The sequence below is a fragment of the Carassius carassius genome, chromosome 35, assembly GCF_963082965.1.
Source record: "Carassius carassius chromosome 35, fCarCar2.1, whole genome shotgun sequence".
Taxonomy (NCBI): Eukaryota; Metazoa; Chordata; class Actinopteri; order Cypriniformes; family Cyprinidae; genus Carassius; species Carassius carassius.
Window position 1 is genome coordinate 22,572,941 of NC_081789.1, and position 144,179 is coordinate 22,717,119.

At 36.6% G+C, this 144,179-nt stretch overlaps 6 protein-coding genes across 17 annotated transcripts; 4 read left to right on the plus strand and 2 right to left on the minus strand.

Moving 5' to 3' along the window:
- Positions 1-1,310: 1,310 nt before the first annotated feature.
- Positions 1,311-9,094, plus strand: fam168b (family with sequence similarity 168 member B). Of its 7 annotated transcripts, none has more exons than XM_059524978.1 (8): positions 1,311-1,465; positions 4,875-4,920; positions 5,224-5,312; positions 5,464-5,547; positions 6,257-6,399; positions 6,485-6,665; positions 6,745-6,864; positions 8,286-9,094. In XM_059524978.1, the coding sequence occupies exons 3-7, from the start codon at positions 5,243-5,245 to the stop codon at positions 6,852-6,854; spliced, it is 588 nt and encodes a 195-aa protein (XP_059380961.1). In that variant the 5' UTR covers positions 1,311-1,465; positions 4,875-4,920; positions 5,224-5,242; the 3' UTR covers positions 6,855-6,864; positions 8,286-9,094. The 7 variants fall into 7 exon arrangements, with proteins under 7 accessions (XP_059380961.1, XP_059380960.1, XP_059380959.1 ...); XM_059524977.1 differs by having other exon boundaries at positions 1,311-1,461; XM_059524976.1 differs by lacking the exon at positions 4,875-4,920.
- Positions 9,095-9,909: 815 nt separating this feature from the next.
- cremb (cAMP responsive element modulator b) lies at positions 9,910-17,071 on the plus strand. 4 transcript variants are annotated; one of them, XM_059524987.1, is made up of 6 exons: positions 9,910-10,051; positions 10,462-10,516; positions 11,396-11,561; positions 12,006-12,152; positions 15,331-15,481; positions 15,996-16,511. In XM_059524987.1, exons 2-6 carry the CDS (start codon positions 10,463-10,465, stop codon positions 16,138-16,140), a joined length of 663 nt encoding a protein of 220 aa, XP_059380970.1. In that variant the 5' UTR covers positions 9,910-10,051; position 10,462; the 3' UTR covers positions 16,141-16,511. The 4 variants fall into 4 exon arrangements, with proteins under 4 accessions (XP_059380970.1, XP_059380969.1, XP_059380971.1 ...); XM_059524986.1 differs by having other exon boundaries at positions 9,911-10,051; positions 16,370-17,071; XM_059524988.1 differs by lacking the exons at positions 9,910-10,051; positions 10,462-10,516; positions 11,396-11,561; positions 12,006-12,152 and adding an exon at positions 13,040-13,196 and having other exon boundaries at positions 16,370-17,071.
- A 445-nt stretch (positions 17,072-17,516) lies between these two features.
- cpne3 (copine III) lies at positions 17,517-26,665 on the plus strand. Of its 3 annotated transcripts, none has more exons than XM_059524983.1 (16): positions 17,517-17,764; positions 19,313-19,453; positions 19,538-19,717; positions 19,841-19,915; positions 20,524-20,595; positions 20,682-20,762; positions 20,865-20,954; positions 22,176-22,274; positions 22,363-22,449; positions 22,550-22,609; positions 23,545-23,678; positions 23,764-23,818; positions 23,902-23,953; positions 24,039-24,172; positions 24,251-24,487; positions 26,371-26,665. In XM_059524983.1, the coding sequence occupies exons 2-16, from the start codon at positions 19,322-19,324 to the stop codon at positions 26,506-26,508; spliced, it is 1,626 nt and encodes a 541-aa protein (XP_059380966.1). In that variant the 5' UTR covers positions 17,517-17,764; positions 19,313-19,321; the 3' UTR covers positions 26,509-26,665. The 3 variants fall into 3 exon arrangements, with proteins under 3 accessions (XP_059380966.1, XP_059380965.1, XP_059380967.1); XM_059524984.1 differs by lacking the exon at positions 17,517-17,764 and adding an exon at positions 24,912-25,032 and having other exon boundaries at positions 18,607-19,453; positions 26,371-26,509; XM_059524982.1 differs by lacking the exon at positions 17,517-17,764 and having other exon boundaries at positions 18,605-19,453.
- An 885-nt stretch (positions 26,666-27,550) lies between these two features.
- On the minus strand, positions 27,551-36,617 carry cngb3.1 (cyclic nucleotide gated channel subunit beta 3, tandem duplicate 1). The gene is given in 18 exon segments (XM_059524056.1): positions 27,551-27,729; positions 27,844-27,997; positions 28,103-28,255; positions 28,555-28,673; positions 28,779-28,862; positions 29,359-29,456; positions 29,569-29,728; positions 29,804-29,945; positions 30,194-30,316; positions 30,411-30,475; positions 31,363-31,449; positions 31,565-31,615; positions 31,697-31,905; positions 31,981-32,268; positions 32,767-32,927; positions 34,855-34,936; positions 35,313-35,352; positions 36,513-36,617. Coding segments are annotated over 18 exon segments (2,148 nt in total). The 3' UTR covers positions 27,551-27,702.
- Positions 36,618-37,150: 533 nt separating this feature from the next.
- LOC132115646 (cyclic nucleotide-gated cation channel beta-3) lies at positions 37,151-46,893 on the minus strand. The gene is given in 20 exon segments (XM_059524058.1): positions 37,151-37,516; positions 38,114-38,273; positions 38,719-38,871; positions 38,948-39,066; positions 39,136-39,219; positions 39,294-39,391; positions 39,472-39,631; positions 40,878-41,019; positions 42,007-42,129; positions 42,593-42,657; positions 42,788-42,874; positions 42,956-43,006; positions 43,446-43,654; positions 43,750-44,004; positions 44,007-44,096; positions 44,249-44,409; positions 45,756-45,953; positions 46,018-46,027; positions 46,140-46,194; positions 46,816-46,893. Coding segments are annotated over 20 exon segments (2,319 nt in total). The 3' UTR covers positions 37,151-37,495.
- Positions 46,894-48,216: 1,323 nt separating this feature from the next.
- cnbd1 (cyclic nucleotide binding domain containing 1) lies at positions 48,217-106,481 on the plus strand. Its single transcript, XM_059524990.1, has 13 exons — positions 48,217-48,515; positions 48,762-48,825; positions 48,990-49,085; positions 52,353-52,472; positions 72,920-73,065; positions 76,552-76,643; positions 77,312-77,449; positions 78,526-78,658; positions 88,293-88,399; positions 88,513-88,663; positions 88,870-88,937; positions 89,599-89,658; positions 105,027-106,481. Exons 1-13 carry the CDS (start codon positions 48,467-48,469, stop codon positions 105,138-105,140), a joined length of 1,338 nt encoding a protein of 445 aa, XP_059380973.1. The 5' UTR covers positions 48,217-48,466; the 3' UTR covers positions 105,141-106,481.
- Positions 106,482-144,179: the final 37,698 nt, after the last annotated feature.

Genomic DNA, 144,179 nt, shown 5'->3' on the forward strand with positions numbered 1-144,179 from the left:
GTGAATTCACAATAGTTTAAGAAGAGAGGAAAAAAAACGTGCAGCACCCGCTGCAGCGACAGCTTTGCGTCTTTGAGCAACATTAAAGTGTTTCGTTCCTGAATGAACCGTTTAAATGATTCGGTTCAATCGCAATGACTCACTTATTAACAGTGACTCGCTGCCACCTATTGGCTGTTTTAATTTCACATTTTAGGTACCTTTTCATTTTTTTAATAATTTCAAACATAAGTTTTCAATGTTTTATCTTTAAAATATCAAAACATTATTCATCCATTTGTAACTGCAGGTTAAAGTATTCCATGTTCCACAGAGCTGCATTGAACAGTGTGTGAAAACATCTAAATGTCACTTCAGATGCAGCTCTCTGCATTGCAAAGATCAATTTTGTTGATACTGATTGCATTTGCTTGGTAACAGCCCAAATGCAAGTATTTGACCTAAAAGATGGTGCACACTTTTAGAAGAAATGGTGTAAAAATAATAAAATTAGGAGTCAGCTGTCAGCACAATTAGAAATAAGACATCAGCACAATAACACTCAGCAAAAGTCTAATTATCATTATCGATAAAATCCCACAAATCACAGAGATATAACTTTTTGTCTATATTGCAATCCCTTAATTTTTGTTCTTTATTTTAATGTGCCACCCCAAAATTTACTGTGGCATCATCTGGCCACCCCTGTTATTTTTTTCTTGGGGTGCCACTGTACCCAGCTAAAGTGTTTTTGAAAAGGTTTAAATCAGACATAGATACAAGCTGTTCTTTTTGTGGTGACCCTAAGGAAACTGATATACATATCTTTTGGGATTGTCCTCACACACAGCTATTTTGGAATGAATTCTCTAATGTTATCAGTCGCAGTGTGCTCCAGGGTTTCTCTATGCTTTTCAAGGACGTACTGGTTGGCTTCTTTAATATACAAAAGGACAAAATTAATTAATATTTTATTATTAACCTATTATTACTTCTTGCTCAATTTAATATTCACCGCAGTAATTTCACTCATCAAAATCCTTTAGATATTGTTTTTTAAAAAGAGGTTCAACAGTACATCCAAACTATTTCATCTTCCAAAAATCTTAAGGCTTTTAAAACAGATAATTTATTGATTTTTATTTTATTTACTTTGTTAAAGCTTTCGTTTTGTATTATTTATTTATTGTTACATACGTCTATAAATGGTGCTTTGCATGTACTGTCACCTGTTTGTAAACAATGTTGATATTCTCTGTACTTTTATTTTTGGTACCTTGGCATTAATAATAAAATAAAAAAATAAAAAATAAAAAACCTTCTTTCCGGTTCCTGCAGAGGCGGACGTGACGCACGGTGCTAGGGCTCGTTGTGCGTGCGTAGCGTTTGCAGCCGAGCCGACGCAATATCGCTAGACAGACAACATCATCAGATACGAGCGAAAAACTGGATTATTCGCCCGCTACAAAAACCCAAGCGACCGTAGGTACCCACAGTCACTGTCCAGTTGAGATGAATCGCTTTAGCTGCCCATCCGAGGGGGATTTTTTCTGGGAAAAAACAGAGGGATGGATGGATGGAGGAGTGGGACATGTAACCTTAATGGGATAAAGTGGGAATGGGATAAAGTGGGATGCGAGATGCTGCTGTTGGCCTGTAACACCGAGCCGCTGCGCTGCATCCTGCGTGCACAATGTCACGTCTATTATTATAATGTGTTTGAGCGACAAAGCACGATAGTCGTATGCAGTGATGCAAAAAGCTCTTGTTTTATCCATGCATGTAAAATATTAATTGGCTGACCGGTAGAGTCAGTTTACAATCGGGACCTCAGGCTAATTGAAAGCCATAACGTTGATTGTGTTTCAGAGGAGCCCGATCCATTGAATGCAATGTGTTTATGCGCGTTTGTATGGAAGCATATGGGTAGCAATATTCAATGTGGGATGTGATATGCAAAATGACAATGCAATATGTAAAATGGCAATGCATTTCTGTATTTACATTTACATTTTCCAATACATTTGTGCAACGTTTGGTGCAAAATGAAAATTAAATTACATAATTTTCATATGCCATTTCATACACCAGTTTTAATATGTAAAATGAATACTAATTTTAACGCTTTATGAGTTGCAAAATTAAAATGAAAATGTATTACAGAAATGATTAGATATGTATAACATGTTCAAGCAAAAACTGTGGCAAAATTATCATTTAAATGCTATTTTTCTTAAATGCATTAACACTCACATTCAAGACACTTACGATTGCATTTTCATTCAATGTCCCGCAATGAATGTAGCAAAATTCAATGTGCACATTGAAAATGCTTTCCGAGCCGATCACATGTCCGCCCCCTCGTGCCATGTCAATCACTGCGTGAACAAGGCAGGGCTTGCAGAAGGTCAGAGACTCAAATCTCAAGAAGAGGATTCTAGTGAGAGAACATGGACAAGACAGTTGGCCCGTGTACGTTTTGATAATTTCGGTTTATGGCTTCAATATTTCATTCGCACTAGGGACGATAACCGGTTTTATTGATAACCGTGATAAAATGTGCTGAAGGTTAGTAATATCGTTTAAAAATGAATTATCATTAAAACCGTGTTTGATTATCGCGGTTTTAATAACTCACTATTAAATCATGTCCAGCCAGCAACAGTCTGACGCAAGCGCAGCGCACAATGTTTTTTTTGTTTTTTTTCGAGAAGGAATGGCGAAAGTCAGTGACTTTTCTATGCTCTATGCTTCTACACTTTTCATTGTAAGGAAGGAAATGCCACAGAATTTAATCTTTCTTTAAATTAAGTGCATAGAGTTGCTGTTTTATTAGTTGTTTGTTGATTATTAAATATAAAACTTGCTGAAATGTTTTCAGTGTGAGCATCAACTATTTTTGAACACTTTCATCTCGTTTCAACAAAACCGTGATAATATTGATAATCGTGATAATTTTAGTCACTATAATCGTGATATTAAATTTTCATACCGTCCCATCCCTAATTCGCACTTGTGGGCGGAGCGGAAACGCTTTTTTCATCTGATTGGTCGAATCGCCCCACCTTCAGCTTGGTCTTTTCATTCTTTCAGGCAGAATAAGAGTCAGTGCGAGTGAAGCACTGTAATGTCTGAAACTACGTACACTCATTGTTAATTAGCATAATATTCGAATCAGATGTAGCTGGGCACATAATTCGTGCTGCTGAGGCCTGCAAATTATTTCTAGGTTTTAGTATTGTATGAATATTGTCCCACTGATAAATACAGTGCAAATAGTTGTCTCTCTTTGGATAAAAGTGAAAATCCTATTTAACATGTTAGACATATCTAATCATTTCTGTAATACATTTTAATTTTAATTTTGCAACTTATAAAGCATTAAAATTAGCATTCATTTTACATATTAAAGAGTAACTAAACCCTAAACCAACTTTTTTTAATTAATGATCTATAAGAATGGGGCTTTATTAGTGCTGTTCATTGATTCGAGTAACTTTTTTGACATTTGAGTATAAAGTGTTTTAATTCTACAATATATGGTGTAAAAACGTGTGAGTGCTGCCCTCTTCAGGTTGAACGGTGGCTACTGCAGTTGATTTTTCCTATTGGATGTTGCGGTGGCAAGTGACGTAAGCGGTGGCAGGTGACGTAAGCAGTTTCCAGCTCACCACGCCCCTTGGTACGAGCTACCACGCCCTTGGCAGTATAAAACCATCAAAATCACTGTAGTGAGTCAGGAGCTGGAATTGCGAGTATTGGTAACGACCAGGATAGACTAATATAGCATCTATTTAGCATAGCAATTATATAGTTATTTAGATCTTCAAGTTAGCGTAGATTTATCTGTATTTAGTACAGTGGTCAGGATGGTACGGAGGTGTGTTGCTGGTTGCTACAGCACTGCTGGACTGCATAGTTTACCAGCAGACTTTAAAATTAAGCGCCAGTGGTTGCATGCATTTGGCCTGGAAGACCGCAAGTTCCCGCCTAGAGCTCGAGTGTGCAAACTGCGTTTTACACGGGATTGCTTCTCCAACGCAATGGAGGTGGAAATGGGCTTCTCCACACAGCTCGCGCTGAAAAGCGACGCGGTGCGGGAGTTAAGACCGCAGTTTGAGCCAGCGGCTCGAATTGATATGAACAGACACCTCGACACCCTCCACTTCAGGTAAAAGTGGGGGAGAAAAGTCCTCTACTTCAAATTATCGCTTTGTTGCAAAGCTACTTGCGTCACTACAGTCACTCTCCATTTTAGCGACTCTGACAGCAGCTGTCAATCAATCCGTCACTGCGGGTCTCAGGATCACGCCGCACTCGCTCAGCCCCGCCCTAGGTTCATCCCCTCTATCTCCGCTGTGATCTGCCCACTTTTCAGCATTTTTCAAATATTGTCAGTGGGTGGAGTCATGCTCTGACCAGGGGTTTAGTTACACTTTAAAACTGGTGTATGAAATGGCATATGAAAATTATGTAATTTAATTTTCATTTTGCACCAAACGTTGCACAAATGTATTGGAAAATGTAAATGTAAATACAGAAATGCATTGTCATTTTACATATTGCATTGTCATTTTGCATATTACATCCCAAATTGAATATTGCTACCCATATGCTTCCATACGTTTGCTTTGCATCTGATTGTTTTTCTCAATTGCATTGAATTATATTTTGATGCATAAACTGCACTTTAAATCTCATAAGTCGGATGCACTCAACCATTACGAGCAGAAATACGTTGCATCTAGCATGCACCTTGAAGGATTCTTATTGGTAAACTTGACAATTTTCTTGATAAATCATTGAGTAACACAAGATTTGCAATTTTGGATGTTGCTGATCTCCTGCAGTGCAGTTTCAGCTTTGTGTTCTTGCGCATCAATTTTGATTGACAGGTGTTGGAAGAGGGTGACTTGAGGTCATAGTTGGACTCATAACAAAGTACCTGCTACACATGACGAATAAAACTGCAGAGCATTTGACAAATCAGACAAAATTGTTTTCTGCTTATTTAAAAAAAAAAAATCTATTATTGGTATATAAACAAATATGCATTTCCATATTTTATAGTTAGTTTGTTTTTGCACCAAGTACAAACTTGCCATGTTTAAGGATCTATTAAAAATGAATATACATAATATATAGTTGTATTTTTCCAAAGAAAAGCAATGCACAATACAACTGGCCAGTAATAGGTCATTGTTTAGTTAAATGTAATGTTGTCTTCTGCTCGATTCTTCAAAGGTGCTGAAAGATAAACATCATGAACCCTGTTTATAGCCCTGCATCTTCAGGGGTTCCTTATGCCAACCCTAAAGGAATAGGATACCCAGGTAACCAGAGATGAGCTCTGACTCACTTGCATGCAATCAATAGGAAGTATTTGGAGTTTTCACACCATACGCAATTAAGTTCCAGTACAACGTCTTTGCTGTTATTGTTAATTGCTGTGAATTTTTTTTTCTTTTTTTTTCTCTTGCACAGCGGGATTTCCTATGGGTTATGCAGCGGCAGCTCCAGCATACTCCCCCGGCATGTACCCTGGTGCTAATCCAGCCTTTCCCACTGGTAAGGGAAGCCCAGTCTCTCTTTTTCCTCTGTTTTTCATTTTCCAAGAAGCCAAAACAGAGATTTTGTTACATGGATCTTCTTAACGAAATGTATCCTGAGGTTTTTCTTAATTTTCAGTATTTTCCTTCAACATTTTTGTGCCTGAACTCATCAGTATATTTTATAGGCACAGTCCACCCAAAAATGGCAATTCTGACATAATTACTCGCCCTCAAGTTGTACCAAAACTGTATGACATTTTATTTTCTTCTGCAGAACATAATAGAAGATATTTTGAAGAATGTTGGTAACCAAACATATTCGATTCCTATTTACTTCAATTGTATTTTTAGTCCATACTCTGGAGGTCAGTCTGATTACCAAAATTCTTAAAAATATCCACAGAAGAAAGCATGTCATACAGATTTTAAACTACATGAAGGTGAGTAAATAATGACCGGATTTTCATTTTTGTGTTTATATTTCTTTAAAGCCAACTTGACATGTCGTTAACTACCTATTTTGCCTTTGGAATTTTGCAAATTTCTAGATAAAACTAGATGTTCATGAAAAATATAGGGTTGTACCTGATTTTATCTAGCCTTTTTTTTTCCACAAGGTCAATTCTGATGTGATGCTCACTTTTTTATAAGTATTGCTTTTACTAGCAAATTAGATTATTGCTTAGTTTTCTTTTTTTTCTTTAAATATAATGTCATCTCTACAGGTTATGCTCCTGGGACCCCTTTCAAAATGTCCTGCTCCCCAACAACAGGTGCTGTACCTCCCTATTCCTCATCACCCAACCCCTACCCGGCTGCAGTCTACCCCGTGAGAAGTCCCTACCCCCAGCAGAACCCCTATGCACAGGTAAAGCAACATAAAACAGGAGGTTATGAAGTGTAAATAATGTCACACCTGCATTTTGTTAAAATATTGGATGTTTTTCCCCAAGCAGCAAGGCACTTACTACACACAGCCCCTTTACGCAGCGCCGCCGCATGTCATTCATCATACAACGGTGGTCCAGCCCAATGGTATGCCAGCAGCCATGTATGCCCCTCCCATTCCCCCGCCCCGCCCTAACGGTGTCACCATGGGCATGGTAGGAGGCACCACCATGGCGATGTCAGCTGGTGAGTCTCATCCAAATAATCCACAGAAATTTAAACAGTAAAGAGGAAATAGTAAAAATTCTTTTTTTTTTCTCCTCAGGGACATTATTAACTACTCACTCTCCGACCCCAGTCGCGCCCCACCCTTCAATGCCCACGTACCGCCCGCCTGGCACTCCCACCTACAGTTACGTGCCCCCGCAATGGTGAACACGACACTGTAAGTGCAAATCCCACGTTTGACAGCTATTAAGGTGCAGTCACATTTACTGTTGTGAATTTGTGTATTTTCCCAGGCGAAATCTAGTCAGTAGGAGTGTACGAAATATTCCCATTGGAGAATTTCATGTGAGGACGAAAGGTTTCCTCACGCAGATTTCGCATTCGGTTTAATTGGTCATGAAAATTTGCTGACAGAAAGATGCGTGGTTTGCAAGTGACTTCATACATCGCTACATTATTTTGTTTATATACGTTACTACCCGTGCAGATTTAGTTTCAGATTTATGCCGCGTTCCAGGCAACTCATAACCTGTGTTTTTCCAACAGATAATATTGTGTACGAATGCGGTGTTTATGCAAGTGGTACACAGTGAGAAATAGACTTTACGACAATATAACGTTGCAATAAAATTAATAATCTAACTACAATTCCTTGCGCTTAAGCAGTTTGGCGTGACTGTAACGCTACAAAGTCGTGACTTGTAGTCTGAATTCGTGACTTGCGAGCTCAAAAACCTGCCTGGCACGCAGCATTAGGCCCTATCCACACAAACACGGGTATTTTCAAAACCGCAGATTTATTTTATGCGGTTTGGCCATCCGTCCACATGCAAACGCAGCACCAGGTTACTGAAACCGAACATTTTTGCCAGGGTGAAAATTTTCAAAAACTCCGGTTGAAGTGTTATCGTGGAGACTGTGAAACCTGGAGATTTTGGCTTGTGAAGTCAGAGCATGTGCTGTTATCTCCGCCTACTGGAGACTTTTTCAGGCTTATGATTGACCAACATGGCTTTACGATTGAGATTATATCGCCACCTGTTGGCTTGGCATGCTCCTGACAGTGCTTCATAGCATGCTTTTGTGTTTTTATGTGGACGGATATTTTTTTGAAAAAGAAGGAAAAACTCTTGATTATAAAAATACCCATGTACGTGTGGACATGGCCTTAGTAGGTCACGCAAATTTACTGCATTGACTGGCAGAAAGATGTTTGGTTCAAAAGTTACTTTATATGTCATAACAATTTTGACAATAGAACATTTGCGCCCACAAAAGATTTCCTCTTGTAGATTACGATTAGGGATGATTTTATAAATTTGCTGAAAATGCTTGGTTTAAATGTGACTTCATGCATTATTAAATGTATGCCGTGGACATAGAAATGATTATATTGATAGCAGAAGCTATTCTATTAATATAGAAAATTTTGGTGGTACATTTACCCATGCAGATTTTTCGTTGGGTTCAGTTGGTCACATAAATTTGCTACATTGACTGACAAAAAAGATCCTGGGTTTGAAAGCGATTTCATGCATCACTACACTATATGACTGCATCTTTACTGTCTTTATACTCAAAAAATAATCTGATGTTGTTGGTCCCTGTGTGAAATAATTGTCTTTTTGTTGTCTTCAGGTCAAAAGATGGTAGATATGCATTCTCACAGTCCAGTATTTTTACAACTGGAGCTGACACTACAAGTGTTATCAGCCAGTTGCTCTTCCTTCCAAACATAATGTGAATCCGACTCCAGTTGGCAGACGAAAGGAAAGAGTATCTTCCCAGTCCGGCTCCATTACTACTTCCCATCCTTCACTCATTCTACAACATATCTCACGGCCGAAGACCAGACAAGCTCTTCATGCTCAATTGTGTTGTGTGGACTGTCTTGCAGTTTTTAGCTAACTCTTTAATTGGTGAAACCGGAAGGGAGTTGGAATTTTTTTAAATTGGAATACCTATTGAATGCATGTATATATTTAAAATAGGAAAAAAGAAACAATAAGAAAACAACAGCCCTAGCTCATTCTACCAGCTATGACAGATGCAAAACCATCAGCAGTTATCTCAAGCAGAAATCCAAAGGGATGGGGAAAAACAACTGTATATTAAATGCATTGTCTTAATTGTTATTTCATACAAAATATTAATAACGTTAGCATTTAAAAAGCGAAATTTTTGTTGTTTTCCTGGTTTTAATTTGGGTATTTGTAGCTTCAGGCATGGTTCGTCTTCTCTGGGTGATGGTGTGTTTGATGCTGCTGTGGCCTGATGGGAAGACGGGCCCTTAGGGTTTGTGACTGCGCTTCATATGCCTGTTTTTAGTTGATAAGTTTTTATCACTCTACATGCTCTCGCTACAGTTAATTGTTGCACTAATTGCCTGTGAGTGTACATAAATTGATTGATTGAGCTGTATTGGTGCTGAGAGCATGCAAACTCATTTGTGTACCTCTGGTTTGGTTTTCTTAACTTTTAAAAGTCTGTTTGAAAGATTAACATTGAAATTGTGGCGAGCTGTGACATTATAAATTGTTGAAGTGGTAAAAAAAGAAAAGAAAAAGGAAACTCAATTGAGTTGATTTGATAACACTACTGGTTACATTTAATTATTATTGACCCAAACATCGCTTGTTACCTCAAAATTACACCGTAACTGACTGAATTCTATTGTCTTATTACTTTATACATCGCCTATGTCACTTCGTTTAAAGAATGTTTTGTAATGTTTAATGTGGTTTTTTGTATTTTCAAGGAAGACCAAAAAATAAATTCAATAATAAGGGGTTTTCTGGTTTAATTTTTGATATACACTGTTTAAGGACACTGTCTTAACTTTAGGTTCCAACTGTCATGGAGAACCAACTCTTTTACTAACAAATCCATCTGAAATTTTAAGAATTTGAAAAATAATCTAGTAATCATAAATGGAGAGGTCATGAAACTGTAAGTGCAAGAAATGACAAAAGCCCATTCCACAATGTCTTTGTTTTTACTAATTTAAAAGTTATATAGGCTTAAATACATGTAATTACATTCTGGATTACCTTTCTGATTTAATTTTCATAGGTACAGTGGCAGCAATATAAATCCCCCCTTAAATCACTGGATGTCGCTAAATTAATAATTTCTTTGACGTCCTAACCATGGATGTTGTTTAAGAAGATAACATATAATAACAGTTAAAATAACAGTTTAAATTCCCAAAAACGTAGTATGACTACAGGTTATTTTGTTTTCATACAATGCGCGAGTCAGTTTGCATTGAATGCAGCTTAAGCGCTCGCTCGCGCTCATTAGTAAATTGACCGTTACAAATCTAACCGCTTGCCTCATCGTGTACTCGACGACTGTACTCGGTCAAATTACATTTTAAACACCCTTTCTCCTAAAAAAATAAGGTAGGAAACTGATTAAAAAGACAATATTAGTGTCCACATTCAATGAATACGTTAACTTTGCTGTCCCTTGAGTTCTTTTAAAGCATTAGATCACATTTCGTGTTTGTTTTTGTGAGAGAACTAAGTTAAGTTAATTATATTATTGAAAAACGATATTCCAACACACAATTTGTTTGGAAACTTAGCCATTTTAAACATTAAATATATATTAATTATTTAGATGATTTAAATATCTATGTGTAGCTCAATTGATAGACAGCTTAATTTAGGCTAAATCTCGCTGCTTGTTTTATAATATATTATAATAATGCGTTATATGCATAAATACAATTCACATTATTATTATTAAAAAGAGTGTATGACAGGGATTTTATTACTTTTTATTTATTTATTTTTTTAGTGTAGAACAGAATGGATGCAGGTGATGCAAGTCAACCAATGACTCAGTCTGTAGAATATGAACAGGTAAAGTTTACTATTGTCTTACATGCCACTGTCTTTACTGATAATATTTATAAGATAAAATGGGTCAGAAACACACTGCCTCTGGTCACAGGGGTACCCATTAAAACTCAGTTGAACAGCTTCAGTGATTTGTACAATAATGTGGTGCCTCAGGGTGACAGAGTAAGACCGTGTGGGTTCAGACCATAGACTGTATAGTTCAGACGTGTGTGATCTGGTCACGCATGTAGGTGGCATGTGGAAAAAAGCGTAGGAATTACCTTGTGTGCTTTGTAAAATCGTGTGTGTGTGTGATCTAAACCTCACTGTAGGAATTCATCACAAGATCATCAGAAGGTCTTCCTTGTAAATGTAGGCTAAGCCTATCTGGTGGGTTTAGAACTCAGGGATATATTGAAGGAAAAGTGATATATTGAAGTAAATGTTCTCACCCCCTGGCCATCCAAAGTGTAGATAAGTTTAATCAAAAGAACTGGAGAAATTAAGCATCACTTGCTCACCAATGGATCCTCTGCAGAGAATGGGTGCCATCAGAATGAGAGCCCAAACAGCCGATACAAACAAAATAATCTACAAAACAACTCAAGGCAGTGGATTTGTTTCTAACAACCACGCAGCTTTTCACTTCAAAAGATGTTAATGGATGGACTGGAGTTGTGTGGATTTCTTGTGTATTATTGTGATGATTTTATCAGCTGTTTGGATTCTCATTTTGACAGCACCCATTCACTGCAGAGGATCTAGTGGTGAGCAAGTTGTGCTAAATTTCAAACTCATCTAAATCTTGGAATACCTGAGGGTAAATACATTTTCAGCAAACATTTTTTTTGGTGAGCTATTCTTGTAATAATCAAAAACTGTCTTTTGATTTTTTCTCAGTCACCATTAGTAAATTGCAAAGAGGAGAACACAAAAGTGGTTCTACCTGACTCTTCAACCAGTACACATCTTGGTGACTCTCCAAACGATGAAGATGCAAAACAGAAGTTGGATGTTGAGACATCCGCCAGAAATATTTTCAACAATAACAATGCAGGCCCTTTCAGTGAGATGTTTCAAATACATGTTTCACATGTGGCCTCAAAAACTATTTAGATGCTTGTGTATTCTCAAGTCATTCTTAATGATGTATCAATGCCATTGCATTCTAAAACAATATATCAAGCCAAATGGCATCCCCACATAAATGATACTAAACTAACATTACTTTTCAGAGCCTTTTTTGACTTTATCTTTGATTTCTTTAAGCAATTTTGCCTTGAGTTTCACTGGTGTTTTACAAATAAGGCGTTCAAATACATTTTGTGTAATTTTGAATAATATTTCTGTTGTTTTGACATTTAAAGCTTAGCAAACCACTTTTTGTGAAATAATTTTTGCGGCCACTGTAGGTGAAACCAAACTTTATAAACATTTTTGTCTCTGACAAATCAAAAGTATGATGTGCACAGGCTTGTCCTCATATGACTTTTGTTTTGTTGTTCAAAAGTCTCTGTCAACCAGAGTGGCGGTGTCCAGTTTATCCCCTGCCAGCAGAGATATGATACCTTCACCTCCTGGCCTGGGTCTCCCATAATGCAGTATGCTGTCCACTCCAGCAATGGCACTTACATTGTGTCTGAAGATAAGGGCCAAGGTAATGATATCACCATTTGGATTTGAAGTTATTCATTTGGATTATACTTTCGTTTTAAATAATACCATATAATGTACACCGTAGATGTATAAATAAGCACATGGGGAATTATTAGAACATGTCTTGGCCACTTTTTGCCCCAAAATAAGATATTAGAACCAGTATGATTATTTTAGTTTGCATTTGACATTGTCTTCATGATAAGAGATGTTTGTTCATTGAAGTATAGGAATTCTGGTGAAGAAAATGTGCAAAATGCAAAACCTTAGTGTTCCTAAAAAAAAAAAAAAAAATACAGTAACACTGTAATATTGTAATATTAATAATTACATTTAAATAATTAATAAATTAAATAAAAAAAACTTTTTCTGTATGACTATATTCTAAAATGTAAATAATTCCTATGATGCAAAGCTCATTTTTCAGCATAATTACTCTAGTCTTCATTGTCACATGATCCATCAGAAATCATTCAATAAACATGTCTTCTTATTATTAATGTTGGAAACAGTTGCACCACTTAATATTTTTATGGAAAGTGTGATTCCTTTTTATTTCAGGATTCTTTGATGAAAATATTAATTGGTATTAAAAAAACATTTTGAATGGTTAGAAGTGATCTGTATATGTTCCTGACATTTGTTTATCAATCTGGAAGCTCATTTATTTATACATTTTAAGACTATAAAGACTATAAGACTCTTCTTTTTGTTGAAATTGAATTGAAAAGAAAATCTAAGGACAGTCCTTTACATAAACAGCTTTTAAGCATAAAAAACTGCCTTCTCTAGTCTGCTTTGGTCTGGCTCTCTGTCTGATGTGTGAATGACGGCAGAGGGGGGTGGAGAGAGGGAGGGCTGGCTCCGCTAGCCACTGCGTTACTGACATCAGGAGGCTAATGATGTCATAGTGATGTCAATGGCCCTGAAAGTGACTGCACAGTTAGCTTGTGGTTTAGGAAGCATTGCATGCTGACAGCAGAGAGAGAAAGAAAGGCTTTCAGCTCACTATACATGGCTGTGACTGGAGATGAGACAGAATCAGGTATGTCCGCTGTTTTCTGTGGCTCTTATGTGGTTTTCAGCATGTTTAACATTGGGAACTTGTCTTAAACATTACATTTTAAATGTCTCAGTTTAGTTTGGTTGTGTTTGAAATTGACTGGGTCATTGTAATTTCAACTGACTGTGTTCAGGGAACATGAACGGACAAACAAAATTTACAAATGCTCAAACAAAACTTTGAAGTTTTGGTAGAGGAACACAGAGATTGAAATGAGAAAACTATATATGATTTGAATCAAATTTGTTCTCTTGTTATATTGTTATGAGTCATCTCTGAAGCATGCAACAGGCTGAAAGAATGAAATGTTCACATTTTTGCTTCCTGTTGAGTTCCTCTGTAGCTCTCACTCGTTTCTTTCAGCACCTCTGTCGCTCTCTCTCTCTCTCTCTCTCTCTCGCTCTCTCTCTCTCTTTGAAACGCGTGAATGCGCTGCCCACTCACAGAGCAGCTGACGTCATGCTGTTTCCTGGAATTGGACACCAGCAGGGAAATGTAAATGCTGAACGGCAAATAAGATGTACATTGACGTCAGTTCAGAGTCATGCTGTGATTACAGGCAGCTCCTTTTGCGAGAACAAGACTACCAGATTAATCATCTCTTATAATATGCTGCAGTCTCCCCAGAGACAAAGAAAATCAGACACATGTAAAGAAATGTGGCTGTGCTTGTTTTTCTCCATTGTTCATGATCTTTTTTAAATTAATTTACTTGTTTCAATGACAAGATATCAAACGTGTTTTTTTTTGTTTTGTTACTGTGAGCACATAGTTGGTTGCTACTAGAGGAAATTGAATCACTTTGTTTTCATAAGAGCATTACACCCTGCACAAATAATGTAGGTTTGAGCTCTTTTTGGTAAGCAAACCAGTTTACAACCACACTACGAGTAGATCTGTGTATAATCTAGCACTTTGACAATACTCAGAGGTCACACAATGTGTTTGCTGATCTCCAGTGGGTATTAATTCACCGCCTTTGGTCCTTGCAGACATTTGATTCAGTTTATCTTTAGGCCTGTTTAGTAATATGGTTATATTCATGGACTCATGACTTCATCAGACTTCAGAATGAACTCTCTGTCAGTATAATCTTTTTCAGTCTGTTTAATTTAATTCTATTTCTATTATATTTATGCATATGCATTTGGATAAATTCTTATTTGAAATTTGAAATAAACATCAATGTAATTTTAGATTAACCACTCCGATTTTATGTTTTCTGACTCTCAACCACAATGACATCTAAATGTCACCACCACTTTGCTTGTGACGTGTGGATTTGTGTTATGTGGTGGATTTGAACAAACTCCATTTCAGAGTGTAATTTTTCAAAAATTTAGTTTGCCAGAAGTGTTAGTATGTCTCAAATAACAATAAACATAAAATTGCTTTTATACGTTCATATTGGGGCTCAGTCCAAAATACCTGGGCCTGGAAATTAATCTCAAAATTCCAGGCTGGTACTTCAATACAGAAAAAGAAAATATTATAAGACAAATACTATTTTCAGTAGTTAAATGTCAAAGTCATTAAGTCATTCATCTTTGCGTCATGACATGTTTATTGGAAACTGCCAGGGTTTTCACTCATTCTCGACAATCTGGAACTTTGTAGTGCATGTTATGGGAAATAGAAAATGTTCTAAAAATAATTAGTTGTTCTTGTTGTAGTATAATGTTAACTCTACTCTTTTCTTTTCTCTTCTTTCTTTCTTTTAATCCTTACTTACTTACTTAAGATATTGGCACTATTTGACTATAACTCGCTAAACAGCCTAAACATTAACTGCAATATCACACTTCCTCTCACTGATTAGGTTGGGGCTTACAAAAATGATGACCTGGGATCATTGTGAGAGAGTTTTGTGCTAGTTGATTAAATAGTTTTATCCTTTTGTAAAGAAAATTTACTGTACAATTTATTGGAAATTATAAATATTTAAATATTTTTGTGTTAACGAAATCTGAACTGCTGACCTGGTTGGGTGGGCAGAAAAATCCTTGTTATCTGTAACCGAAACACAAAATATGCAGCCAATTTTATGTAAAATTATGTCTTTGAAAATATTGGGAACTGTTCCTCTGTTAACTAATGTGTTGGTGTGTTTTTGCAGCCACCACTGGAGGTATGTCTGGGTATCAGGTTTCCTCTCCTGCATCTGGCCTTTCCCAGGCAATGGATGGCTCACCCGGCTCTCTGCCAAGCCCTCAGCAGCTGACTGAGGAAGCATCACGTAAGAGGGAACTCCGACTGATGAAAAACAGGTACTGTAATGTCCAGCTGCCCTTCCCCATTCCAGAATTACCACTGCATTCTGTACAAAATCAGAGCACAAAATCTTTATAGCAGCTCATTGCAGTCCATCTTGGTGTGTTGCTTGGTCTTTTCTTCAGTTCTTTCAGCACCTGAGGCCTTACATGTTCTTACGCTGCATCGATTCGTCTGCTTTCAACTTCTGATGAGGTCAAAGGCTTGTAATTCTTTGCTTGTAGCGTATCACTGCATCGTGCTTGATGATGTCTCAGTGTGTGGAGCATGTGCTAAAAGCTTTCTTTGTTTCATGGTGATGCTTAGAATGGAAAAACCAAGCCTGTGGAATCATTTGCGTTATACATGCAACTAAAAAACCACTCATTCACAACTCAAGTTTTCCCAGTTTGGACTTGCTTTTACAAGCTTGCTACGAAGATGCACTGCAGTTGTGACTTGCATGAAGTGAAACACAATGTAAGATTTACAGTATTCACGCTCACAGAGCTTCTCTGTTGTTGCTTCCAGGGAAGCCGCCCGGGAATGTCGGCGGAAGAAGAAAGAATATGTCAAATGTCTCGAGAACCGAGTCGCCGTGCTTGAAAAACAAAACAAGACATTGATTGAAGAACTAAAGGCTCTTAAAGACCTATACTGTAACAAAACTGAATAACAACAGTCCTTTGCAAACCAAAACAAGAAAGACTATACGGTTTACAGAGCAAACGCGCTTTTCATGTAATGTCTAGCCTCCGCTCGTTATAATAATCGGATAAGGTGACAGCTGCATGGTTGTGTTGTCCTGTGTGCGAAGATGGTGATGTGTGCATGTGTGTATGCTGGAGGCCCGAGCGCTCCAGAGCCAATGTGGTGTGTTGCCCGTGTTGCTTATGCTTTTGCAGGACGGCGGCCAAAGAGTACAGACGCAGGAAGAAGGACTATGTGCGGAGCTTAGAGATGCGCATCGCCATCATTGAAAACCAGAAGCAGAAAATGACAGAAGAGCTGGACAGTCTAAGGCAAATGTGCACTGGAAAGTCCAATTCAATTTAGTGGCACACTAGACCGCTGCTATCTGTTTTGATTCTGTTTTACTGTAAAATATTGTTGTGATGTGTGTGTTTTATATCTTCTGCGAAAATTGAACTGTAGACCAGCACTGCCTATTCTCATTAGGCTTTTTTGAAGATTTCATATCTTTCAAATATTTACTGTATCTACTTTAAGAGAAATATTTAATTTAATATCAAAGGACAGCTTATATGAGTAATTCACAAACACACCAGCTCCAAAACTGATATGAATATAGCTACTGTATATACTTACTGTAATAAATATAGGATAAACAGATTTGTGTTGTATAGATGAAGTGTTTTTGTGTTTATAGCATATTAGTCCAAAGTTCAGTTCAAAAAATTTAAATAAATACAGCAAATATTATAACAAAAATGAAAAAATAGTTTTTAATAAATATATTCTTGAATCCTTCCTGGTATTTTTTTCAAGTAGTAGGCTACAGTCTTTCAGCGTTTCCATTTAGACTATCAGCACAGTTTTATGTTTGTCTTCAGCTTTTGTTTAAATAAATTTATCTAGATCTCTAATGGGTGACTGTTGTAATTGTTGTTGATTTTTATGTGGAGATATCTGTGTTTGGAAATGTTTTACAGTGCAGTTATCAATCACTCTAACTTCCTCTTCTTCTTTGTAGTACAGAATTACTTTTAAATGTTCTCTGTGTATTCCATGATCACTTTAAAGACATTTGGACTAATATAATAATAACGTCTTAGCATTTTAGCACATGAAATAGTGTATTTGGATTTCTTAAGATTACTCAAGAGGCACAAAGCAAGCCCGGTTATTAAAACATAAAACATGAAAAAAATTATTCAGACTGACCATATGTTCATTGAAGTATTGGAATTTAACAAATAATTTCGAAATGTCCAAGGCAACTTTTACGGATACATTTTCACAGCCAAAAACAAACAACCGTTGTATCTGTGTGTAGAGACACTCCTACTAGCTGCAGAGTAGTTTCCTAATCGACTGCGCATGCGCAGTATACCATCAGAGAGGGGCGACGCAACTGTCTGACACCCTCAAGAACGGATCAAAACAGACGTGTTACATTAGATTTTAGGAACTCTGTTGTTGTTTCTAACAATATTTAAAACAGCAAGCTTCCCAACGTCGAGGAGACTGAGGAGACTGAACGCCAGGAAAATAAACCAAACTAAACCGAAACTAGTAACACAGTTACGCAGTCAGACACCAACTACTAACGACTCAAGGTAAGATCTTCATAACGTTACTTTTAACGGCATAAAATGTAAACCCTTAACTTACAGTGTTGCTGTAGCTGATTTTCATAGTTATATGAGTGTAACGTCATAGCAGATTGACGTCATGGTAAATAAAGATACGTTCCGTGTTTCATAAATGCAAAAGAAAAAAGGTTTTTATAGCATGTAGGCTAGATTTATTAGTGGACACAATGAATGTTGATATATTTGAGAAGCAGAACGTTTTCCTATTTTTGTTTGATTGTACATATTTTCTTTTTTTTCTTTTTTTCGTAATTTAAGTGAATATGTTTCTGCGTAGCTTAATGCTAGTAATAACACTACCAGGGTAATACCATGTTTCTTTTGGATATGAACCAGTTAGTCTGGGAAGTACCTTGGAGCTTATGTAACGTTACATACACAAATATGATGGTCATGTGTTGCAAATTTTACAGGAAAACTTATGATCTATTACCATTTGATACTACCCTACTTTCATTATGGATAAATAATTTAAATAAATGCCTTAACCGCCTATAAAACGTCTTAGAAATCTATAATCAGTGGTGAGATCTGACATGTAATGACAGCACTGATATTAAGTCAAGTTTTCCATTCAAGAGCCTCGATTGTTCCTCCCACAGAGAATGGCACAGTGACTCCTCACACACCTTCTCATGCTCAAGCTTTCTGTCTGAGTTACTGTAGCCTACAGCTCATTCTGCTCAAGCACACACACCCTTCTGTATGAAAACACCACTTACCAGTCACACTACTATATAATTCACTCTTAAAGTAAGATTATACACTAAAATATTATTTCATTGTGATAATATGCATAGTACAAAGTATAACTATTTGCTGACGAGAGACTTTAGTAATCTGTGTGAACAGTTAGGTTGCAACTAGTTGCAAGTTGACTTAAGATTTGCGAAATAGTGTTGTTTCCAATTGTTCATTAAAATTAAATGGGCTTTGAAAAAACAAAACAAACAAACAACATTATGGAGTACCAATGAATATAGTATAGACTGTACAGAGTACAAATGAGATATGAGCTAAATCAGAGTCTGCTATGAATTTATTTGAGCAGAGCGAATGCAAGCCACTATTATTAGTTCATCATAAACAACTATTTAAAATGAAGCAACATCAGCGAAAGTTAATAAATCCATTATTGATTCTAAATTAAACACATTGTCATTCTTTAAATACAGAACCGGTCTGATTCAATCAGAATGTGTTCTGACAAGTTAGGCTAATTAAACAGATAAGTAGCGTGGGAAACTAAAACTAGCTCTTTCGCAGTGTTTTCAACCAGTACATGTCTAGGTGCAATTAACTAACCCCAAGAAATTAAGTCAGTGATATATATCTATATTGCAGTTTGGCCTGCTTAAATAGTGGTTACAGAGGCCACAACATGCAATGTTATCAAGCACAAAGGGAAATACAGAAACCACTGGAATGTTCCTATGATTATCTACCAGTTTGTGGCATAGAAAGTGCTGTTATTTTTTTCCAAAAGTTTTCACCAAGTTTCCATGTAAACAGATCAGTCCAATGGCTGCGTCGTGTGTGACCAAGGTGGAGCTGACAATCTCCTGTGAAAACCTGCTGGACATGGATGTGACCTCCAAATCTGACCCGCTGTGTGTCCTGCTCATGAACACATCGGGAAACCAGTGGTTTGAGGTCAGGTCACTTGTTGTGCACATAGTTCAGATATCTATGCGAATGCCTAGGCATGTTTGGGAATGGGAATGTTTTGTTTCATAGGTCGATCGCACTGAGAGGGTTAAGAACTGCTTGAACCCCAAATTTGCCAAGAAGTTTGTTGTCGATTACTACTTTGAGGTTGTTCAGAAACTCAGATTCAGCGTTTACGATATTGACAATAAAACCGTTGACTTGAGCGATGACGACTTCCTGGGTGAGTTCGAGTGCTCGTTGGGACAGGTAAGACCACCAAAGATCCTAAACATCCATGTTTTGAACTCATTTTTCCTCTGTGACATTGTCTGGTGTGTGTGTGTGTGTGTGTGTGTGTGCGTGCGTGCGTGTGTGTGTGTTTCTACGCAGATTGTTTCCAGTAGCAAGCTGACGAGACCTTTAGTGCTGAAGAACAAGAAACCTGCAGGAAAGGGAATGATTACGGTGAATGTCCATGATATTTCATCATATCTACTCTCTATATGGTTGCTAGACAATAATATTTTTCCATAAAGTTGTTGTGATAAAGAACATCAGCTTATTGTGGATATAATTGATGGTGGACTTTTTAAACATATAATACAGATTTTCCAGAGAAGTCTCTTTTTTTTCACCAAGCCTGCATTTATTTGGTCAAAAATACAGTAAAATCAGTAATATTGTGAACTATTATTACAATTTAAAATAACTGCTTTATTTAAAATACATTTTAAAATGTAATTTATTCCTGTGATGTAAAGCTGCATTTTTGTTTAGCATCATTACTCCATTCCTTAGTGTCACATGGTATTTCAGAAATTATTCTAATATGCTGATTTGCTGCTCAAGACACATTTATTATTATTATTATTATTATCAATGTACAATGTTTTTGTGCTAGTTTATATTTTTGTTGAAACAGCGATGCAATTTTTTTCAGGATTCTTTTGATGATTAGAAAAAAAGAAAAAAAAAAACCTTTTCAAAAAACTGTCCCTTTTAAAGAATTTAATATGTCTTTACTCAATAAAACAGTTATACAATATACAATACTATATTTATATTCACTTTAGATCAGTGCGGAGGAAATCAAGGACAACAGAGTAGTGGATTTTGAGATGGAGGCCAGAAAACTGGACAAAAAGGTAAGATATGAGATGTGAGTTTGTGAATTTGCCTTACTTTTAAACTGTAAAATGCATTCAGTGTCTAAATTTGGGTTTCCTTGCAGGATTTCTTTGGAAAATCAGACCCCTACCTGGAATTTTACAGGCAGACGGAAACAGGCTGGCAGCTTGCTCACAGAACTGAGGTGCATCGTGTGCTGTGTGTTCGTTTAGATGCAGAGCATTAACTCGCTGAATGGTTGTTGTTAATGTTTATTATGAATGTTAATGGTTATCTTTCATACCAGGTTGTGAAGAATAACTTGAATCCTTGCTGGAGGCCTTTTAAAATCCCTCTACGGTCTCTCTGTGCAGGAGACATGGAGAAACCAATCAAGGTAGAGTCTGTGTTTACTGGCTGTTAAAACATTAAAACATTAAAAAGCTCTCTGTTGCTGACACAAGTGTCATATAAAAGGCTGGCCAATCTGTAATAGTTCTGGCTTGACCGTAGAAAGGCTGTAAAACTCTGGCTTTGCTTTGCTTTGTCAGTCAGAGGGTGTTTGGTGGCTTACAATCAGTGTTCTTGACTTTGTGATTTTTCTTGCAAAAGCATCTTAAAGGAAAAGTGACTGTCGGAAAAAGAGCAGGTATTTTTCATCAGAACGGCTGTTTCATTTGCAAATGTATGTGTGTGTCACTGAATAGCTGCTAGTTTGTCCTTCATAGATCGGTATAGAGCTATTCTGTCCAACTGTTGTTTCCTGAATGAGGTCATTTCAACCCCTTCCACGTGTTGAAGTCTTTAGCTTGTAGGGTTGTTCACAGGAAACGGTGGCATTTGAATCTGTGAATTTTAAAACCTGACCATTTCATTTGAAAGGTTAAAGAAACCCTAACCAAATAGTTTCAAAAAGTAATGAATGAAAGGTGAATTAATAAGGCTGAAATTGGGGGGACTTTCTATGAAACCCTGTTATTTTGGATAAAGCATTGTGAAAAAGAAAAAAAAAACATGTACATGTACATAAGCAGTAAAAGCATGATGTAAATGTATAACAAAGATTATATAACATATACATTATGCAGTTAAAATAATTTTTAAATTGAATATAATTTATTGTAATCAAACAGTTTTTTACTTATAAATTTTATTTTGTATTACATATTTAAAGAAAAAGAATGATGATTTATGGTAATTATTTAAATGTTTAACTTTTTGAAAAATAAGATATATTTTTATTTTCTTCTGCATTCCACAAAACAGTTAATGTAAATACTGTTAATAACATTTTATTTTTTTCAAATGACTGCATTTCTCAGTGAAGGATTCAGAGAACACATGGGTGCTAAAATATTTTTTTCACAACAGGTTTCGTCATATATCTTACCTTATGAAATGTGGAAAGTGGCAGGGCATCCAACATCTTTCATCTATTCGTTCATTTAGAGACGTCCTGTGTGGTGTGCTTTTCTGCTGGTGTCTTACTCATTTTTGAATGAAGAGACCAATAGACCTGTGCTATGGTTCTTCATTCTTCACTTTTTGCATGACCTCTTTTGCCCTCTAGTCTCATTCCCTTCAGATCACTTCATGCTGTATTTTCAACCCTCTCTAGGTTGAATGTTACGATTATGACAACGATGGATCTCATGATTTGATAGGGATTTTTGAGACCAATATGAAGCGTCTGCAAGAGGCATCCCGCAGCGCTCCGGTGAGATGATCCTCAACGCAATTTTGATTTCATTACCTGATGAATTTCTGAATGGTTCTGAACTAAGGAAGCTGATTTTATCCTGCAGGCAGAGTTTGAGTGCATAAACAGTAAAAAGAAACAGAAGAAGAAAAATTATAAGAACTCTGGAGTCGTGAGTGTGAAGGTTTGTCAGGTACTGTGTCACATTAACACACTCGTCTGATTTTATTCTCAACGTTCAGTATTAAACCCAATGCAAACATTTCTAGACATGATTGTGTTTGCTGTCTCAGATTACCAGGGAATACACCTTTTTGGACTACATCATGGGAGGCTGCCAGATAAATTTCACTGTAAGTCATTAACTATTTTTTCACAAAAAATTTAGGGAGTCCTTTTACATTATACTACTATAAGGTTACAGTTAACAACAGAGCCCAATTATTTTTAACTATGATAACCAACATTCAGTCTTTGCAAACGTAAATTGCACATAATGCCGTTTTTTTTTATTAACTTCTAAATGATACAATTGCTATTTGTTGTTGAAACATAATAATTTACACAGTGGCTGTCATAACTTGTTTCATAAGACACATTAAATATTTAAGACATCACTAATAAGTAACAAGTCAAATATAATTAAGTATATAGTCTATTATATCTCAAAATGCTGACTTCATTTTTCTATTTTTTTGTTTATCATAATAATATTGCATGTATTATGTATCTATAAAATAAATAAATTCCTTCATGTTGGAGCAATATGTTAAATCTTAAAAAAAGAATTCTAAATTTAATATTATAAATAAAAAGAAATATTTTTATAAAAATAAATCATACTAAATAAAAACAATATAAGTAATTTATAGTATATTATAATTTATAATATAATTTAGTATAGATAAAAAGACACATATTTGTGTAGAATTATATTTGCAGATAAAGCATATTATGTTATATTATGTAAATTCCATGTTGTAGTAATATTTTATCATATATATATATATTTTTTTTTAAAAGCTAGATCAGTTCATTTTTATAAAAAATCAATAATATTAGCCAATAATAAATGCATTTTTATATTTTAATATAAATAATTTTTATATGATTAATTTGAATTATATTTGTATATATTATGTCTCTATAAATTAAATTAATTTACTGTTTGTTGGAACAACATGTTATAATATATATTATAAAATAATATGAACGCATTATTTATAAAAACATCATGCTGAAGGATGGTAACTCGTGTCATCCCATGTGCTTCACATCTTTCTTCCAGGTGGGCATAGACTTCACAGGGTCAAATGGTGACCCCAGGTCACCCGATTCTTTACATTACATCAGTCCTCAAGGAGTGAATGAATATCTCTCAGCCATCTGGTCAGTTGGGCTCGTGGTCCAGGACTATGACAGGTACAAGGACACCAGCAATATATTTATTCATCATACTTTCAAAGAAAAAACCCATAGTTCTAATTCTTTCTTTCTTATCCTGTAGTGACAAAATGTTTCCTGCGTTTGGATTTGGCGCCCAGATTCCTCCTTCATGGCAGGTAAATGAAATTACATCTGCTGCTGTTGCCGTGACAAACTCCCAGAGGCCTCAGTTTACTAAAGGTTTTTTTTTTTTTTTCAGGTGTCTCATGAGTTCCCTCTCAACTTCAATCCCGCAAATCCGTTCTGTGCTGGTATGTTACAATATCAGACTTCAACCTGCTGGACTTGACAGGAAATGATGTGTATAAACAGCAGGTTGTATTTCTCTTCCTGTAGGTGTGGAGGGTGTGGTGGAGGCCTACAGGATATGCCTTCCTCAGGTCAAACTTTACGGGCCTACGAACTTCGCTCCCATTATTAACCACATGGCTAGTTTCGCACAGCAGGCTTTACAGCAGAAGACAGCGTCGGTGAGATTCAACCCAAACACAATTATTTTATGCCCTGACGCTTTATGTCTTTCTGACTCCGCCCTCTATCTGTTTCAGCAATACTTTGTCCTGCTGATCATCACGGACGGAGTGATCACAGACATGGACCAGACGCGTGGAGCTATAGTGGCCGCCTCCCGCTTGCCCATGTCAATCATCATTGTGGGCGTAGGCAAAGCCGACTTCACAGATATGGAGATTCTGGACGGAGATGATGGGCGACTGAGGTCTGTCACGGGAGAACCGGCCGTACGTGACATTGTGCAGTTTGTGCCCTTCAGAAAGTTCTTAAACGTGAGTGAAAAACCAGTCTGAGGAGTTTAGTAGACAGCTAATTTGGGCTTGCTCTTGCTTTGGCTTTTTCCTTTTGGGGGCTCTTGCAGCTCTAGGTGCTTTCTAAGATCTGATCTTGGTTTATGATTGCCGTATAAATTCGGTTTTGGTGTTAACTGTGTTCAGTATGCATCTGTTCGTAAAGGGTGTACGTTTATGTGGACTCTTACGTAGTTATCTCCCTTGGTGTGAATGAGCCTTAATGAACATGCAAAACTTTTTTCTTTTTTGTTCCCAACCCTTTTCATAATTGTTTATGCCAGTAGACACTGAGCAAAGCCGAACACAACACAAATTTATATTTATAATGTTTTAGTCCCATATATCTACCACATGTTATGGCTTGGAGCATCTCACCTGTGCCTTTGTGTTCATTTCATTTCAGGCGCCCAGGGAAATGCTTGCCCAATGTGTACTGGCAGAATTACCACAACAAGTCACGTCCTACTTCAGATATATAAACCTGTCGCCTCCACACGAGCCAAAACAATCATAGGCATGGACATGTAGGGCTCTCTTCTTTATCTGCACCTGACCCCCTGTCATGCGCCTGTCTGAATTATTTATTACATATTAACGCTTGTTACAGCAGTCATATTCATCTGCTTTATTGAAAGCAGCCATTGCTAATGCAGGATTAGTAGTCATTGATGCTGTATTTGCCACAAACTGAGGGAAAGGAATGTTCAATGATGATCAAACTCAAAACAGCAGGTTTTCCTAAAGCTTGATGATTTTATGCTGCATTCATGTCATATCTGAATTACGAAACTGAAGTCCTTGGACTCTGAAAGTAGTCGTTTCTGTGGCAACTTTCATAATTGGAAAAACAAATCCATGTCTATTTATACAATTTTAAACTATGTTTTGGTTTAATGGTTTATATAGGCTTATACTTGGAGTTATTGATTTGAATGAATCCCTAACCAGTGTTGTTATTGCTTACTATAACAAGAAAGTAATTCTATTAAAAACTGTTCATTTAAAAAATGAAGCTAAAGAAAAATAAAAAAAACAACCACTGAATTTTGTAATGGCAACTAATTAAAATAAGTGCTAGTTACTAAAACTGAAATAAAAATAATTTCAATTTAAGCAAAAAGGAAAAATAAATGAGTGCATGAAGAAATACTCAAATTAAAACTAAAACTAAAAGAATAAATGCTAATTCAAAATGTTAATATAATAAATACAGTATGATATAAATATAATACTACCGTATATAAATAATAAAAATGCTACTGTGCCAAACCATAACTTTGTTTAAAAATGTTCATAACATTATATTATATTACATTATATTGCATATATTACATTGTATTGCATTCTATTGTTTTTCATCGTCTTGTCAAAATTTACAGCAGGGCATAAAGATGATAAGTGTGCATAACAGAAATACTAAAACTCAAAATATGAATAAATATGATATAAATATAATACTACTTTAATAATAAAATTGCTACTGTCACAAACCATAACAGCCTAAAAAATATTATACATATTTTTGCTGAATAATTGTATCATTATTAAATGAATTATTTAATGTAAATGATATAAATTATTTAATCTATATTATTATGAAATTATATTATCTAAAAATTATTGGCAATATAAATGCCAAAAGTGTCATTTGATCAAGTACTCAAGTCCAAATAGTCATAATATTGTAATAGTTTAATATTGGCTAATCGATAGCTGATATAATATGACATGATCGCAGAGTATGGTTTATGTTGTCTGCACTTGTAACTAACACTATGATGCTTAACCCCTCTCACCATCTCTGACCTTGTACTGCTCGAAGTCAGAAATACGATGACTAATGTTTCTCTCTCTCTCTGTAGTCTCCTAAAGAAGAGCTCTCCAAGTGTGTTCTGGCCGAGGTTCCTGGTCAGGTCGTCAACTTCTTTAAAATGATGAAGCTCCCGCCTCCGACATCAAACACTCCAGTGGAAGCTCAAACCGGGCCGACACAGAACTGAACTCCACAGCTGGACATCATCAACCTGCTCATCTAACTTTAGGCCTTCTTAAAGAGACATACAGTGCCACTTGATACATTTGTGTTGGTTTAAATTTCAGTTATTTGTTTGTTTACTTTTTAAAAATCATTTAATATGTATTCATGTTTTGTTCTGTTTAATGTCAACCTTGTTAGTGTTGCAGGTGAGATGACCGAATACAGCAATGGTATGAAGGCATTTTTTTTTAATCTCCAGTGTCATTCCCACTTACTTACAAAATTGTTTACAGTCTGCATTATCTCAATAATATTTTTGTGTCATTATCATTCTTATATTTGTATATGATTTTTGTTAACCATTGCCTGTCAAAGCCATTTCTTCATAAAATCTGTCTAGTGCACAATATCATATTGATCACATTAATGTGCCTGATCGTTTGCAGTTTCTATATAGAAAGTCATGCATGTATGTTTGATTTAAATCTATGGATAGCATGTGACAGCTTTTTACCCGCCATGTTTTAATTTTAGCAAAATGCACTTACAGCTAAAGACACTGAGGAATGGTGCTCAGATCTCAATCTATAAAGATGCAAACCATTGATACTGACGTCTGGTTGAGTCAGTCCTGTTATGTGCCTGAATGCACTATGCATTAATATAATAATAGTAATATACTCAGGTAATCAGCTTTTTGAATCAGTATTCAGTTTAAGATGCAAATTATGTTTAGTTTGCTTTACATTTGATCTGTAACAACACGTTGTGCTTAATTAGTGCTGAGAGGAGTATAATTAAATCATCTTAAATGTAATTTAAATAAAACTGTTTTTGTTTCATCAGATACAGTATCATAATGTAATGTGTCAGCTCAGCAGTTGCTGATATGTAGCATGCCTTGTTTCACATACAGTAAATAAAACACCAAAAAAGTGGATTGTGATCATTTTTTTTTGTGCAATATTATTAAGGTACAATAAATAAAGATGACAATGAAACTAGATTATTAAATATTTTATTTCATGAAAAACTATATCTATCTATCTATCTATCTATCTATCTATCTATCTATCTATCTATCTATCTATCTATCTATCTATCTATCTATCTATCATAGATGGATGATGTAATGGATTGATGGATGTACTGTAATTGATAAATGTGTGAATGGATTAATGGATGTTTTAGGTAGTTGGGATGGATGGATGGATTTTCAATTCTTTTTTTCTGCTGCTTGAGCCTGCAGGAAAGAGAAGTGTTACCGTTATTTCAGATCTCTCAACTATTTGTATGCAAACGTTTAATCCGTATTACATACGTGTGTTTGCACCCCTTGTCAGATCATCACACACACCCTGAGTTTCTCCAGTAATCCTCCTTTCCCGAAGCCTCCAAACGCACGTAACATTTTCGGAGTGGGTGGTTTTTGTCCGAACATTGCCAATCCCTTCTTCTTTTCTCCTTCATCTTTGACAGGAGCAGCTTTGCCTTTGGCCTTCATCAGTTTCCTGCGCAGAGAATGAATCGACCTTTATTGTAGCTACTGCATTTATCTATTAAATCTGTTCTTGAAGAAACGGTGCATGTTGTAGAACCGTGACCCTCTGACTCACCGTCCCTTCCTGGCCAGCACTTTCTGAGACTCAGGGTAATGGACCAGGATGTCATTGAGATCTTTCTTATCCAGTACGAAAAGGTTGGCGAATCCGTGAGCAGCAACATTTGCTGTTCTTCTGTTGCCTCCATCTTTTGCAGACTGTAAAAGACTGAAAATAAATACTGTTTTGTTTTAGGAACCCTCTTATTTATTATTGCACTAAATTTCAATCAGTATTTTTTATTTTTTTGTTATTCAGCAATGATGCATTCATTTGATGTGATGTGGCAGTAAATACATCTATAATGTTATTTAATTAAATTATTCAATTTTATAAAATTACTGTTTTGAATGTATTTTTGACCCAATAAATGCAGCCTCAGTTAGATTTTACTTTTAGAAACATAAAAAAAAAATTACAGACCACACATTTTTACAAGTATCCTATATAGATCATCTTTCAGGTACCTGATCTCTCCGAACACACAGCCTGCTTTCAGAGTCACAAACACAATCTTATTGTCCGGTCCACCGATGACCTGCACCTCTCCGGCTTTAATAATATACATTTCTCTCCCAATGTCACCCTGCATGAAGCGACGGAAGACATTTGCTCATGATAATTGTCTGAATAACTTTGTTTAATCAATGTAATATCAGATAAACATGGGCGATTATATTTGATGTCTCACCTTCTTACACACAAAGTCTCCTGGCAAGTACACAATGGATTTCAGACGCAGTAACATGTCCACAAGCATCTGGCTGTCACAGCCCTAGAAAAATATGTTTGAAATAGCAAAATCTTGAAATGAAATCAATCCCTCTTTTTCCCCCCCTTTTTTCCCCACACTTTTTATCATTCTAACACGGATTTACTTCATAGAAGTGCACAAGAATAGATTAAATAGATGCCACCAGTAAGAGGCAGTGGAGTTTTTCCCCACTGTTTTTAGAATGTTGCTAAAATGCATTTTAGCCTTTAGCACTTCTCGTTCCATTGTACTGAAGTGTTTTTTCTTTTCTTTTAATAAAGAATTTTCTGTTTTGTTTTGTTTTAGTGCTGGACATGTTATTTAGGCTTCAAAACATATCAAAGTTGTATTAATTTGTGAATTTTATCATTATAAAAATGTGTAAGAATCATAAACTTTTGATGCGGACACCAAAATTGGATGTTTCATCTTTGACCCATATGCAACACTCCATAAAACGTCAATATTAGCTAATTTTTCACTTTATATATATTTCACTGACATTATTAAGTTTTACCTTGAAGAGGTCAATCTTCTGGAAGGTGGTGAGGTTGATGTCCACAGCGATGGCTGTTCTCATCACCAGAGGCATCTTTTCTAATAACTCTGATTCATCTGTGGAAAAACAGATTTATTTTGCATCCGTTTAGATTTATTGTAACTGTATAAACGATCATCCCAAAACTAGCTGTTTTATTCGAGCACTTTTATTAAGAATAACTCTTACCCAGCATGCCCTGGGAGTCCCAAGTGTAGTTGTACCAGGTGCGTACTCTGTTCTGCACCAGCTTTGGGATGGTGTAGGTGTTCATATACGCCACACAGGCATCCATAGAGGCGCGGAAGTAGGTCTGTCCTGCCGTAGCTGCTCCAATGACATCTCTCATCTGGGTTTAAACAGATTTTGATCAGTTGTGAAGTTATTATTCTGGGTCATGTGTTATAAGTATTAATGAACTTACCTGTCCAATCAAGCTAGAGAAGACGAAGACTCCTGTGAAGAAGTTGACCAGCTGGAAGACGATCTCAAAGAGCGTATGGGGCTCGGGGAGACCTCCGATAGTGATCAGCGTGCGAGTCGCAAAATAATAACAGCGGAGATACCTTGACAAAGAAAAAGGAAAATATTTTCAGTATAATATTTATTTATACATTTTTTTTTTAATGTATTTAAATGTATTGATTTTTAAAGGGTATATAATACAAATACAAAAAAATATTTTTAGTATAATTTAATCATTAAGTATAACACTTTAATTCAATTTTAAATTAAGTATATTTTAATTTATTAATAGCTACTTTTTACGAAATATAGGAAATAATGGCAAAAAAAAAGATAAAAAAATTCATACGCATTTCCTTTTCCATCATATGTCCATTTTGTGCTGCCAAGCCCTTCGTATTCTGATGCTACATAGTAAAGGCAGGAGTTTAAATGGAGACAGAAGAGCAGATATCCAGTAGTGCGGCAAACTCTGAAAAAAAAGAAAAAGAAAAGCCCAGCATGATTATTATTATTATTGGTCATACATACAGAATAGTAGATTATCATATAGAAATCACACATACCTCCAGATATACGCCTTAGCCATGACGCTTTCCAGACGATCGCTGAACTCAAAAAATGATTTATACTAAAAAGAAAGAAGGAATATGTACATTAAATAGAGCTCATTAAACAGTACACTAAATAGTAATGTACAAAACAGTAGTGTAGAACTACTGTTATTGTTAACTAAAACTATTAAATCATTTTCATTAATTGAAATAAAGCTAAAATAAGTTAAAACAAATATTAGATGAAGAAAATTAATTAGAAATGTTGTCTTAATTGTCAACGAACTGAAATAAGTTTAAGTTAAGTTTTAAAATTAATAAAACTAAAACTGAAATTAAATTTTAAATTTAAAGGGATACTCATACCAAAATGAAAATGTTAATTAATTAATCATATATAAAAGGTATGAAGCGACGAGAATGTGCAAAGAAAACAAAAATAACGACTTTATTCAACAATTCGTCTCTCCGCATCACCGTAATGCTATTTTGGAGAATATCAGCTGACGAATTGTTGAATGAAGTCATTATTTTTGTTTTCTTTGCATAAAAAAAGTATTCTCGTTGCTTCATAACTTTATGGTTGAACCACTGATGGCAAATGGACTATTCTGATGATGTCTTTCATATTTTTCTGGACCTTGACACTGTAATTTACTTTGCAGTCTATGGGACAGTCACAAGCCTCCCGGTTTTCATCCAAAATATCTTAAATTGTGTTTCGAAGACATGGGGGTAAACAAAGTTTTGAATGACATCGGGTAAGTTATTAATGACAAAATTTTCATTTTGGGGTTGAATATCCCTTTAAATTAAAGCTATTATTAAAGCTAAAAATTTAATGAAAAACTAAAAAAAATCAATTGAATAAAATGAATTTCAGATATACATAATAATAAAATAACACTTGTTAAAAAAAAAATCTGAATTAAAGAAAACAGATTGGGCTGGGTGAGTTACTGACCCGCATAAACCGGTTTATCCTAAAGATCGATGTAAACCCAAAGTGGAAACACAGCAAATCAAATGGTATGATGCTTATCAGGTCTGTCTGTTGAGAGAAAATGTCATCAAATAAAATAAATATATATATTTTTAAATATACGTTTAATTTTATTATTATAATTATTTTTATTAATCGTAGCCTATATATAATTTGTACTCACCTGAAATCTGGCAGATTCCCTGTACCTCCGTTTTGCCATTATTCTGTCTTTCTGAGGAAACAAATGTGTAGGTTTTTGAGTGGACGTCCTATTTACACAATTCCAAAAGTGTCTATACCAAGATCCACTTACTATGATGTCTCCTGCTTTCACAAACTGCAAGCGCGGCTGAAACATGGTGATATCTATGATATTCACAAGGTCTGCCAGGATGTCAAAAAAGATCCAGAAGGGGATGGTCACAGGCGTGTGGTACGGGAAACACAAACGTGCTGTGGCCAGCCAAACATTGTAGTTATAAGCGATTGTCACGACACTCAGCCATTTAATATACCGCCAATCTAGAAGGAAGAACAAACATGTGAAGGTCAGTGTTTTGTACTTCAAGAGGCATCTTCAGTTTCATAGTGTCATACCTGTGAAAGGGTCAATGGTTGTCCCCAAATATGCGTCCATCATGTCTTCGAAAGGTTTGAGAAGTGTGTCTATGCACGTGCATTTGATTTTTGGGCAGATGGCTTAAGCCGCCTCCTTCTCGGCTTTCAGCTTTTCCTCTTTCTCTTCTTTCTCTTCTTTCTCCTCTTTTTCTTTCTTCGCCACTGCTTTCTAAGCATCCTCCTCTTTTTTCTTCTGCTCGGCATCTTCTCGTTTTATTCTCTCCGCTTCCTGCTTTCTGATCCAGTCTTCCTTTCGGTAAACTGGTGCTGGATATCAACAAGTAGACTAAAGTTTAGAAGAGTACAAACCTCTAACCTGGAAAATCCAAGTGGGAGCTAGTTTTTCATGTTTTTTGCTGGATAAAATTTGTCATTTATAAGCATTACATGGTCCAAGTTGGTGTAGATGGTTGATAAGATTAAAGGGTTAGCTATCGGACTAAATCTAAAATATCTTAAACTGTGTTCTGAAGATGAACAGAGGTCTCACGGGTTTGGAACGACATGAGGGTGAGTCATTAATGACAATATTTTCATTTTTGGGTGAACTAACCCTTTAACTATCAGCTGGATTTGATCTGGCAGACAGCAACAAACCAGCTATATTTTCCATATATAATAACCTTGTTCTTCCAGCAGGGTAAATAAGTCAAACTGTTCAAAAAAAATCCTTGAGGAACACAAAATTTGAAACACCTGCTAGATTACAGTACTGATGTATTGTCTTGTACATCAAACAGCAGGATTCAGAGAGACTTTACTCACTGATTGGTGGGCTACGCTCTGGGGACGAGGAGTAGGGGTCTATGACTTTCTCCTTAAAAAGCTCGGTCCTCTCCCGTAGTTTCTTCACGATGTCTCGCAGCTGGTCGTCACAGTATCTTTTGATGACGATGGGTGGATTTGGTGTTGATGGTGCATCCTCACTACATGAAAAAGACACATAGGAAAGTGGGCAGAATAATTTGTGTGTGTTATAAATTACTTTGTTATGTGGTGTATTGTTAAAGGATAATGTACATCCAAACGGCTGTTATCGCAAAAATAATATCGCAGAACAAAGCGGAGGGGTCTTGTATCATCCGGAAGGGGGTTATTCTGATATAACAACCAGCTGGTTGTACATTATCTCGCTTATTACATGGCTACTTACTTGCCACATAGGTGAATAATTAGACAAGAAATATTGATATGAGTTGAAATATTTGAATGAATTTGAATGATGCGACTGACCAATCATAATCAATATTCCACAGAGCTGTGGAATAATAAGAATTATGAACTATGGACTGGATTAGTTATGTGAACATAGAGAATATTTAGCTTAAACTTTGCAGATCTTTCACCACTACTGCAAACAACAAATCTCACGGCCAAGACTTGATCTGATTTCAGAGGAAGTTCAGCAGCTGAACTGTACCTCATCTATTTATAATCATTGTAATCAATGCAACTCTGCCTTTGTGACAAATCCTGGCTGCACGACTGTTGAGTTAAGATAAGGACTGTCCTGAAACACTCACATGTGTTCCTCTTTTCCAGCTGGTGTTGTCTTGTTTACTGTTCATCAGCTAAAATGAGCCCATGTAGTGAATTTAGAACTCAATTTAGTCTGACAGCAGATGTTAGTATCATTGCATTCAGCACAAATAAGAATTGTGAATGGAAAATGATGACTGCCTAGCGTGGTTTGCTGAAATCAATATAGAGAGACACAAAGAAACTCCTGTTCACACGTGAGGACGTTCTCATGATCTTCTTAAATCACAAATACAGCAGATCCCCTAATCTACTTTCAGCTTCTTTTGGAGTTACACGCTAAACATTGAGTGGAAGATGACAGCAAAGATCTGCTCCAACAATGACATGAATGCTCAAAGTCATTTAAACTTTCTGCTGCCAAGGACCTGCAAATACCCATTCCTAAAATATAAAAAAGCAGATTTGCTTTTATAGTGTGTATTAAAAAAAATATTAAAGGTGATGTCTAAAGACGAAAATATGCAATCTGGTAAAAGCTTATACATGTATATTTATATATATATATATATAATAACATTTACCAGATTGCATATTTTCTAAATCTAAAACTATATATATATGTGTGTGTGTGTGTGTGTGTGTATGTATGTATGTATGTATGTACTGTGTATTAAATACACACACACATACAGTATATATTTTGAAAATATTTACATGTATATACATTTCTATATTTCTTCTATATTATATATAAATATATTTAATACATAAACATAATATATTTTTCTTAAATATATACATGCATGTGTTTGTGTGTGTGTGTGTGTGTGTATATGTATATTTACATAATAAATATACATGGTATATACATATTATGTAAACAAAAATGTTTATTATGGATGTGATTAATCGCGATTAATCATTTGACAACACTAATTATTTATATTATTATTATATCTTTAAAAATAAATCTATTATTTATTATATTCATAGTATTATAAGCATTATTTATGTATTTATTTCCTTAAAAATACTAGTTAAATACTACTTAATATACAGTACTAGTTGTGGTGTTATAAAAGACAACAATATCAAATTATTTATTTATGTATGTATTTGTGTACATATTTTGTATAGGATATTTAATAATAATATATTTAATAAATCATATTATTAATACTCAGAATAATTCACCATTTACATTTTTTTTTTGTAATTATCATTTAATCATTTTTTTTAACCTCTCTTTTTTTCTCTAAACCTTTTCTGCCAGCTCTTTTGGCCCCTATGTGGCTTCAGGTCCCCAGTTTGAAAATCTTTCAGTATAGAACACACTACATATAATGAGAATATTTAAGTCTAAACTCTTACCCCTCTACAGCTGCTGCTCCGGGAACGGCTGGATCCGCTGGTTTGCCTTCTGGTTTAGGGGGCTCTGGAGCAGGAGCTGATTCTTAAGAAGCACAGGTCAGAATTAGAGGTTTTGGGATAATGATTTGCTAATTTCTGGATTAGCACATAATTAAAGTCAAACTGTGCACAGAAAAAAATATCTTAATTACTACAATTATGTTTTATGGTTAGGTTATAGGTTAGGCTTCAGCTTCTCCTGACATGCTGCTAATTAATAAAGTACTTTAACAAGGTGTCCATTATACTTCAAATACCCTACCTAAAATACAATTCAAATGAGAATGTCTCCAGGATTTCAGATGAAAACATCAACCGTACTTTCTAAAACTGTCCCTCTTAAAAAAATGTACACAGAGAATTGTAGTTTCCCTTAAATGGAACATCATCTCATGAAGTGAAGATGGATGAAGACTCACCGGTGGGCTTTCCCCCCCTTTTCTCTTCTTTTTTGTCCTCCTGTTAACACAGAAAATGTTTTTCTTTCTTTCGTTATCACAACACATTTCCAGTTTATAGCAGTGATGTTTGAACGAATGAGAGGTGTGTCATTATCTGTTTTACACTCAGTGAAAGGCTGCATCAGCTGACAATAAGACGTGTACATGCAAATTGTTTTACAGTATTTTTAAGCATCAGGGTAATCATCTTTAACTAAAACCATAAAAGATTTACTTGAAAACATTTACTCGTTACTTGAAATAAGACAAAAACAAAACAAACAAACAAAAAACTTATTTCAGCTAGTTGCAACAGCAGCAGTTTTAATTTGTGTTTGCTTTAAGCAGAAGAGCTGACATAACTAAAACTAAGAAATAAAAAAAGACACAAAATGGCAAAAATAACAAAATGACTAAAAATTAAAGTGAAAATATAAAATATATATAAAAAATACTAGTATATCAATAATACTAAAATAACACTGATGGGCATTACTAGAAATGTCAGTAGCCTGATGCTGACATGCAGTAATGGTTTTATATATTAATAATATTTAGAGCATAAACACATGTAATCATAATTTGATTACTCAAGTACCATTATATAATACAGTTTTATATTATATATTATATTTATTTAATTATCAATAATTATTATTGGGTGTCAGACGATGGGTATTATGTTATAAATTATAACAGACCCATCTTATTTACTTTTTTCTAATTATTATGCATTTAGATGCTAACTGACATTTAATTAAATTGATTATTTGTCTATTTCCTGCATGCACATTTATTATACTTTTAAATGTTTAATATATATTTCAGACTAATTTTAACAGAAGTACTAGAGACGATTTGCCTTTTATAGTGTCACGGTCTCTAAGAAATGATTTGCTCTTTTAACATGTATAAATGTCTATGGATCCTTCCATTCCCACATAAATGTGTAAAACATTATTAGTAAGTATTAGCAATTATAAACTGTTTAAATTCACATAGTTTATTCAGATAGCTTATCCTTTGAGCTGCCTTTCCAGTAAAGCAGGATACTTTTATTTGGTAAAATTGCCATCTATTTTTTTTTTAAAGAAACATATCTCTCGGACACTGAAGTCAGTTGTATGGTATGGCATGAATCTTGTGCTGTCTTGTGCTAAATCAAGGTGCTCGTCGTACCTTTGTTGGAGGAGCAGGTGCTGGGGCAGGTGCAGGTGAAGGCACTGGTGTTGGAGATCCAGGGATCTGAGCTACTGCCACCTCAGTTTTGGGCCGAAAAAGCATTTTCAAAGTGCTGAACATGGCTGCACTGGTTCGAGCAGGCACGCGATCCCATCCAGATTTATCCCTCCACTCTCTTTATCCACCTGTCGCTGATGTGTGAACTCTGACCTGCTTCAATTAATTCTTAGAGCTCTATTAATTCCCTCTTAGGAACAGCCCTTTTCCCAGGGTTCCCCACAGTTTGACTGACCTATCACTGGCCTTCTCACTTGCAGTCAACCAATCACAATCATTCTATTAAAATGGCATTATAGGGTGAGTTTTAAAGGGCCATTTCTATTTGTACAGTCAAATTTGCACTGCTTTTTACAGATATGAGAGATATTCATGCATGACTGGCTCACATTTGATTAAAAAGTGATCAAAGTGTGCAAGACAGCACTTTGATAGTGCATTTGTGGGGTATTCTGTAGCAGCTAGTTATTCCTGCACTGTTTGTGCTGTGGGTCCACATTTAGAAAGACTACTTTGTTGATTAAAACTCTCAGTGTCCCTGCCAGACTAAAGCGATTAACTGTGAGAACTACCAGTCCTTAGCTAACTGAGAGCAGAAGCCTGTGTAAACTCTCAAGTATAAATAAACCTCAGCAGTTTCAGAAATGATGTTCACTGTATTTTGCAATTACAAAACATCTTTTATTTAAGTCTCAGTGCAAAATAGGCCTAAAACATACTGTTTAGGAAAGAACTGAAACAATTTTAAATCAAACAATCCTTGTATTACAAACAGCAATACCATTCACTAATTGGCAAGTACTGCAGTTAGCAGGGAAAGAAGCTCGTTTATTAATAATAAAAAAATACATTTAAAATGCGTAGGTTATTCTAAAAGGAATGAAATCTTCACAGAGAAGTATTTAATGTATTTCATGTGATTATTAATGTTCGGAAGCAGCAGTCTAGAAAAGAAAAACAAAGAAAAATGTACTCTTTGAACTATCTTTTTTGTTATTGTATTGTATTATACATCTAAAGGTCAATGTTTTATTAAATCTACAGTAACATTCAAACATTTGGGGTCGGTAAGTTTAAAAAAAAAATGTTTTTGAAAATAAATCTCTTATACAGTAAAAGTAAAGTGCAATATTGTGAAATATTATTTTTCATATTTTAATTTCACTATGTCTATTTTATTTATTTTAAACTGTAATTCATTCTTGTAATGCAAAGCTGAATTTTCAGCATCATTACTCCAGTACTCCTTTATTATTATTATCGTCAATGTTTAAAATAGTTGTGCTGCATTAATATCATGGAGGAAACCATGCTACAATTTTAATATTCTATGTTAAATCAAATGTGAACAGCATTTGTTTGAAATAGAAATATTTTGCAACAATATAAATGTTTTCACTGCCACTTTTGATATTTTTTTCTAAAAAAAAAAAAAAAAAAACAGCATTCATTCTTTTAAAAAACAATAACAACAAAAAATGTGTAGGCCCCCAAATTTTTTACGGTCCTGCATATTTTAATATATAATAGAATTCCTCTACCTTAAGTCTGTCCATAAAGCCTTTTTTGGTGAACGCTCCTCCTGCAAAGGCACGCAAAAGTTTGGGAGTGGGAGGTTTTTGTCCGAACATAGCCAGTCCTTTCTTTTTTTCCTCGTCGCCTTTAGCAGCAGGAGCTGGACCCTTGGCTTTCAGCAGTTTCCTGTGAAACGGTGTTAACCAGTATTTTCCAGATTTAACTATTGCAGGTTCGTGAGAACTAGGGCTCAAGACCACTTTTACAGTTAGTGATGATTCAAACAAATCAGTGAATTGGTTAGTGAACAATTCAGTTCGTTAAAACGAAACACTTTCTCAATCAATATTTTTGCTGCCTTATCCAATAAAATTGAGAAATTTACTTCAAAAGCTAGTATATAAAGTAAATATTAGGACTTACTGTAGGTTTATTTTCCTACCCCATTAGAAATTAGTTTTTTGTTTCTTTGTGTTTTTTTTTTAAAGCAAAAATCTAACAGAGTTCTTAATGCCTTCCCAAGTCTTGTGATATTGAGATAATTTATTGGCAAACAAAAATTATTTATTTTTTCACTGCGTGGGGCATCTATATGAATGTCTGACTGAAAGAATCATGTGACATAACTCACCGTCCCTTCCTGGCCAGCACTTTCTGAGACTCTGGGTAGTGAATTAGGATGTCATTGAGGTCTTTCTTATCCAGTACGAAGAGGTTGGCGAACCCATGTGCCGCTACATTAGCGGTTCTTCTATTTCCTCCATTGGCTGAAGACTGTAGCAAACTGGGCTCGATTATAAACACATGAGTTCATTCACGACGTGTAGTTCTAAAAGCAGATTCTCATTTCAAAAGCTAACCTGATCTCTCCGAACACACAGCCTGCTTTCAGAGTCACAAACACAATCTTATTGTCCGGTCCACCGATGACCTGCACCTCTCCAGCCTTAATGATGTACATTTCCTTTCCAATGTCACCCTGCAGAGAAACAGGAGAGTGAAGACTTGATATGCTTGGTGTCTATAAATAAAAGGCAGTATAACTCACCTTCTTGCACACAAAGTCTCCAGGCAAATACACAATGGATTTTAGCCTCAATAACATGTCCACAAGCATCTGGTTGTCACAACCCTGTGAGAAAAAACACAGAAACATTAAGAAACTGAACTTGTCCCAATCTGTTTCCTTCCTTAAATCAAGCCCACCTTAAAGAGGTCGATCTTTTGGAAAGTAGCAAGGTTGATGTCCACAGCGATGGCTGTTCTCATCACCAGAGGCATCTGTTCCAGAAGCTCAGACTCATCTGAAGAGAAGCAAAACCTTAATTGACAGGACCCTGCTATTCATTACTAGTCGTTATTTACATGTAAATTAAAATTTTACCCAGCATGCCATGGGAGTCCCAGGTGTAGTTGTACCAGGTGCGCACTCTGGTTTGAACCAGCTTTGGGATGCGGTTTGTCACCATGTACGCCACACAAGCATCCATAGATGCACGGAAGTACGTCTGACCGGCCGTAGCTGCTCCAATGACATCTCTCATCTGTAAAACCAAAGATTTACATCTATATCTGATCTGGATGCACCATTATGATGATTCTGGCTGATACTGGTAATATTTTCAATTTAAAGTCAATAAATGATAAACGGCCAATATTAAAATTCTATACTTTTTAAATTACATAAATAAAAATACTAAAAGTAACACAAAGTTATAATGTAAATCAAGAAAATGTATTTTGAGATTTATTAAAGATTCCATAGTTAGTTTATTGTTACTTTTATTCATTCATACGTTCATTTATTTAACCATTATTAAAATTCTGGACAATATTGATACATTAATAATATTTTCATGTCGTGGCCCATACCTGATAAATGGCCAAAACTAAAATTGAATAATATTTTCCCTAAACAAATTTAAAATAAAACACTAAAAACAGAAAATGACCATTTAAATTAAATACAAGTCAATGTAGGCTTAATTATATTATAATGTACAGCATGAAAAATGGCTATTTATTATGGGACTTATTAAAGATTACATTTAACAGTGTTATAAAATTATTTTTTGTTGTTGTTGCACCAATATTAAAATTATGCAAAATTATTATTAAACCAATAATAATTTTTATGTTATAGCTGATAACTGACAAATGACCGATATTACAGTTTTTTAAAACATTGATTAAAAGATTAACTTTAAACTAGTTTTACATGACAGCAAAGGTAATTGAAATGTAAAAATAGCACAAATGAGCCTACGCAATGAATAAATAATTGAAAAAAATCACATTCTTTGTGTGTCTTTTGATCAGCTTTCTAGTTTGTTTGCTCTCTTTTGTTCCTTGCTGATTTTGTCTCCATTGTTACAAATTGATTACTCGGTTCAGGTGCTGCTTGTTTAGTTCTTGTTTGCTTGCTCTATTTAAGTCTTCAGTTTCCCCCCAATCTTCATCTGCTATTGAAGGTCTTAGTTTGATTGTAGAGTCTTTTAGTCTTTCTCCTGTGTTTATGTTAGTGGCTTTAAATAAAGGACCTGTGATTTAGGCATTTTCTTTGTCGAGCATCTATCTCTACACAAACTCTCTGACACCTACAAATGATCTCGTTATAATCTTTAACATCTAGTAAAGAAGTGACTCATCCTATATTCTTAAACAACAGGAGCACCATCACAATAAATCTACATGGTTCCTGAAAGGAGAACTGGATGAGGACTATGATACGATTGGCTGCCTGGGATTAGGGGGAGGAGCTCATGATGTTTACATCATCACATCATGTACCTGTCCAATCAAACTTGAGAAGACAAAGACACCAACAAAAAAGTTTGCTAACTGAAAGGTGATTTCAAAGACCGTGTGAGGCTCAGGCAGACCACCGATGTTGATCAGAGTCCGCACGGCAAAATAGTAACTGCGCAAGTACCTGGGAAAGACAAAGAGATGGTACAATTCAGTATGTAAGGAATAAAAACATATTTTAGTCAAATCCGAGTCCTTATTAAAGATTTAATCACATGTGACCATTGACCACAAAACCAGTCATAAGGGTCAATTTTTTTAAACTAGGATTAATAAATAAGCTTTCCATTGATGTATGGTTTGTTAGGATATGAATATATTTGGCTGAGATACAACTAAATATTGAGAAAAACCAAATGATTTGTTCAAATGAAGTCCTTAGCAACACTTAGTATTACTGATAAAAAAATTACGTTTTGTAACAATTTCATGGAACACAATCTTTACTTAATATCCTAATGATTTCTGGCATAAAAGAAAATGTGATAATTTTGACCCCTACAATGTGTTGTTGGCTATTGCTACAAACATACCTGTACGACGACTGGTTTTGTGGTCCAGGGTGACATATTACAGTGTCAAAACAGCCGACATCGAACCACATCGCAAAGCCATGGCCAAGCAAGAAAGCCAAGTGAAAAAAATCAAAACTGAACCAAAAAAACCACCAAGCGCTTCAGGAGCATAAGCTTTAGAGACAAAAGTTTTGGAGACAAAACGTCTACCTGGCCGAGAATGATGGACAAAAATAGAGCACCAAAAAAATAGTTGGTCATCTGAAAGATCTGACCGAACATGGTCTCAGGGCAAGGAAGTTCTGCGATCATCAGGAGGGATTTCTCTGCATAGAAGAAACACCTCAGGTAGCTATGAGAATATGAAAGAAATAAAAAAAAAATCCCAAAACTTGAAATTACTGCAAACAAATTTAGCTTTTTCTGTTGTTGTTAAACCTTAACTGTGAATGAAAGAGGGAAAAAAAAATTACATTACAAATGACATGAGCATTTTCGATTACTGTTTTGTGCTGCCAATGGTGCAGAAGTTATATACTTTACCTTTACAAAACTAATCAATAAAGTTAATCTGAAGGGTAGATGGAATTACATACGCGCTGCCTTCTCCGCTGTACACCCATTTGGTTTTGCCGATCCCCTGGTAGTCAGAGGCCACATAGTAAAGACATGCGTTGAGATGGAGAATAAACATCAGGTATCCAATAGTGCGAATTACTCTTTAAAAAGAACAAAGGAGAATTTGGCCACAATGATTTATAACAGTAGTTCTCAATCAAGGCTTCGGGGTCAAGAAACAAAAAAAATTGAAATCTCGAGCCAAATTCAGAATGAAAATGTTTTCAATTTTTAAAACATTTCTTAACTCGATTTCATCGAGGTAGCAAACAGAATTTGTATTTAAACATGAAGAATTACAGTGCAATCAAGTTAAAATAAATTTCTTCATTTATATTTAGCATTTAAAAAAAAAAATCTTTTTGGACCATATAGGAAGAACACTTTGTTTTTTCAGTATATTAAAATTTTCCTCAAATCTTCCAAATGAAGCCAAACAGGATTCTAATTACTGAGAGGTTCCAACTCATTAACTGAACGGTTGTCGATACACAAATTCAGATTTTTCCCCCATCCCTGATAGAACCAGTCAGACAGATCCACTCTTAAGTCTTGATTACGTACCTCCAGATGTACGCTTTGGTCATGATACCTTCAAGACGGTCACTAAACTCAAAAAATGCTTCAGACTTTAGGAGAAAACATAAAGAAAACAAGGTTAAGGCAAATAAAAAAAATATAATCAGCTCATGAATGATTATGCATCTCATAGCCAATCGAATCCTGCCAAAACACAGGTGATTATAGAAACTGCATTACCTTCATCAAACGATTGAGCCTGAAGACAGACTTGAATCCAAACGGGAAATATAACAGGTCTGAAGGCAGGACGGATATGATATCATTCTGAAAGGACAGGGAATATATTTTGTGGCTTTCTATTGGGGGATAAAATGCTATTTGGAAGATGAAAGTCAACTGAAATACCTGAAACCTTGACGATTCGCGATATTTCTTTTTAATCACAACTCTGTCATACTGAAAGAAAATTATGAAAAATATTAGAAGTATTCATTAGTAGTATTAGAATTTAATGGACTGGACTGCATTTTTATACAGCGCTTTCAACAGACCACATGGCCATCCAAAGCGCTTTACAATTTGCCTCACATTCACCCATTCACACACACATTCACACACCGACTGCGGTGTCAGCCATTCAAGGCGCCATCCAGCTCATCGGGAGCAGCTGGGGTTAGGTGTCTTGCTCAAGGACACCTCGACACTTGGTCAGGTGGAGCCGGGGATCGAACCACCAACCTTCCGGTTTGTAGACAACCTACATGAACCCACTGCCGCCCCCAAATAAATAATAGAACTTACAGTAGAAGTCTATGGAGCAAGACACTGAACACTGTGTTATATAAAAAGACATAAAACAAAATTATCAATCAACTTTGTAAAAAAAAATTCTTACAATGATGTCTCCCCCTTTACAGAACTGCAGTCGTGGCTGGAAAACGATCATGTCGATGACATAAATGATGTCAGCAATGATGTCCAAGGTAAATCACAATGGGACGGCCGCTGGGTCATGATATGGGAAGGCCATACGGACCGGTATGAACCACAGGTTATAGTTGAAGGCAATGGTTACCAAGCTTAGCCAAGCAATATACCTGCGGTCTGGTGAAAATCACAAAAACAGAGCAGACGAAAGCATAGAAACGTGGTAATTTTATATCCGTATATTCAGATGTTAGCATATTTTGAAATGTAACCTGTGAACGGATCGATGGAGGTGCCCAGTCTTTTGTCCATTCTGTCCTCGAAGGGCTTCAGCAGGAAATCTACACAGGTGCACTTCATTTTTGGGCAGATGGACTTCTGCTCTTTTTCTGCCTTGTCATCTTTCTTCTCCTCCTTCTTTGCCTCATTCTTTTCCCCAGGCTTGTCTGCTTTTTTCTTCTCCTCCTCCTCTTTCTTCTTTTCTTCCTCCTCTTTCTTTTTTCTTTCTGCCTCCTCTTTTTTTTCTTCTCCTCCTCCTCTTTCCTTTTCTTGTCTTCTTCTTCTTTTCGTTTCCTCTCCTCCACCAACTTCACGTAGACATCCTTTCTCAGGACAGGTGCTGCAACAAACACAAAATACCTGTTAAGCCACTCCTTGTTGTCTTGGTATGTGGTAATGTCCTATCATATTTAAATATTATTATATATTATTTAAAAAGTGCTGTATTGCAGGTATATAATTGATTGCAAGCATGGATTGATTTGTACTCACTGACAGGAGGACTGCGCTCTGGAGAGGATGCATAGGGGTCAATGATCTTTTCTTTAAACTGGTCTGTCCGTTGCCGGTAATGCTGAACAATCTCAATGAGTTGAGCATCAAAATGCTTGCTTATCACAATGGGCCGGGACTCAGGGCAAGGGGCCTCCTTTCTAGAACAATCCAACAGATAATAACACAAGGTGAAATCAATATATTTAACAAATATAGTAATATATCACTTAATATACAGACATTGATATCCTTAACTTCCAGAAACTTTAAATAAATACTTTTCTAATAAACAAAAACCACGGTTTACTTATAGTAACCATGTTTTGGTTTTATTTGTAGTAAAACCGCAGGGTTAATTATCCTAAGGGAGTTTACAGTAACACACTACGGACGTCTATGGGGCAAAAATATTGTTGAAGGTTTAAAAGTAGAAATATACAGCTTTTGTTTTTGTAACAGACTTTATATTTATTCCTTGATACAACATGAATGTTATTTAAACTGTAAAGTTGTCTAAATCGTTCATTGTTATGGGACTACTGTACTAGGCGAATGAACTTCCGGTTGATAAATATCCTTGCGTGCATAATCACACAAGCTAGTTTTTAACTGGATCACAGCTAGTTTCATTTTACTACTTACAATGTTCATGTTTTCTGTAAAATATGTTCGTATTAATATTCGTCATTCATAGTGTGTTATTTAAACTGTAAAGCAGTTTAAATACTTTTTAGTGGGTATTTTTACGTTGCTCCTTGTAGGCAATTAATTGAATCCGTGTAAACACGACTTCTGCTTGTTCATATAAAAATTTGAGTTGAAATCCTACTTGTAATCATTAAAACTTTTTTTGACGCTGAACTACTTGTGCAACAGTGCAAGACCTGAAACTGTTGATCTGAATTGTGCTTTTACATGCTGACCTCTGCTGGTCATGGAGGCTTATTACAAGTGTAAGTGAAGACCCAGTGCATTTTGTTTTGAACATTACTGTTATTAGTGTAAAACTTTATAATATAATATATATTATACTGGAGCAGAATTTTATTTTATTTTATTTCTTTTTTTTATCAATTATAATAAATGAATAAATGCTGCTCCAGTGAATGTGAATATATTTTGTAGATCATATCCATCATAAAACTACTCTGGCATTTTTCCACTGTTGGCGTCGGTTTTTGTTTTCTAAACTTAAGTAGCTCCAGGGATCTTCTTATATCAAATGCACTGTAAATCTTGTAATCTGCTCTCAGATCCTGGTCTCGTAATCTTCCAGGTCTCAGCTGCACAGTCTTGGATCTGATGTACAGTGTTTCCACTGATGACTTACATGCTGTTCTGTCACTTACTGCGAGTCCTTTCAAAGACAATAAGAGTCTAGTTCATTATAACCATGATTAATTAAAGCTTATTAAACACATTCAGGACATCAATACTTTCTCCTGGCACTTGTAGCACAAACTCAACTCTATTTATTCTCTTGGCGTTCTGCAACATGATTTACCCTTCAGCAGGTGGCTGGCCGTTGGCCGGGTCTGCAGGTTTCTCCTCTGGTTTGGGGGCCGGTTCTGGTTTTGAGGCCGGTGCTGCTGGTTCTGGAGCTGGTGCTGGAGTCGGGGCTGGGGCTGAGGAGAAAATAGTTCCTTTTTCTTTAAGATTCCCAACTGAAGGAAGATTTGGGTCACAGATGGAGGACTGACCCCTGAAGCAGCTTAAATACCATCACATGCTACTGAACCCATTACAAACACACTACTGCAAGAAACCTGTGACAGACTGTAAGAATTATTTCAAATGCCTCTCATCTGGAAAATATCTTCTGCAGGTGCTTACACAATGAATGATGAGATCATTTAGTGGATAATTACAATGATAATAGATGACTTACCAAGGCCTTCATCATCTTTCTTGTCTTCATTTTCCTTGTCTGCAGGTTTTTCTTCCTGCCGGGTGCAGAGATTAATCATTATCCCAGAGCGCTTTTGCAGTTATAAAAACATTCTCATAAATGACGCATGATGGCTTCTATTATTTATAGATTGTTGAGCTAAATTGTCTATTTTAAATTAATCGAGCATTTAGCTAACTTTAAGATAAAAACTACCCAAAAATGTTATGGTACCATAAAATGAATTAATGTATGTACAGTATATATATATTTTATTATTTAAAATTAAAACGAAAAAGGAAAAATACTAATTCAAAATATTAAATGAAACTATAGTTTATATGTTTGTAATAGTATGTCAATGATAAACTGATAAAAAAAACATATGCTTTAAAAATAATAATAAATGCTCTGTATAATTTATTATATTATTAAATAATTCATAAAACTATATACACATTACAGATACTACATATACAAAGCATTTATTAAATTTAAATAAATAAATAAATGTATTAATAATATATTGCATTTCTTAATATAATAAATAGTATAAAGTATTTATTATTACTATTATTATACTATTATTATATTATTTTGTTAATTTGTTACATGTGCTTAAGATAAAAATCAGCAGAAATCTTCATAAAGTGCATTATGAGTTGCTTGTACCTACCTTTGCAGGAGCCGGTGCAGGGGCCGTGGTGGGACCAACAGTTGGACCCCCGATGATCTTCTTCAGCTTGCTGAACATGGCTCAGTGGCAGGCAATGCCTGTTGCGTTTATCCTTCTTGTGTGACCACAGCTCCAGTCCTGCCAATGTTGCTGCTTGATGCAATTAGCACTTTTAGACCACTAATACCCATCTGCAGCAGACCTCAGGAGTGAGTTCAGGCCACAATTCATCACAGTGTCTGTCAACTGCAGACTGAGTTCAAAACATGCCTACAGCCACAGAATATATATATATATATATATATATATATATATATATATATATATATATATATATATATATATATATATATATATATATATATTAGTATTTAATTGTTGCACAACTATTATATCATTTTAGTTAGAAAGCCTGATGTGTCACCAACTAATCAAAAGTAGTCAAAGTTTCTGGTCAGTGTAAACCATAAATATATAATGTTTGATTCTCATTATGTTTGTATAGTGTTCACAGCTTTTCTAAATCTCAGTTCAAAAACAGTTCAAAGAATATCAGTAAATAGTCATTGAGCTTTGAGCAGGTTTCTCTGGTGGACCTGAGAGCTGTTCTGCTGGATTAGTTCGGCTCGTATGGAGTGGTGGACCACTTACTTAATTAAACCTTATAAGCTTTTAGTTCAGCTGAGGGGATTTACTGTTGTGGTTTCACAGGGAACAGACTAGGCTAACAAGATGAAGAAAAGATGTCTTTGATCTTACAGGCCTTCCATCTCTTTATTCTACACATATTCCTTTTTAAAAATTCAGAATGGAGCCATTTTAATTTCATATTTTTGTTTCAGTGGTTAAACTGGGTCAAGAATAGAATAGATCTTTATCTTTTATTATTTAAGGATATGCTCATGAGTTGCTGGTCATTTGTTAATGAGCAAATTAATATTCATATACTATTAGGTTAGTTGTTAATTTTTTTAGTTAGCTTTTATTAGTAATATTTTCGATAATTTTAGATTAAATTTGAGTCATTTCGTGTGCTTTAACAATTTGATGTGTTTTGCCATTTTTAGTTTCGTGTTATTTTTGTGCCTTTTTAAATATAACAGAACAGGTTTGTTTTATTTCAAGGCAACATTTCTAATTTTTTCATTCGAATCGTTGAAAAACAATGATTGGTTTAGGAACCAAACAAATGTCCAAAAAGTGATTTAATTAGTTCAAAATAAACGACGCCTGTTGACAGTCAGTTCCGCTTTTGCATAGTTTGGAAGTATTTTGCCGCCGGTGATACAAATATGGACAAACTAACTGAAAATATTATGTCTGAAAATGTAAGTTACTCAATATTAGCTTCATGTTTACGAAGTTGTTAGCCAACTTGTACTTCATTAACTTGCTGCCTGTTAGCTAACTTGTACCTTGTTAATGTGAGTTGTTAACATAACATTGCTGTGAGCTTGGAACGTTTAGAACGCGTAATCCTAAACCCAATAAGATATTAATAATCATGCTTTATTAACGATCTTTTAACACGATAACATTGTACTGTCTGTAATACGAGTAAAGGACTGTTGCCATGAAACGGGCCAAACACACTTCAACAATAATTTGCACTCGAGTCACCTGATATTTCTCACTGTTACAGTGAACCCTAATGAAATCATTTGCTGTTTTTACAACCATGCACCGATACCGACATTCAGGTACAGAGACATTTCAAATAAATATGTTAATGATGTAAGGAGTCAGTTGTATTATACATAGCATTCATTGTTTACATTGTATTGGCTCGCTTTTATAAATGACAAGGCATTTCTACACGGCATAGAACAGACTGAGGAGACCGGGGCTGGTTCTCATATTTTTACTTAACTGAATGTTTCTAGCTTTGTAAAATTTATTTAAAATCGGATGTTACTGATCTGCTAAACTTTCTCCTTTTAACAAAGCTGAGCAAAGACTTGCAGACATTGACTACACACAGCTGGCACAGCTAACCCAGCTAAATCAAAGGTAGAAATGATCATTAGTGTGCTAAATCCATTTTTGTTATTATTCCTGCATGTTTCAGTTGCCTTTGAACTTGTTGAACTAGTGTTTTAATATCCCGTTTTAAAAACAAGATGGTAATACAAATGAAAATGGCTTACTGCTTTGCTTCTCTTCACCTTTATCAGTTTTGAAGAGGCCCATAAAAAATTCATGAAACTTTATCAAGAAATATTCCTGCACCCTCAGACCTCTTTACCAAGAATACAACTCAAGACTAGGATGTGAGTAAGTTTTTTTTTTTTTTTTAAACATTATGCACAGTGCTAATTAGTGATCACAGTGTGTAGGCTATTATGGTATCAGACCACTAGTTAAAACATTCACTAAGTAAGAAAAAAAGTAAGTTTTGCATTGAATTCTGTGGGGCAGACATTATGGAGTCCGTTTTTTCCAATGCAGTACTGCCATATTCCTAGGACTTCTTTCTAAGATAAAGTTAAGATCATGTCTGCTTAGTTTCAGTGAGCTGTCTGTGATCAGTTTCAGGTAATGTAATCCTCTTACCCTGAGAAGTAGTTTATTCAGCTGCAAAACGTAGTACTTAGTAAACACTGTAGCAATGTAAACTCAGTAAGGCTCAGAATAAGATCAGATTAACATATAAAAGAAAACACGTGTATAGTTCAAATTTAATGTAATCAAAATATAACATACTTTTTTATGTGTTTGTAAAGTAAGTTATTTGATTCAGGGTTTGTTTGTAATGTCCCTTATACAATTTCACATTCAAACTGAATGGACTGGCCCCAAAATATATCTCGGACCTCATCCAAATTTATACGCCAGCACGGACACTGAAGTCAGAGGGCCAGCTACAGCTTGCAGTCCTTAAGTCGAGACTTAAAACTCTGGGGGACAGGGCATTTTCTGTGGTTGGACCTAAACTATGGAACGCTCTGCCCCTCCATGTCCGAACTGCCCCTACAGTTGAGTGTTCTCGTCTAAAGACTCATTTTTACTCTTTGGCTTTTAACTGCTTGTGAGTTGTGTGGTCCTTTGTGGTATTTAATATCTTTTTATCTTTTGTATTTTATACATTTTTAATGGTTTTGTATGATCTGAATCTTTTGTGCAGCACTTTGGAAACTATGTGTTTGTAAAATGTGCTATAGAAATAAAGTGGATTGGAATGAATGCATGTAGAGTACTGCTTTTGATTGACTGTATTTGATTAAGAATACAGTAAATACTGTGAAATAGTATTACAGTTTAATAGAAAATCTGCTTAATATTTTTAGGAAACCAGGACAGTGTAATTTTAGTTTTTTTGTATATATATATATATATATATATATATATAGTATATATTCTGCATATATTCTGCATATACTGTATGCATCATATATTCATGTTCATTTTAGTTAAAAGTTTAGTTGTGTTTTTTGAGATTTTGTTGTGTTTGACATTTTTCTTAGTTTTTGTTGTTTTTAAATATGGCTATATACTGTAGTTTTTATACATTTTTATTTACTTTATTATACATGTTGTGGAAAAATCTTCAGTTATTTTAGTACATTGTTAAACTAAATATAAACAAGTGACAATTATATTTTTTTATATAAAAAAATATGTTTTTATTATAGTTTTAGTTTTTATTTTTGTTAATTATAACAAACCTAAACTACGATACTTTTGTCAAGAAAATTTTTTCAAGATTCAAAATTGTTTTGTAACATTATAAATGTTTTGATCAATTTGTACATCCTGACTGAATAAAATTAATTTCTTAAAAAAAAAAATTACAGAGCCCAAACTTTAGAACAATTGTGTATATTAAAATCAAATGTGACAGTGCTTTCAGCAGGCCTCTGCATCAAAATTAATTAGTAAAATTACTGTTATTTTTACCTCTTGGGAAACAAACAAAAAACTGTATTGTATTGTTAATTTGCTCGTATAGAGTGTGCTGGAGCAGATTTAACCTCCACGTCAAACCTGCGTCAATATTCTAAAAATTGCCTTTGTGCCTTTTTTTTGGGAAAGTAGCATCTTGTCGGGTGAAAGTCACAAACAGGACGTGCTTTATAAAAGACACGTGGGCACGCCCCTGCAGAGGCGTGATGCAGAAACTAAGGACCTGTCAGTCATTTCAATCCCACTGTAGTCCCACTCAGAGATCTTCTGAGTAATGTTTACAGTCCTCTCAACAGCCTGCTGGTGCAGCAAAAATGAATGTTCTTGTGGGTAGTGAGTGACATATGAGTCATGGCTCTAATTGGCTGGAATATAGATCTGCTCCCTGTAGGAATCGTGGGGTCTTGAATAGCGCTCGTAAAGAAGGGTTATTTAAGGATTGGTAAAAATGAAAAATGGTGAGTGATTATCTTGTAAATCAACTTTAGGACTGTGGTTAAGGTAATTCTGATTGAATGCACTGCTTAATGTGACTGTGCTTTTCAGTTACACCATCGGTCAAACGTTCGGACACACCTACTCATTCTTTATTGTTAATAATAATAATAAGATCATTAAAACTATAAATTCACACCAGCTGTAGTATGGAAATTATGTCTTATATTTGAATACAGTATATACATTAAGCTATAGTGTATTTGTAGGGGACAGTTTGTATTTGTCTACAAAACTAATTTCAAACATTTAGGCAGAATATTTTATTTAAAGTTTTTTATGATCATAATATGTTTAAAAAGATTTGCTTCTTAAAGGAATTGTTCACCCAAAAACGAAATTAGCTGAAATGTACACACCTTCAGGCCATCCAAGATCTAAATGAGCTTTTCTTCATTGCAACAGATTTAGAGAAATGTATCATTACATAATCTGCTCACCAATGGATCATCTGCATTGAATGGGTGCCGTCAGAATGAGAGCTTTAACGGCTGATAAAAACATCACAATAATCCACCAGTTAACAATTTTGGGGAAATTTGTTTTTAGGAAACAAATCCATCAAGTCGAGAGGACAACAGGGGATCAACTTGTTCCACAGGACAACTTTTTATTATGAATTATAGACTGCTGTTTTGATTTAACCCTATCTTAATGATAAACGTGTTTATTATAAACACAGCTTTTCACTTCACAAAACATGTTAATTGATGGACTGGAGTCGTGTGTATTACATGGCGATTATTGTGATGTTTTTATCAGATGTTCAGACTCCCAGTCTGACGGCACCCATTCACTGCAGAGGATCCTTTGGTCAGCAAGTGATGTAATGCTAAATTTCCTAAATCTCTTTTGATGAAGAAACAAACTCTTGGATGACTGGAGAATAAGTAAATTTCAGCAAATGTTCATTTTTGACTGAACTATTCCTTTAAGATATTTTCTTCTGGTAATGCAATGACTTACGGTATAATGTAACATCTCTTTTTTTATTTCTTGCAGTCCAAAAGTGATAAACTACATTTCATAATCATACAGAATATATTACATTCTGATTCAACAGCACAAACTTTAGAATTGGCAAATGATGGATATAAACTTTACGATAATCATCTGATCTTCTCTATTCCTCTTGGCAGCCAACCTCCAGTGAAGCTGAGAGTATTTGAGTCCATCCAAGAGGTCAGCAGACATCAGCCACATGGAAAACTGGCTCAGGAATCACTCATGAATCATGTGATTAAAGCCCTTAAGAAATTGTGAGTATGAAGTGTTCTTTGTGGGTAGTTTAAAGGCCCTCTGGACATATTGATGATACAAAATGACTGATATAAAAACACATTTATATGGTTTGTCAGGCCTGATTTGAATCTGTTGGGTGAATCTCATTAAATCTGTCAAACAGGTCAGATTTCTCCCAAAAATCTAAAGCTCGTTGATTTGAATGAGCATATTTCCTCCTGAACTTCTCATTACTTTCACAAAAAAAAAACAAGAAAGACTTTTATTATTTGAAACAAAATATGTATGTTAAAAGCTACTGTCAATGATATGTTTTAATGCTTTTTTTGTTTTGTTTATGCTGATTTTTTTATATAGAAAAATGATCAGACAGAACAGTTCTCAATACTGCATAACAGATTAGAAACTAAACCATATCCCTATGCATTACACTAATGCAAATTGTGTTGACTGATTTATTATTAATAGACCGACAAGGTTTTATTTATTTCTAATTTATAATATAATAAAATTGACATCTGACTCTGCATCATCTAGTGTTTCCATCTACCAACAGAGGGCAGTGTAGCACCTTTTCAGCTTATCAAACAAACATGACTTATTTCTGCTCAGGGCTACATGCATCTCAGAATTTCTTTGGTTAATATTTAAAAGTGACACAGTTTTAAATAGTTTTAGCTGTATGAAATCTGTGGCAAATTAAAATCATAGCTTGCATAAAAATGAGGAGGACATTCTGAAAATTCACTGCTGAATGACATCTGCAATCACTGCATTAAGAGCATAATAGAGAATGGGACTAATCTCCTGACGCTATCTCACAGTGGTATCTTAATTCATATCGAAAGGCCCTGTTTTACTTTCCTGCTGTCACAGTTCATTAATGTGAGAATCGTTGAGTGGGAGAGAGAGAGAACAATATAGCTTTCTTTAGCTCCTGTGTTGAACGGCACAGGACTGTAGGATTGAAATCCTACAATATTATTTCCATATAAAATATGAAATTTCAAATATTATTTCCTCCTCTTATATGTTGCTTGTAGGTGTTTGGATATTGTTCCTTGTGATATAATCTCCCTCATTCATCCACTGAACTTCCCAGGGATAATGCATCTGTGTTTTAGTGGTTGTTCTTGAGCTTTGTAGGACAGATAGACTAGAGATGCAGGAAAGAGGATATGGAGATCTTTCAGTGCAGGACTGGAGCACGGTTGGTGTGAAAAATAAATATGAACCAGATTTTTATATGTTCTGTAAGAAAAAGGCTTAACCCCAAGCCTCTATGATATTTTACTCACTATTATGGCACAGATCACTCTTTTATTTTACGCTATAATTCAAAAGTTTGTGATTGGTACGATTTTTTTTTGTGTTTTTAAATGTATGAAGTCTCTCACCAAGGCTGCATAAAAAAAATAAAAATAAAAAACTTTTATATTGTGAAATAGTATTATGAATTAAAATGACTGTTTCCCATTTTAATACAGTTTTAAATTTAATTTATTCATGTGATGCAAAGCTGAATTTTCAGCATCATTACTCCAGTATCACACAACCCTTCAGAAACCATTCTAATATACTGATTTGCAGCACAAGAAAAATGTCTTATTTTATAACACTTGTGCTGCTTAATATTTTAGTGGAAGACGATTTTTTTTTTCAGGATCCTTTGATTTATAGAATGTTTTAAAGACAGCATTTGTTAGAAATACAAATATTTTGCAACAACGTAAAAAAGTATTTTCTGTCACTTTGTCATCAGTTTAATGAGCCGAAGTTTAATACATAGAATTTTTGAAATCTTTAAGCATTAGCAAGCACCACCATCCCATAGGAGAAGCTCGCACAAGTGCACCATGGGAGAACATAATCAGAGTGAATACTGAGCACTCAGTTTGTGATAGATGGACTGTGCCTTAGGCAGAGTTAATGGAGGCAGATGGCAATGCATTTCTCCTGGATTGCTTCACTACTTTGATGTGCTTTGCATGCTTAGTTATAACAAGGGAACTTGTGCTTTAATGTGCCATACTACAGCTGAGTATCAGGGTCCACGTACAGAAAGCTTCATGCATGGGCAGCTCGAAGGAGAACTTTTTGTGATACCCGTTCTGCATTTGTAGTGACATTACCTACGGGGCTTTTCAATGCCCTTGTAGACGGTTCTTAATGCTATTCCATGTCTTCACGTGTTTTTTTTCCCTCCCAGCTCAGTTTCTAGATATCTGGGTCATGTATGCCAATTGCCACCGGGGGAATTTGTTTGAAAGATGTGAGCTGGATAAGAGAAATAGGTCACGATTTTCTTCGATTTGGGAGATGTAATCGTCTCGTCCCTGCGAGGTTCTGCCTTGTGACATTCAGCGAAATGTATTGTGAAAGAATCTCAGCCATGTGGAAATTAGATTAGAAAGGGTAAAAATTCACACGGCGGTTTCACAGGAATCACTATTAAATGATGATTGAGGGCCCAAGGGTTTGTTTTGAAGGTAAACAAAATGCTGATATGGTTTAAAATTTTCCTTTTTACTTTTGTAAGCACATCGCTGGTCATATTGTATGTTATGGCTCTTTAGTGCATAGAATTCTAAAAAGAAAAAACCTAATATTTTAATGAAAAGGCAATAATATGCTTTGATTTTGAATGATATGCCCTTACTTTTAAACACTCATTTCATGGCCACAATCCAATCCATCCCAGATGGATAAAATGAAGGGCCAGGCTGTGGCATTCTCATTGAATTTCCTGTTTCATAGTCAGCCCCTGCTGGTAGATACCATAACTACATCATTTGGACCAAGTAGCCTTTTATTTTTGTTCAAGCAAGCAAACTAGCAAAGTCTTTGTTATAGTAAGTTTTGCATATGGCTGCATTTTTTATTTAAAATGTTTAATTTAAAAATATAAAATTTGTTAATTTTTTTTTTTATTAAAACCTTTCTTGTTTTCTTATGTTAAAAAAGTTTCTCTCTCTCTCCCTCTCTCTCTCTCTCTCTATATATATAGTAAAAATATGTGTGTGTGTGTATATATATATTATGGCTGGGCAAGTTAACACGTTATTATCCGATGGACGCATTAATTGATTAACGCAGACAATTATTTTATCGCACGTTAATGCAGTTTTTTATTATTATGAAAGTCCGTTGCTCACTGGCTCTGAATACACATACAGACAAATCATGGGGCACAGGAGGGGATGCTCCCGATCAAATTATTTAGGCTAAGCATCAACATTCACAAACCATTGTCTACGGTTATTTTTAAAAGAAAAGAATGCAACGAGCTTGTAATCATGACTTTATAAGTTGGAAATAGGAAACTTCCGATAGCACATGAAGACCGCAGAGAAATGCTCTTGCTGAACACAGTGGAGTGAATCATTTTGTTAACTTTGTGGTCGTATGGGATGCAGTAACACACGTCCCTCTCACAATATATTGCTTTACAGATCTATCACTTTTGCCGCTCAGAAATATTCACGCAATCACGCAGCACGTAGGCATATCTGAAGATCTTCACTCCAGCGCGGTTAACGCTCACACTAACTGATCTATATATAACCAAATACTATAGAATACCCAAGACATGTCACTCGTATAGTTCTGAATGGGGAAAAATGCAACACTCAATATGGCTGCTCAATTGCAGGAAGCCCCGCCTCCTGAATGAAAGAGCCAATCGACCTACTCTGCTGCGATGGGTCCCACGATCGTGCAGGTCTCTAATAGGAAGGTGCATATTATAATGTTATGATCGAGACTCTGGAGCATAACTTGTTTTTCTGTAACAAACTATAAAATATTTTCTATAAAAACATTAATGTCCTGGCAGTGACAAATAGCTTGTTTTATATTTAATTTAATATGCATTTAATTTACATTAATGTTATAAATTGAGATTTGAGCTATAATAAATATTTTAACTGCTACTATGTAAAAGGAACACTGCTTTAAAAAGCACCTTATTTGTTTAAATTGTTATTACACTTTTGTTCATATAGCAGTGGGGCTACTTTTGAATGAAAAAAAGTGCACAATACACTACTTTTGAATGCATTATTAGTTTTTTGCATAACAATGTGATTAATTGTGAGTAATCGCAGACAATAATACATAAATAACACAAAATATATAATAAAAATGTTTTAATCGTTGCCCAGCACATTAATATACTTAATAGCTTGACTTCTTTGGAATTTTTTTTTTTATCTCCAACTTTTGACATCACAGCTAGGGATAGTCACTAGTGAAGGGTTTGGAAATGTATTTATTCGGTATAGTGCCATCAACTATTAAAGTGTTGTCATGATGTAATCTTCTGGTGGATCCAGAGTAATTAGTCACTTGACAATTGCACCTCAGTTGATTAGTCTCATAACAACTTAGATGTGGAACTGAGTGCACTGCCCATGAGCAAAGATGGCAGATTTCAAATCGCTTAATTTCAGGGTGTGAATGTGAGTAGTTTTCTTAATTATAAATCTCCTTAAATGTTGAATATCCTCTTTGATATGTCAGATTTCAGACTGCGTTTTCTGTTGACTGCAATACAGGTTTGTAATTATCATTTGCACCTCAGTGTCATTGCTCACCACTTCTAAGTACATTTTAAACCCATCTGAAGGTCATCCGGTGACCTGGTGTGTGTACATACACTAACCTATATGGGTTTGTTGTCTAGTGTGTCTTTACATCTGCTCTTGTCATAAAGCCAGTTTTCCCCATCCAGGTCTCATGGGGAGCTATACCAACTGTACTGGCAACACATACACACACACACGTACACACACACTTCCTGCTCTTGCACACTGTTCCCGTGAGAGCTTGTCTCTCTGCCAGCTTTGGAGGCAGGAAGTGTTTGGCTTCCCCCCGCACTGGCTTCGACCATGTAGCTCCACGTCCAGTAGGCCATTGTAATAGTCAGAGCAGGGCAGTGATGGGGGAGAAGCAGCGGAAGACGTTCAGCTTATTTAATGAGGAAAGCCAGCCAGCACAACCTGCTTTGTGTGCACTTTCTGGCTGTATTTTTGTTATAGTTCATGTATTTATTTTGCTCTGTGTTTCAGGGCTCTGACCCCTCCTCAAGACTTCACCCTTTCCCACAATCCTCCTCCTGTGTTTCCTGGGGATGTGTGCTGGTCAGAGAAACACACTTTGACCCAGAAAAGTTTTCAATGTTATCTGAAACTATAATCCGGGCAAAAATACGTACGTACGTACGTACGTACGTATGTATGTATGTATCTATCTATCTATCTATCTATCTATCTATCTATCTATCTATCTATCTATCTATCTATCTATCTATCTATCTATCTATCTATCTGGGTAATGTTGTGTTGAGACGCACGGTGTCGAAGCTCCGCATTATTTCATGTAATCTGTTCAGAATACACCCTATTTTATCAGCACTTCGTATTCATTTAATCCTTTTTGTATGTTTGAAAAATTCCGCCTTCGGAATATTACACTTAAAATGAGCAAGTCTACGAGGATGGGAGGTAAACAACTGTCTCAAGTTCAATATGCACAGGCCTCTCAGCAAAATGGCGGAAAAAGAGTCCGTATCTGCACAGCTCACAATCGAATCTCTACTCAAAGAGCTCGAAAGTTCGTTGCACTTCTAAATAGTTCTCTGGAACCAATTCGATCTTTAATTGAATCGATCGGCATGACCCTGATAACACAGGCAGTAACCATAAGCGAGATGGAATCGTGTCTCTCAGACCATAGCGACCGAATAGCTCAGCTCGAGCATGATGTAAGCGCTGTTCAATCAAAACTGACGACAATGGAAAAGGAAAACACAGATCTGTTTTCTCTCTCGAAGCGCCATAACATACGAGTGGTAGGCCTTCCTGAGGGCCTTGAGGGAAAAAACGCAAGCGAGTTAATGACCAACTTGTTTTCTGAACTCCTCGGTGACTCCCTTACAGAACCACCTGAGCTGGATCGTGCCCACCGTAGCCTGCGGCCCAGACCTTGCGCAGAGGAATCTCCACGTCTGCTGATTATCAGATTTCACAGATACATCGTGAAGGAAACTGTGATGAGTTGGGCTAAATCCCACAAAGACATGTCTTACAAGCGCCACAAAATCAAGATTTACAAGGACTTCAGCGCCGAGGTGGCGAAGAAACGAGCGGCTTTCAACAAGGTCAAGAGCCTACTTTATCAGAAAGGAGTGCGTTTTGGAATGCTGTACCCTGCTCGCCTTCGGGTGAGTCGTAACGCCGTGGAACGGATCTTTGATTCCCCTGAGGCAGCGGAGACTTTTTACCATCAAAACTTTCCTAATTAGGTCGTGGACTAATACCCGTGTCCGAATTGGGATGGTAAATTCAACAGGTACAAGCTGCTGTAAATAGTTTAAGGACAGCATTGAGCTCTCACTGTACTTACGATTTACCTTGGAGGAAAATTAGTCTGCCACACTACGAGTGCATTTGTCTGTTTTATTTAGATGTTATTCACGCATCCCTAAATTATATATTTTATGGATTATTTGGTTGATGATTTTTAATGTCATACCACCTGATCCATGTTGGTAATGCCATCTTGTGGCATATCGCTTATATAACTTGCCAACTTTGACTTTGGCTTTGACTGTTTTCTGATCATCTACTTTTATTATTATTATTATTTATTTATTTATTTATTTTGTTTTATAGTTTCTCGGCAGATATCTATGCCTTGATAGCTGCTTTGGCAGTTGACAGTTCTACGTGGTTAATCGGTTGTGTGAATCGTTGTTCTGGCTACTCGTCATGTTCAAAAAGACGAGCATCAGAGTTGTAAGTATAAGATTCCTTTTTTTCTCTTTTTTAAATTTTTTTCTCTCCCCCTTTTCACACCTTTAATTTATCAGTCTCAGACTTTTTTTTTCTTTTTCTCTTATATCCTCACAATAACAAATGATTAGTCCTAAAGTGAACACAGAGGGGTTGGCTGGTCATAATGTCAAATTTGTTACTTGGAATGTTAGGGGTCTAGGTGGTCAAATTAAAAGGTCAAGGGTGTTCTCACACTTAAAGAGCTTGTCTACGGATATTGTTTTCTTACAGAAGACTCACCTCAGGGTTAGTGATCATGTAAGACTACGTAAACCATGGATTGGTCAAGTTTTTCATTCAAACTTTAATAGTAAATCTAGAGGCACCGCAATTGTAATACACAAACGTATAAAGTTTGTCCCACACAACGTAATATCTGATCCTGATGGGCGCTACGTGATAGTATCCAGAATTTTATACCAAACACCTGTTATATTAGTTAGCGTTTATGCCCCTAACTTTGATAACCCTGCTTTTATGACCTCGCTCTTTTCCCATCTTCCAAATCTGGAAACCCATCGCCTTATTTTAGGTGGGGATCTTAATTGCACAATTAACCCAGGTTTAGACCGCTCACAGCCCAAGTCATCAGCTCCTACGTCAATGTCTAGTTCCTTCTCATTTCTAGCAGATCAGACAAGATGCGTAGACCCTTGGCGCTTTCTTAATCCAACTGCAAAAGAGTTTTCTTTTTTTTCAAATGTTCATCATGTTTATTCACGTATTGATTATTTTTTTATTGACAAGGCTCTCTTATCTCAAGTTAAATCTACAGAATATTCATCGATAATTATCTCAGACCAAGCCCCACACATTTTAGACCTCTCTTTCTCACAAAACTTGTGTAGACATACTGGAGGCTGGAAGCTCAATACTGGGTTGTTAGCTGATAAAGAATTTTGCGATTATATTTCTAAGAACATTGATTTTTTTTTTGGAAACCAACAAATCAGATTTTGTTTTGCCATCACTTCTATGGGAAACATTTAGAGCTTTTATACGTGGGAGGATAATTTCCTTTAATGCATATTGGACTAAAGCTAGGAAATTAATACAACAGAAACTCGTTGATAAAATTTTAGAGATAGATAGGCTAAATGCCAGGTCCCCAAACCCTGTTTTAGAGACACAACGGCTAAAACTACAAACTGAATTTGACTTATTGACAACCAGCAAGGCAGAGTTTCTGCTAAAACGCACAAGAGCAACCTACTATGAGCATGGAGATAGAGCTGGCCGTCTGTTAGCATCTCAGCTCAGACATCAAACTGCTTCTCAGTTAATCACACAGGTGTATGACTCCTCAAATAACCTTATTAATGATCCGGTTAAAATAAACTCAGAGTTTTCTTCTTTCTATTCTAATCTTTACAAATCAGAAGCTAACGTAGACATTGCTGTTATTCAGTCTTTCCTTTCCCAATTAGAGATACCTAAGATAAGTCCTGATATAGCCAACAGCCTCGATGAGGCCAAAAATTTGGGTTTGGACCTAAAGTAATATCATGGATTCGTCTATTATATTCCACTCCATCAGCTTGTGTGAAAACCAAATACTGAAACGTTCCCCTTATTTCTCTCTTTCTCGTGGCACCCGTCAGGGCTGCCCACTTTCGCCTCTCCTCTTTGCCTTAGCTATAGAGCCTCTCTCTATAGCATTAAAATCGTCTTCAGTGGAAGGGAGCATCGTGTATCACTGTATGCAGACGACCTCCTGTTATATGTCTCAGACCCTTTTAACTGCATAGATAGTATAATGCACCTGTTGAATGAGTTTGGATAAATTTTAGGTTATAAGTTGAATTATGCTAAAAGTGAGTGTTTTCCCGTAGGTGATTTGGCGAAACTTTTCCCTTTCCACATGTCCTCTACAGGTTTCCGTTATCTAGGGGTTCATATTTCAAACTCATTCAAGTCATTGCGCAAAGAAAATTTTACTAAATTAGTGGACCGTATTAAAGTAGATCTTCAGCGTTGGAACAATCTTCCACTTTCTTTAGTAGGCAGGATTGAATCAATTAAAATGAGATTCTACCAAGAATACTTTTTTTTATTTCAGACTATTCCTGTTTTTCTTCCTAAATCTTTTTTTTAAATCATTCGACTCCATTATATCCTCATATATCTGGGCTGGTAAGCCTCGGCATGTACACAAGTCAACTCTTCAAAGAAATAAACAGGATGGCGGTCTCGCTCTTCCAAATTTTCTTTTCTATTATTGGGCAGCTAATATTCAGAAATTATATGCATGGTGTAATTCTCCGAATATCGATTGGTGTATAAATAGAAGCTAACTCCTGCTCATCATCCTCATTATCGGCATTAGTTTTTGATCCCAATTTGAAACGCCCTTCTAAATACACCACCAACCCAATTGTGCTCTCATCACTCAAAATTTGGAAACATTTTTGTCGTAATTTTAAATTAAACGCATTGTCCACCATAATGCCTATTTGCGGTAACCATCTTTTTGTTCCTTCTTCTTTAGATTCAACTTTTGCACAGCTCAGAGAGAACGGGCCTTGTTCTATTTCATGATTTGTTTCTTGATGATCATGTATTTGCGTCATTCAACGATTTCTACTACTTTCTGCTACTTTCAATTGCGTGACTTTGCTAAAGCACACTTTAATACCTTCCCTCACCAGCCAATGAAAACTTTAATTGAAGATATAATGTCTCTCCCGAAATCGCATAGCCATATATCCTCAATTTATGGCTTGTTGATCTTCGCAATTCCCTTCTCTCTTTGCACTCAAGGGAACCTGGGAGAGAGAGCTGGGACTTGAGCTTGCCGAGGAGCTGTGGAATAAGGCTAAAATTAACTCTGTCTGCATTTGTGCTAGCTTGAATCTTATTCAGTTTAAAGTTGTTCACAGAATTCACTTCACCAAAGGTAAATTGAAGAAACTTTCTTTAATAGAAGATGATAGGTGCAATAGATGTTCGCTCTCCCCAGCATATCACACTCATACATTTTATACCTGTCCTAAATTGTATTCATTCTGGTCCTCTTTTTTGATACACTGTCAAAGGCTCTCAATGTCCCTGTGAAACCCTGCCCAATAATTGCAATTTTTGGAATAACACCTGTTGATGGCTTGTACAACAAACGTCATGCTGATATTATTGCTTTTGCCTCATTGGTAGCCAAAAGACGAATACTGTTGCATTGGAAATCCTCATGTCCCCCTTCTAATTTTTCTTGGTTGAAAGACTTAATGTCCTTTCTACACCTGGAAAAAATTAAACACTCCATCAGGGACTCTGTTAACTCATTTTATAAAGTGTGGAATCCTATTATCTCCTTTGTTGAGACAATACCTTCACTGGAGATGTGAAATTTTTTTTTTTTTTTTTGTTTTTTTTTTTTTTGTGTGTGTATGGGATGTTTTGGGTTGGGTAGTGTTAAGAGTGTTCTGTATATTTGTATAATTTTTCTTTATTCATTTCTATTGATGTTAAAAAAGCAGGTTGTGGTGTTTTTCATATATGTCATGCACATTGTCTTTTAAAAATTTGCTTAATAATAATAAAAAAAAAAAAAAAAAAATAAAAAAATATATATATATATATATATATATATATATATATATATATATATATATATATATATAAAAGACAGTTATATATAAAACAATACAATTTAATACAAGGTTTAAATTGTTCTACCAGTGCATTGTGTATCATGAACAAATGAACAATATCTTCACAGCATTTATTAATCTAGATGTAGATGTCTGCATGTTGTTGTTGTTGTTGTTTTTTTTTACAATTATAGTCCTATATAAACAATAAGGTTTTATGAATGAAAATTAAGAAATAAAAAACTATTTAATTAAAAAAGGAGTATTTACCTAGATGAAAGCGCTGTTCATTATTAATTCATGATACCATTAGAAAATTTGCATTAAATAATTAAAATAATTGGAAACGTATATTATTATCTTATATGGTTCCATATAAGATGGTTCCATTTATTTAATAATAACACAGCTTATCTAATATTATTATTGTGTATATGTGGAACTGTATATATATATCTATATATCTATATATACATCTGTCACCATCTGTATATTCAGCCAATGGGTGTGATTATCATCCAGTACAGTTCAGATGTGTCTATCACGTGAAATGTTTAGTTTTATGGGGTTCTCTTAAAGTTTAGATCATTTGGAAACCTCAGGGGCTTATGATTGGCTGGGTTCCCTATCAGCCTACAGCTCTAAACCGCTGATGTATTTGCTGTTTAAGATGTTGTCATGGTAACAGCTGATGAGAGCTGTGTGAGGAGGCCAAATAAAGATGGAAAAAAAATCCTAAACTTTGCACCTCTTTTGTATATTCACTACTTCTCACGCAGTGGTGATATTTGAATACACTTTTCTTCTTGATCATTTCTTTTTTTAATAAGGATTACTTTCTCATTTGTGGTGTATATAATAAATGTTCATTTAAAGGTCAGTGTCTTAGTGCTCAATAGACTTTAACAGATATTTTGTTGTATTAAATCAACACACATAGGCATATTAAAACATGGTTAAATCGCAGTGTGTGAGGCTCATGACCTTTTATTATAAGTTGTGCTCATTCCTGTTACATGTCCTCAATCCAGCGTCAGCATCGTGTCTGAAAAAGGATGCGGGAGAAACAACTCCCTCCAATATTTTGAATTTAGACCGCAGTAACCATTTCACCTGCTAGCTGTCAATATTACATACTGCACCTTTAAACTGATTTTTGTAACATGGTAGATGGTTTGTTAAAAGTCCAGACCCTGTAGTCTGGCAGTGAATTGTTTTTCTACCTGTGCCAGAAAATAATTTCTTCTCACTTTGGGAGTTTGAAGATCATGATCCATTGCTGTGGATCAGGTTTTTCTTTCAGAAGACATTTATGATCAGATATTTAATATTTTGGGACATTAAGAAACTAGAAACACCCAGGATTTCATTACTCTTCACTGTGGGAAAGGAGAGCCAGAGAGAAATTAACCAGCCTGGATTTTTTCTGGAAATATGACCAGGATCAGGTGCTGTTCGCAAATGGTATCGCTGACGGTTCTGAGTGATGGAGTCAGGGGATAAGTGCACTGGTAAATCTCTTTACTGGAGGAGTGAGGTTTCTGAATATAACAACAGCTGCAGTGGAAACTTCATCATCATCATCATTGGAGAGGTTAAATGGGATTGGGAAGAAGGGAAAGTCCACTTCTGGGCAGGTCAATCAAGGCTTGGTGTTTTGGACCAGACTCTCTTGTTGTCAGGCTTGAGAACAGAAAACATAAACACCTAAATGATTTATTTGTCCCAAAGCTGAATAAATGAACTCTTTGACTCTTTTGACTGGATTTAATCTAAACCATGTATTTTGAGTGTTTGTTTCTTAGTTATTACTGACTTGAATGTTGTTTTCATGTCAACAGTGCAGCTAGTAGAAAATAAAAAATACAAATAAACTCTATTTAATCTCTATTGTTTGTTTGAAACATCAATGAGATTAAATGGAGAGCAAATTGAGAATTTTACTCAAGTCTTTTGCCTTACAGATTTTTCTTTCAGCTACTGTTTGTGAGTTTCAGAAAATATTTCAACAACATATCCCAACTGTCTTTAAATCTGAGTCTGCAATTAAAGGTCAGAAGCTTTATTTTTGATCTGAAATATTTTGTAATCAGATTTGCAAGATCCAAAAATTATGAAAACGTAATTAAAAATGAATGCTGTATAGAAATAAAAGAACGGAATACAACGAAAACAACTAAAGCACCTAACAAAATTATTTAAAACTTAATCTAATATGAAAAATAAAATAAAAAAATTAAAAGACTGCTAAATATTAATAAATGCTATAGTACAGTGTATATATATATAAAATGTAGGACTTAAATCAAACAAATTAATATCGATGTTACCACGACTAACTTATTTTGCTTACCTAACAAAGCAATTATTGCTACTATTATTTATGTATTTTTATTTATTTATTTTTTCCAGCAAGTGAAAATTTATGAGCTATGAAAGAGCAACCTTTAAATAATAACATTTTACTTTTTTAGTGAGTGATTGGCCCAAACAAAAGCAAAGCAGAAATCTGCACACGTCTTTGCTTTATAATATGGTTTTATAGCAGAAATTTAGAAGAATGATTAATCCCTCCAGGGTGCCTCTGATAAACCGCCTTACTGTGCCCAAAATGTTTATGAGTTGCTGTATCAAGTCAGAAAATGTGTTTTGTTTTTCTTACACGACGTTTTAACTTTTTCCATTTAGCAGAATCTCCTGCTAGGCGTGTGAAAGGGTTTTGTTTTCACAGAGTGGTGTTTTGGTCCAAAAAAAACGTTCCCAGTTTTGATGACATACACACGTGTTGGCTGAGGAGTCTTATTTAACAGTTCTGACAGTTATAATTTGTGCTTGAGATCTGTTTTGTCAGGACTTGGGACTCTTTGACTGTTAGCAGGAGAAGCTCAGAACCAGCTGCAAAACGGAGACTTCTGACAGCTGTTACATTTGAGGAAACCGATCTCTTTCTTTTCTTTCTCTCTCACACATCCATGGCAGCCAAGCTATGGTTGGTGGATCTCAATTAAGCCAAATCGCTGAGATCCAACTAAATGGTATAAAAACTGTACTTGTTTAATCCTCTCAAACTAATGGTCCCCAACAGGTCATTTAAGTTGATAGTTCACTCAAAAATGAAAATTTTTACATTAATTACTCACCCTCATGTCATTCCAAACCTTTTTGGGTGGAAATCTTGGCCTTTATCAGTGGAGATGGTATTAGACTGTAAAACTGTTGGGCGTGTCTGTTAAAGGAGTTACGGTGGTATCATTGTTGGCTTTTACAGAGCTTGTCTATTCCGACTTTCTTGGTGGGATAAAAGAACAGGGAAATCATTTTGTTTCTAAACGCTAGCTTGACTTTTTCCCCCTCCCATTTTGCCTGAGCTCAAGAAAAGTGCTGCAGATAATTTAAAGAAAGACAGTGGAGGTTATCAGCAATGAGATTTGCGCGTTCAGATTGAATTGATTACCCGGAGAAGGTTTCCCTTTTATCTTCAAAGTAAAGTGCCACTTAGAATTTGAATTAAGTTTGCTGGCCATTCTGACCCCAAAACAGCTTTGTGGCTTTAACTTTGAGATAGCCCTTATCGATGTACCTCTTTCTCTGTGATTTATGTCAGTGGCTGCTCTCAGTTTAGTGGCAATTTTCCTGGTGCATTCTCTGGAGATAGTTCGCGGGAAAGTATTTGGTGGCTGATAAGATAGTGTTGTAAAGGCGGCCCGTCCGGCAGATAAGGACCATTACAGTTATTTGTTGAAAGACAAAGCCTCTCGCTGTCAAACAGACCTGTGAAAGCTGCTCAGAGAAAGCAGCTGGCCGCTGAAACCCTGTGTAATTGTCTCACAAACGGAGCAGCACAAACATGGAGAACGGTCCTTGACCCTCCTCAACGGAGGTGAAATGAGAGTGTTTTTGCTGTGGAATCGTTGTGACACTGGTTTTCTCTTTGTTTTGTTGAGGTTGTTGTTATTCATTGTTCACTTTGATTCAAAATGGTTTATTTTATGGAACGGGTTGAATTCTCAGTTTGATTTAAATCCCTGTATTAGATAAACCGTGAGTGTTAATAATTCGCATTGTGCATCAAGTTATAAGGCTAATATTAATGCAAATCGTTTTTATTTTTTACTGATTTATTACTTCAAAAAGGGAAAATTGCTATTGTAGAAGTCTTGATAATCTTAAACTTGGGGAAACAACTTCATTTAATTTGTCTTTAGAGGAATTAATAATCTAAATTATTATCTAAAATAATCTCAGCTGGTGATCGACTATCTGAACTGATATTGAAAGTGTAAATAATAGTTGTCCTTCACAATGGACATATTTTCTAATGCAGAGGGCAAAAATGCATTATGATCATTAAAGAAAATGACTGTATGTGTGGTGATGTGAATGACTTTATTGGCAAATAAACATATTGGCAAATGGCACTTATTTTGTAGAATGGGACTCGTTTGGAAATTCAATAGTTTCCTTCACTTTTTCACCCCTTTCCTCTTTCCCTCTCTCTCTCTCTCTCTCAGTGTTTTTATTCAGCACCACAGGCTCTGTGTGTACTGCAATCAGCAGATATTCTCACAAAAGTTATAATTCAGTTTTGTCCCCCCATTCAGTTGGCGATAAGTTCCTTCCAGTTAATTAGAATCTTATGGGGGGATTAAAGCTTGCAATTATTATTATCTACAGAGTATTCATAATTAATGGAAGTATATGGAAATGTCAGCGAGAATCCTGGAATTAAGCCAGAGATCATTTCCTAGTCAGCTTCTATTTCGAAGTCACCGGTTAGCAAAATTTTGACTCAATAATGGTTTTCAGGTTCAATTTGGCCTTTAAGTTGAAATGCTGTTGTTTAGTAACAATGCACTTTTGTTGAACTAATATAAAGAACAGGCGAGGTTCATATCTGATTGGTTAGGCTTCAGTGTTCTCCGACTCCCAATCAAAGAGAGATCTTATTTGACTTACAAGGCATATAGCTTTGGTTTGATGCCTAAAGTGAATTATTCTGTATATTTGAACTGGAAAAATAAAAATCTCTGGCTGGTGGTCAAAAGAATTCTCACCCCAGTCACATGGTTTTTAATCATATGACTGTTTCACAGTCATTTTTGTACCAGCCTTATTTTGTGGCTGCCAAAAATGATTTTTATCCACATCAACTCTGGGGACCCACCGGTGGGTCCAATATTGCATATGCCTAATTCTCAAAAAATCAAAATAACAGCTGAAGTGGTTATCTTACAATTTTAACTTTTTATCTCACAATTCTGTTTCTTGTTTCTGCCACATAATGAAAATTAAAGTTAATTGTGACTTTTCTTCTCAGAATTACAAGTTTATAAATCTAATTCTGAGTTCTCTTTTGAGTTAATTTTATTTTCTTTTTTCTTTTTTATCAAACCAGTTTTGTCTGTTTTGAGTCTAATTAGTGCTCTTTAATTGGGCTAAAAATGAATACTTTTCTAAATAAAGTACTATTGAACAGTGAAGCAGTCTTCAAAGAGGGGTTCATGGACATGTCTTTGTAATTATTGTTAAAAAAAACGAATTAGGTAACATCTTTTGAATGTGAATATTCTGTAGAAACCATGAGAATTTGAAGTTCCCATCATGACTCATAATGACCTTAAATGTTCAACGTTGCCTTATTCCCATACATAGATAGATGATGTTACTGCTAATTGTATCTTTTAAAAGGTACTTGCACTCTCACCCCAGAAATGACCCACAGTGTAAAAGATGGTATCCCATTATTTTAACGGCATAATGTGTTTTTTTTTCACGTAGCGCTTTGGCAGGAGGACGGGGAATTACAAATTTGGTGCACAGAGGATGTTTTGTGAACCCTGAAATTAAGACTGCCAAACTGTGAGCGAGACGTTCCTGTAAATTGTAAACTCATGCTTGTACATCTCTGCTAACGCTATTAGGACTAAGCTCTGCCATCTGTGTAGTGTTTTACAGTGAATGCATTTAAGTTTATTGATTTGTAGTCTGGAGTGTATCAAAGATGGAAAATATAGGTGTATAAAGCATCTGAAATGTTTGGAGACTCTTTGGTGAGTAATTTATGTTGTTCAGCACCATTTGAACTCTAGTGAATATGGTTGTATAGTAACTTTAGCAAGTATTCCTATATAAATGTAAACAGACTTTCAGAAATATGACAGTATAACTTTAGTAATTCTAATAGGATGGATATAAGAGATACAGTTAGCCATTGCTTATTGAGTGATTGACAGTTAAATTACTTGAGAGTGTCAAATTGAAGTCAATTTATGAACTTCTCAACTTTTTGAAATTTTGATAATATTAACAAGTGAGACAGATCAGCTAACGGCATAAGATATTACAGAATTCCTTAAATCCATTACTAATATTCACTGATGTTAGTGCTGTCACTGGCCTAGTCTCACATAGCCAGACTGAAGGTCTGGAATTCATGGCAGCTTTCATTGGCCAAGTTCCGCCCATGAGGCTGTTTGACTGACATGTCCAATAACCAATCACAGTTCTTTTCGTTCATCATCATGTTTCGAGTTGTGGAAATTTCGCCATAATCACAGACCGGTGTGTAAAACTCTCGGACGTATTTTAAAGATTCTATGTTGCGAACTTTAAATATTTCACATACTTTTGAAAATCCACTGTTCAGTTGATCCTGATAAGAGCTCATCGTCACAGTTGTAAACACAACAGCTTTCTACTTTCATGAGGGGGTTTGGCGCCACAGTATCTTGGTTTCCAGGCAGAACATTAAAGAATGCGACACACACGTCTCACGGAAATCCTGAAGAATTCAACCAATCCGATAACGACTTCAAAGTTTCTGGAGTATTTCTACTTTTGTGTCCCATATGCATCAGATGTTTAGCCAACGATCCGTGGGCGTGACGTCTGAGGCTGAGACTATCATTGGCCCAACAAAAATTATAAAACAATAAAAGTGTGTGTGTATACAAGTATTACAAAACGGGCTCCTTTTTTCTTGTTGTTGTTGAAGCATTGGAATGGAAAGCCTGAAGGATGTCAATCTTACTTCAGAGATAGAATATTCTGGTACATCACAGAATAGTTTGAGAGCTTTTCTTTTTGCCTGTTTAAAGCCGGCTGTTTTGAGACTGACACTGATTTACCGAACCCACAAGCACAAGCAAACACCCACAAAGGATTGATTGATGGATTTGACCTTCATCCGGTATAAGCAAACTCATGTGCACACAGTCTATTGGCATTGTGATTACAACGTTTGCAGCGTTGTGCTCTTGATGGCTAAACTTCTTCCCAGCTATTGGTTTTGAGTTTTTTTTCTCTCGGATGCCCATTAAACTAGACACCACACTAATACCATCATCATCACACATCTAAAACACTCGTTTTTCCTTAAGCATTAGCTTTAAACATAATAACACACTGCAGAGGGGTTTCTTGATAGCAAGTGTTCAGGTTTCATTATCTGAGATGGTGCCTGTAGGATAGTGAGGGTGTAAAAAGATTAAGAGTTTTTTGTTTGGGTTGCAGGGGTTTGCATAGGACACACATTTACTTTAATGCAGATGAGACTAGATTTTGAGCCAGTTTATCCTAGAGTCTTTTAAAGAATTTCTTTAAAGGACTTTCAAGGTGCGATTTAAATAGCTGCAGTTCGCCAAATCGCTGTATGGTCATATAGTTTTTATTGTAATTAAATTTTCTATTTTTCTGTTTTACTTTAAGACCATTCATCTCAATAGACTGGTTCCAATGCATTTTTGAAAAACTTTTGTGTATAGATGTGTATATATATGGGTTTTATATATATATTTTTTTATTTAACTTTAAATTTGTATTTTAGTGTATTTTAAAGAAGGTGTTATATTTGTATTTATTCATAAATAAAATCATTTTATACAGAAATACTGTATATTTTATATCAAATAAAAATGAGTGCTGTCAAATGATTAACCGCAATTAATCGTATCCAAAATAAGAGTTTTTGTTTACATAATATGTGTGTGTGCGTTGTGTACATTTATTATGTGTATATATAAAGACATACACAAACAGCGTTATATTTTGAAAATATTTACATTTATTTACTAGGGGTGTCCCAGACTAAGGATTTTCATAGTCGAATCTGAATTTTCAAATCTTGCCGATATTCAACTGATAGTTGAATCATATGTTTGGGGCGGGGCAAAATACATTAACAAGAGTCAAGTCAGACATTCGACAACCATAATTATTGATGTTAATGAACACCTTGCAGATATAAATGGGGGAAATAATGTTTTATGTTTTGATGAACTGATAGCTAACACTTAACGTCGGCGAAACCATAACAATTAACAATTTTTTATTTATTTATTTACAATAGTGCTCTCATTATAACGTTAGCCTTAAACGTTAGCAGTTAATGTTGTTCATTTCTGTTTTGAACTGTGTGCGCTAAAGATGACGAGTAGTGTGAGGCATTTGATAGCAAGTTTTTAATCAATGGGATTCAACTCATAATTTCATATAGAATACGCTTCGTTATTTATACAACATAACGTTAATATTAAGACTTAAGCAAAAAGGGCCCGAATGCACATGAACATATCTACAGGGCTTTGAATGCGAACTGCTTTTGTGGACACGTTCTTCATGAAACAATGTGCAGAAACATGGCAGCTAAACTCTAAAAATTCATAGCATTTTAGTATAATGGTCTTCTCATTATAATTGTATGTATATAGCAGTCCCAGTCATAGTTATTAATATTCTGCATTGTAGTTTGAGCTGCTTGCGCTTTGCGCTGAAGAGATATCACCGTAGTACTACAATGAAGTGCTTTACTCAAAACCAAATGCATTATATCAGGTAAATAATATATCCACAATATAGATATACATCGGCTGAAATATTTTGAAATCACTTGTACACTACCTGTTCGAAAAATCCAGTCTCTGTCTGTGTCAGTTTGAGTCTTGGTAAAGTTTTAAATCCCTGCCGCCAAGATGCTCCTCTGTCGGTCACGGATTATAAGTGAAACATAAATCTATAGGGGTGGTTGGATTTATTCACGCACTTTAAAATATTAATTTGAAGCTTCTTTCTTTTCAGATTCTTACAGCTTTATCATAATAGGTTGTATATTAACTTATTGGTAGAAAACCGGTAGTTCTATATAAAATCAGACATTTGAGCTCCCCATATAGTCAAAATGGCATAATCAATAACACCCCCCGAATATTCGACTGAATCAGGCTCCTCGAATCAAAGCATCGATTCGTCGACCATTTGTTGTCACCCCTAATATTTACATGTGTATATATTTAAATACATAGAAATTATATATATATATATATATATATATATATATTTACTATATAAATATAACATATTGTTCTTAAATATATACATGCATGTGTGTGTATTTATATATACATAATAAATATACAGAACACACACACACATATTATGTAAACATTTTTTAATTTATTTTGGATGTGATTAATTGCAATTAATTGTTTGATAACACTAATAAAAATTCATTATTTCTATCCAGATAAGTACTGCGGTAGTTGCCAAAATAAGTTTAAAATGCCTTATATAGGTATAGTTCAATCAAAAATCTCGATTCAAGCGTGTATGAATTATTTTCTTCTGCTGAACATAAAAGAAGATATTGGGTATATCTATATAGAAAATATGTAGAATGTGGCCCAAACAGTTGATGGTAAACATTGGCTTCAATACTATATTTTTTTCAATGCCATTGACATCAATGGCTGCCGTCAACTGTTTGTTTACCATCATTCTTCAAAATATCTTTTCTTTTGTTCTCAGCAGAACAAAGAAACTCATACTTGTTTGGAAATACACAAGGGTTAATAAATGATGACAGACTTTTCATTTTTGGGTGAGCTATTCCTTTAAGTAGCTCCAAAGCAGTTAGATACTTTGTCTGTATTTTAAATGCTATAAATAATGAGTAGCTTCCCCAACATAGGTGTGAGCACCCACTGAATAGAGTTTGCTGTTTAGACTCCTGAAAAATGAATTTGTGATTCTTTGTGTATTTTGCAGCCCTATTGAGAGATCCCATTCAGAGCATCATATCATTTATAAACTACTGAAGGGAGTCCACAGTCTGACCTCGCAGCTGGGCTCGCAGGAGCTGAAACAGATTAGTACCGTCACCACCCTCGAGACCTGGGACCGCGGACAGATCAGTGAGATATATACTGTATACACACACAGTCACACTCTTAAAGGAATAGTGCACCCAAAAATGAACATTTGCTGTAAATTTATGCCATCAAAGATGTAGATGAGTTTGTTTCTTCATCAAAACAGATTGGGAGAAATTTAGAAGTACACCACTTGCTCACCGATGGATATTCTGCAATCAAAGTGTGACTCTATCCATTTTAAATTCTTTTCCATCTTTATGATGGAACAAATTCGCGATACATTAATTGATGGACTGGAATCATGTGGATTACTTGTGGATTATTGTGATGTTTTTATCAGCTGTTGGACTCTCATTCTGACGGCACCCATTCACTGCAAAGGATTCATTGGTGAGCAAGAGAATGCTTTATTTCTTCAAATCTGTAACTTTGAAGCAACTCATCTACATCTTGGGTAATCAAAGGTGAGTACATTTTCTACAAATTTTAATTTTGGGGCGAACTATTTTTACCAACTGATAGTTCACCTTAAAATGAAAATTCACTTAAGATTATGTCATTCAAAACCCATATGACTGTATTTGTTATGTACTGTAGAATTGCATAAAGTATATTTTTAAAGAACATTCTAGCCATTATTTTCAGTTTGATGGAGGTGAAGGACAAAACAGCATCATTAATTTATCATTTCGTTTTCAGAAGTAATACAAAAGCTTTGTGTTAGAAACCAAATGAAATTTAAGTAGTAATTGCTTATGAGGTATTGTAAAGAGTTACCCATAAGTCTTGGTATATAACATAAGAGTAGCTGAACTAATGCTTTAAGAGTATAGAAAATCAAATGGCAGAGTTCTGCAATGTTATGTGTCAGGAATTGTCTTATTCAAAGATAATTTCATCTCTCATTTTTCATCCACCATTTTTGTTTTTGCACTATGGAATATTGAAATCATCGATAAAAACACTCCACAACTAAATCGTGCTTTTGAAAGCTTACTGTTTCTAGTTCAGCAGGTTTAACAGCTTCAGGACAGTTTATCCACAATTGAGAACATAATAGTGTTTATATACAGTATAGACTTCATTATCCGTATAACTTCATTGTCCTGTTCTGATCCAGAGGCTTGCAAAACATTTGGCTCAATCCCCAAAGAAGAAGATTCTGTCATCCAAAACTGTTAGTTCATATATTATATATCAGTGGCCACATGCAACAAAATCTTTCAAGACAAATCGAACAGATCTTTCATTAGCATCATCTTTCAGTCTCGCCTGTGAATATTGTCAAGTGTTTGGATGTGTTTCTAAAAGGTTGAGAGCCCAACCTGGCATGTGTGATTCTCTATTGACATGTTCATTCGTCTGCTAATCTGTGCTCAATAACAGCCACGCATTCTTTAAGGGCCACTAAGCAAAAACATAAAGGAAAGACAATTTGATGAAAGCATGAATCCGTGTCTCCAGACCAATGGTTGATGTTTTGCAAACGTCTGGTGTTTTGGAGATGGAGATGGAGATTTCTTCATTGATTCATCTAGAAGGTCGGTAATGGCTGTGGTATGTTGAATGTCACAGATGGAGGGGGGAAGGGCTTCGTTATGGATGCAAGTTTTAGCTGCAGATGATTACAGAGCATAAACACTGTGATTTGCTGTTGATAGGCGTCTGGACCAGGCTGAAAAGTTTGCATGTGAGGAGTGAGAGATGTTGTGGAGTGTTATTACTAGTGTATGGAGAGTTTGCTTTCAGAGAGCAGTTTTCATCTCATTCAGATCTTTGTGTCAAAGTGATTTATTTGTCTGAAGATAAAGATATGAATGAAGGATATTCAGCTCATTTCATAATGTGTGTGAAAATTCCTTAAAGGGGTCATATGATGCAATTTTTACGTTTTCCTTTCTCTTTGGAGTGTTACAAGCAGTTCATGCATACGTAGATAATATTGCTAAAGTTGCAAAGACTAAAGTCTCAAACCCAAACCCTAGAACGCCTTGTTTAAACACGCCCCCATATATCTATGCTACTATGTGGGAAGATTTGCATAACACCGCCCAAATGTTCACGCGAAGACAGAAGGTGTAACTTTTATTCTCGCTGTAGTATTGTTGCATGTTGTGGAGATGCTGTGTGTTTCGTTGTGAAAGCGAAACTACTTTGTTTTGCGTTCCAAAAGAGGACACAACTAGAAATCAGTGGTTAAGTTGTATTTGCAACACTGTTCCAGAACAGTTCATCCCAAATATTCAGATGAGTGCAGCGTACTTTTACAGAGCACTGTTTCCTGAAACTGGGAGAGTAGCTTATAATGATATCTGTTTACAAAGGCTGTTTCTATATAAGTGGGATATAAATCTGACTCACAGCCTGTAAGTATGTTTTCATATTTAAAGGATTTGCCACTGATAATTCAAATGCAAGTTTTGAGTAGTGTAGAGTAGCATTTGTTGTTTGTCGTTTCTCTGATCACAAATGCAGAAATGGTGTTATATTTATATGGTGCGATGCAATGCAACACGTAAAAAGACAGTATAAGTCAGAATCAATAATTATGTCCCCACTGGATGCAACAAATGCCTGATTTGTAATGGGTTTTATTGGTTTGTCTCGTTGCACCGGGACACACATCACTGTATGGTAAGGGGCGTAAAATTTCCATCACACACATTCGGCCAATCACAACACACTGGATAGCTGGCCAATCAGAGCACACCTCACTTTTTTTAGAATGATGAGCTTTGTAAAAAATTACGCGTTTCAGAAGGGAGGGCATAGAGGAGCAACAATAATGTACAGTATGTGGAAAATAATGTGTTTTTTTTTTAACCTTAAACCGCATAAACTCATTGCATTACACCAAATACACAAAATAATGTTATTTTTAGGAGCATCATATAACCCCTTTAAAAGAATGAATTTATCTATGTGTGTATATGAAAGCATAAGCTTGTTTGGGAGATGTTTTTATCAAAGAAATATGAGTGCTTTTTTTACGGAATAGTTCATCCAAAAATAAATTTGTCATTATTAACTTATTGAAATTTGAGTAATTTGGAGTGACATATTGCAATGTTGAGTAAATGAAGAAATAATTAAAATTTTGGGGTGAACTTTCCCTTCACATGTGAAATTCACTGCTCCACAGAGAACCATTCATTTAAATGCAGTTATTTAGATTTATTTCACAGTCAAATGCAAGAATTATCTTTTTTTAGAACCCATCAGCATGCATCCATTTATGCATATGCTCTTACTTAGGATGAGATGGGATCCGGTGACTTGATCCCTAGTATTGCTTTACTTTTTAAATCTTTGTAATGTGTAGAATCTTATCCTGCATGTGCAAAGTTTTTTCTCTACATAACAGAAACAGCGTTAAGATTTAATAGTCAGTCTCTTGCCCACCTGCATAATGGGGGTCAAGCATTTTGACCTGAAACAGCTGAACCTTAACTGTTGAGTGGAGGGTTTTCTAATCAAGTGTGTCTTCTGCCATATTTATCTCTCTTTCTCTTTCTCTGATTACAGTTTTCGGACATAATGGATTTTACCTCATTCTGAAGGGCTCAGTGAAACCGTTCAACCATGAAACCCTTAAAGAGGATCAGACAGTCTCTACGGTATAAATTATGCTACTTGGTTATCAGTTGTTGAGTTTAAATTGGCCTTTTGCTTTGCCTAACATTAGAAACATTACCATTCCTTTCTTGGAAATTGTTGCTGACAAGCATAATCTCTTTTGATCTTTTCTAATGTACAGTTAAGACCCGTTCTCAGCAAGAATGAAAACTATAACGATAACTATATTAGTATCCATACCGATTTATGATTAAGGGCACTTCTGCAGTCCAGATTTTATAGTGCACACTTTAAAGTTGGATGAATGTTTAGAGTGAATTTTAGAGTCTTTAGAGTGTATCATTTGGATTGACTTGGTAAATGAATTCCACAACGTTTAGATTTTAACAAATTCCACTCAACATAATTTCTTGACATAGTGGTCACAGTTGTTCACAATAGGTCTTTATTACTTAAGAATTTTTTAGAATAGTTATGTCAAGTGCATGATTCAACCGTTTCTTTTTAAAAAGTCAGCAGATAACATTCACTGCGGAATATAAATATCTATTCAAGTATTACATCCAATAGTGAAGTTTGTCAAAAATAGAAATGGTAACCAATGTGGCACAGGGTCATGAATAAGTAATTACAGCATTTTAATGATATTTCTGAATTCTGGCCTCTTGAAAACAGCATGTTTATACAGTGTATGTCTTTGTTGATCTAGATTGCAGCTGGAGGTTCATTTGGATGCTGTGAACCTGTAAGTGAAGTAGATGGAGATGCCATCATCCAGTGTGTCATGACACTCGAGACCTGCGAGATTCTCAAAATATCTCGTTCTGGCTACGAGAAGCTGAAAAAGGTGCAGCAACGTGAAGCTTCATGTAACACAAAAGTAAACATTTTCAGAAAGAAACACTGATATTTTATATTCTGGCCTGTAATTGTTTTCATGTTATAGCCAATAAATGATAAATGACCAGTAATCAAATTCTGTAATATTTTGTCCAAATAAATGAAAAATATAACCTTTTTTAGCTTTTTTTAGTGCTCAAAAGTGGATTTTGAGATTTGCTAAAGATTACATTTTACAGTGTTATTAAAAGATTTGTTTAATATTAATATATCATATTACTATAATCTGATCTTAATATGAATAATTTATGAATAACAAACTATTAATGTTAAGATTAACTTTGAGCATTGGATGACAGTCTAAATTAATAATAATAATATGTAAAATGTATTAACAATATAGTTTATTAGTTTTTATTTTGGTAATAATTAAATCTTAATATTAATAATTTATTATCCGCAAATTATTATTATTTTTAGGACTATTTAATATACTTTTTAATATTAATATTTATTCATTTTATTACCATATTTAATATTATAATTATTTTATCATAATATTAGTTAATTATTATTACTACATTATTTATATTAGGATTAAGTCTGAGAATTACATGACAACATAGTCATATTAATATTTAATATTGATATAAATGAATATTTATTGAGAGTACAATGTATTAATATTTAACATTATAATAATGTAATCTTAATATTAATACTTTATCAATATATTATTATTGGGATTAACTCTGAGCATTAGATGATAACAAAGATCATCTAAAATATTGATATTGAATCTAAATATTTTTATTAACAATAAAATTAATAAATGTAATATTATAACAATCCAAACCTAATAGTAATATTTTATTATTATTATATGTTATTAATATAAGGATTAACTCATTAGATTCATTAGATGCTCCTAAATAATCATCTTAAAAAAGCAGGGGAAACGAGTATGCACAATTAAATTCTGGATTATTGGTTATTATCCAAAACTATGAAACAAAACAAAAAAAGTTTGATGTAAGCCAAAACCAGTATAGTACAGACAATGTCCTCTATTGTTATCTGTAGGACATCCTGGCACAGGACCATGAAGTTAAAGTGTCTTTGATCCAGGGTTGCCAGCTGTACCTTCACTGGCCAAAGCTTTCCATCAACCACCTGGTCGACGGCATGCAGCTAAAAACATTCCCTGCTAATCAAGGTAAGTGGGTGTCTTGATTGAATATGTGTTGTCACAATGAATCATGGCAGCATCTCACGCACTTTAGTTTAGTTTTGTTCCATTGACTGATGCTTAGCACCTGGACGGCAAAATGGTTTTCCTCACTTAGTGCGACACTCAACACGTTTGCCCCTAAATAAATGTGTTTATGGGTGGAGAGCACTCGAATATGATTAGAGTAAAATACAAGATGCTCCATTACCCACACAGCTGACTTTAATTACCAGAACGGCTGCTTTTACACCTCATTTGGGAAATATTGAAGCCTAGATATTCATTTAGGTGCATATGTTTACGTGTGTGTCGTTGCAAGCGTGTCCAGCGACTATTGCTCTAATTGAGTTTGATTTCACTAATGTTGAGCTTTAGTTCACAGGAAGCTGTTTTTTTATGGACATGAATGGAACTGAATTGAACACTAAGTCTAGTGCGACTACCCTTTTAGACTGTTCAATCTCACTTCCTGTCCTGGAGCTGACAGGCGGGCATATGGTGTGCTGTGGTTGCTCTGAGATATTGGGTGGAGATCAGCTATCATGGCTGAACTCTTTATTTAGTGGCTGGAATTTCTACTCTTCCGTGGCTATATCCCATTATCTCCATCCTCCCTTCAATTATAAGTATCCTTTCGTATCTTCCTCTTTAATGAAAGGCTTTGGCTTTTAAGTCAATCTGTTTTCTTTAAAGACACTTTTAAGTGAGATCAATCCATGCTAGACCAGATCTCCGAACACGTGCAAACAATTAAATACAAAAATGGTTCATAGATAAGTTCACTGACATGTATTCAAAGTTTTGATACAGTATGTCAATCTGAAACCACACATTTGAAAATCTGATCCTTTAAATGATTTATTGCCTGACTCTTATATATTTCAAATGAACGTACATCAATAATATATTTATTCACTTAAATCATATAAATATAAATATATATATATATATATATATATATATATATATATATATAATATCAAATGTTTTATATGTTGTGTTAAATAGACACCCATAAAATATATGTAATGTAATATTTTTTATAAAATTGTGGTTTCCATTCATTTTCTGGATTCCATTTTAATGATTTAGTTACATTTTAGTAATCAAAAGCATCTCTAATTAATTGATTAAAATTAATTAGATAACATAAAGAATGAATTTCTGTATTTATTTATATATTTATTTTTAATTCTTTTTTAAAGAAATACTTAAAACTTATTTTGTTAAAAGTGTTTGGTTAATATTTCGTGTAAAATAATGTTTTACTAATAATTTTAATAATAGTAGTATCATTACATTAAGTAATGTATTTCTGTCACAGTTTCTTCAAGTTAAGCCAACATTTTATTTCCACTGGCTGCTGTGAAAATCTTTAGGTTTCTGTTTGTATATGATATGACAGTCATTTTTCTCAAAATAAGTGGTAAATGCTCATGGAGTGACTCTCTGAGCAGTTCTAGAGATTATGTTTGTGTGCTAATAATACTGCAGATGATGAAAACACAGTGAACGTCACACGCGCTTTATGTGCAGTAAACAAAACTGTGTCTGCGCCATTTATTCACACAGAGACACACAGAACATGCAGGATTTATATTTCAGTAGTATTTTTGTGGCTTAATGTTCACAGACACTAGTCTATATGCATTTTGATAACTTGCACATCTATTAGTAAACGAGACCCAATGTGATGGCACTGGGGTTTTGTTCTTTGCAGAATGAAACCCGAGTGTATGTATGAGCGCTGACAGTTTATCCGGCAGCTCAGCTGAGGGTTTGGCTCTCGTATCATAGCTGCTCTTTATCAGTGAGACGGGGAGAGAGAGACCTATGGAACGAGATGTGATTAGAGAGAAAGACAGGTGTGTGGGAGAGGAGATTGATTGGCTCTTATCAGAGTGTGCAGCCGACAGCTGATGGATGGGTGAGAGCCCTGATCATTTCAGATGGCAGAGGGGTGGCTATTCTTGAACCAACTTCATCAGGAAACGCTGTATTTCCTCCAACAGCCGTCATCAACATTGTCAGTTGGCATAAGATTACAGATTAATCTTAAATAAATACACACTGATTCATGAAATGAAATAACTCTGAATAATGGCACGTCAGTATTCGCTGAGAAAAAAAAGTCTAAAATAATAGAATTCAATTGCATTGTTGTGGCAGATGAGTAATTAATTGACAGGCTTTAAAAAGTGGCTCTAGAATTCAATAAATTTACTTTTTTGGCTGTTGCTTTATGCCTCATTCTTCCTTGCTGTCTCATGCCAAGTTTAATTTTTTTTTTTAAGTTACAAATTTTAAAATAGATAACTTGTTGTAATATGTTATATTTTTATATTAATAATTTTGTATTTGTTTTACATTTTGTAGAATAGTATTATTAATATCATTTTTTATATGTATTACATTAGTTTTCTATATATATTTGTAATCAAACATAAAAAATTCTATAAAATTAATAGCCCTAAAATAAACATTTTTGTCATTATACTACAATGCACTGGTGTGGTATGAGCCATTCTTTAGTAATATTTTATATTTTAGTATTTTTTTTGTTTATTTTACTAATCAAGGTATGTTTAAAACTCAATGGAGGCACAGTTTGTAGAGTCTTGTGTGATTTTGTGTGTGTGTAGTCCTGGTATTTCCTACATCATGGGGACCAAATGTCCCCACAAGTATAACAATACCAGTGAATTTTGACCTTGTGAGGACATTTTTGGCCCCCAAGCTTATAAATCGTACAGAATGATTTTTTTTGAAAAAAAAAAAAAAAAATCAAAAATAACAAAGTTTTATGTTATGGATAGGGTTAGTATAAGTTGTGGAAAATAGTGTTTGTGCAGTATAAAAACTTTACGCTCATGGACATTCCCCATAAAACATTGAAAGTCAACGTGTGTGTGTTCAAAGGTAATGGTGTATTGTAAAGTCATGCCTTCTGTGCTTGCGTTGCTCACTGTTTCAGCACCTTGGATAGCAGCACAACATGTGAACACGACTAACAGGTGTGAGAATGATGATAACTCGTGTGAATATGATAAACTAAGTGCTAGCCCCTGTCCCAGTTCAGAGATTAGTAAGAGGAGGAAAACCCTAATGGCTTTTCCCTTTGTATGACTCCTTGCAGACCAAACTTGACCGCCTAACAACCCGTGACCGCCCTGCCTCCCCAAAGCCACTGTCCTCATTTGAACTTCCTCCTGACCGTGATGCATAACCCAACAGCCTTGATCCAGAAACCACTGCACTTCCCTTTGGATGTCCGTAGCTGTAAACTTCAAACCATTAACACTCTCCTTTCCATTACTCACCGAGGCATTTTTAAAAACATATTTAAAAAAAAATATTACAACTTAAAATAACTGTTTCATTTTAATATTTTTTTTTAATTGTAATTGATTCCTGTAGTGCAAAGATAAATTTTTAAGCATCATTACTCCAGTCTTCAGTGTCACATGATCCTTTTTCTGCTTGATATTTTTCTGGAAACCACAATACATTTTTCAAGATTCTTTGATGAATAGAAACAGCATTATTTTGAAATAGAAACCTTTTGTAACATTACAGATGCCTTTACTGTCACTTTTGATTAATTTAATGCATCTTTGCTTAATAAAAGTATTACATTATTTTTTTATGATGAAATTAATACTTAATTTTTTCCTTAATGATACATGCGTTGCTGCATAATACATTTATGTAAAAACAATATATAATATTTATTATATTGTTCAGAATTATTTGTCATCTTACTCCATTTTGTTTTCTGTAGTAAATATGTCTCGTTTTAAAGATATTTCCATATTTTTCGAAAAGCAAGTGAATAAAATATAAAGTACAATGATCCAGAGAGAAGAACATTTACTGGGCATGATGGGTACGGTGTGAACAGATGTTTATTGATTGCTCTCCACACTAATTACAGTTGCATCATCTGATTTTGGCTCACTGTAAGAAAGCTCTCAGTTGTGATTTTCCCTCCTTCTCTAGTCTTTTTCTGTTTCTCCAACATGTCACTGAAGATCAGAAGTGATGTCCCTGCTCCATTAGTTCACCAGTCTGTGGGCTACTCAAGATGTCTCAGTTTGCCCCTCCAGAGACATGAGCTGTAAACTCGAATATCTTCGGTTCTCCAGCAGGATTATGCCAAACAAAAGCCTGTTGTCTCCAGCGCTGGCCTGCGTCACCCCGCGACCACAGCTGTCCTGTTCTCATTCACTCTGGCCTGGACTGCCACCCCTAGGCTATGAATCCAGTCTGGTCCAGGTTTTTGTAGCCATCTTACTTTCTATCATGTTCCATGGCTGGATTGCAGTCCAAATATCCAGTCCAGCATAGCTGTTTTTGATTATCTGAGCAGATGTTTACTGATCTGTTACTGTTTGGCCCACCCAGCCAGACAGAATAAGGCGTCAATGTTTATGGTAACATTTAACCACACAGAACACAAATTAATTTCTTTCTTTGACAGAGATCTTCTGCCATACATTTCTGCTATAATCATAGGATGTAAAAAAATACAATAAAAACAATTTAAAATAACGGTTTACTATTTGAATATATTTTAAAATGTAATTTTTTTGTGTTATGCAAAACTGAATTTTCAGCAGCCATTAGTCAAGTCTTCAGTGTATGTATGAGTTTTCCATATCCTTTTAGGGCTGGTTCACACACAATATTTTTTTTTCTTTCCACTTTTTTGGAATCATAGTTTTTTGTACGTAAACTTTCTAGGTGGACATCTTTGACCATTGTGCTTCTCTCCTCCGTCTTTTGCTGCGTCTCACACATGAATTCCAAGTTTAAAAAGCATAAAAAACATACATATCTCAAGACCTTGCAATTTTGCATTACAATTCTCATACATGAACTTGTAGTCAACCCTGTATTATTTGTTCTTTCTCTTCTTCTTCAGATTCAGTTTCTGGTTCTGACATATATGGCTGAAGTAATCCGATATTGGCACTTGTTGTTGTGAAGTGTTTCTGTTAAGCATGTGAAAGTGGAGCAGGTCCAAGCTGGTGTGATTGATGGGAAGTGGGACTAATTTGCATATTCCGCATACACTGAATGAGATAAAAGTGTAGAGTTATATTCAAGCCATTATAATGCATGCAGAAATTATTTCACAGGAAAAAATAAAAAAAATTCTTATCCTGGGTTTCTGCAAGTCTTGAAAAGATCTTAAAAAGTGTAATTCGCCCTTCCTCGAAATTAAGTCCTAAAAGGTCCTAAATTCTTAAGATCATTGCATTCAGTGATGCCTGCACTGCAAAAATGAATATCTTCCTCTGTATTTTTGTTTTGATTTCCAATGGAAACATATAAACATCCATAAATCAAGGTACTTTTACTTAAGATGCAAACTGAACATATGAAGTCATCTCTTCTGAGAATTTGAACAAAATTAAGTGAGTTTATGGTTGAAATAAGAGCTCATTGGTAGATATTTTTTCTTTATTTTAATCATAAACTCTTTATTTTGATTATGATTACCTTTTCATCTCATCGTATCTTGTCTTAAGAAACAGTTTGTACTGGAAAATGCTATTTCCATTTTCCATGTTTTTGTGTTTGGTAAAAGAGCAATTTAAGCCATATATATATATATATATATATATATATATATATATATATATGCATATTTTTTTTTATGGATATCTTTTGGAAGTTGTATTTTCAAACTATGGAACGTTTTTCATTACTGATGATGCTGTTCGTCAAGGCCACAAACTCATTTAACCTGTGCAAGACCAAATGGTTTCTGCGTAAAAGGAAATCTGTACTGTATGAACTGCCATTAACTTGCTGCGCAGGTGTCAAAATGTCCTCCACAATTTCACAGATAACTTCCATTTTTCAAAACATTGCACAAAATTGTCTATTAATAATTGTTTATTACCGTCGACTGTGAGTGATGTCACTTCCCAATGCAAACACTCCCAATAAAATGGCCCCACCCCTGTCACTTGATAGACAGGTTTCGGTGTAGACGTCGGAAATTTAAATGCAAAAGGAATTGCGATTCCATTTGAGTTTTGGCAGTGTACAGTCGTGGCCAAAAGTTTTGAGAATTACATAAATATTGGAAATTGGAAAAGTTGCTGCTTAAGTTTTTATAATAGCAATTTGCATATACTCCAGAATGTTATGAAGAGTGATCAGATGAATTGCATAGTCTTTCTTTGCCATGAAAATTAACTTAATCCCAAAAAAAAAAACTTTCCACTGCATTTCATTGCTGTCATTAAAGACCTGCTGAGATCATTTCAGTAATCGTCTTGTTAACTCAGGTGAGAATGTTGACGAGCACAAGGCTGGAGATCATTATGTCAGGCTGATTGGGTTAGAATGGCAGACTTGACATTTTAAAAGGAGGGTGATGCTTGAAATCATTGTTCTTCCATTGTTAACCATGGTGACCTGCAAAGAAACGCGTGCAGCCATCATTGCGTTGCATAAAAATGGCTTCACAGGCAAGGATATTGTGGCTACTAAGATTGCACCTAAATCAACAATTTATAGGTCATCAAGAACTTCAAGGAAAGAGGTTCAATTCTTGTAAAGAAGGCTTCAGGGAGTCCAAGAAAGTCCAGCAAGTGCCAGGATGGTCTCCTAAAGAGGATTCAGCTGTGGGATCGGAGTGCCACCAGTGCAGAGCTTGCTCAGGAATGGCAGCAGGCAGGTGTGAGAGCATCTGCACGCACAGTGAGGCCAAGACTTTTGGAAGATGGCCTGGTGTCGAGAAGGGCAGCAAAGAAGCCACTTCTCTCCAAAAAAAACACCAGGGACAGATTGATCTTCTGCAGAAAGCATAGTGAATGGACTGCTGAGGACTGGGGCAAAGTCATATTCTCCGATGAAGCCCCATTCCGATTGTTTGGGGCATCTGGAAAAAGGCTTGTCCGGAGAAGAAAAGGTGAGTGCTACCATCAGTCCTGTGTCATGCCAACAGTAAAGCATCCTGACACCATTCATGTGTGGGGTTGCTTCTCATCCAAGGGAGTGGGCTCACTCACAATTCTGCCCAAAAACACAGCCATGAATAAAGAATGGTACCAAAACACCCTCCAACAGCAACTTCTTCCAACAATCCAACAACAGTTTGGTGAAGAACAATGCATTTTCCAGCACGATGGAGCACCGTGCCATAAGGCAAAAGTGATAACTAAGTGGCTCGGGGACCAGAATGTTGAAATTTTGGGTCCATGGCCTGGAAACTCCCCAGATCTTAATCCCATTGAGAACTTGTGGTCAATCCTCAAGAGGCGGGTGGACAAACAAAAACCCACTAATTCTGACAAACTCCAAGAAGTGATTGTGAAAGAATGGGTTGCTATCAGTCAGGATTTGGCCCAGAAGTTGATTGAGAGCATGCCCAGTCGAATTGCAGAGGTCCTGAAAAAGAAGGGCCAACACTGCAAATACTGACTCTTTGCATAAATGTCATGTAATTGTCGATAAAAGCCTTTGAAACATATGAAGTGCTTGTAATCGTAATTCAGTACATCACAGAAACAACTGAAACAAAGATCTAAAAGCAGTTTAGCAGCAAACTTTTTGAAAACTAATATTTATGTAATTCTCAAAACTTTTGGCCACGACTGTACATATGCAGTGCAGAGAGAGTGAAAAAGCAAATGTGGTAATTAATATTGCTATTTAAATATGACAGGCTCATATCTCGTAAGACATGAGAAATGCATTTGCAAATGGACTTTGCTTTTTCATTTGAAATTTGGCACTCACTGTGCGTTCGCGAAAGCGAAAATGCAAACGGTAATGCAAGATTTGCAATTGCATTTGGATTATGTCACAATTTATGCGTCCACATTTTGAAAACGCAAATGAAAATACAATTTGCAATTCCATTTGAAATGAGTCCGGAAAATCCTTCCATATCAAACTTTGAAGCTTTAGCTTATATAAGACATTTACATTAAGAGAACATATTGACATATTGTGTTCCATTCTATTTATTCAATTTTTTTTTCCCTTAGTTTTAAAAACTTCTTGAAAAGTATTACATTTACAGTCATTAAACCTGCAGAAACCCTATCCAAAATTACCTTTAAGGGATACAATTAGTGACTGAAATGGACTTGCATAAAAAATGCATAGGCCATTGAGCGTGAACTGAGAATATATACCACTATGAATATTTCTCACAGTCCATTAAACTATACTTTCCATTATTTTTAATAAGCTCTGTAGTTTTGTTCTAATCACTATGATATTTTTCAAGTAATATTGCTAAAGCAGATCTACCGTTGAAAGAGTATCGCTACGAAAGAGTAAAATCTTCCTGCTAATTGTGTTGTGCAGCACAGAAATGCAGAACTCTGGATGTTAATGCCCTGCGGGAGGAGGCGTGACTGCGGCGTGTTCATCTTAGAAGACAAACGACGTGTACCAGAGCCTGCTGTGATTTCCCAAGTGATCCAAACATTTGCTTTTTAATGGCTTGCGAAGACATGCGTAACGGGCAAATAATATAGTGACGACAGTTTTGCTCTGAAAAGAGGGAGAGTGTGAGATTAAAACTGGCTTCCTCCTGCCTCTAACGCTTCTGAAGCGGAGGCCTGGCTTCTGTCACTGGCCAGACAAATGGACTCTGCTTGTCCCGCTCTCTGTTTCACAGAGATGGGATTTACCTGTCAAGGCTGATATACAGTGTTTCCCCCTGATGTTAAAGGCTCACTGTAAATCAATTTAATCCTCACCTCCACAAACCAACCTCAGGTTTGTCACAATAAGGAATAATCCACCGCTTTTGGGGCTGCTGCCAAAACATAGATTACTTTTGTCGTAAACAGTCCACTTTTTTTCTCATTCTCTCCTGTTTGGGTCACTTCTGGTCTACATTCAGATTCATTAATTATGACAGGGAATGTCTTGCTTTTGTGTGGCACCAGATGCAATGAGGGACAAACAATTGAAACACTGGTTTATATAAACAGAGTTCAGAATGAAATACTAGTGTACTGATTGCCGAGAAAATGTGGTATGTAAAACATTTCTTTATTATTTTGATTACATTGTATGTTTAATTAAGCAAATAGGATCCAGTTATCACCAATAACAATTTTCTATAAAATGTTCTTTTGGAGGTTCAGTCCAGTAATGAAGAAAAATATATTAATATTTTAGTTTAATATTAGTTTTGGTTAATTCATCTATGGAGTTGGAAGATCACATTTATTATAATACTTTATAATACAAACCTACTTTTTTTTTTTACTTTTTTTCTTTTTTTACATCTACAGTGTTGTTTAAAAGTTTGGGGGTAAGTAAGTTTTATTTAAGAAATTAAATAATATATATATTAAATTATATATTAAATTATATTTGTATTTCGACTTTCTATTTACCGAAGAATCCTGAACAAAAAAAGTTTTAAAATTGAAAATAGATTTTAAAATTGTAATAATATTTCAAATTATTTTCTTCTCTTAGTTCAAAATCATTTTTGCGAATTTTAACAACCCCAAACTTTTTAACTGCAGTGTACTGTATGTAATATATTTGTTGAAATGATTTGCTGGTTGCAGTTTAAATGGGCATTTAATTTGTTTACTGACTAAGCCAGTTCTTAAATCTGTATTTACAGTGCTGGTGAAGGAGGGAAAGATCTGTCCGTTTGTGGCCTTCATTGGACGTGGAGAATGTAACATCCTCCAGGATGTGGGGTCATTGATAAAACCTGTTGACAAGAAGGTATCAGGAGAAGCAATCATACTTTGAAACAAATGACAGAGCATATTCTTATTTTACTGCTTTTTTTGTCAGCAATGGTTGTGTAGATAGTGTTTAGTGTTTGTGAATTGCAGGGCTGCAGGATCAGATTCGTGAAGGTTGGTACGCTGGGTCCAAAACAGTCATTTGGAGAGGTCAGCATCCTACTGAACCAGCCGTCCCCTTGTACTGTTATCACTGCCACTGAAGTTCATGGTGGAATCATTCAACCAGAATGCCTTAAAGGTCAGTCGCTACACTTTACTGCTTACTACCTGCACGGAGCAGGGTAGCCATGACATTACACCTCAAGAGGTAATAGCTTTAAACTAACCTTACATGAACTCACATACTCACACAGTAATGCAAATTAAGTATCCAGCTCATTTAAAACATTTGTTTGTATTCTGCTTTGTATCTGAATGAGTTTTTGTTTTTAAACCCATGCACAGGACTGGACTCAGTGACCACTTCTCTTATACTGCAGACTGCACAACCAGTTTGTGGAAAGCTCAGTGAGGTAACATGAAAGGATCTTTAAGAGCAGGGTTGTGCAAAGAATTTAATAATAAATAATAATAATACTTCTTATTGATAATTATCATTATCAACAAAAAAAAATTAAAAATAATTTAGGGATGCACTATATTAGTACCATGTCAGTTAACAGCTGATGTTACTGTTTTTTTGTTTGTTTTTTCTAGATATTGGAAATAATAATAGTAATAACTATTTTATTAGTATTATTGTTATTTGTTTTATTGTAATAGATAATTAAATAATAATACAATAATGTTGATTAAATAATATAAAAAAGTATGAAAATATTTAATTATGAACAATATTTCATGTATAATATATTTCATTTTTAATAGAATTCAATTCTTGTCAAAAATAACTGTATTTAGATTTAAAAAAAATCTGTCTAGCCAAAATTATAATAGTGGTTCTTTTAATATTCCTAAAAGGAATTGAACATAGTCACGCAATGGAGTAATTTTGTAAGTCCAACACAACAACACAATGGACTCATTAAAAATAGACTGCAGTGTTAGAGCATTCTGGAAAATAAAATGTTCTTCCAGCCGTGGTCCATAAAATGCAAGTTGCAGACATAAGGTTGTTTCACCTTGAGGACTGTTTGCTGCTTTTGTTTCACATGTCTGTTTTTCTTTGTGCAGGAGGAAGTCTTGAAGGAGTTCCTAACACAGGAGAGGATGAAGAAATGGGAACATGAGAAGGTTGTTCTCTCATTCTTCTTTCTTTCTGACCCTTTAACTCATAATATGATGTGTGTCCTCCTTCTGGGTGTGTGTTGTCCGTGGAGAATGACCAGCAGAGTGAATTATAGTGCCAAACCCTTCTGGAACACTCTCAAAAAAAAAAAAAAACTGAAATCAAGCAGTGAGTTCATGAGATGCATAAACTGTTCTTACTCCCAGACACCCGTTCAACATCGACTCCAGACTCTGTGTTCACATGCTAGTTTGCCAAGCATGATAGCACCCACATGCTCTGATATGTTACAGAATGCTCCAGTTTTCTTTGGTAAAAACGCTTTCCAGACCAGCTTTATCTTCTGGACATTTTATGGTAGAGATTTTATGTCATTATACCTTAGTAGGCATTTACACACAGCAAAAATGAGCTGGACTTCTTTATTTACACACGACAGCATCAACAACACATGTATGAGAACAAAAACTCAGTAAGACAAGAGAAGTAAAAAGTCGCATAGCATGATGCTGAGATGTTACAGTAATACATTTCAAATAAAAACTATCCATTTTACATAGTAGTTTGTGTTAGTAGTGTTTTTGCACTAATGCCAGACCTGTCATTCATTGTTATTAATAATTGTATTTTTTGGTTTGCATCTGTACAGTAACAATTAAAAAATAGAAAGTAATTAAATGAGATGAAGTACCTGTCAGCTGTAGAGTATTTCATTGATCAGATTATCCTAAAATAGGCTTTACAAAGTGGTGATTATATAAACAGTAATTTCCGCTGTAAAATAAATGAAAACTGTTCTATATCGTTAATGGTGACACTCAAATATTCCTCTCTGGCAAGCAGATCTTAAGTGTGTGTGGTCCTGTATGGAGCTCCCAGCACTAATAAAAAGAAGAGACTGGTGCTTTGAGTGTGTGTGTGTGTGTGTGTAAACATTTCCCTGTGATTCTCGGAAGTGCTTGCTATAAATGTTTTTCAGATGTGCCTGTATCGCTCACAGTATGTAACTGTGCCATCGGGAGCTCTCGTTCAGGTGTAGCTTTGTAGTTCTGGTTATGTGCTTGACAGGCTGCAGAGTAACAGAATAATGTGTCTTCTTTTCTCTCTAGAATGTCGCTACTTTTATATCCTATATGGAAAATGCTCCTTGACTGGTTCTGCATGAGAGCCAGACTGCATCCTAATTCACACACTGTGTACCTGAAGTACTATTAGAGTTTGGATGGTTGGCATAGGCCAGTTAGTCTGGTTTGTAACTTTTAAATCATTTTCTGTGATTTATTATGTTTTATGTTATTTTTTATAGCAATATTTATTTTGTTTTTCAAGAGTATACATGTGTATATATAATTATATGTAAATGTAATATAAACATTTCCATATACATACATATAAAATACAAATATTTACATGTTAATCAGGTCAGTTTTGATCAAGAACAATACCTCTGTGTAACTAATTAAACTCCATAACTATGGGAAGAAGGAGGCGGGAACCGGCGGACAATCAAATTGAAAGCTTTAATAATCAAAATAAAGACAAAACAGCGCCTGGTCCTCTCTCCTCCGTCACTGTCGTCGCTCCGGTTTTATATCCCTCCATCTCCTCCGTGGGACTCGAGACCGGTGGGTCGAGCAGGTGTCGCTCATTTCCAATCACTCCCCCGGCCTCGCTCCTGTTCCCACGTCTCTCGGCCCCGCCCGATACGAGCTGCTTAAGCTCGGTTTACTCGTGCAGCTAACATCTCCCGGATATTTTCCAATTGTATTAAAATGTCATAGTCAACATTTTGATTGATAACTTCATCTGCAAGAGTCAACAGATCTTTTACTGTACCATCCTCAGCCATAGCTTGTGATGTGAAAAACAAGAAAAAGGTGCCAAAATTAGAAAGACCAAAGAAATCGAGTTTGAAAGGCGACGCCGCCCACTGAGTGACGTACCCACAACCATAACCCTGAAAATGAAATGTGGAGGGAGGAAATAAATTAACAAATAAATACACAAATTAACAAATAAATAAATACATAAAGAAATTAATTAATAAATATATATATATATTCATTTATTTATGTTTAAATATTTTGAGTAATTCGGTCCTTCATAGTATAATAGCGTTAAATAATAAATAAAGTAATAAAAATAAAAAAATAAATATATATATATATATATATATATATATATTATATATATATAGTATTTATTTATGTATAATATATTTTTTAACAATTCTTAATAATGTCAAACAGTCTATTAATTTAAATATGTTTGACTATAACATAATGGACATAATGGGTAATTATAGTCGTTATAGTGTTTTTTTTGCATCAGTATCAGCAGTATTGACCTTGGTAGAAAACAAAGTAACGGAAGGTGTAATGCAAGGGTTTGTGGGCAATAGTAGCCCAAAAAGGATTCACACCACAATGATATGTCATCCAGGTAGCATACCATTTTCATATTTGCATGATTTGGCACACATTAATCCTAATCTCAATTTTTTTTGGACAGATGGGATGCGATTTAGGATGCAGCCATTCTTTGAATCTTCCATATGGTACTGTACATACTCCACTGATTTTGTATGAGATCCAGGCTTTCTAAACTCTCTGGAGTCATGTGACCTCACCCCACTCTTTGCCCCTTGTGCATTCACACCTGTTTCTCATTCTCTCATCATTGCACACAACGAACAGCATATACTAGGCCAACAGAAACACACCCTTTATTACACTGTAATGATATAAACTCCATAACTATGGGAAGAAGGAGGCGTGAACCTGCGGACAATCAAATGAAACTTTAATAATCAAACTAAAGACAAAACAGCGCATCAGCCCCTCACGGACGACTGACGCGCACAAATAAAAATCAAAACACAAACTAAATCCCAGGCCTGGTCCTCTGTCGTCCTTCACTATTGTCGTTCCAGTTTTATATCCTTCCATTTCCTCCGTGGGCCTCGAGACCGGTGGGTCGAGCAGGTGTAGCTCATCTCCAATCACTCCACCGGCCTCGCTCCTGTTCCCACGTCTCTCGGCCCCGCCCCACTCGTAACATACACATTTTTCAAACGCGATGTGATTTGGAGCTTGTATCATCTGTTCCCAGTGTAGTTTGCTTCCGTCAAGGGTACCCGTACCAGGCTGGAAAAATAGGTTAATGTAAATAGTGGCTGGTCTTCGGCAGCCAGTGATTATTCAGTTTAATGGTTAATCTGACAGATAAACTATTAAGAGTGAGATTTACCATTAGTTTTCTTGATTTGTATTTTTTTTAAATACAGTGTATTATATAACGATTTAGATTATATTTGAATTAATTAAAATGTATGTGGCACAAAAGCAGCCGAAACAATCTGATTACAGTGTAAAGGGGTACAAGTCTTCAGTAATGTGAATTTGATTATACTTATTCCAAATATTACTGGACTGATAACCAAAAAAATGTTCAGAATTCAGAATTCTAAACACAAAACTGTCGAAAAGGCGCCATAAAATTAGTTTTTTGTGCACTTTGTGTGAGGAATAATAAAGAAATCGTCTCTAGGTTACGTATGTAACCCTAGTTCCTCGAGGGAACGAGACGCTGCGTCGAAAGCGCTTTGGGGAACGCGTCCAGCGTACGCGACTCTAAATATCGTGTGTAATCAGTCCAATGGAAGGGCGTGACGTCACCGACGGGGTGACGTAAGCGACCAGGAAGCTATAAAAGCACGTGCCACGCAGCTGGCGTCAGCTTCGAGTACCAGCAAGCGCCGGCAGGGGTGCCGGGGGTCCGAGATGCAGCGTCTCGTTCCCTCGAGGAACTAGGGTTACATACGTAACCTAGAGACATTCCTCTTCAGGAACTCGAGCTGCGTCGAAAGCGATTTGGGGAACGAGTCCTAACGCCGCCAGACTACCAAACCCCTGCCTGGTGTGTATCCGAAGAGCACAGTTCAGGACAGGAGGACAGAAGCGCCTGGAGTGACTGGGATATCTAGGCCATAGAACCTAACAAATGTAGAGGGCGTGGACCACCCCGCAGCGTTGCAGATGTCCAGCATGGATGCACCTGCTAAGAAGGCCTTAGAGGCCGCCATACCCCGAGTAGAGTGAGCCTTGGCTCCCGACAGCGGGGGACGACCAGAGGACTCATAGGTAACGTTGATAGCCTCGACTATCCAACGACTAATAGTCTGCTTAGAAGCAGGAGAGCCCCTCTTGGGGGCACGGTAGCACACAAGCAATTGGTCAGTTTTTCTCCACAGGGCAGCTCTGTGGACGTATGCGTCCAGTGCTCGAACTGGACACATACAATTTAGCTTCGCCTGGTCGGGCTCCCGAAAGGGAGGAGGACAGAAGGCCTGCAGCACTACAGGTCGTGGTGTAACAGAGAGAACCTTGGGAACATATCCCGCTCGAGGGTATATGAACGCTTTAGTCATGCCTGGTGCAAACTCAAGATAAGAAGGGGCCACAGAGAGGGCCTGAAGATCTCCTACTCTCCACAGAGAGGTAATAGCCAACAGAAAAGAGGTTTTAAGTGTGAGATGTCTGTCTGAGATATCTTGAATAGGTTCAAACGGGGGTTTGCACATTGCCTCTAACACCACTACCAAGTCCCACGGGGGAATACGGGACCGTACTGGAGGTCTCAGCCTCAGTGCACCGCGGAGGAAACGTGTAACTAGGGGGTGTCTTCCCAAAGACTGACCGTCGAGAAGGGCGTGGTAGGCCGCAATGGCCACCACGTAGACCTTCAGAGTAGAGTGGGTCAACCCTGCAGAGAGCCTAGCCTGTAGAAACTCCAGAACTGTACCAACTGGGCAGTTTGCTGGGTCTAGCTGGCGGTCTCTGCACCATGAAGTGAAGAGCTTCCCCTTCAGGGCATACAGTTTCCTCGTAGAGGGAGCTCTGGATTGGAGAAGGGTCTCAACAACCTCAGTTGAGAGACCGGCTGCTAACAGTTGTGCCCCCTCAGGGGCCACACCCACAGCTTCCACAGCTCCGGGCGAGGGTGAACTATCGTGCCCTGCGCCTGTGAGAGTAAGTCTGTCCTGATCGGTATCTCCCACGGAGAGCCGTCGAGGAGCGAGACTAGATCTGAGAACCATACTCGGCCCGGCCAGAACGGGGCTACTAATAGCAGATGGGCCCCGTCCCGGCGTACTCTCGCCAGAACTCCCAGGAGCAGAGCGATAGGGGGAAAAGTGTACAGACAAAGCCTCGGCCAGGTCTGTACCATAGCGTCCAGTCCCAGAGGAGCTGGATGAACTAGAGAGAACCAGAGGGAACATTGTGACGTCTCCTGAGTCGCAAAAGGTCTACTTGAGCCCTGCCAAACACTCTCCATATCTGATCTACCACCCGTGGGTGAAGTCTCCATTCCCCGGGCCTCGGCCCCTGCCTCGACAGTATGTCTGCTCCCATATTTAACTTCCCGGGAATATATACTGCTCTTAATGAGAGGAGTTTGCTCTGGGACCACACAAGGATCTGGTGCGCCAGCTTGTACAAAGGGCGCGAACGCAGACCTCCCTGGTGGTTGATGTAAGAGACCACTGATGTGTTGTCGGTGCGCACCAACACATGGTGACCTCTCATGTCTGGGAGGAAGTGCTTCAGTGCACGATAAACTGCTAGCATTTCTAGACAATATTTATGCCATGTTAGATGGCGATCGCTCCACAGACCACGGGCAGGGTGGCCACTCATGACCGCACCCCAGCCGGTGAGGGACGCGTCCGTCGCTAGTGTCACACGGCGACAAGGAGCTCCCAGCACCGGGCCCTGATTCAAGAATCAAGGTTTCTTCAACATGTCTAAGGCACGGAGGCAGCGCCGCGTGACCTTGATAGTGCGAAGCGGATTGCCCCTCGGGGAAAATCCCTTGGTCTTGAGCCACCACTGTAGGGGTCTCATGTACAGCAGGCCAAGAGGTATCACGTTGGACGCAGCTGCCATCAGACCCAACAATCTCTGAAATTGTTTGACAGTGTGTGACTGGCCTTCTCTGACTCTCTTGACTGAGATGAGGATTGACTCGATACGAGCAGGGGACAATCGTGCCTGCATCGCGGTCGAATCCCATACTACGCCTAGATAGGTGGTTCTCTGAACCGGAGAAAGTACACTCTTCTTGGCGTTCAGTCTCAAACCCAGCTCCCCCATATGTGCGAGAACGACATCTCGATGTCGAACCGCAATCTGCTCTGACTGAGCTAAGATCAACCAATCGTCGATATAATTGAGAATGCGGATGCCCTGCATGCTCAGGGGGGGCCAGAGCCGCATCTACACACTTTGTGAACGTGCGGGGTGAGAGTGCGAGGCCAAAGGGAAGTACTCGATATTGGTAGGCTGCCCCCGAAAGCGAACCTCAGAAACGTCCTGTGTTGTGGAGGGATGGAGATATGAAAATATGCATCTTTGAGATCTATCGTGACAAACCAGTCCTCGGACCTGATCTGAGCTACAACATGCTTGATTGTGAGCATTCTGAACTTCAGTCTCATAACTGAACGATTTAAGACCCTCAAGTCTATAATCGGACTCGGCCCCCCATCCTTCTTTGGAACTATGAAATACCGGCTGTAAAATCATGACTCCCTGTCCTGAGGAGGGATCACCTCGATGGCCCCCTTCTCTAATGGCGCGTTTCCACCGAGTGGTACGGTACGGTACGGTACGGGTCGGGTCTGTTAACCATGATTTGGCTAGCGTTTCCACCGCCAACAGAACCCTTACTTGATAGGCGTGGTGTATTCCAGAAAGTAGTGATAACGTCACTTGATAGGCGTGGTGTATGACGGAAAGTAGCTTGACGTCATTCGATCGCGCGGGAAGAGGAAAGTTCACCGCAAACAACAATGGAGGACATACAGCAGATCCTATTCTTGCTTCTCGGTGTGTGGCTGTTTATCTCAAGGAAGAGACAATATTTGTTTGAGCAAAGGCTACATGCTGCAAGGAAAAACACAGCGGAAAAATACAGGGGAATTTGGGAAATTTTAATGAGCTGGGACGAGACAGACAACCGCGCGAGTAAAGACAAGGCAAGACAAACACGACGGCGCAGGCGGGTAAGCTTGAGCTAAGCTAACTTTTTTATGTCATGTATTAATGTATTTCGTCTTATGTGCTAACTAAGCAATATTGTTATAGATTAAATAACCCTACACTGAATAAATAAGTACAATAAGCCCTGCCTGTGAAACCAGATTTTAACTGTGCCAACTGTAAACTACAGTCTATTCATTAAGCACTATGAAGGTTACTTTTTAAGATCATTAAACTTTTACATGAATCTGTTGATGCCTATATTATTACAAGTGCAACACTAGTTGTGGTTAATGATAGATTAGAAGTATAATTTTGAGAAAATAGTTATATCTGTAAGGTATTTTTTCTTTGTGCTTTAATGACACCAAAGTTCCCTCTCTGGTGCAGTATATTAGATATTTTAACAAATTTATATATTCTATCGTGTCCAAGGGTAACTCTTACAATGTTTATAATACTTTATATAATACTTTATGTATTTTTTCATCCGGCGTATGATAGTTGCACTTTTAATTAAATGACCCACCATCACTGCGACATTGTATTAATCTTAACTTTTTTGTTTGTTTGTTTTCTAGATACTCAATCTGGTGCAAAATCAGCGCCGCAGACCAACCGTTTGGACTTTCAGCCGCTCAAATGACTGGTGGGATGTGATCGTTCCAGGATTCACACACACACAGTGGTTGAACAACTTCAGGATGTCTGAAGAAACATTTATATTCCTTTGTGCCATGGTGCATCCAGCAATGGAAAAGCAGGACACAAACTATAGAGAGTGTGTTCCCCTTAAGAAAAGAGTTGCCATTGCACTATGGAAGCTTGCAACCAACAGCGACTACAGAAGTATTGGCCATCTTTTTGGTGTCAGCAGAACAACAGTGTGTCGGTGCGTCCAGGAATTCTGCAAGGCATGTTGTTTGGTTGTTAGTTCCAGAACAAATATGTTTCCCTGACCAGCAGAAGTTCAAAGAGATGGCAGCCTACTTTGTTGCATGTTGTTATGTTGCATGTTGTTCGTTCCAGAACAGATATGTTTCCCTGACCAGCAGAAGTTCAAAGAGATGGCAGCCTACTTTGAGAACCGGTGGGGGCTTCCACAGTGTGTTGGTGCCATTGATGGGTCACACATACCCATAATAGCCCCAAAGGAGTACCACTGCGATTACTTTAATAGAAAAGGCTGGCATTCCATCATCCTGCAAGGAGTAGTTGACGGAAAAGGACTATTTTGGAGTGCATATGCAGGAATGGCTGGAAGTTTGCATGATGCTCGGGTTCTGAGACTATCTACATTGTGGGAGTTGGTCGAGCGTGGAAGCCTCTACCCAGCTTGCACCAGGAACATCAGTGGGGTGAATGCTGGCTTTTATGTGCTAGGAGACTCTGCCTACCCTTTGCAGAATTGGCTCCTAAAACCATTCCCTGACAATGGCCGGCTGACAGCAGAACAACTGACCTACAACAAAAAAGTGTGCAGGGCTCGGGTGGTGGTAGAAAATGCTTTTGGGAGACTCAAAGGAAGGTGGCGGTGCCTTATGAAGAGGAATGACAGCGACATCAAACTGGTGAAGTCCATGGTGTTGACTTGTTGTGCTCTGCACAATCTTTGTGAAAGGCATGGAGAGGATTACCAGCACGAATGGGATACACCTGTTGCTGCAGAGCCTGTGGTGCCACTGGCACAGGGTGCAGAGGAGGAGGGCAGGGATGTACGCGAGGGTCTGATGCGTTATTTGAACAGTTAAATCTGTTGTACAGATAGCAAAGGCACACCTGTGTAAACGCTAAGTTTTGATTTTATGGACATGAATAAATCCTTTTTACTTTTACCCTGCCTCTTCATATTTTGTGAAATATTTTTGCCGCTGCCTCTTATGTAGATGGTGTTTAAACATGAGGTATAATTCATTTTGGGTAACTATATCAAATGGCCAATCTGGTAACGCTTAAGATAATACTGCGCAAGTACACATAATTTACAGCATACCTTTTGGTAATTATAGAGTGTGTACATGTAATTATAGGGGAACAATTTATAATATTTGGTGAATAAAGGAGTAACAACCATGAAAAATACAAATAAAATGCAATATTTCATAACTAAGCTACCCAACTAAGGGCTAATTATTTTAATATTACATGGTATGTAGCTTATGACCTATTATGCTAAAAAACATGGAAAATTACAAATAATTTATGCAGTAATTCATGATTACAGCCCGGAAAGTACTGCATAAGTACACTGAATTTACAGCGTATCTTTCTGTAATTATTGTACATACTTTATAAGTACACGTGTAATTATAAGGGAACAATTTATAATATTTATAATATTAATTTATAATATTTGGGGTAAAGGACTTATTACTCTGCAATACCTATGACTGTAAAAATAAATAAATTCAGATTTTGTTTGCAATAAATGTAAAGTAACACATTGCTAACTAATTTGTATTTAAGGCAAGCATAATCTCCCAAATGGCCATTATGGCCAAGGTAGCAAACAATAGATGCCATTGACACCAGATGACAGGAACATTAATAAAACGACCTCAATTTATAGAATGGGTAAGGGAGGAATTGTGTGAGATGGCCATTGAACACAGGACACATGAGGTAATGAAAAAGTACTTTAATTTAAAAAGTCAAACAAATGCTATTGACAAAAAAATGAGCTGTGCGACAGAAAAAAGGTTTTGTAAACAAGTGCAAACAAAAATTAAAAGTGCAAACAAAGTAAACGAGTGCAAACAAAAAACTAAATAAGTCCAAAAAAATTAAACAAGTCCAAAAAAGTAAACAAGTCTAAAGTGCTGTGTGCAAAAGAGCACAAGTGGCTGGATCATGGCACAGGGTTGGGGCGACTACTCAACGCCTGCACCAGCTGACTGAGCGTGCCGAGGATGGCCTGATTGAAGCTTGCAGACTGCTCCATGTGTTGGCGAGTTAGTTCAGCCTCATGCCGCCTTGCCTCACGTGCATCCTCCAACATAAGTTCGAAGCGCCGGTCACGGCGTTCCTCCATCCTCTCCAACCACTCCTGCTGCTTCTCATCAGCTGCCTGCATCTCAACCAGGGCCGCATGAACATCCTGTTGCCCCCTTTTCCTCTTGCCTGGAATGCAAAAGAGACAGGAATGTTGGTTTGTTTAGCGAAGCATTTTGATCCTTGTGATTTGAGCCAACCAATATTATGGGGAGATATCTACAGTACTACAATACAATGTCTAAATTGGACATGTATATATTAACATATGACGATAATGAACTCATGATACAATATTGCGATACTCCACGACATATGATAAAAGGTAAAAAAAAAAAATTATTGTCGATTAAAATGAAAACTTGGATATTACATTGTGGGTTTAAATGGATAGACTTGGACTTGGTGCTTGTAACCCAAGGACAATGGTGACACCAGAATAAAAATATTCATGATTCTGAAGCTGAAAATACTGAATTATTTTAGACGAATATTCTTAACGTTCTGGTAATAAGACATTTGCCATTATGAGGACCCACAAATATTCCCCCATTGCATTAGTATACATCATAAGCAACATTATATAGTAATTTAATGTAGTACTGACACTCTGAAAACATGAATTTTTTCTCACACAGTAATTTTTATTTTGGGAGAACTATCCATGATACATATTGTCAACATCCACAATACGTATTGTTGCGCTTTTGTATTGCGAAATATATTATGGCACGATATATTGTTACACCTCTAGTATATATTATTACAGTATTATACATTTCTTTTCAATCTGGTGTTCATGTCTTACCGATTGTAATACGCCGAGGTTCACTCGAAGTTGATGGAGCAGATTCTGGTGGTGGTGTCGGGGTTGATGTCCTGGCAGGCGAACTTGAGCTTTCAAGGGTGGAAATCTCATCAAGTGCCTCCATTTCCTCCTGACAGCTAGGATGCTCAACTGAAAATTTACAAAAGTCACGTTAATAACACAAACGGCAACAATGCGGTTGAGATAAATACAGAACATACAACGTAGTAGGACTGAGTGGGTAGCCAAACAAAGCATTTTTACTTTGTATAATAGTAAAAATTTTCAGTTTCTTGCATTTAATGCGGCACTGCTCGGACGTCCGCTGGTAACCCTCGACAGCCATCCTCTCAGAAACATGCTGAAAAACCTTTTCGTTTCTCACCATGCCATCGAGTTCCCTTTGCACCCTTTCTTCACCGATGATACCCAAGAAGGTCTGCACCTCCTGGGTCGACCACGGTAAAGTTATGCTGCGCGGCGACATTGTTGCGACGTTTTTGTAATTTAAAAATGGCGCCTTGTGTGTTGTGTCTGTCCCCTTGCGGCACGCGCAAATGACGATTCTCTGTCAACCAATCAACGTTCTGCAGTGAGTCTAGCTCCACCCTTTAGTACCGTTCCACTGTGCTAGGTACCCCAACGGAAGGGTACCCAAAAAGTGGTACGGTACGGTTCGGCTTTTTGGTACCATTCTCAACTTTTGGCAGTGGAAACGCAAATAAAAGGGTATCGACCCGACCCGTACCGTACCACTCGGTGGAAACGCGCCATAATAGGGTTTTCACTTCCTGTTCCATAACCAGACCCTGCCTGGGGCCCACTATCGTGTGAACGACCCCGTTGAATATAGGCAGCACGGAGCCGAACTGAATGCGATAGCCTTTTTCTACTATATGCAGGACCCAACGAGATACATTTGGCAGTAGTTTCCACGCTGCTAAATAATCTACTAAGGGAATCAGTCTCTCGAGACTGACCTCTGGTGTAAGAGACCCCCGCAGGGGCGGCGAGCATCCCAGCCCCGCTACACGCACGGGCGGAGGATACTGAGAGCGATGCTCGCCCGGGCCGCTGTGCCCTGGAGCACTGGCAGGGCCGAGAATGGACGTTTCCACGACCTGGCGATCTCTTCATGCAGGTCGGGAAAGAATGGAAGGCCCCGGCTGGGAGGTGGCTGACTCGCGCGCAGGAAGCGTTAATCCAGCTTGCTTCTCTGCGGTTCAGTTGACTTTTTGGCGGGCCAATCGATGCTTAATTTGGCCACCGCGCGAGTAACCACCTCTAAGAGCTCCTCATACTGTAGCGAGTGGGGTGGCGAATCCCTATCGAGCGACTCCACATCGACCTCCTCGGACGAAGAGAGGCGGAGCGTCGATCCCTCACCCTGAGTGGAAGGAACCGCTGTGCGTGCTTCCGACTCTAGGGATTGGGTGCCGGATCTGGCAGAAGTGGAAGGAGATAGGGACTGGCCCGTCTCCATTCCCTCCACCAGATCAACTTGCGAACCCCACGAGTGCAGCCGCCGTTCTGCCTCGGCAGAAGCGGGACCAGCACCGTGGGGAACGCTGGCGAAGGCCCCCTCCTCGAAGAGGGCCCTCCGGGAACGAAGCAGCCGCACCGACATTCGCCCCCTCGAGAGCCGACTCAGCGTGCTTCGGACCCAGGCAAACCACGCACAGGTTGTGTGTATCCCCACCCGTTATATATCTCGGGCAGGGAGGAAAACACAGCCTATAACCCGATTTGGAATCGCCATCAGAGTGCTTAACTTTCGCCTTGCTTTTTGGCATGTCTAGGAGCTCTTTTAACTGGACAGACAACAGTAAATAAGACTCACAAGACGGACAAATGACATTCACACACAGAGCGCTTGTTGAAAGACGCGAAGCTGACGCCAGCTGCGTGGCACGTGCTTTTATAGCTTCCTGGTCGCTTACGTCACCCCGTCGGTGACGTCACGCCCTTCCATTGGACTGATTACACACGATATTCAGAGTCGCGTACGCTGGACGCGTTCCCCAAAGCGCTTTCGACGCAGCTCGAGTTCCTGAAGAGGAATGATTTTTTTTCAGTTATTATATTATATATATATTATTAGAGTTTTGATGTAGTGCTCAAATTTCATTCTCACTCACACAATACCATTAAAAAGTTTTTTTTTGTGATTTTTAAAGAAGTGTTTTATTCCCAGCAAAGCTTTTATTTGAATAAAAGTAATATTGCGAAATAATCTTACAATATTTCTGTTGTTAATATATTTAATATTTTTATTTTAACATTAATTATATTTTAATAGTATTAATATGAAAAGTTGTGCTACTTAATATTTTTTTCTGGAAACAGTGATAAATGTTTTTAGGATTTTTTGATGAAAAGAGAGTTCAGCAGATTTTTATTTTTTATTTTATTTTTTTACATAATAGAAACCTTTTGTAAACATTGTAAATATTATTTTTGTTCAATTTAATGCATCCTTGGTGTATAAAAGTATTTACTTTTTCTTTTTTAAACTTACTTACCCAAAACATTTGAACAGTTGTGTAAACTAAATTTGTTTGTTGATTTAAGTAATTTTGAATAAAAGCACCTCTTATATACAGTAAATAAATATAATTAAAATGCATTACATTTGATTCTGTGAGAAGCAATGTAGTTTGGCATTACTGGAATCAAACCTACACTAAAACAGCATGTTTAGCAGCAATTTATTTAATTGAAATATATTTAAATATAAATAAGGAACATGAGGGTAAGTAAACAATAGATTTTACATTTTAGATGAGCTATTGCTAGAGCAAGACCTCAGACTGTACTCACAAAGTTTTTTTAATTTTCTCCTTTATTGGATTATGTTCACAAAGTACCTCTGGAGTCGGTTTATAAATATGAATGAACTCAAATATGAGGTGTAGGAAAACAAAGGACATATATTAATGAATAGAGAACATAAATCATGCAGACTCCTAAGGGCGAGGTCAGTGTGTGTTTACCATCTGTGTAATATGTGCATGTTTTTGTTTAACCTTTTTTGGCCATGTAGCATAAAGCAAACAATATTATTATAGTCAGATAATGTAAAAAATATGTATAAACGCTGGCGGCTTGTAAACAGTCTCTCTCTGGACGGACTCATTTGTCTTCAAGCAGACACTGTAAATCTCTGTAATCTGTGTCATGTATTTAGGGGTGTCAGACGGAAGGTTTTTAAAATGACTTATGGGCTTGATACTAAACACATGGCACTGTGCAAATTATACTGATGGAAAATAGAAACACTCCTGTTGTTGGACTTCATTCAGACTTTATTGCTGAAATAATAATAAGGAAAAGAGAATAATGGGAGGAAATGGCACCGTAAAATGATCAGAAAAGCAATAAGAGCCTAAAACACACCTTAGAGTCAGTGTGACAGCATTTACAGATCATCTAATACGTATTGAATCCTAAATCTGCAGTGCTCATTGAAATCGGTTGCATTGTGATTGACTGGCTTTATGTAACTTTCAGTATTATTAAGATAATATAATTTTGCTTTTCTAATTCATCCAAAAACCAAGTGACATTCACAATGCACAAGATTGATATAATGAGTGCTTTTTGAGGATGAAATAGTCACTTGATTATGAATAGGAAATTATTGCATGTGATTGCGAAATAATCATAGGTTAGCAGCGTCAAAATTTTAAAAGATACAATAAATTTTGTTTGAGCATGTCAACTTGATATCCACAAGTAGAAATGTGTATTTCAGACGTTTATCAATTGGGCTTTGAGAAAATTTGCATATATTACTTTTGAATAGGCAGAAATTTTACAAACGTTGTTTAAAGGGGCCATGACATAGATTTTTATTTGTTTAAATTTTTTAGATATATATATCTTCCTTGAGGTTTGCTTTAAATAATTAAATACATGCTTTGTTTATAAAGGAGGATGTTTTAACTTCAAAACTTGCAGGATGTTTTAATGGTACAAAGACCTCTTATATGCCAAAAGATCAATGCAAATTTGATCATTATTACCTCTTTAATAGTGTTTTCTGTACTGTAACCATTCATGGAGGCTGTCATTTTCTATTATGCTGGAGTTCACAATTGATTTCTTTAGCTTGTTGAACTAGTTGACACCAATTTTGTAGGTAAACAACATGGCTGCGTCCGTCCAAGAACGAGACAGGATAAACCAGTTTTCTGACCAGCATAAAAATTCAGTTGGAAATTAGTTTTCCTCAATGATTTGTTATTTACGCTAAAATGTTCTGGTTTTAGATTAACTGTGGCCTTTTTCTTACAGTGACCAAAATTATTTAATTAAATCTCTTTTTAAAGATGATTAGACATTGTTCCACCTGAATATCATTAAAAGTGCTTCTAATCATCGTAGGTATGATTGAGAAAGCCTTGATGCACAAACGTTACTCTTGTCTTATCAAAGGGATTAAAATGGACCACCTTTCGTAACAGTACAATTCATAAGCTATAGAATCATGATGCTGATAAAATAAATAATCTTTTTTTCTCTCCCTCAGAGGAAGATACTTTCCGATGCTCTGTTTTATAATGGCGTTCATCCAGGAAGAGGCAAATGGGCTTTTAACAGAGGACCAAGAGGAGTAACTGGGAAATCCAAGAAGAGCATATGAACTTTTGACAGATAAACACACACACAAATACAAATGCAGTTATATAAGGGGTTGCACAGACTAGTTCTGCCACCTCATGAGAGCAAAACGCTTTAAGTGAATTTTCAGATTTGCATAATTCCAAATATATTTGCAAATGTCTTTGGAATAAACATCACAAGAAATGTGAAAAGAAACTGTATTGTAGGTTCAAACATATTTAAGTGAGAAATTTCATATATTTTCAGATAAGATATTTCAAACAAGGAAACATATGTATTTGCAAATGCATTTAGAATTAATTTCATAAGAAAAATATAAATTTTTCAAGAAATTTCACAATTATATATTAGAAAAAAAAATTATATATATATATATATATTCTACAATAAGTTTCATAAGAAAAATATGCATTTGCAAATAAAATTACTGAATTGTTCAAAGTGTTGCAGTGTTATGGCTTTACTTTTTGTAAAGTTTATAACAGTGAAAGCAGTATGCAAACTCTCATTTCTCTCATGCACTCCATTATTGCAACATGTCAACTAGTAAACTTGAGTAGTCATGCAAACACTAAATGATGTATTTCTGAGCATATCTGCTTCCTTCATGAAGAAAGCCAGGCTGCTGAATCCCAGGGAAGACACGCAGACCTGTCCAAACTGTTATCTTGTGTTTTTGCTGGAAGTGGTGTTCTGGATCCCACTGCTGACACCCACTCCAGAGACACCGATACAGAGAAGCAGACCTCAAGGGGTTTATTTCCTTCACCACAGCATTATAATCCTTCACCTTCCGCCTTTTCAAAAGCCTTTAGGTTTTGACAGTGTGCAGGGTTTTTCGGCGTGCAGCTTTCTAGAGGGATTTAAAATACAGAAACAGAAGGATGCAATTAAACCCATTTGGATCGACAAAACGGGATGATCCCCAGGTGCGTTTGCTTAGCCCAGCCAAGGGTGAATCAAACTTGTGGGTGGCCACCAAATCCACAAAGATCCAGCTACATCACTGACTGACTCCCTGTAGCCTTTCATATGAAGCACTGTGCTTTTCTTGTCATTGCCTCTCATGTCAGAGTCACATCAGTTACAAAGGTGCAAATAAGCTTGTCAGTTCATTTTTTCCAATGCGTAAGCATGTGGATGTGTTTCATGTTGTGATATCAGGCTTGGGTGAGTATTTGCAGACTAGCTCTAAATAAGGAAAACTGTATTTTTAACATCAACATATATAGTAAAGGCAACAAAATGCTCTTATATTATTGTTGTATCAACCAGACAGCCATGTCTTGCATGCATGCTATAAACTTTGGTGATTTAGCTCTTAAGCTAAATACTGTTGCAACTGCCTTGTGTCAACTCATATCTGACAGGCCTTAAATTAATAAATCTGTATGGAAACTCCTAGCCTAGAATATTTTAAGTCTGGTTAGATTCAATGAACTTTAACTGTCCCCATTGGGGATGTCTAATCTCTGTTTCCTGAAGGAAAACAGCTCAAATTCTTTTTATAACCTTAAACAATTATTTAGTCTACGTCTGTCCTTAGATGATTGTGTCCGACCTTAGATCACTGACCTTGCAGGGTTTCTGTGATCTGGTGACTGAGTGTAGACTAATGTTTTGTTTGGATGATCGATTGGTTTTGATCATCCTTGTTTGAGTTTCTGACTGCCTAATTTTATTAAGTACCTCCAGACAAAATAAACAGTTAAACTGGTTGTATTAGATGTCTTAGCAAAATGCTAGATGTTTTTTAATGTTTCATTTCAAAGTCTTTACTCATGGTTTTTCCTTGCTTATGTAATAATACTCTTGCAGGTGAACGTTCATGGAAATATTTTGGCAGGTGGAGCATGCATATTTTTCCATTTAGTGCATTTGTTTGGAAAAGGTTATTTGACTTCCCTAGAGAACAGATGTCGGAGATGCTGAGAAGTTGTTGTAGACATGCTTCAGATGACCTCTGACCTTTCCTTTGAACCTGGAACTCATGGAAATCCAAGGTACTTCCAATAATACAATGGTAGTACCATGGTACCTTTTGTAAGTGCATTGTACATAACCTGTGTTTTGTGGAAATTTGCAGTAGCAGTGCAATGGTAGTTTTGAACTTAACTTGGGATGTAAATACCATGGTACATGATTTTGCAGTACCATAGTATGGTCATCATGGTAGTACTGTCACCATTTTTGTAAGGGATCGTACTGATGGTACTAATGGTAAATATATATGTATTAGTGTGGGACATGTCCAAAAACCATGGCATTTCCATAATATCATGCCCAAAACTGTGGTATGGTCCATAGTCCTTTATTTAAACTTGGAGTAAGGAATACCATGGTAAATCTCCAAATTGTGGTAGTGTTATATATCCAAAATTCTTGGATATATGGATGCATTGCCATAGTATTTATCCAAAACACCATGGAACTATCATGGTAAATAATCAGAAAAATGGTATTGCCATAGTATATATTCAAAAAGCTATGATAATACTAGAGCTGTCAAACAATTAATCACATCCAAAATAAAAAGTTTTTTGTTTAACATGTGAGTTGTACCATTTATATTTATTATGTATATAAATACAAAAACACGCATGTATGAGGTATATTTAAGAAAAATATGTTATGTAAATATATGTATTAGGGCTGTGAATCTTTGGGCAGGCAACGATTCGATTCACTTTTCATAGGGTTTCGAATCGATTCAAGAACGATTTTTGCAAATTTAGAATGATTCGATTCGATTCACAATTAAATTAGATTCGACTCGATTATAACGATTCGATTCTGCACTCTTTAAGTGCATTCACTGGATTATTTGAATGCTTAGTCAGGGGGCAAATTACACCAGCCTTTATGGCCATATAGGTTAGAAAAAAAAAACTTTTGTCCATTGTTAGATGCTAGTTTAATGATGCTATGGCATGACATGAACACTGTACAAGGTCTCCATTAATTTGTGCGTGAAGTAATTTAATGTGTATATATTTTGAAAGCATTGAATCGCTATAGAAATCGCGATTCATTCGATTTTTAGCATTTTAAATTGTTTACTGTCCGAGATCAGCGATTCACGATTCAAAATCATGTTTCAAGATCGATGCATATGAATCGTCAGGGTTTGTAATCAATGCATCCAGAAAATGAGTGAATCGTTACACGCCTAATATTTATATATAGTATTAAACATATGCATGTAAATATTTTTTACTGTATATGTGTGTATTTTTATATACATAACAAATATACACAGTACACACACATATAGTCTGCGAACAAAAACTTTTTGGATGTGATTAATTGTTTGACAGCATTAGTACTGTATTGTACTGTAATCTCCAAAATATGGTATTTTTAAAACACGTTATTGCCATAGTATATGTCCAGAAAGGCATGCTTTTACATTTTGAATCTCCAAAACATAGTATTTCCATAATATACAGTTCTGTAAATTAATAAATCCATTTCAAAAACATGGCATTGTCATACTATTTATGTAAAAAGTAAGTACCATGGCATTGCAGAGGCGATCCAGCCTCTCTCAGTTTATAAACCGTTGTGTATGCTAAACAACATTAAAAAGTTGAAGAAATCCTCTCTACAGGAACTAGTAAATGTGCCGTAGGTGTTTTACAATGTTCAACTTCATTTACCCCAAGACTCGTGACCTCATAATTAATGTTTGCCAAACAACAGGAAGCTGATATTTCACAGACACACACAAACACACATGAACGCTCCCGGTGACATTCACCATTGTTTTGCCTCTGCCTGACATGAACGGAAATAGTAATGGATAAGCAATGCAATTATCCTGGCGCTGTGCACGTCTCCCTCCAGACCAAAACCTCTGCAGCCTGCAGAACATCCATCATGCTGCCTCCACCATCACCACAAATACCTCACATTCAAACACAGCAAAGACGCGGTGAATCCATCTGCCCTCCCCATCCTCCTCAGACCATTAGATGCTTATCATCTGTGTCTAGAAGTCTCACGCCATTTATTATATTTGAATACATGACGTCGTCAGGAATTGTTTAGCATCTTGTTTCTTTTCAAACGCAAATCAGTGGTATTTCTCACTGTTTTTATACCAGTTCAGATTCAAGACAATACAAGGCTTTCTTTTGTGTCCCTTTAGGAAGAAGATGAATGAATGCAAATCAAGATTTTGTTCACTTTGTGATGCTGATTTCTGTTCTTCATATGACTCAGTCCCATCTGTTCCGGTCATATCATGTTCTGATACGTGTCATATCGGGGAAGGTTGAGACGTCCTGTAATTTTAGATTTTGTCACAGTTTATGGTTATCTGATGTGGCATCACCCATCTCCACCTCGCACATCTGGAAGCGTACGTCAATAACAATAATAATAAGAGTCTACATTGATTTTACTTTATAGCTCAGTGCTAGCTATCATTTAAATCAAAGTTTGCAAAGGCATGAAGTTTTTGTAGGAAAGTCTTGATGTCATAGCCTACTTTTATTCAACATGAAATAGAAATGAACTCTTCTCATCATCAATAACAGTCTAAAGATTTTTAGTAATATTGTATTAGTATATTTTAGTTCTGTACACTACAATTCAAAAATTTTCAAAAATGCCATTTAAAATTATTTCTATTTCAAATAAATGCTTTTTCTATTGTAATGGCCGCTAAAAAAAATCAATTTGCCATTGCAGGAATAAATGACATTTTAAAATGTACTAAAATATAAACTTTTTAAAATAATATTTAACAATATTTTTGATTAAAATAAATGCAGCATTGTTGAGTATAAGAGACGTAAAGGGTTAGTTCACCCAATAATCAAAATTATGTCATTAATAACTTACCCTCATGTTGTTCCAAACCCGTAAGACCTCTGTTTATCTTCGGAACACAGTTTAAGATATTTTAGATTTAGTCTGAGAGCTCTCAGTCCCTCCATTGAAACTGTGTGTACGGTATACTGTCCATGTCCAGAAAGGTAAGAAAAACATCTTCAAAGTAGTCCATGTGACATCAGAGGGTCAGTTAGAATTTTTTGAAGCATCAAAAATACATTTTGGTCCAAAAATAGCGAAAACTACGACTTTCTTCAGCATTGTCTTCTCTTCCGGTCTGTTGTGAGATTTCAAAACACATGCCATTTAGTGAAATCCAGTTCGCGAACTAATCATTAGATGTAACCGGATCTTCTCAAGTCAATCTTTTGTTCGTTATCTGGCTCGGCTCGGTGTTCATCTTCAGTTCTCTCTTCACAGCAGTTTAGTCAGTGTACTGTTTGAGTAAATGAATTACTCCGTGATATTGGTTTGTTTAAAAAAAGCTTAAGTAATTTGTTAAATAATGCTTACTGGAGACGCCAACCATTTTAAACGATTCAGTTCGATTTGGTGAACTGATTCAAGAAGATCCTGTTACATGGAATGATTTGTTTGTGAACCGGATATCACTAAATGGCCAGCGCTATCTCACGACAATTCGTACTTATTTTACAATGTGGCTTATTCATATGAATTTGTACGACCTCACTTGCACGATTTTATACGATTTGTCTAAACTCCAGTGATGGTTAGGTTTAGGGTCGGGGTTAGGTGTAGGTCATTAGGACAAATTCATACGAATTGTGCAACTCGTAAAATACGTACGATTTGGCAAAAATCTTATGAATTTGTACGAGTGTGGTCGTACGAATTCTTACGAATAAGCCACTCTGTAAAATATGTATGAATTGCTGTGAGATCGGGTTGAAATGGCATGTGTTTTGACATCTCACAACAGCCTGGAAGAGAAGACCATGCTGAATAAAGTCGTAGTTTTTGCTATTTTTGGACCAAAATGTATTTTCGATTTTTCAAAAAATTCTAACAGACCCTCTGATGTCACATGGACTACTTTGATGATGTTTTTCTTACCTTTCTGGACATGGACAGTAGACCGTACACACAGCTTCAATGGAGGGACTGAGAGCTGTCGGACTAATTCTAAAATATCTTAAACTGTGTTCCGAAGATGAACGGAGGTCTCACGGGTTTGGAACGACAAGAGGGTGAGTTATTAATGACATAATTTTGATTATTGGGTGAACTAACCCTTTAATTCAAAAACATTTCTGGTTGTATTTAGCTCACTAAAATGATACATTAAAAGATCTCCTCATGATGTTTAATGACCTAAATAGAGTTTAGTTGCTTTATAATCAATGTCTGTTAAGTCATTTTTGCTAGTGTATGATTTTATTTATAAATATATTCTTTAAAATTTCCTGGTTGTCTCTTTCAGGAAAATACTGATGACTCATTCTGCACTACACAGATTTCTGTCCAATCAGATGCTTTCTAGAATGTGAATGCCCCTCCCCCTCGTACAACATGCAAGATAGCGGCACATCATGGGTCATGGCTGATACTGAACCAACTAAATCTGTTTAATTGTGATATGTCCTAATTAACACACAAAAAGAATATGTTTCTTGGAGTGATCATAAAGCTCTTTGTTTATTAAAAATGTCTATTTCTGTACTTTGAAGGAGAAGTTTTATTAGCAGACAGACAGCATTATTGGTCGGGGTTGGTGTAGAATTGCCATTGTGTCACAGACAGAAGTTCCCAATTCAATATTTTCTTTGTTCATTAAGTCTGGAAATGCATAGTCAGGCAGTCATTCAGGAGCTTGTATGAGGAGCAGTGGTTAATGCACCAGGGCCTACAAATTAGAAAAGAGGGACAGAGAAAGAGATTGATTTACCAGCAGCCCCACTGATCAAATCCATTGAAGGATTCAAAGAAAATTAAAAAGTCAGAGAAATAAAGGAAGACAAATCTTAATAACCCGCCTTTGTGTTAATTTTCTCCATACACATTTGTTGTTGTCCCTGGGAGTCAATAAATAGCAAAGGGGGAAAGTAATGTAGAATTAGCTAAAGATAAAGAAGTATTTGCTTTCACTCTTGGCTCTTTTCCTACATTTATATACTCAATGGTGATTCTTCATTGAAAATATACTTTAATCTCAAACTTAATTTTGTTCCTAGGAAACATCCCTCAGGTTGTGCATACTGGTGCAATCAAATTAAAATGCCTAGCTGGAAGCAAGCAAAAACTATCAGATTTGATTATTTATTTACTCTTTTTCTTGTTTAGCTTCATTAGTTATACATGTTAAGAGAGCTAACACTTTTGTTATTGCTCATATTTTGAAGGTTAGGGATTTAAACAAGCCTATTCTCAAATATTAAACTTCAGTGTGTAATTCATCCCACTCCATGAGACCTCTAATCATGCGGCTTATTAATGGGAGTTATGATATTACTTTTTTATTTTAAAGCAGATTTATGAATTTGGTTTTGACGAAAGAAAAAAAAAGTTTTCTGTAGGCTTATACTATGATCTCAAATATTATAGAGAATTGACTGCAGTGTTGTTATGGTTTACGAAAACTAAAATATTAAACTTTAATATTAAAATTGCTGGCTGAAAAACTGAAATACTCGGGTGAAAAAAAAGTGCACTTCCATAATGTGCTCTATTTTCATGCACTATTTGTATTTAATATACTAAAAAGTATTATTAAGTACTTCTAAAGATAATCTTATGAACATACAAGTGTACTCATTTTGAAAAGTGTACTGACGTTTTGAAAAAATGTTTTTCACAGGTAAGCTTACATTTTTAGAGACGTTTTATGGCATTATCCTGATTATGGTTGTTTATGTACAGTAAGTTGTGCTTGTAACATGGAATATTTTATTATAAGAAAAGTATCACTGTGGGAACAGTTCCTGTTTTTTTGTCTGGGCTCTGATATGGAGCTGTTCTGTGTTTGTAACAGCATCCCTCAACAGTCTGACAGACGCAGGACTTGTTGTCGGCAGGACAGTTTGTCATTCTGTACTTCTTCAAGAATAAGGGTCTCCTTACTGAAAAAAATGTCTGGTCCTCATTACTTCTTCACTGTTGCTTCCATTAAAGGCATGTGTCCAGCAATGATTCAGGTAAGAGTGCCAGTAAGCCCTGAAAGGTCTGCATGATGTACACAGCATATATTTTCTTATTGTACATTTGAATTGAGGAGATCATCCCACAGGAACCAGCACAGAAGCAAAAGCTTGTATCCATAAAGATTAAGTGAGGAAATGAAAATGCAATTACATTTCCGCTTTATTTCAATTGTTTGATAAATAATTTTTAATAGTTTTAGTTAGCACGGTGGTTATAGTATCAAAAGACATTTAAAAATGCAAAATGAATGTTAACTAGCGCGTGAATGTGATATCAATGTTATTAAAAATAGATGATTATTTTGCACTTGTTTTTTATTCAGTTTTCCCAAAACTTTGAATGTCTAAACAAAAACACTTAAATTACTCCGCCTAAAACTGAAGTAAATTAAAGCAATATAAAAATATGTAAACATTATACAAAAAGTAATATTACTAAAACTGAAATAAATTAGTGTGTAGAAATATTAACAAAAAAGAACAAAACAAAAAAGCATAACAATGACAAAAAAGCGCATAACATTGCATGAACAGTATGCAATATAAATGTTATTTCAATAATAAATATGAAATAACTATGATTATTTTGCATTATTTATATATTGAGTTTTCCCAAGTCTTAGACTAACCAAATAAGAAAATTAATAAAACTTAAATAAATTAAAGTGATATAGAAATATATAAAAACAAAAAACAAAATCAATAAATGAGAAAAGCACATAACAAAATAGGATGAACAGTACAGCACTGTGTGATAATATGTCAATAATATGAAATTAATATGATTATTTTGCTTTAATTTTTTCTCCTAACCTTTGACTGTCTAGTCAAGTACATCAGGTTAAGACTGAAATAATGTATGTAACTTGTTTGGTCTTCAACACTTTCTTCTATTGCAGTTTAATATGCAAAGACAGCTGTAAGTAACGTACTCGGTTACTAAACGTAACCTCTTCTGCGGCAACTGCACAGCCTATCGAGCGCGGGCTGATGCAACATCAGACCAATAAGCAGTGTTGGGGAGTAACTAGTTACATGTAACGGCGTTACGTAATTTAATTACAAAATTATTGTAACTGTAATTAGTTACAGTTACTAAGAAAAAATGAGTAATTAAATTACAGTTACTTATGAAATTTTTTACGATTACAAAGTGGATTACATTTGTATATTTACACACATCCACATACAGATTTAACTGATTTCTTTCCCAAATTGCACTGACAATTCTGAGACATACCGCCCTAATAATTTCCGGGATGCGGAAATACAGTCTTCTTCGTAGAATCCAGTCATAAAAATGGAATGCCTAACGCGGACGGAATATGCCACATTTTGGATGACTAAATCAAAAGTAGGTCAGTACACTTGAATCAAAACATGACATGGACTAGTGTCTGTGAATATTAAGCCCCAAAAATGCAATATATGACTTGTACATTCTGTGTGTCTGTGGAAATCAGGCGCGGACTGGACACCGGGAGAACCGGGACAATTCCCGGTGGCCTGGCAGCCGATTTTGCCCCACTATTTAATATCATTATTGTATAATTGCCTGCCGAATGTACTAAAGCGATCATTTGCGAATCCGCCATTTGATAATTAAATCTCTAATAAATCATGAATTGTTAGTCATGACTTGCGCGCTCTCCGCGCCTCCGCCAAACGGTTTGGATCAGACTCAGAGTAATCAATGCGAGAGAGAGAGAGAGAGAGAGAGAGAGAGAGTATAGAGTGGACTGATGGAGCAGAGAAGCAGAACTCCTGTTCAGGGTTTCAGGTCAGTTTCATCTGTAAAGATGCTTTTTTGTCTTTGTTTTTTTATTTATTTAATCAAGCAGCAGCACGTTGCTCATCAGTCATCACTCAAAATACTATATAAAGGACATCATTATTATCTGTTGTAATGTTACAGTAGTAATTTAGCTGGAAAAAAAATATCCGATTTTTTTAATAGGTTTAGGGGGAGCTACGACAGACAACAACACAACCCTTACGAAAATTAACATTTTAATATTTAACTATAAATCCAGAGAAAATGGTTACTATTGTTTAACTGTGATAACCAAAAATGTAAAATTATTTTACAAATGTATTTATTTAAAAATAAATACAAATCCATTTGCAATAAAACAAAAAAACATTTATATATGTATATATATACACTTTATATAGGCTAATAAAAGCATGGTAATTTTTTGTAAGGATTTTTCTACAAAGATATTGTAGTATTGTAGAGTATTGTATTGTAAAGTATAGTTTTGTTCAATCTTGAGTATTAAAGTCATGAGAGAGATAGATAACAGGGCAAAATAAAGAGACTGAAGAGAAAAATGGAAGTGAAGGTGCAGTTCAGGAGAGAACTATTAATTTTTTTGCATGTCCCCAAATTAAAGATTTAAACCTTTTTTATGTCAGGTCCATACAAAAAATAGTTTTGTCCATGAATTTGTTTGTATGAGTTTGAATTTTCCAGTCTGAATTTTTTTCCCAGTCCGCCCCTGCTGTAAATTAATGGCAAAGACATGGTTTCATTTACTACACATAGGCCTACTGAAGCTCGCAGTGTTTTCAACCTCTGCCATCTCAATATAGGAGTACACGAGCACATAAACATAATTTCTAGAACTGCTCTGTTTCACTTCATGTGCATTTTACTTATTTTGAGAAAACTATCATCATATACAAAGAGAAAGCTGTTTAAAAAAACACCAATGTTTCAGGAGTTTATTACACAGAATACGTCACATGCTTATTAGATAACTGTATTTAAGTTGATGTATATGCTTTTATTCATTATTCTTTGATTTTCACAAATTTAGAAAAGTAATCAAAAAGTACTCAAAAGTAATTAGTTACATTACTTTAATAAAGTAATTGAAAAAGTTACACTACTATTACATTTTAAACAGGGTAACTTGTAATCTGTAACCTATTACATTTCCAAAGTAACCTTCCCAACACTGCCAATAAGGGCTGATGCTTCGCGCCCTTCTTGCCACTTCCCGCCGAAACGGGTGTGGCCCAACCTATAAAAGGAGCTCGAAAAGGCTGACTCACCTGATTTATTTCATCGCCGAAGCGAACCAGAGTGAATCGTGCGCACAGCAGAGAACGCAGTACTCGTTCGCTCTTCTAGAGAGAACCGAGGTTACGTTTAGTAACCGAGTACGTTCCCTTACTAGAGCTCTCTCGTACTGCGTCTTAGCTAAGACGCTACGGGAACCCAATGCAAAACGCCGTGCGCGCAGGGATCACACACCAATAAACCTGAAGCAACGCCCAGGATTTACAGTGCACAGTCACCTGAGGGACTCACAGAGAGTCCAGGACAGAAAAGGGGGAAAGCCCTCCGTCCCATATCTAGCAGCATCCGTAGATGCGGCAATATGACATCACACAGCCGAGGCAAGCCTGACCAATGTGGCAATGCGGGTCTTACGCAATACTGCCCATATAACAGTCGGCAGCGCATAGCGCTCATGAACTCAAAATTCCCCTCAGGGCCCTGATTCGACTATACCGACAGCAGCCTTGCTTGCAAGGCGGGAACCTCCAGGTTATAGAACCTGATAAATGTAGACGGCGAGGCCCAACCTGCCGCCATACATATATCCTGCAAGGAGATCCCAGTAGACCACGCCCACGACGAGGCGACGCCTCTTGTGGAGTGTGCTCTGACGCCCAACGGGCACTGATGGCCCCTGGAAGCATAAGCTAACGCTATGGCGTCAACTATCCATCTGGATAGAGTCTGTCTCGAAACAGCCATTCCCTTGGAACGTCCACCGAACGAGACAAACAGCTGCTCCGTCTGCCGAAAGGCAGCAGAGCGAGACACATAAGCTCTTAAAACCCTGACCGGGCAAAGAAGACTCGAGTCTCTATCCTCTCCTGACACCGGCAGGGTTGACAGGGCAATAACCTGAGCCCGAAACGGCATGTTGAGGGATTTCGGCACATAACCGTGCCTAGGTTTGAGTATGACCCTTGAGTCATTAGGCCCAAACTCCAAGCACGACTGGCTCACCGAGAGCGCGTGCAAATCACCCACACGCTTCACCGAAGCGAGAGTCAACAAGAATACTGTCTTGAACGACAGATGCTGAAGGCTAACCGATTGGATAGGCTCAAAAAGGGGGACCCTTCATGGCCTCCAAAACCGCCGCGAGGTCCCACATAGGGACTGACGGAGGTCTGGGAGGATTCAGCCTCCTAGCTCCTCTGAGGAACCGGATGACCAAATTATTCCTTCCTATTGACTGATGGGGCTCTGCCCTTATCCAACAGCTCCTGTAGGAAGGAGAGAACCTCCGTCACCTCACAACTAAGGGGTGAATATCCTCGAGCTGTGCACCAGCTGGAGAACACCGACCACTTCGAGGCATACAGACGTCGTGTCGACGGAGCTCTAGCCTGAGTGATGGTATTCAGCACTCCCACTGCGAGATCAGCGAGTAACCGTTGAGCGCCCACACATGGAGGGACCACAACTCCGGTTGAGGGTGCCAAATCGAGCCCCTGGCCTGCGAGAGGAGGTCCCTCCTCAACGGTACTGGCCACGGGGCGACATCTGCTAACTGCATCAAATCTGGGAACCATGGTTGGTTCCTCAAAAGAGGTGCTACAAGCAGTATTGAACATCTCGTTTCTCTCACCCGTTCTATCACCTGCGGAAGGAGGGAGACGGGAGGGAAAGCATAAAGCGGGCAGCACGGCCATTCCCGTGACAGCGCACTTTCGTTCTTGGAAAAGAACGCAGGGCAGTGAGCGTTTTCGTGGGACGCGAAGAGGTCCACCTCCGCCCTGCCAAATCTCTCCCACAACAGCCGGACTGTTTGCGGGTGTAGAGACCATTGGAACACGTAAACGTACGAGGAGCCACGGAGGACTGTAAACTGGTATGCTTGGCCCTCGAAGGCGAATCTCAAATATCGCCTGTGGTTTGACGCTATCTGTATTTGAAAATACGCGTCCCTCAGATCTATTGACATGAACCAGTCCCCTCTGCGAATCTGCGCGAGGAGTTTCCTGGTCGTAAGCATTTTGAAACTGCGTTTCATCAATGCATTGTTCAGCTGTCTTAGATCCAGTATGGGCCTGAGACCCCCGTCTCTCTTGGGCACCAGAAAGTATCTGCTGTACAGCCCCCCCCCCCCTCGCTTTGAGCTTGAGACACAGGCTCTACAGCCCCTTTGCTCAACAGTTTTGATATTTCGGCCCGAAGTATGTGTGCTACTTCTGTTTTGACCTTAGTTTCGACGCGCGCTGACAAGCGCGGAGGGCGTCGAAAAAACTGTAGCGAGTAGCCTCTCTTTATAATGCCTAGCACCCAATCCAAAACCCCTGGAAGCGCTGACCATGCATCTGCATGAATGGCTAAGGGCTGGATGCGAAACGCGCTCTGTTGACCGGGCAACGGCGGTGCTCGGGTGTGCTGCGCATTTGAGGCGGGGAGCGCGCTGATCACAGTGGGCAGATCGCTCCTCCTCGACCCCGTCCCAGCGCTTAACCGACTGGGGGAAGGCTGAGCAGGTCCCGTGGGACTCGATATGTCTGTGAGTAACTGTGGGCTGCATATGTGCACATTTACCACTTTCAGCTCGCTGTCTGCCTGTGCAGAGCGTACGTGCATGGGCCTCGTTTTTTACAGAAGCCACGAGCCGTATGTGACATAGTGTATGTGGGCACTGGGGAGTGGGCACGTTTACTATGCGGCGCGCTCGACCGATCTGTGTCGATCTTATGTGCGCGAGCCCTGTGTGCAGGGCTGTGCTTACATGTGGAGATGGGCACTGAGGAGTGGGCATCGTCACTGCATTTATAGCACCATTGGCCGTGGCCAGACGAGCGTGCACGGGTTTTGTTTTTACAGAAACTACATGACGCGTGTGACATAGTAATTGTGGGCACTGAGGGGTGGGCACGCTTACTATGCAGTGTGCGCGATCGACTTGAGTCGTTTTTATGGGCGCAGGCTCTGTGTGCAGGGCTGTGCTTACATGTGGAGATGGGCACTGAGGAGTGGGCATCGTCACTACATTTATAGCACCATCGGCCGTGGCCGGACGAACGTGCACGGGTTTCGTTTTTACAGAAACCACATGACGCGTGTGACATAGTGATTGTGGGCACTGAGGAGTGGGCACGTCTACTATGTAGTGCGCGTGATCGACTTGAGTCGCTTTTATGGGCGCGAGCCCTGTGTGAAGGGCTGTGCTTATATGTGGAGATGGGCACTGAGCAGTGGGCATCGTCACTACATTTATAGCACCATCGGCCGTGGCCAGGACACCAGAAATTACACCTTTTTCGGGAAATATCTGGGTAGCCGTGATAACGGTTTTTGTGTGCAGGCAAGCGGGCAACCGTACAGGCTTGCGCATTGCAAAAAACGCTGAAACAGTCACAATCTCTGGAACTGAAACAGCGGCTCGCTTAGGTGAGAGCCCGGCCACAGCGGTACTCGTACACCGGCGCTTCGATGAAGCAGCCATCGTGTGTAGTGCCGACGCATCGTCATGCAGCATGCTTAGATGGCTCTCCTAGGATGGCTTCGGGGCTCCCGGCCTCACCGTAATCCTCTGCCGCGGTCCCCGCGGCGCGGGGCGACGGCCGGTAGAGCGAGAACGGGGGTCTCGAGCTGCGTTGCTGAAGCTGTTGTGATAACGGCTTTTGTGTGCAGGCAAGCGGGCAACTGTGCAGGCTTGCGCATTGCAGAAAACGCTGAGACAGTCACAATTCCTGGAACTGAAACAGCGGCGCGCTTGGGTGAGAGCTCGGCCACAGCGGAACTCGTACACCTGCGCTTCGATGAAGCAGTCATCGTTAGTAGTGCCGACACAGCGTCACACAGCAGGCTTTAGATGGCAACACCGCTTTTGCCGCCGTCCAGCAGAGGGCGGACAAAGGTGCGTCGCTATCGCCTGTTCCACCGGCGGAAGTGAGTGGTAGTTCCTGTTTTTAGCATCATCAGTGTGGAGAATGCTAGTGAGACAGACGAACGAGTTCGTGCTGAATATGGAGCATTCCAAGCCTTCGCCACCTCTTCGTGAAGCTCAGGAAGAAATGAGGCGGACTTTGAGAAGTACGCTCATCCGAAAGGGAAATACCATCCAGCCGGGAACGAGAGGGGGGGCGCTGGTGCAAACCACTCGCGGCCGAGACTCATCGCGGCCAACACGAGCATTCGCCCCGGCTCCTTCTCGATGTCAGCTCGTCTGCTGGGCTTCTGAGCAGAAGGCGCGAGATCCTCGGAGCTCGCCCAGCCCTCACTGCCCGAAGCTAGCAGAGAGCGCGTGTCCTCATCCCCCGACGCGGCCCTGAGATCGACTTCCTCGGACGACGCACCGGGAAACAGCGGGCGCTGCCCACCGGGAAGCGATTCAGGGGGGGGCGGTGAAGCAGGGCGAACCGGCGAGCTCGGTTGAGCTGAAGACGGTTCCGGAATCCGCTGGAAGCGATGCTTTTACGGCACCTCAGCGCAGCGGAGAATGCAGGCTCAGAGAAAAAGGCCAGGCGAGTCCTCAGAGTCACCTTGGCAACAGCTCGCAGTGGGGGCATCGGCCGTCAGCGAGCGCGAGCGCTGCATGATCTTCACCCAGGCAGGAGACACAGATGACATACCGGTCTCCCTCGCTGAGTGGGGCTCTGACAAGTCGCAGGAAGGCATCTTAAAAAGAACGAGAGCTCTTTTACGAGTGTGTGTTGCAGGGCGAACACACACACACACATAAAGAACAGATTGGATATAACAGAATTGAAAGGATATAGGCGCCGGATAGCGCAGCAGGAACGGCAGTGGAAGGCGGCGATGCCAGCATCTTCAGAATGGCTCGTCCTGCTGATGTGCTTTCTCAGACGGCGCTTGCTTCCTCCGTGATCCAGCGATGCGTGAGCTTCGCTGAAGAGATGAAAAATCAGGTGAGTCAGCCTTTTCGAGCTCCTTTTATAGGTTGGGCCACACCCGTTTCGGCGGGAAGTAGCAAGAAGGGCGCGAAGCGCCCTTATTGGTCTGATGTTGCATCAGCCCGCGCTCGATAGGCTGTGCAGTTGCCGCAGAACAAGCCAATGAGCGAACGAGCCGTCTCGCCTATGGCTGTGTACTGCTGCAAATGCGCTTTACAAAAATACGAAATTAAGGATAATTTTTTGCTTCAGTATTTCGTGAAAAGAGACTTTTCCCGTAGCGTCTTAGCTAAGACGCAGTACGAGAGCGCTCTCGTAAGAGAACCCATTAATTTCTGTCGTTCTGACAGGTGGCACTAATGGTGCAGAAATTCAGCTTTATTAATCTATTTAAAAGCAATGTAAAATCCAGTTTTATATATTATTTGTATATTATGTATTATTCTTTACAGTAGTCGATACAGTTTGCAAACTATACTGCTCTGGATGCATACTACAAATGCAGATAGTTTTCTACACTAAAATGTGCGTACTGTGCGCAGTATGCATGCTGCAATAACAGCATGAGCAGAATGTTTGTTTTAAATGTTTAATGACGTTTAGCAACTCTGGTGGTGATGATGATGATCATCATCCAAAACCTCAAGTACACCTCATGCACTCACAGACATATAGTTTCACTGGAGAACAGACACAATAGTGGATTTATGACAACGGTGATGAGGCTCAATGGGCACCAGGTGTGGCTCATCACGAGTTGCCAGCAATGTTCCATTTACGCGCGTCTTCTCTTAGCCACTGTTGCGAGTCTGGACACTGGCCAGCACCAGGAAGGCTGGGGGATGATTATTTGCACAGAGACATGGAGATTCCACCGTCGCAGGTGTTAGAAGCAAGAGGAGAGTTGTGATAAAGGATTGTTTTCCAAGAACGAAAAATGAAAGATGAGGCATAGCTACAGTACATGCTCCCCTCCCAACAAACTCTGTGCTTTACGTCTGAGAACGATAAGGTTTAGATTCATTACAAAGACCAAAGATAAAAACCTTAAAGTGCTTTGAAACCAATCAGAGGCATAACATCTCAACCTTGGAAAGCTCATTTGCCTAAATGTGTTTATATGCTATAGTATAGCGTTCAACAGTTAAGCGTCAGTATTATATATAAATATTATTTTTTCAATAAGAAATTTGAAATAACCTAGATAGTTTTCTGTGATCGCAGACACTAACTTTTGCTGCTACATTTATAGTCAGAAATTAAATATAGATGGCCTCTCGAGTCTTTTATTCCATTTTTCTTTTGTGCAGTTTGTTCTATTGTGGACTGATGAGGTTAAGTTCAATTAGAACTAGCAAAGATGAACTATTTGCAGCCAAATCTGATCATTTTAATGCTTTTATATAATGAAGTATGCATGTTTTATATGTTAAACATTATATTTCAGTGCTTGTCAATGTAGAAAGATGCTTTTTTACCCACTGAAATGTTTAATAATCATTTAATCAGGACTGACTGAGTGTGACAATCTAACTCTGAACTTCAGTCATACCATCACAGCAACCCCCTTCATGGTCTTTAGTGTTATTTTTTTATGTAGACCTTCATAAATGATAACTAGAATGGTGTTCTGTCCAGTAATTATTCATAATTAGCTTGAAGGATGCCATACTGAAGCTCTAGTCAGAGTCCCAGGCCAATTTTAAGCACTCTGTTAGGAGACCAGAGCATAATTCTGACCTGATTCTGCCGTTTGCTGCATCGCATGAGGTCATCCATGAGACTCAGGGCTCTGCTGTCCCTATGGCAACCAAGGACAAATTGCTCCGTAATGCAAACATACAGTATTTGTTTGCAATTGGCCCCCGAAAGAGAGAGAGAAATGAAGACCTTGAAGCACTTTGAATGCTTTCTGTGATTGGCTGGAGGCTGGAAGCTGTTTAGGTAATAAGTTCTGTATTTTTTTTCTTCATATTAGTGGGTACAATTTGCATCAGGTTCAAATATTTGAGACTCAAACCCTGAAAAGCAAATTTTGCCTCAAAATTGTTTCAGATGGTACCATTCAAAAGTTTGTAAAATGTTATGCTCACATCTTATGCTCACCGAGGCTGCATTTATTTAAGAAAAATACAGTAAAAACAGTAATATTGTGGACAATTATTCTAATTTATAATAACTGTTTTCTATTTAAATATATTTTAAAATGTTATTTATTTTTGTGATGCAAAGGTGAATTTTCAACACTATTATTCCACTCAGTGTCACATGATCTTTCAGAAATCATTATAATATATTGATTTGCTACTCATTTTAATGTTAAATCAGTAAAATCAATGTTAAAAACGGCTTTTTATTTAGAAATAGAAATCTTTTGCAAAATATAAATATCTTTACTATCACTTTTCATCTATTTTAAAAAAATCCTTATTAGTAAATGATGATTTGTTTTATTATAGATCATAATTAATTATAATGCATCCGTTATTTTAAATTACATTTATTCTTTTGTTTTTGGATAATTTTTTGGTATGTGTATATACAGTATGTATATACAAACAGGACACAGTTATGGCAAAATAAAAAAACAAACAAACATACAAAAAAACAATAAGATGTCTAAACTTGGCTTGCCAGAAAAATGTAATTACATAATGATATATAAAAATTTGCTGAAAAACATGGGATTAAAATAGTTGCAACTAACTGAAGTAAACATGTTAAAATACTAAAATTACTAAAACTTATTTTTTTTTTGCTGTATAGAAATATATATATATAAAAAATAAATAAACAGCAACAAAGTTGCAAAAACGTAAACTGAATTAAATTTGAAAATATAACTATAACAGCTAATTAAGAATATGAATAAATTCTTATAAAATTACTAAATTTAAATAAAATGGTTATTAGTGAATTAATTTGTTACTTTTGCCACAATTATTACAAAATGAAATGGTTTAAAAAGCAATAAGATAAGTCTGGACTTGGCTTGCATCTTTGTCTTTTGTAGTTAGGGTTGTACGAGGTGAAATGTTTGGGGAACGTTGTGATGTTTTTTACTCTCTCGAAGCACAGTTGAAGATTAGCCACCTGTTAGAGATCCAACTCTCTGTCTCTCTCCCAATGGGCTGAACCGGGCCAGAGCTCTACCCTGCCTCTCTTTAACATCCAGATCTGTCAGTGAGCTCATCTTTGGCTTTCATCTGTGTGCTCAGCACCACTCGCTTCTAAAACAACCATGCACATCTGGCGAGAAATAAAATTCCATCTATAAATCTCACAGGAAAAAGAATGGACTTTATAAGATACTCTTCCAGTTTATATGAGGCACTGTAAAGCGTATACTCTTTTGCCAGAACCTTTAAACCTCCTGTTATGCAGCCATCTGCACTCCACACACTGTACTAACCCACTAACCACTAGCTTTACACACTGTGCACTACTATCATGAGCAATAGATTATCCTCCTAATATATAATAATAAATAATTAAAAAAATATTACTGTGAAGCAAAAACACTTAAGACACTGACGATGGAAGTAATGATGCTGAAAATATAGCTCTGCCATCACAGGAATAAATATCAAATATTAAAATATTTTAAAAATGAAAACAGTTATGTTAGACTTTAATCATATTTCAAAATGTTTTTATAATTGATTTTACAAATAAATGCAGGTTGGTTAGCATAAGAGACCAACCCCAAACATTTGAACTGTATGTACATAGTTCAGAATTATTGAAACCATAACATTGAAACATCAAAACATGGAAAATATGTATAATATATAGTAGTATATTAGTTTATGTTGCACAACAGGTTTGGATTTTTATATAAAAAGTGGCAGCAATGTTTCATTGTTTCAATGTTTCATGAAATTTTCATGTTCACATTTTAGTTGTGCAGGCTTCTAATTTTCGATATGCACATTGAAAATATTGCTTGAGCTTTTTGGATCATCGGTCTAATGAATATATATATATATATATATATATATATATATATATATATATATATATTCTATAATTCTGTATTCTTTGTCAGAATCTGCAGCTGACCTCATATGAACACATTCATAGGCAGAAGTGTATATCTTTACAGCTCCGTGGATGATACTGAGCTTCAAACATGAGGGCTGAAATCTGACAGAGGGCATGAAGTTGATTTAAAGCACCTGTTGTCTGCGAGCAGCTGGCCAGTTGTATTCAGAAGATCAATCCATCTGGCACTCAGCCCTAGCAGATCTACCAGAGACAGCGCAGTGGGCACTTTGTGCCGCCTGTGAAGGTTTGTTCCACAACATTACATCCTCCTTAAGAGACAAATGTAAGCGAGAGACATTTATCAAGAAGGGAAATGAAATGCATGGTGTTGTGTACTGTGCACCATGTTGAGTTCCATCCATATCTGTCTTTACTTTGCCAGTTTTCGTTCCTTCTCTCGCTCTCGCTCTCGCTCTCGCTCTCGCTCTCTCTCACTCTCACTCGTGAACAAACAAAGGAAAGTTAATGAAATGCATCTACAGGCTGAAACTTTTTCCCATGTGCTCGATGAAGTCATGTATTTCCAACCTGTCATGATATGACTATGAATCCCACATAAACAAACACAGCACCTGTTGTAGATCGTCCTGACTTGTAACTTGCGACTCTTTGAGACTTGCATCAGGCTGTTGGAGATGCTGAATCAAAACAGCTTACAGTCACATTAGAGGAAAAAATGTTCTCACCCTCGGGTAATACAAGATAAAGATTAATTTGTTTCTTTGTGGAAGCAGATTTGGAGAAATTTAGCATCACTTGCTCACCAATGGATCCTCTGCCGTGAATGGGCGCCATCAGAATAAGTATCCAAACGGCAGATAGTCTATCATTGCTTCCTAGCTACATAAGATTTAGAAGTGAAATTTATCCTCCTCTTATAGGAACTGTGTCCTGTTTAATGCATACAAAATATAGATATTTTTTATTTCTTGAATATAATTCTTTTAACCTATGTAAAATAAAGTTAGAATAGTCAGTTTATATATTTTAAAAGAGTTTACTATGGTTTAATGTTACACCTTAATTATGGATTTATTGCTTATATACACACATCCTTTTGCTTCACAAGACATTAACTGATGGACTGGAGTCATGTGGATTATTGTAATGTTTTTATCAGCTGTTTTGGACTCTCATTCTGACGGCACCCATTCACTGCAGAGGATCCATTGGTGAAAAAGTGATGTAATGCTTAATTTCTTCAAATCTGTTCTGATGAGGAAACAAACTCCACTAAATGTACATCTTGGCTGACTTGAGGGTGAGTAAAGTTTCAGCTAAACCGATTAAACTGTTACTTAAAATATAAAGCACCTTACAAATGTCAGAGCGACAATTACCCAAAGCTTTTTATTTCTCCATCTTAAGGTCAGCAGATGTGCATGAATATTTTAGACTCGTTCAAAACGATCGATACCTCCATTGTTTTGAGTAAAGAGTTCAGCTGTCCACCTCACATATGGGCTGCACCATCGAGGCATCCGCCAGCCTGAGAGACAGAAAAGCCCTCAGGGTTCACCGAGGTTTTAAATATGGATCAGTTGGCATTTGTGTCGCTGTATCACAAGGTGACACATTCTGATGTTTATCAGAACATCTGTTATATTGTCCTCTTCTCTCAATAATCAAGTTTCTGCTATGTAATTTTCATATCAAGCACATTCTGAGAAACCTTTGAGACACTTACATGAGGCAAATGTGCATTATACACTTTCTTTTTCAGTAATCTTGTAAAGTTGGAATATCATCAGACTTCATTGCTATGCCCCAAAACCTAGTGGAACATACATACATTCAATCAGTCTTTAAATACACCAATTGTGAGTCAGGTCTCCTGTGTGTGCCACATGAATTGTGCTTTTTGTTGTTGTACCAATATAGATAATAAAAAATCAGTCACTAGCACTGTTTCATATTAGGATGCTGTCTTAGAACAGTGAGGCAGCTTATTTGGTTTTGTAGCAGAGCTTATTGCAAACAGGGTTTTTCCTTAAAGTCCACCTTTCCTTTATTAGAAGTCCCTCCACCACTGTCTGTGCTTTCTGAGTAGGACATGCAATCCCACCCTGGTGGGAAGGGTTGGTTATGTCTTTGAAGTAATTATTTATTTGTTGCTAATGACATCTAAAACCATCCTCTGACAGGGTAACCAGTACAGTCAATAAACTGAGCTGTCTCTTGTTACGCATTGACTGATCATGTTTTTCCACTTATTTTGCCGTTGCGGCGGTAGTGAAGAGTTGAAACACATTGCATGTAAAAAGGTGAATTGGAAAAGGTGTTTGAACAGAGGATATGCGGCAATGAAGTACTGATATATAATTTTTTTTCTTTAAGCATTTAGCATGAGCTAAACTCAATTGGTCTGCATGTGGTTATACTATGAAGACTTTAATATAAATGTAATATTAAGGCACAGACTCATAAATGAAGATACATAGCCTACTTTACAGGGAGAAACTGATGTAAAATTTCACCCTGTAATAAATGTATACCTCCTACAATAGGTTTACTTGTATGCAAGATAAAAAAAAAATAGTTTTCTCAAAATATGCATTTAATATCATGATAGGCTATGTTCGAAGCATAGATATGGGATCAGAATCCCGCCAAATGTATTGCAGTCACAGATCGAAAAATAGTAAGCAAAAATCAAATATTTAAAAACGTGTAAAATAATAACGCACAAAACCGATTTTTTTTTAAAATAACAAACAGCGCAGTCATGGATGGAAAAATAATAAGCGTGAATCAAAAATGTAAAAACATTTAAAATTATATTGCACAAAACTGAAACATGAATTAAAATTTTTCCAAATCGCAAACAAGATCAGGTTTCCTGGTCATATGTTATTTTTTTGTGTTCTTTGTGCTTGTGCTAGTGTGTTTTTGGGTCTTTTCCCCTTTGCTCTTGTTTCCACGTTCTGCGCTTGCGTTTCTAAATGTTGCAGTTAGTTTCATGTAAATCAGGGCAGGCTTCAGCGTCACCATTGGGCCACTAGTTCTAGATGAGGGGAGTTGACATCACTCCAATGTGACTCGTGGCTGCTGTGGCAGGTGTGTGAAGATGGATAACCAGCGTCAGCAGGAAAATCCCGGATGATCTAAGGTAATTAGCCATAAATATTTTGTTAGTGGGTGACAGAAACATTCCCTTTGTGTGTTATGATATTTTCTGCAAGCTCTATGTAGTTCGAGTAGGCCGATATCTAGCTTGTAGGGCTGGGACAACGCGTTGAGGTCATCGATGACGTCGACGCAAAAAATACATCGACGCAAAATATGCACATCGATTCGTCGACCTGTTTTTATTTCTCTAAAAAACGTTTGCAAAACTTTTACCTTATGTGCGCTGAATATACGCGATGGCCGGATCAACGTTCTGTCCAACGTTATATAACCAATCCAGGGGTTTTTCTGCATTGATCTTTTTTTTGGCGGCTGTCAAAGCCTTATTTGATCGTTGAGTGATGTAGAATGACTGTGCTGCGCCTGACAGGGCGCGTACGAGAGAGAGCCCCGGCTGCACGCGCACTCACAGTCTTCAAACAACATGAGCGCTTCTTGCTCTCTCTCTCCCTCGTGCATATTAATCAAAATCATTAAACACGATAGAAAAAGGGCGAAACACCCAAGTTTCACGCGCGCTCGCACATTCACAGTCTTCAAACTACAAGAGTGCTGTCTCTCTCTCTCTCTCTCTCTCTCTCTCTCGCTCTCTCTCTCTCTCCCTCTCCCTCGTGCATATTAACCAAAATCATTAGACACGATAGAAAAAGGGCGGAACGCCAAAGTTTCACGTGGAGCATTCAGAGATTTTTTTTTTTATACATGACAGGCTGCTGGCTCCCACTGTTAATTTTTAATTAATTTTTTATAAAAAGCACTCTCTGTATTAGCTTAAAGCCCTAAAGTTTACATTGGTTACTGTATTCTTTCAATTGCTCTAAACAAGTATTTTGGGTGAACTTTTTTATTGAATGCTAGACATTAAGTTGTTGTTATTTTCATCTGAAAGAAGAACTTTTTTCAGTAAGCTAGGCCCTATGTGTTCAGTAAGCTTGTTTCAGTAAGCCATGTGTTTTCAAGGTTTCAAGGTTTTATTGAATGCTATCTCTAGACAAGTGCAAAGTAATGCATTCTTAGTCAGTCTTTTATTTTGTAATTTTAAGAGCAATAAACATATATTGCAATGTTAAGGAATTCATGTTTTTTTCATTCAGATATGTAAATCAACATGTATAAATTGTTAGTAGTCAATTAATGGGGAGATAATCGAAATCAATTCGGTCCGGAAAAATTAATCGTTAGATTAATCGATGCATAGAAAAAATAATCGCTAGATTAATCGTCTAAAAAATAATCGTTTATCCCAGCCCTACTAGCTTGTTAACACGTGTTAGTTTGGTTTAGTGAGCAATACTTTATATTTTTAAGCAGTAGGGCTGCACGATAAATCACACAATATTTAATTTATCTTGCCAGTAAAGCCGGTTCTGTAATCAACGGTAAATCTCCATCACCTGCGTGCTTTCACATGTTGCAGCATTAGGCACATTTGACTTGAAGCAGTGCTGTACAGAATGATCACTGTATGACATCAAAGTACCTTAGAATTTTTATTTAACTAAAGTGGGCATGCTGTGGGCATTTTTTTTTACTGTAACTGACAGATTCCGGCCAAAAACAAAATACAACATGGGAGTGGGAGGGAACGGGAGTCATTCTTGATTGAAATGGGATTTTCCGTAAGTTTTTTTTCGTGGGATTGGGACGGGTCAGGATTTTTATTTTTGTGGGAGTGGGACAGGAGAGATTTGAAAATCCACTTGCGTGTCACCCTCTATTTCACACACCTGCCACAGCAGCCACGAGTCGCATTGGAGTGACGTCAACTCCCCCTTGGACTGATTGGCTAAGGAGCAGCTGTCAATCTAGAACTAGTTGCCCAATGGTGACGCTGAAGCTCGCCCTAATTTACATGAAACTCTAACTGCAACATTTAGAAACACAAGCGCAGAACGTGGAAACAAGAGCAAAGGGGAAAAGACCACAAGCACACAAAAAAATAACATGAGCAGGAAACCTGATTTTGTTTGTGATTTGGGAAGTTTTGAATTCATGTTTCAGTTTTGTGCAATATAATTTTAAATGTGTTCACATTTTTGATTCACTCTTATTATTTTTTGATCCATGACTGCACTGTTTGTTATAAAAAAATTTCATTTGTTTTTTGGGTTTTGTGCGTTATTATTTTACGCGTGTTTTTAAATATTTGATTTATGCATATTATTTTTCGATCTGTGACTGCAATACAGTTGGCGGGATTCTGATCCCATACATAGACTGTAAAAAAACATGGACGTAGTGTCCGTGACATCACCCATAGGTTTCTGAAGAGCTTAATATTTTTATTTGTATTTTTTTTAAATCTTGGCAGTGCTTCACTGCGCGTCACTCCCAGGTAATCGAAAATGAGCAAAGAGGCAGGAGTTGGTTGCTGAAACCACACCCACCTACCTCAGCAGTGGCCATGCCCTTAATTATGCAGAACTTTAAGGCTAAATATAATTAAAACGGATGAGTTATAAAAAAAATTTACCCCCCCCCCCCTCACAGTTGACATAAAGAGCAACCACTTTTTGTACCTGGCTGCAAACATTTTTTTCTGCTGTAAATTTGGGCATTTTAACATGGGGCGTCTATGAGACTGACTCCCTTTTGGAGCCAGCCTCTAGCGGCCAGTCGGTGAATTGCAGTTTTAATAACTTTCTGTGTTGGTTTCACGGGATAGACTGGAAAGTTGCGCTTGGATTCAGTCTCTCTAAACCCCTCCTTTTCGTCAACCTACACTCCTCTGATTGGTCAGATGGCCCAGTTATGGCTAGTGGTCTACTGCGTACAGCGCTTTTCGGAAATGATACGTCCATTACCATAGATCTGAATGTTTAACGCTCAATAGAAAATATAAATTTCTGTTATTTATCATGTGATTGATAAACTGGGTATTAAGCCATCTTTCAAGAGCAAGTGTTTTATGAATCCCACGTCGAACTCCTCAAGATTAGAAAAGCCTGTCTGCTCTATTTTTCCCCATAAGTTAAGGCTGATAAGAAATATTTTTGAACTCTTTTAAATCAAAGCTGGGCTATCTCATAGCCTCTTGCTAACGAGCACTTGTCAAGCGTCTGTTTTTATAGCAGTCTTCCCTATTTTGTTGTTTTTCTCTTTAGCTTCATTTTCTACTGTAAAACAATGGCCCAGGACAGTATCGCCACCTTGTGGAACAACTGAATACCGCAAAAATATTTAAATGCATATGTGTGACCTGCGCATACAAAAATAAACCAAATTTACATTCACGACATTGGATACAGCATCTTCTCGACATGATGTTAACCACACAGACAAGCTACAGCGTTTGAGGGCGGGTCAAGTTGTTCGCAACCGGCCAATGTAGAACATAGGTGGGAATTTAAACGCAAGTTAAACGACTTGTTTAGGCTGTTCAGAGTCGATTCTTTCTTCTTGGAGCAATAATTTTATTTATCATGCACTTTTGGGTCAATAAATTATTTACATTCACATACAGCTACAGTCAATATTCGAAGTGGCATAATAGGGGCACTTTAATATATTATAATTTTATCAACGCAGATCAGTATAACCTACATCTCTGTGAGAGAAGTATCCGAGAACTATCCATGTGTTTCCTGTGCACTGTGTGAGGTTGTCTAAGTTAATGTCAGTCCGGAGTTCCCTTGTTTCTTTTGCAGGAACATTTGACCCGTTTCCCAGCTTGACTCATCGTTTCCAGTCTGATAAAGCCACACCACCTTTGTTTCTGTGTTCCTCTCTTTATTCATCTTTCTCTTCCTGCTCATTTCCACAGCACACCTTCCAAACCGGGCCTAACCTTTAAAGTCAACGGCCAGCCTGTCCATCCTCCCATTCTGTTGACTCAGCAAAATGGTTCAGAGGCCACAAAACGAAAACAAAATCATCTCCTTTGGAAAATATTGTTGGGCCTTGGCCGGTGTGTTCGTTCTGTCTGCTTCTGTAGTGCACACAAACACAGATGACTGATTGCCGTCTCTTTGGTCCGCCAACAGTGCACGACTGGGAACGTCCTGCTTCCATGAGCTGAGTTATCTTTCCTTCTGTAGCCGGAAAGGAAGTGGAGGGAGGCGAAGGGAGTGTATGAGGGCTTTTAGAGGAAATTTGGAAACACAAAAGACTTGTAAGTTGGGGACGATAATGAATCCAGAGGTGTGGAGTACAGGCGTACAGGAAAATGGGTCATGTGGGAGTTTCTTGTAAAGCTGATGAAGATTGAATTATTGAAGAATTATCATTATGCTTCTCAAGGGGCCCATCAGTGCTGATGTGACCGCCTGCAGAGACCAAAGCAAACGTAGTTACAGCGTGTAGTCTTTCTGTTTATCAGTACTAGGGTTATTTTTGTTGGTGTCTTTATGTTCTGGAATATCTTTTGATTAATCAATAAATTTCTGTACTGTTGTTCAGATGCGTTAAAAGAGATAACATTACCATAATGTATTCAGATGTATTAAATAATATATTCCCTTTTTTTAAATAAACCTAAAAAAATAAATCAGTTAGAAGAGTTTTCAGAGTATTTCAAGTTATTTGTTGTAAACTTGTCACATAGAAAAATATAAAGAACACAATTTTCCATGAACTCCTTCTTGATCAAGAGATCAGAATCAGAAATCATGCCAGCAGTTTATTCTTCTGGAAAGTTCAGCTTAATTATGCTCTGGGATTGTTAGAGATGTGTTTGTGCTTGTGTGTTACTGGGGTCATATAATCTTTCTTTGCATGTTAGTCTAGTCATATTTTGCAGTTTAGTTTTTCATGTAATTTTCTATCCATTCTCCTCCTGTTGAGATTTAAACATGCCCTTTATTGCTGCTGCTTCTGAGTAAACACTCTCTTTGAGATAAACACTATTTTGCTGTGGGTTTGCAGGTTTTGCATCTGAAAGTTGCATCATGTTCTCATAGAATATCCAGTGCTTTTATTTCACAAGACCAAGGTCAATATGATTTCTTATGATGTAACACCTTTAATACTTATTTCTGTGCATGTGTGCATGAGTACAGTATGTCTTTGTGCTGTAAGATGCTGTAAAAATATATTGTTCAATGTTAGTTCATGTAAGTTAATAACAATTGAGACCTTATTGTAAGGTGTTACTGCTTAATTTTAGTTTAGACATTTAGTAAATGACTGCGTATGAGCTGTTTGTCACCTCAGTCTTTCTTATCATTGTTGTTCAGTCTTTTCTGACCTGCTGTCTTACAGTGGCTGATATGTGAAGCTCTCATTGATGTAGCAAATTCACTGTGAAATGAGAAACGTTCTCCTGTGTGCTTGTGTCAGTGAGTGAGATGTCTAAATGCATGCAGAAACAGACAGCTGTCTCATTTTTTTTTCAAACTGATTGCACTTTCTCTCAACGGGACATGAAGCTAATTACCTACAAGCTGACTGATGGGGAAAATCAGTGAATGAAATTAATAATTGTAAGAGTAATATCATCCATCTTTGGCAGCATCTCAGGGGAAGTAATTTAGACCTTGTTATACACGCAACAGGTGTCAATTAAAATGACTTACTGTAAGGCCATAGCTACAGATGCTGAGAGACGGTTTGAACATGAGCCCTGAAGCAGTGATTGCAGTGTTTTAGGGTGTATTATTGACACCCACCCATTGCTGAATATGTGTAGTGCGGAAAAGTACAATCCCCGCATGCATTGTCTCCTTTGAGCAATTAATTTTTCAATGATACTGAATATTCTTAAATATATTTTAAGCTTGTAGTCCAAGAATTGTGTCAGCTCTTTTATGTAATGTTGTAGCTACCTCAGATATGTCATTCACAAGTTCATTTCTTCATAAAATGCAGTAAAAAAGTAGTTTTCCCATTTTTTCCCCTTGTTTTAAATATTTTTGCTTCAATTTTTTTTTAGTTTGATTCATTCTATTGTATGCCTTATTTTTTTTGTTATTAATAAATATTTAATATTAATAATAATAATGATAACAATACTGATACTATGAATGAGTTATTATTTTAGTTATAACTACTAATATATATATATAATATATATATATATATATTTAAAAATTTTTTAATTAAATTTAAATCAATTTTAAAATTTATGCATTTAGCAGATGCTTTTATCCAAAGCGACTTACAGTGCATTCAGGCTATCAATTTTTATCTATCATGCGTTCCCGAGGAATCCAACCACTTATATATATATATATATATATATATATATATATATATATATATATATATATATAGTGTTCCTGTAGCTCAAGTGGTAGAGCGTTGCGTTAACAAGCGCAATATATATATATAGTTACAAATATATTTTATTTTGTTGTGCAGTCTTTGGTTCATGACTTGAAAAATAATTTTTCAAAAAGTCCTAGGAAGAAAATACATTTCCGGTTTCAAGGCTAAAAAAAGTGAGTGGTCACAGTTTTAAATACTGGAAAATATTTTTTTTATTTAATTTAATTTTGTAATTGCATCTGATAAAGTCCCTTTAATGACTGTAATATCAACATCTAAAGTATAAAGAACTTATAATATATATATATATATATAAAAATCTAAATCAGAAACAATACATATAAAACATGGCACATTAAATGATTAACATAACAAAACATTTATAATATACAGTCCCAAAGGTCCCTGCATTCATTTTCTTGTTTACGAGAAACCAGAAAGCAGCAACAACTGTCTGCGTGATAAACAGGCTCGTCACTCTATTCATATATTTAATCAATGACTAATGAGGCGATGAGTCAATTCTTATTTATCGGACATGCTGCGTTCCCACAAACTGACAAATATGTCAGGACACTCCCACACAGTTTACTAATATTTATCAGCACCGACAGGAGCCGCAAAGGTGGAGGACAATGTGCTGACGTATCACATCTGCTGCTATGCAAACAATTATTTAATCAGTGGAAAAATGTGTTTCCTGTGATCATCATTGTGTTTTTCGTCTTGTCAGGTGTCTGATGTGCGTGAAACACTTTCCTGATTTATCATCCTTCCTCTCAGAACTTGCAATTAGTGTATTTCCGATTAACAAGACAACCTGGAGTCAACTCTGCTGATGAAGAACTCTTCGGAGAGCACAGCCAATCAGAGCGCAGCTCCTCAGTGCCCCATAACCGTTACCTAGCGTGGGTCATTATCTGCTCTGATTTGCATGAGGTAATTGGCTATTTCTGTGATACGTAAAGCAAAATGGCTAATGAATTTATTTAGAAGAATTGGAGACCATCTACAGAGTGAAAAAATAAGGAAAATGAGTCGAAAAAATATATTCTAAAAACAGCCAAGCTACATTTACAAATACATTGTCTCTAAACGACATTCAACAGGGTTGTGAACCATTCATAACTGAATTTATATGTAAATTAAATAGCTGAATTTGGATTGCAGTAGCAAACAAGATGCCAAATTGCAATTTGAATTTAAAAGTAAGGAAGTGCATTAAATGATTTGGAATTTAAAGTCATATGTCATAAAAAGCCATAAAGTTTGAAGGTTTATAAGCCAGATAGATGGATTGATGTATAGAGAGAGAGATGGATAAAAGAGATGATAGATAGATAGATAGATAGATAGATAGATAGATAGATAGATAGATAGATAGATAGATAGATAGATAGATATACAACAAATGACACTTGACAGCAGTAATATTTTTTTTTTCATTAGCCATGGTAATTATTATAATGAAAAGTCCAGAGTAGAATTTTGCAACCTTCACAGCATGAAAATCAAACAGCGACTTAATTTCTCCCTCATTTTACCCTCTGACCAGCTCTCATTTATTCCCCATCAGCGGCCCCTGCGCTCCAATCAACATAATCTGTTTCAGTTTGACCCACATCTACAGCCAAACAATAAGTCTTGACTGAGATTTTGTCTTTTTCTCCTGTTGTGAAACAAATTAGAAATAACTCAATCCGCTGAACATCAGGCGGCCCGGATAGATGTATTAACGTAATTTCCATGAGCACCACTGGAGATTCCCGACAACCGCTGGCCAGGTCTCATTAAATTAACATGATAATGTCCCATTCTAATTTACAATTACTCCCTACCATCAAAATGATGCTATTGAGCCCCGGATCCACCCTGCTGTCATTGAAAATCAATGATGTAACGTTTGCTTGAGCTCACAAGAGGTGCAATTAACTGATCACATTATCCTAAAAAAAAACTCATTCCAGCTAATACAGTGTTTATCTTGGTCCTCTGAAGGATTCTCAGTGAACTTAAGGAGCAAACAGTACATGATCCGTGCACTATTGGGAAAATCACTATTACAGTTACTCATACTTGGGGTTAAGGGTTTGAACAAACCCCTGGGATGATGTGGGATGTGTTCAGAAAGTATTTGTTTATATGCCAGATTGTGGGACTTGTTGCCCTTATATCTAAATGTTTTGGATAATTTTTGAAAGAAAAATTTTAATTAATAATTTATTAAGGAAAGATACATTAACTGGATCAAAAGTGGCATTAAAGGGGTCATCTGATGCTTTTGTTTAAGATCTTTTTTTTGTGTGTGTATTTGGTGTAACAGAATATGTTAACATGTTGTAATGTTCAAAAAACACATTATTTTTCAAGTACTGTACATTATTGTAGGTCCTCTATGCCTCGCCTCTCTCAAACATATTGTTTTCTACAAAGTCCCTCTTTCCGACAAGCACAGTCTGCTCTGATTGGCCAACTGACCCAGTGCATTGTGAAAGACAGTTAATAATGTCCTTAGTTTTACCATCAGTTCAAGCCTGAAAGGGGAACAGAGTCACGTGACAGACACAGTGATGAAGCTCCTACTTAATGTGTTTGCAGTACACAAGCCACGGACGGTTAATACAGCTGACTCTGTGATGTGATGTGACCCTGTCTCTCTCTCTCTCTCTCTCTCTCACATGCACACACACACACACACGTGTAAAAACTCCGCATTTAAACACTCAATAGCAATTACTTACACTAATAACAAAATATATTTACAACAATAGCTGATTCAGAAGTGCCAGATTGTCGTAGCAAATACAATGCGTTGCTGTTCTTTTGTAAGTATTCTTAAAGATTCCTAAATGCATCTACTTTGGGAAGGCCAAATAAAGTGCTTTTGCTTTCTCCTCGATACACACAGCATCTCCCTGACATGACTGCTTGAACACTAACTGCAGTTACTGAAAACAGGCCTTCTTCCTTTGCGTGAACATTTGAGCGGCATTACAAAAATCTTCCCACATAGTGATGTAGACATGTGGGGGGTGTTTGAATGAGCCGTTTTAGGGGGGTGTGGTAGAGTCTTAACATTGATGAAGAATATCTCTGGATTTGAAACTTTAGTCTTTGCAACTTTACAGATCTTCTTCATGCACCAAGAGCTTGCAACACCTCAAAAAGAAAGGAAAAATTGAAATCACATCATACAGTATGACCCCTTTAAAGACCTTTACATTGTCACAAAAGAAATTCTATATATTTTTAAATAGTTATTTTTATTGTACAGTATTCATTTTAACTAAGCAAGGATGAATTAAATTCATTCAAAGTGACAGCAAAGACTTTTACATTGTTACAAAAAAGTTTTTTTAACTTTATATTCATCAAAGAATCCAGGAGAGGTATCTGTTTTCAGCATTGATAATAATAATCAATGTTTCTTATATATTTAAATCATTTCTCAAGGATCATTTAACACTAAAGACTGGAGTAATGAAGCTGAAAATCAGCTTTGCATCACATGAATAAGTAACGTTTTGAAATATATTCAAATAGAAAGCAGTCATTTTAATTTGTATTATCTCTGTCTGTTTGTCTGTCTGTCTGTCTGTATGTATCATTAGGATATTAATTAAAGATCATGTTCCATGAAAAATATTTTCCTAACTTAAATACAGTATATCAAAACTTAATTTTTGTTTAGTAATATGCATTGCTAAGAACTTCAAGCCAACTTAGGCGATTTTCTCAATAATTTGATATTTTTTGCAACCTCCAGATTTTCAAATATTTGTCTCTCAACCTAATATTGTCATATCAAACCATACATCAATGAAAGGCATATTTATTCAGCTTTCAGATGATGTATAAACCTTAATTTAACCCTGTGGTCCAGGGTAAGCGTAGGAGGCTTAAATGTAAATAAAAGCCATCATAATATCCAGATATGAAACGCATGTTAATGCCAGGTAAAAGGTGGGCCATAAAGACTTGACGGCTGTGTCTTTTAACTCAGCCCAGTAAGATACCTCCCAGAAAAAAACCCAGAATGCCCAAAAACAACGCTCTGGCAAACACCTTAGCATCAAGTGCAAGAAGGGTAGGCATCATTTTTTTTCCATCCAAGAAAATATAAAAATCTAGTTCATTTATTCACAGTTGATTATGTACTATAATTAACATTGTGCCCAGCAAAAAACATCCCATTAAACATTGTGTCAAAGCAAGTAAAAAAAACAGGAAAGAACACGTTCCCTAAAAAGCATTCCATCCATCTGTTCGCTGTCCTCTTTTATACTGTGATATATTTTATCCCTCCCTATTTACTTTATGTCCATACGTTCCAAGAATAAAGAGTTCACATGACTCTCAAATGAGATTTGCTCATTAGGAGTTACAGCAGTCTAGTGCCCCACAGGTCTAAAACTGCTCATTTAATTTCATCTCTATCATTTCTCTCTCTCTGTCCTTTAATTGCTGTCTCTTCCAAGGTCTTCTCTCTCTGTATCTGCTCCCCTGACTCTAATTGTATGGATATTTCTGGCTACGGATTAGCATCGAGTCTGTGGTAGCCTTGACTGCTAGATTTCAAATGATTAAATAATTACCAGAATTGCATAAAAACTGTTTTTTGACTCATGCATTGACGCAAAGAAGTGATAATAGTTTCTGAGGTGTCTGTCTGTTATGGAAGCTTGTTTCCACAATGGGATAAAAATTGACGTTTATATCTCACAATTCAGACTCATATATAAACTCAGAATTGTGTGTTATAAACTCTTTTTAAGAATTTTTAAGATTGTTTAAAAAGATTTAAAAAAATGTTAAGAGAAGCCTGAATTGTGAAATATAGACTTGCAATTTTAAGGAAAAATTGTCAGAATGTTCAATTCAGTCAGAATTCAGATAAAAACAAAACCAACAACAACAACAACAAAACATTCTTTGCAGTCGTAAGTCTTAAAAAAAAACTGAATTGAGATAAAACGTTGCAATGACATTTTATTTATTCATTCGTTTGACAATCTTCCATAGTCTGTTGGTGCAGCTCCAATGCTCAGATCTATTTAATAAACTTTTCTGAAGTAGTAGTTGGAGTTTAACATAACTTATGTAACCATTTTGTAGGATAGGTTGTTTTCATGCATGTTCGAAATGTTTAGAACTCTTGATACTTTTAAACCACCAGCTAAAGAAAAGTCTATATTCTGTCAGTACTGTTTGTTCCCTGAAGGTCTTTGGAGTCATCTCTATACTCCTTAAAACTAATATGCTTAAAAGTACAGCCACTTCTGAAGCGATGGCTCCTTCACAGACCATTGCACATCAAGAGTGCAGGTCAGCTTCAATAAATCCCTTGTACATAAAATACAATATTTTTCGACTTTTTTTATAAAACATTATTTTTTATCTTTTCACCCTTCTAAATAAAGTACAGAGCAATGAACCAGTGTTCAAGTATTTGAACACTTAAGCAATACTTGAAAATACATGATTGTCATTGTGTTAGATAACACATATCTGCAAACAAATGATGCTAGAATTTCTCTGACTTAAGTGGTGTCAAGGTGATTTCATCACTTTTACTATGAGTATGTTGCACAAGCATTTAACAGGAACTTTTTCAATGTACTTCAGTAGAATCGTACTTTCTTTGAAATGTTATTATCTACAGTATGCCATTTCTAAACTGTTACCTACATGTTCAAATACCTCCCAGGGATTACTGATAATGTGTGTGTGTCTGTCTGTGTGTGTGTGTGTGTGTATGTATGTATATATATATATATATATATATATATATATATATATATATATATACAGTACAGACCAAAATTTGGACACATTTCTCATTCAAAGAGTTTTCTTTATTTTCATGACTATGAAATTGTAGATTCACACTGAAGGCATCAAGGGCTATTTGACCAAGAAGGAGAGTGATGGGGTGCTGCGCCAGATGACCTGTCCTCCACAGACACCGGACCTGAACCCAATCGAGATGGTTTAGGGGTGAGCTGGACCGCAGACAGAAGGCAAAAGGGCCAACAAGTGCTAAGCATCTCTCGGGGAACTCCTTCAAGACTGTTGAAGACCATTTCAGGTGACTACCTCTTGAAGCACATCAAGAGAATGCCAAGAGTGTGCAAAGCAGTAATCAAAGCAAAAGGTGGCTACTTTGAAGAACCTACAATATGACATATTTTCAGTTGTTTCACACTTTTTTGTTATGTATATAATTCCATATATAATTCCACATGTGTTAATTCATAGTTTTGTTGCCTTCAGTGTGAATCTACAATTTTCATAGTCATGAAAATAAAGAAAACTCTTTGAATGAGAAGTTGTGTCCAAACTTTTGGTCTGTACTGTATATATCTGTCCCATTTTACACTTCTGGAACACAGTTGATTTATTTTATTGTATTTTTAGTTCTATCAAATCAATCTTTTAAACACAGGTTTTACATCTATCCTCTAATACATGATATAAATTAGTTGTAGTAGAAGGACAATTTAGTAAAAAGCCAAGTATTTAATTCAGTAAACAACCTATCTTAATCATACAATGCTTAATATTTTTTCCTCACACTTTCTAATTTGGGAGTCCCTCGCATACTTACTAATACAGTATAACACAATAACAGTATATCATAATTTAAAATGCTGTTTTAAGGTACAGTATGTATATTAATTTCTTCAGTGCATTGTGTGTTTAAGGGAAGTTATCTGTACACTCATTTCTTATTTGGAACAGATTTGGTTACAATAGCTTTCTATGTTTCTTCTCTTTTCTAAGAGTGAAAGTATTACGAAATTTTATTCTACCCCGCCACAAACCAAAGGAAATGCTGACTCCATTGAGTGCTATTAATTGCTTTCCCATTCATTCTTCTGATCTCCCGAAAAGATTAGATTGTAGTGCTTTGTCAGATGGCCGTGTTATTAATTATAATTCCACTGCAATTTCGGTGAAGGAAATTATATTTCTGAGAGATTCATCTGAAATACAATAAGAGCTCTGGGCATATTGTGCATTAGAAGTGAAACGTATTAACCTGTTTAGGGCCTGTTTAGACACTCTACAGCAGTTGATTTTTTTTTCTCCAGGTTGGAAACCACAGGAGATTACTCAACCCAGTTATTTCCAAAACACCTCTGACATGTTTGGAAGGTGTTTAGAGATCATAAACTTACAAGTGCATGAACTCTTTGTGTGTTTAACCCTCAGCTGGTTCAGAGCCACCAGGGTAATGACGAGAAACACACCTGCTGAAGATGAAACTCAATCAGATGCAGCACTTGGTATGTTTTTCAATGAGTGTCTTATATGTTGTTGACCTGTTTCTCCCACAAAGCTTCATATGGCTTCAAATCACTTGGAATATAGTGCACAAGTGATATGGACTACTTCTATGGTGCTTTTTATTTTTTAAACATTTTTCAGCATGACAGCCACGCTGATGGTTCCATGTAGAACTATTCACATCGATGGAAACTTTCCACACACAAAAATAAAGTTTCCCCATGAAGAATCAATTTAAGTTCCTCTTTCCTATTTTTTCTTAGTGTAATGAACATTTAAAAGATCTAAAGAATCTTATCCACTATAAAGAATCTTCTTCTAGAATGGAAATATTCCATGGAAGTTAAGGTTCTTTTATAATGGTTCTTTATTGGCATTGATTCCATGAAGAATGAAGGTTATACAGGTTTGAAACAGCTTGAGGGTTCTTGATAGTAATGAGAAAGTTTTAGATCACCTCATTGTTCCTGAAACTTGTATTACTTTGTATCCTGTCCTTTCATTCATCCCTAATTCTCACTTTTTTCCCACCATCATTATTTTTCTCTGTATCTCTCTCTCTGTTCTAAGTAAGCTAAATGTTTCAGCAGCTACCATCTCTGTAGCAGGTTAAATTAGCCAGAAATGATCACTCATGGGAGCTGAGGGAATGCGGCAGGATGTGTAAAACAGACCGAGGAAGAATCCCAGTACCTGGAAACACAGGCCGGATTCTTTAGAAAGACAGCTGATGTAGGTATATAAATGTACACCTCCGTTATAGTGTTTGTGTTTGGCGCTGATTTATGTCTAGCATTCAAGTGAACCATGCCGTGTATTGATTAGTTCCCAGAGAACATGTTTCCAGCCTGTAGGCCTCCAGTTAAATGCTGATCATTAAAGCTACAACAAAGGTTAGAACCATTAGCAGGGCCACATGCAGTATTGCACAAGTCTCTGAGTGGACTAATCAGTTACTGGTTTAATCAGGTTTTCTTTTCTAATGCATTGAGTAAGTCAGTAGATATTTCGGATGTTTAGACTTTGCAGGTGTCATTGAGTGCAAAATGCTTGAACTTGAAGGGAACCTGTGAGTAGAGTCTGTAGTTATTGCATGTTTAGGCAAAGTAATGACTTGACAGCATAATGAACATATAATTATAGTAAATAATAGAGAAAATATTCATCCCAGCTAACAAAAAAATGTTCTAACATTTTTTGGTAATGTTCCATTTAAGCTATATATTTTTTGTTTTTGTACAAGAACAACATAAAAGTCAAATAATTAATTCAGGAAACAGCATGACTTGATAATACAATGCTTATTCTCATTTATTTTTTCACACTTTCTCACTTGGGAATGGCATCAAAAATGTTTGAAAACCCTACTAATATAATTACTAGCATAACAAAATAAGCATTATAAAGTGCTATTTTATGCTTTGGATATATTTTTGTTTCTTCCTTACATTGTTTGTTTTAAGGAAGTTATTTGTAAAGACGTTTTCTTTCTTATTTTTTGGAAGAGATAGTAGCTTCCTGTTAGCTAGGATTAGACTTATTATACAACAAGTGATAAAGGTATACTTTATTTTAATTAATACATTTAACATAATAACTGAATCTATGAAACCAGTATGACTAAGATGTGAAGTATATGAACAAAAATAAAATGGGGCATTTTCAGATTCAAATCTGTAACTTTATGTTCATTTTATTGTGTGCATTTCCAATATGTCATGAAATATGTCAGATTTTTCACAAAATGTATGAATTCATACAAACCAGTTTGTACGTATTTGTATGTATTAGCCTCGTTGTAAAATATGTGTGATTTGCGAAATCTTTTTTACTTTGTGTAATGTCTGTTAATTTGTAAAACCTGTAAAAGAGAGAGACAATATTTCTGTCTCAAGTAAGCTGAACGCAGTACTTCTATTTGTGAATGATTCAGTATTTTAACAAATTGTAGACAAAAACTGAGTTAAAAGCATTTGTTTGTCTTTGTTGTCATTCGCAGGATGTTTAAACCGATTTTCTGGATTCTTAGTAGATTTTTAATCACACACATACATTTTATAGACTTGTTTTGGACGTAAATGAGGAGTGTTTTTTATAATTTTAACAAGTGATTCAATGACTCATTTGTGGAGAATTGTGGTATAAAAAACAACTGCAAAAGTCACTTGTCGCCACCTACTGGTAAAATAAGGAAACAAGCTAAAAGGGTCAGTGAACAAATCTTTTTGCTGAACTGATTCAAAAGAATTCAAAATGGTTATTTTGCATTTTTATCCTGTATTGTCGAAAAAAACAAAACAACACATTATTATTTGTCAGGAAATTAAAGAGTACAATTAGCATTGTTGTATTGCAGTAGAATTCCACACAGTAATCTCTTTGTTGTACTGCATATTTCGGAAAAAGTAGTAGGTCATGCAGTTAAGTCTATTCAAAAAAAAAAAACATAGCATGAGTTTGTGGTAAGATTTGTACAGATGTAA

Coding starts and splice junctions, on each gene's coding strand:
- cpne3 (XM_059524983.1), top strand. CDS start 19,322: ATGGCTGCGTCGTGTGTGACCAAGGTGGAGCTGACAATCTCCTGTGAA. Junction 19,454..19,537: donor CGGGAAACCAGTGGTTTGAG/GTCAGGTCACTT, acceptor TTTGTTTCATAG/GTCGATCGCACTGAGAGGGT. Junction 24,488..26,370: donor CCTTCAGAAAGTTCTTAAAC/GTGAGTGAAAAA, acceptor CTCTCTCTGTAG/TCTCCTAAAGAAGAGCTCTC.
- cremb (XM_059524986.1), top strand. CDS start 10,463: ATGGATGCAGGTGATGCAAGTCAACCAATGACTCAGTCTGTAGAATAT. Junction 11,562..12,005: donor TAACAATGCAGGCCCTTTCA/GTGAGATGTTTC, acceptor GTTGTTCAAAAG/TCTCTGTCAACCAGAGTGGC. Junction 15,482..16,369: donor CTCCGACTGATGAAAAACAG/GTACTGTAATGT, acceptor ATGCTTTTGCAG/GACGGCGGCCAAAGAGTACA.
- fam168b (XM_059524978.1), top strand. CDS start 5,243: ATGAACCCTGTTTATAGCCCTGCATCTTCAGGGGTTCCTTATGCCAAC. Junction 5,313..5,463: donor TAAAGGAATAGGATACCCAG/GTAACCAGAGAT, acceptor TCTCTTGCACAG/CGGGATTTCCTATGGGTTAT. Junction 6,666..6,744: donor CACCATGGCGATGTCAGCTG/GTGAGTCTCATC, acceptor TTTTCTCCTCAG/GGACATTATTAACTACTCAC.
- cnbd1 (XM_059524990.1), top strand. CDS start 48,467: ATGAAATCATTTGCTGTTTTTACAACCATGCACCGATACCGACATTCA. Junction 52,473..72,919: donor ATTAAAGCCCTTAAGAAATT/GTGAGTATGAAG, acceptor TGTATTTTGCAG/CCCTATTGAGAGATCCCATT. Junction 89,659..105,026: donor AGAAATGGGAACATGAGAAG/GTTGTTCTCTCA, acceptor TCTCTCCCTCAG/AGGAAGATACTTTCCGATGC.